Here is a 142,749-nt window from a genome sequence, read left to right on the forward strand (position 1 = left end):
ACTTCGGCTGATTGAGAGGAAGGTGTGTTCTCCACACTGCTTTGACAGCTCTGGGGAACGCAGGGTGCTAAACAGTCCAAATTAAACCCGCCTTCAACTGCGTAATGTTCTGTTCCCAGCCTGGAAACGATGAGCCCTCTGGCACAGTGGCAAACATAAGTTTGAGTTCTTCACCTTATCCAAGCAGAGCAAGGTGACCTACAAGCGTCATGTCAGCCATTTGTGCAACCAGAAGAGTTGAGAAGACAACTTTCTCCTTGCTAAGCATGTGTGTTACCACTCATGTGGGAGATAGAGATACAGACTGAGATAGAGAAACAAACACAGATAAATAAGCCTCTTTTTCAGAAATGTGTAACACTGCTGGATTCATCTATCTGTACACGTAATGGCTTTGTGGCTGCAAACATTTGTCTGTAATGTAAATGTTCTGTAATAGCTAAATGCAAACATGACAGAATCTTGACAGCTACCAATAATGTTAACTAAGCACAACAAGCTCACGATGATTATTCCCTTATTGGCAAACTGTTCCTTTAATGTGATGGCATTTAATTCAGATTTAAGCTTTTACTTGGTCCTAAGACTGTCATTGTGACTTTTACGGAAAAGTTACTCAGACACTTCAGCAAGCATGCATGTACAACTGCCAGCACATTTACGTAATGGAGTGCGTGTCTGAGAAGGGCTATACATAAACAGAGACTACTGCATGCAAACACAGCAAACATTTTAATGCTTTTAGGAATGTGGCTATGGGCCCAGAAACTAGCCACAGTGTTTTTAGAGCACATGGGAGTTCAGTGTACTATGAAGTTGAGGGTTATGCAGTTGAAGGTGGAGGAGCTGCTGTATGAGCGGTGGGGCTCTCTTGGGTGAGAGCGGGCCTCTGTTTGCACAGCGTACACACTTGAGTGGAGTCAGTCAGCAGCCAGCAAACACTAACCTCAACACCACGCTCTCTGTCTGTCATTCTCTCTTCCCATTGTCAAGTCTCAGGGGCAAGATGCGATTTGTTTACTCATTATATGACCAGGGAGACTTCTCAATTGAGAATGACTGAATGACTGGCAGTTGTCCATTAATTTCTAGTAACTGGACAAAATAACCACACACCTCTGACGTTTGTTTGCTGTTGTAATTAATGCATAAAATGGACGTAGAGGCTTCAGTGGCGAAAGAGCGTTGGATTTGTGTAACCAATAAAAATAGTCAAATGGCCCAATGAGAACAATTCAGCAAATTGAATTTGTGTGTTTGACATAAGCAAGAATTTGGACATCTGAATCAAGGAAGCAATGGCAAGCGTAACCTGGAGGTTTAAAAGCAGTCTGTAGGGGAATGGTGAGTAGAAATGTGGCCATAAATGAAACACAGAGATGTGGAGATCATCAGATAAGTGTGTATGAGAGAAACTTAACTTACGTGTTGCTGCTGGTAAAAATGCATTTTTTTGTTTAGTTTGAACTTATTGGGTTAACTTATGTCGAAAACAGGAACAGCATAATGAATTGAATTATGGCCACAGAAGTTGCACAGTTTAGGTTCCCTAACTGTCATTATTTCTATACTTCCCTTTTGTGTTCCGTGTAATCATTACACAACACTTGATTTGAATGGCGACCATGGCGAAACACAGAAATAGGCAGGTCATAGTAGACCTTAGATTCAATGAAATCCTGTTTGATATGCTATCTTGTGTAATGTGGAGCAGAAGTTGTAAAATGTCTGGCTTGCAATGTCCACAAACAAAGACAAACAAATGCTAATTGCCATTGCAAGTGATCATGCACACAACTGCCAACTGTGATGTTATTATTATATTATAATAATATATGCAATTATTTTATTGTCTTTTTCTGAGCTATTTCACACATGAGAGGACGCCTCGGGGCTGCTGCAAACTTTAAATATTTCTATTTAACAAGAGGCAAACCTCTCAAAGATTATAAAACGACTGCACATTTACTGTAGATCTGAAATATGGTTTTCACATTTTCATTCCTCTCCCAACCCCCCATCTTGTATCCCTACCAGATGGGTTGCAACCTCCATGTGGAGAGCCAGTGCTGTAAAGTGCAACAGTTTAATTCAAGCACACTCATAAATGCTCAACACAGTGGATCTTTCCATCTTTCTGTTCTGGTTTGTAATAATAATACAGCAAATCTAATACACGTTTTTAATCCTAAAGCCTTTTTCCTATACCAATAACCTAAAGAGCAGGCATTACAGTGGACAGAGGATTGGGTAGAGCTTGAGTGTGTGCGTGTGTGTGTGTGTGTGTGTGTCTTTGCATGTGTCACCCGTAACAGAAGAGCAGTGTGCCATGCCGGCTGTATACTAATCTAGCAGATCTAGTGGGGATATGCTGATTAGGATCAGACTGCACTGATAGGATGAGGAGATAAGAACCATCAACTGGGAGGACTTGAACTGGAACGGTGCCAGTACTCACACACACCTTGCATGCAAAGACAGTGGATGGTTGGAAGACCGGAGGACCACATGGACAAAAATAACACACTTTTAGTTAGCATGCCTGCTCCGCTGTCTTGTATGCAAATATTGTGTGCAAATACTGTGTCAATGCCGCAAATGTGTCAAGAGGGTTGTGAACGTGTACGGAAATGTGGACAGCCATGTTTGCTAATGTGTTCTCAGTACTACTAGTGCTGCTGGAGTTTTTGACCTCTTCAGCCTTTTCCCTCTTCCATGCACCTTGAAAGAAGGTGAAGAAATCCCTTCTCTGCTTCTACTGCCTCTCCTCATGTTTTCGGTCACTCTTCACCGCTAAACTAACTAACAGAGGCATAATCCTGTAAGAATAACGTTTAGGAAAATCTAATTGAAAGCCACAATTACAAATTTATATCAAATAAATACATTTTCTCATTGCCAAAGTGGTACTCTCAGGCTGTTAATAGCCTTTAAGCAGCTCCACCTATTAACAAAATTGAACATATTATTTAAACCATGTCATCCAAAAAACATATTTATGGAGCTTGTTGAGAGCTACATTTTCTAATAGTCTACACATCCATGCACACATATACAGTGTCTCCCACTGTCACACACAACCAGCAATATTGATTTGTGTGTACGTGTGGGTGTGAGCACATGTGTCTTTGTGTGCTTGTCAGGTCGTAAACATTCATTTTCTTGACAGACAATGAATGCAATGGCCTGTCGGTGACTCAAAGGTAAATTAGGATGGACCAAGCAGCTCATTGTAGCACCATTCAGCAGCTCCTCCTTCACCCATAAAGAGGAGCCAGCCGTGCTAATCGAATTACTGATACCTCTTAAGTAGGGCAATTATGAGATTTAATTGGTTGGCAAATGGTTGATTAGATTGTTAACAAATGCTTGATTAAAAAAGTGTTACAGCACTATGCGGTGCTGATTGTCATTCACACTTGGGGGAGGGTAGGCATGAGGGGAAGTCAGATCTTTTTAAATAAACACAGGTCCATGTGTATATGTGGGATCAAAAGAAAATGGTAGGGCGTTTTCCTCTCCACATTTGTCACTGTGCCTCCTGCAGATGTTAAGTGTATAAATTGTCTGGGGTTTTCTCTAATCTTTCATGTTACTGCTGACAGCAGAGACAAATGAAGGGAGAAAGCTCGGCCACCACACAAAGGCGAGGAGGCCCACGGGACGAAGCCGGGAAACATCTTCTTCCCTCTTGATCAGGCTTCATTGCATGCTGAGCATTTGCATATTCCTGAGATTTCACTGCATACATGTCTCTCTTCTGAATTCATGGAAGGCATGTAGAGATCCATGGAGTCGATCAGTATTTTCACAAACCCCCCACTGAGCGAGCGAGCTGGAACGGCATTTGGAATTTCCTCCTGCAGCACTCTTCACAGGCATATAGACCACAGTATAGAGTGCCATATGTTTGCTTTTGTGAGCGCAGTGGGTTGTTAATGTAAACATGACATACTGCAAGGGGAGATCCTTTGAGAGACGGCCCAAGGCAGCACAATGGTTAAGTTGCTCTGACAAGGCCTCCCGTTGTCAAGGAAACGATACATAGGTTATTGACATAATTTTTAGAGTTCCCAGGAATCCTACATTTGCATAGTTTTGTCAATTTCCTTGATGCATCTCTGGTTGAGCGACGGGACATAAAAGCACCTGATGCTACATCAATACCATCTTAACATACGGTATGTAACTTATGAGAGCAAAAAGATTAGTGGTAGGTGGTCTGTTTTTTCTTTATTCCTTTTTCAATTTCTCCTAATACATTTATGAAATCTGCACTTCACAGGTCTGTGTCTGTAGCCACATTACAGACAATTACACCTAATTACTGTTTCCTCTTGAGCCCCTATGAGTACCTCACCGGACACACAGATATGCGTGTATGTGCATGCACCCCTGCCCCTGACTATATGAGTGAAAAAGTGTGTCTCGGTCTGTCTGACCTCGTCAGCAATATAGAGCCGTGTTAATTGCCATGTTAATTAGCTTTATCATCAAAGACCGCCTTGGTGTCTGCGGATCTGCTGACTGCTGGGTAAAAGCGGAAAAGAGGGAGGATGATTTCAGCGGCTGCCGTCTGGATTCAGGGAGGGAGGAGCAGACAGGATTCATCTTCTGTTACTGATCTGCTGTCGATGATTTATCACTTTGTTTTCCTTTTCTAAAAGCATATGAGCATGGGATCATTGTGGTTCTACATCAAGACACAGAAAGCAAGAGAGTCTACTGGTTGTTTATCAAGTTCAGATGGGGGAAAGGATTTCCATGGTGGGCATGTTGAGAGTGCATATGTTTGCTGAGCTATTGACACAATACCTGCCTCTGCATGGGGGCTGATGAGAACTGTGTTTGTTGATAGTTTTTGGGGTGAGTGCAAAGAGTCATTACCCTATAACATATACCATTTTGTGAGACATTTGTCAGACATTGTTCTCTGCAGTTCCACTACACAACATTCTTCCACCAGAAGTAAATTAAAAGTCATCGTATTAGAATAATAAAAAAAAGAAGCAATAATCATATTAATATTCTACATTTATTCCTATGAAATATGTTTATTTCATGAAAGCTTGAACCCTTCAGCAGTTTACAGAGTACTTACAGGAGCTACACCCGAACTTCCTGCTACATTAATTATTAAATGTTCTTAAAGGGATCATTCAGAATGACCACACTTACATTTGATACTTGAATGCAAGACTTTTCACTGATCATTTCAATTAGAATCGCTTTTTACTTAAAGCTGCATTAATTCTTAATTTGTTTTGTTTTTGGCGACTTGAAAACACAGCCTCGACATTGATGATGACCTTATAACATTTATGGCAAAAAGGTCACTGTTTATGCATCCAGCAGACCAACATTAGCATTTATTTTGAGTCATTTCCTGCCACCTGGCGAATCTCCAGTCCAATATTCATTCTAGCTCGGCATCCACTAACACCTGTGACGAATCTCTGTTTAATTGTTCCACTATGTTTACCAGTTATATGCTAACTCTGTCTGTCTGCGGTTTGGTGCGGGGCAGGTAGCGTTCAGTTAGTTTATCACAGTTTGTTTGGCTAAAACATCTGCCTTCTGTGGCCGCAAAGAAGGTTGAAAACCAACAATGAAAACGTTTAGAGCTGAGAGGTGTAGCTTAGAGCTGAAGTGTAGCTTTAAGAACATGATTTGAGTGTTGTGCACATAGGGTGTCGGCTGTGTGAATGCAAGAGTCTGTTCTTGTGTAACTTTCGAAGGCTGATCTGATTTGATGGATGTGTCTGGAGAGACAGACCTCCAAGTCGTTAATTGAAAATTGAGACAGTGTTGAGATGATGTTATTGATTTTCACACTCTCAGCTAGCAGCATACGGAAGTCTTTGCGCAAAATGGGTGAAGAGGTTAAGAGGGAACAACAGTGGGGTCAAAGGAGGATAGAGAAAACAGGATGGGGGAGGACGGAGAGCAGAGAGGGCAAAAAGAGGGGAGAAGGGGATCATGAGGTTAGGGTAGGCAGTAAAGTGAGGTTGAAATATGGACATTATGGGGCCTTTAAATGCCTGGAAAAGAACAGCTTCATGTATGTTACGAGCATAACCCAAAACCTGTGGCTATCATAAAGCCGGTGAAGGCTCACAGCTAAGGGAACGACCCTTCTAACCTGTGCCTTTTCTTCGCAACATCGATCAGACTAGAGCAAGCCAGTCCCCGGGCTGTTTATAAGTCAACATAAACCTACAAGCCCTCCAACCAGTGCTCAAGTAATCAATAGAGGTAGAAATGGTGTTTACTCCCGTGTTCCTCGGCCGCTGGAATGTCTCAGATGGAGAGACTTTGATCTGCTTCCTCTCTCTTGCTTTTTTTCTCTTTGTCAAGCACACACACACACACACACACACACACACACACACACACAAACCTATAGACACAAAGACAAACAGTAAGGTATGTCAGTCTGTCTCTGGTGAGTTCGTAAAGGTGGTTTGTTGACCAAAACAAGCACATATGATCAATACCTTGCCTTTTCCTTCTCATTGTGCAAGCCGCATACAGTATGTTCCCTCTTTCCCAACATCCCCACCCACCCTGTTGAGCAACCATTCTGTCCTTCCTAGGAACAATAACAATCTGGTTTGATCCAGCACGAGATGTTGCTAACATTTTATGCAAATACTGTGTGGATACATCAGTTTTTTGTTTGTCAGAATGGCAAGACTCCAGGATACTGTGAATGGGAACTTTGTGTTCAGTTGAACTGAGCACAGACCAGTAGGTGCAACCAAAAAGTTGTTACTAGTGCATCCTTGTTTCTTATAGTTTATTTACATATGAACATAATGAACATAGTTTATTTAAATGGCCCTCTGCATGTGGTGCAGCGTTTTTTTTCCTGCGGTCACATGCACTTATCATCACCTGGTGCACAACAAGACCCAGCTGACTGTTCATCAAGTCCCACTCCCCTTAGTTACCGTTGCTATGCCAGTCCAGCTTTCCATTCTAGCATGGCACATATGCAGTTTACCATTCAAAATTCATAGCATTTTCGATTTCAGACAAAGGTAGACAAAAGCAAGCTTGTCACGTTTTGCCAGAAATGGTTGCATTTGCTGGCTAAAATAACAATTGCTAGCAGATTTATCAGTTCTAGCTATCTTAATGTTAACCACATGGGCTGGTTGAAAAAGCTGTCTCCAACTGGCTCATTTTATATCAAGAATCCTGCAAAAAAGGGTCTTAAATATGCATTTAATGGTTACATACAGGATAGCACACTAAAACACTAAGCCAAAGCTACATGTTCCACGTCAGCATCCTCACTAGATGATGATCCATGTGTGAGACGTAGAAATAGAAGAGCAGAATTGGACCTGTGTAGGCCTTTTTCACATTTTGACTTGTCATAGTAGGAGAGGCAATGACAACAATGATTCTGTTTTATTCAAGTGTCGCAATAAGACATGACAATGCAACAGTGAGCAAGCATGCACAATACCAGGACCCTGAAAGCAAAGCAGCTAAATGGAATTCAGCCACTATTGATTATTATCTACACCTATGATTTTCCTACTGTGACATGTCAAAATGTCTTCTGTGAAAGAGGCCTAGTCAGCTCGAGTTATGATCTATTGTTCTTGTTTTAAAACAGAATGTTTCACTTTGTGTTGTACTACAGCAGGGGGCGTTACTAAAACTCATATAGTTGTTCTCTTGTTGAAGAAAACTAGCAAAACAACAATAAAACAATCTGAGAAGTATGTAAGATCAGATGGAGCCGTAAAAAATCATGGTGAAAAGGTAAGGCTGTTAATTGACCAACACAATACAACTGCCTTAACTGCCAGTAACGGTAACTGTAAACGACTTCCATTTTACAAGGTAATTTACGATTACGCGTGGGTGGGTTGCTATTTAATGTCCAAATTACATGCTTGTTCATATTTGATTGAACTTGATTCTTTGAGAAAGTGAAAGCCCTATATCTCACACAGTTGATATTCTGGTTTGAACAGGTCTAACATGACCTGTAACCCTACAAAATGTTATGCTAACTCTTGGCCTCAATAGTTACCCAGGCATGCTAACATTTACAGCTAATGGATAGTTGCTGTTCGGGGGAGGGGCTTAGTGAATGGAGCTTTATGTTCTCTGCTGTTATTACACTGAAAGGTGTCAGGTTGTTATCCCCGCCACCATCCAGCATCTTCTTCAGCTTCTTTTATATCTTTCTTCTTGACCATCCAACATTAAAACACACATAAATAGTATCTATAGACACAGTACACACCTGGGTACAAACTGCTCCCTAAAGTAGCCCCGAGGGAGTGATGGAGACCAGAGAGAATCAGGGGAAACTGTGGATATACGGCAAAGGTGACTACAGTCGGTGCCCTAAATGGAAGACTGAGAGGAGGGGGATGTGTGTTTGATTCTTATTGGCTTATTGGTGTATCATCAGGGGGCAGCTTGGTCCAAATTACCTCTTGGCCATTTACCCCCTCCTTCTGTGTAATGGTAGACCTTTTCACCCCAGAAAAAATGACAGAGTGGCTCTGCTTCTGGTGGTGGTTTGATTTCGATTGATCACCATCACTGTCCCTGTGTTAACGCTAAAAATGTTATGCAGTTGTGTTGAATGGAAGTATTGTGAGTACTGTACCACAGCACAGTGCAGATGAGTAGTGAAAGGGCAAAAACACACACATATTTATTATTTATTATTTAATTACAGAATTACAGATGTGTTTTTAATCTGAAAATTACACACACTGATAGCTATCTTGCAATTTTGAAAAAATACAGAAATTCTGAGAATATATATAATATATTTTACAAAGATAAATTGTGAAAACTTTCAATTGAGGCAAACTCAGCATGATCAGCAAAAATCTGACAAGGAAAGGAAAGCACACTGTACCGTGTTGGGACACACAATATATGTGTGATGTGTGGCTGTACGTTGTCATCATCAACTGTGTGTATGTTTAAAGGATGTAGAAAAAGCAAAAAAAATAAAATAATTGCATCTAATTGCATGAGTTTTTTTTTGTTTTTTTTTACAAAAGAAATAAACACAGATTGTGATAGGTAGCATTTGGATGGTAGAGACTGAGTTAAACCAAAGCAAACTAGAGGATATGCTGCCCAGGAGAGAGACTGAAGGCAGCACGGACCTAAACAGGGCTGGGGGAGGCCTCGCAGGTGCCAACACTTCAGACTAACGACCCCCAGCTCCGACTGCAGACTCATGCCAACAGCGAAAAGGAAACAGTATGGAAAGAAGGGATGACGTTTTTCTTTTTTCTTTAGTTATATTTTGTGTTCCAATATGTTACACACAAAATTTCATAAAGAATAAATGAATCCCTGGGAGGTTTTTCAAAAAAAAAAAAATGGCTCATTTGAACAATAAATATTTATTTTGTTATCATGTTCTTGAGCTTGTACAGAACAAACAAGAACCCCCCCCCCCGCTTCACGTTGATACAGCATGTCTTCCAAACAAAGTCTGATTATTACAAAGCAAAGTTGAAAAATGACATAGACGTAGTCACCTCATCCACCAAAAACTCTCCAGTCTGCAAGCAACACAGTGTCAGTGGCTGTTGGTATGAAATAAACATGGGCCTTGAGAGTATAAGCAAAAATATGTGTCAGCTTTATGATTTGTCAGTATTTTGTGTTGATTTTGGTATCCCAGGCTGTTTGTGACCACTGTTTAAAGTTCGCCAATCTTTTCTGTACAATATAAAACACATCCATCAATTTTGTTAACTTGATGACTTAACAAATTGTCTTTCCTGCTTTAAACCTCCTCAGTCCTTTTTTAAATCTCAGAGCAAATACTGTACATACCTGGGTGTGTGTGAGTCAGCACCCTCTGGTAGAAGCTGTTTACTGTGACACACACTGACACATAAACTCCCACACTTTGAGGTGAAGCCTTCCAGTGACTACTGCTTGGGGGAAACATTCCTCTGAGTTACTACAGCAGATTATTAATGTGGGAAGGCACTGTTCAGTTGTTTCATCTGACATGACTTGTCTTCACCTGATTCTCAACAGAAACCACCGCGGGTTATTTAATGCCTGGAAGGGCAACCTCTCATCCTGGGAAATGTCACTTCACATTGGCATTATGGTGGGCCCTGCAAACATATTAAACCTCTTCAAGGGATGGTTCATCTAAATTACAAAAAAACACATTTTGTCACTTACTTCTAGTGGCATCTAGCTATGCAGATAGAGATTTCTACCTCCACTTAAATACATTGATGGGAAATGCAATTTTGAGCAGTATTAGTACAATTTCAATGCTGTGAGCACCACAAAGTGAATTCACCTGCATTATGGTGGGGCACAGGCAGAAATCAGGCAGAAGACTGGTATCCAAAACCTGATCAAATGAAACCAAGACTATCTGTCATGGTTTGTCATCACTACACATAATTAACACCTGTGCTGCTGTGTTCCACCATGTTAATCTGCCTCTCACTCTGTTGTGAAACATTCATGTCAGTGACTTGTGTTGCTTATTTTGCTCTGCACTTGTAGGACTTTGTAAGTATATTTACTCAAGTGTTGTACTACAGCATAATTTTGAGGTACTTGTACTTTACTGTATTTATATTTACATTTTATGCTACTTTATACTTCTACTCATATATCACTGGAAAATGTTATACTTTTTACTCCCAATACTACTACTTTTGGATTTAAAGAGCACTATAAGCGATTTAGCATTGCACTCCTATAACATGGTCGGACTCACGACGAAAAGGATAAAAATTGATGCAGTAAAACCAGATACCTTCTTTTTTTATTCCATGAATTCTTATTCTTGTCAAAACCTGGTGCCTACATTACCCACAATGCAACAGTTTTGTCAGATTCTGGTTTGTTATGCTAGTAGTGGCTAATGTAGCCTCAAGCAGAGATGAGGAGCTGGCTACAGAGGTCTGGGGGGCTCACTTCGTTCTAACTTCACACCCACAGATTTTTTCTGGATTATATTTTATAATAATTTTATAAATATGATGTATTGCTATAGATTAAACTACCCAATCTAATGTTACCTTGACCAGCATTAAAATGCTGCTGAGATAATATGACATATTATAATATAACACTAATTGGGGTCACTCTGCATAATGAAAGGTTCTATAACTTTCTTCTACCACTGCACAAGGCATACAGACCTACACTTCTTTTACTGCATGAGTCCTGGAATTGACATCCATTATTCTTATGCGTGCATAAACATACACTTTAAGACTGGCATTGACACAATTGTGCTTTATTGCTGTACAGGTACAGTACTTATAAAACATTGGGAAGATAATAATTATGAAATATCACATACAATCTTTTTTCTTTCCACAAACACATATGTATGCAGGTTAAAATATACTGTATGTCATGTACAAAAGAAAGACTACAATAAAAAAACAACAGTATGAAAGGCAGTGAGATACCCCTGTTTAGGTGCTAAAATATTGTGTCTCTCTGGACGACTATACATGGACTGGGGACAATAAAACAGCCATTCTGCACTGGCTGCAGCACCAGAGAGCAGAGGATTTTTAGATTTCCTGACTAACAACGATGACTTGAGGCAGTAATCTGACTGCCAGAGTTTGGTAATGCTTTCGACAGACTGAGCTAGGTCATCAGGGATTGTATATGGTATGTGCACAGGTCGGTCAGTTAAAGGTGGATGTAAATGGATGGAAGTGTTTAGATGAGTGACGGGGGACAGTGCAGTGATTCACAGTGCAGTGGGAAGCAGTTCGTCACATTAGACAGCCAGTTTGTATCTACTCAGCATGAGCACGTTATAGGGGGCCGGGCCCAACATGTGGTCATGCAAGGTAAAATGCACTGATATGCTTTAAAAGACAATAAAAAACAAATAATCCTCATTTCATGATTTCAGTAAACATGGTAATACACAAAACCATAATGATCCTAATGAGGCTATAAATTCTCTTTCATTGGCATTGGCAAGTTGATTGGCTCGATCTTGGTTCCTTTCTATTTTGTTAGATACACATAGTTTTAAATCCTCATGTGCATGAGCTGAATCATACTATCTTTGACATAGTTCTGCAATGCACTCATGCAACCCCAATCACAGCACGCGCGATGTGACTCATGGAGCAAATCAATACCTTATCAGAAATGCTGCATCGTTATTAACTTGCTTTAAAAGAAAAATTAACTGCATACATAACTTCTGAAGACAATAATCACATTAAGCAGTCAGGTACACTGTTTAGATACAGGCGCATGTTCCAGTAATAAGATACGCAGGGTGTCATTGGTGTGCACAGGCAGTGAAAGAAAATTTTGCATTTATACATTCAGCCAGTCAGTCAAAAACGCAGCTCAGCTGATTCGCCATCTTTGTTGTGAATGTCAGCGGTCTCCACTAATTCCTCTTGAATATTTGTGCACCTGCACTGACGGCAGCCGAGATCGATCCTGTGATGGTGCTGCTAATTTGTGAGGCTGAATCAATCAGACACATAGTGGATGATCAGTGGGAATGAGAAATCAATTAGAGCTATTGATACTTTGAGGCTCTAACAATTCAGACCGATCTTCAAAGATCAAACAGCTTGTCGAGACACGCCCAGCCCATTACAGAAGTCAACACGACACCACATAAATATTGTGCAATAAAACATCCATATACAATGAAAACGTCTGCCTTGCATCGTAGGAACAGAACAACAGAGTCAAGAGGGGAAAAAACAAATATTAAATAGAGTATAAAGAATTTCATAGCCATAGACAATCATTCTGAAAAAAAGATATTCACATTTTAAAATAAACCTCTTCTCTTTATCTCAGTCATTGCATCTAACCCAAGACATTCTTAAATCTCAGTTTCACCATCATAGACAGTATTATCTCATCTCTTCCTTGTCTTTCAATTCAATCTCTGCGCTTTTCCGCTATAGTAAAAGCTAGAACATAAAACACTGGTCACTATTTACAGAGCGTTTACCATGGAGACACCCGTAGAGCCGGTTCGATCCATCAGGAAGGTGGGGGAAGGGCAAAAGGGGTCTGTTTGTTGGGGTCAAGTGGGGAAAGGAGATGAAGGGAGGACACGGAAGGTAATGGGCATCTGTGCGGACACACCCACGGTGGAGGGATCTGTACAATAATTGAGTTCATCTGTGCCCGAGTTCCTGAGCTCTGCACAGTCTCCTGAACAACACTGAACTCATGAAACTGTTCAGTTGTGGATGAAACACAATGAGAGTTAAGTCGCTACTTTTCAAGTGTAGACTGTTGTATTTTTTTCTCCCCCCTCTTTTCTCCTCATGTTCTTTTGATCTATTTAAAAACGGTCCATTGAATCACCACTGAACCGCAGTAACAGCTATGGTTTGGTCATTTATGTCAGTCTGTACATATGAGTACATGGGGACTACTGTATACATCAGTATTTGTAACTATACTTGTTAGTTTAGACGTATCACTTTGGCACAGAGTTTCATGTTCACAACATGAACTATATACCTGTCAGCTAAAGCTATGTTAGTTTAGCGTTACCTTTGTTGAATCCCCTTTTCCTAGTAAAGGTTAGTGCAGTTGTTAGCATTTTGGCCAGAGGTTTTTGTTCCTCAAAGGCTGGTGGTAACAATGGGAGAGAAGTGCACCTTGGGATATTACTGAGGTTACCCTGACCCCTGGTCACTAGTTGCCAAGGCTGCAGTAGCACTTAGAGCCCAAACGTGGGAGGCTAAGTGAGAGCTGCGTACCTGAAAAGCTCCCATGTCTAAGCCAGTACAATGATGCTAAAACTGGAGGTGTCCGAAGGCGTCGGCTGACTTGTAAACTTCAGAGAGGACTGAGACTCTGGGGGTGCACACACAAGCACTCATGGGGACATCACAGGACAGCATGTCAAGTATAATCAGCACCATGTTTGGGGGTGGAGCTCCTTTGAATGCAGTAGAACAACATGGCTATGATACAGACAGACTAAAAGGGCCATTTAGTATCTGACTATTATGAAAACACTGCAAGTCTGCTCTTTAATTCAGCCTCACCATACATTTAGTCTCAGAGGAACTGAAAATAAATAATGTGATCATTATTTTTCTGTCTGACTGTCTTGTTCATAAAATCTTTGTTCACAAAAACCAGAAAAGCAGCTCCCCATGAACCTCTACGGTGTCTGCTTTCCACTCATCTTCACAGAGTACTGAGCTTCTATCATACAGGTCGGGGAATCCTCCACAGTCAAGGTCAAAGGCGCAGAGGCAGGACCTTCAGCCCAGGGACGAGGCTCACGCTTTGGGGCTTAGAGCTTTAACCTGGCCCCTGGGCATTGAGGTTACTTGGTCCACATAAAAAAAAGAAAAAAAAGAGCATGTGCGAGTGTGGCTGAAGAGAAAGAGAGGGGGGAACTTCATCACACAACCTCTTTCATGGAGAGGCCTTCCTGTTGGTCCAGAGCAGTGTGGGGGGCAGGGGTGGGGACTGAGGTGGACGATGCTTCCAGTTACCCCGCCCCTCACACTGCGCTCGCCGCCATTGCAGAAGCTCCCCAAGGGCGGCACTCTCATCCCCGTTGGACAGACGTAACCGCTGGAACACCTAGAGGAGAGATGGAGGAAGAGAGGAGGAAAGAATAGAACATTTTACATATCACACACTGAATAATGACTTTCTCCTGAATGTACCGACGATAGATGACAGAAAGCTGTAATGACCACGCTGTGATTGGAGGTGGCAGGGAGAGGGAAGTGTGAATGACAAGCAGGGATTTTATGAAAAAGACAAAAAAAAAAAAAAAGCATCTTAAAAACGGACAAAAGAGATTCAAAATCTTCCAATCATGTCTCCATTAGAGATTACCACCTACAGAGCAAGAAAAATAGGACAATTTTGTCTGATCTGTCATCTTGAAAGAGGCAGTGATTGCTGGGCTGGGTCTCTCTTCTTAAAGTAGGACACTTTTTCTCATGAATCACTCTAATAAACAACACAGAGAGGAATCTGGGGCTGGCACTGAGCCATCTCATGAGACAGTTGATACAGAGGGAAGCAGTGAGGGGGAATCCCTTCCCTGACTGACAGCTTTAACAGCATTTAATTTCCATATTGTGTCTCTGGACCCCCCACATGATCAGAGAAGATCTCGTGAATTACACTAGGGACCCTTGTGCAGTGAGCACCTCGAGTGGCTCTTGTTCTTTCTCACAGACACTCAGGTCAAATACGCAAAAGTGCACACATGCACACGCACATCATTCTGTATCGAGCACATCATCAGTCATCTGCCAGTCAATATGGGGTTAAATCAATCACACAGGAATTCCAATCTCCCTCCGTCAGTAATACCAGCCACAGGACCAAGCCCTGATGATCCAGACCAGATTAGGAGCTGGAGGTTATAATGGTGGCAGCTGATGGGCTGCAACAAACTGTTCCCTCATGCTCAGAGATGAGATTTAAAGGATCAGACTGGCATCACTTTACTGTATATTTTTCTTTCTGTCAACAAATTCCACGAAAACACCAAAAGCAAAAATGTGTTATTCTGTGTCACAGTGCTTTCTGACTTCCCTTCCTGCCATTGCCATCCTTATTTTTTTACATTCTATGGTTCATTCATGATAACCCCTTGATTTGATGGCTGTAATTGCAGTTTCCTTTATAACTGGTTTCCTGCAACAGTTGTTCCCTCTACCCACTCCTCCGTTTGTTGTCTCTGCTGGAGTTGGAGCTGTGAGCTAAATCAAGTCAGCAGTAACTATAATGCAACATTTTCTCTACATATTGCAGAGCATACAGTACATTTAGTGGTGCATTCCACGTAGACATTGCCATAAAGCCACAGGCACACACACACAAACCAATAAACACACACTGAACACATTACATACTTTGACAGACATACATAGCCAGGATCACATGCACATATCTGGAGAACCGCACACCTGTGAGTGTCCATATGCACACACACGCAGACAAACACACATTCACACATACAGATTGATTGCCTGCACAAGCACAATACTCAACGACCTAATCCATAATTTACACCTCCCTCCCAGGCTATTCTCTGCACTGGCGCCAGCCAGGAACACCAGCTACTGGAACAGTAGACAAGTAGGAACACTGTGTCCTTCTGCGAAGCATGACTGTACATGGACACACACACACACACACACACACACGCACACACACACGCACACACACACACACACACACACACACACACACACACACAAACTCAATGCAATCAGAATCAGATACAGTTTTAACAATCCAATAATTCTGATAGAAGAACATTTTGAGACATTCATAGTTTGTGGAATAGATGCCTGGAAATATTAATCATGCTCATCTTCAAAGTGTCAGCACAACATCAAGGTAAGATGGTATTGCTGCATTTAGAAATTACATTTACCTCATACTTAAAACTCTCTCTTATGGCAAGCATGTGGACACTCAAACATCACACTTATGTGTGACTGTTGAACATCTCATTCCAAAACCAAGAGCGATAATGTTAGCTAGAACCTGGCTGCAGAGCTTTAGTCAGACCAGCCAAATTCATCCACACCAAATTCTGAAAATTCTGAGATTTTTGTGTTAAGACAAAACAGGGGCTTCCCCAAAGTGTGGGATGCAGATGCAGAGGGCTCTGGCAAAAACAATGGAAGGTCGTCCGACTAAGAAGTTAAACATCTTTTTACGGGATGCAATGCTCCGCCATTCATCAACACCTTGGTGGCCAATCAAATATGTGCAAGGGCAAATTCCTGGTAGATTATTTGCAGTGTTTTTTTTGTCTGATAAGCATTCAAACTCATGAATCTGTTACTTAAACTGGACCTGGACCTAATAAACTAGGTGCATCAAGAAAACACAATAAAAAAACAATACCTGTTCTAGATATTTTTCGAAGAAGCTAAAACTGAGATTTCTAGGACCATTTCACCCAGACTGGTTGATGGGGGGAGAGTGCAATGGGCGAAGGGAAGAGAGGGATTGATTAGAGGGTGAGATAGTGGTCATTGATGACCTATGTGTCAGCTCTTAGCTGTAAATTTACCGGATAGGTTGGGTGACTGGGGATTTCAGAGAAACGAGCATGATACCTTTACTCACACATATGCTTAAACGCTGGCAAACATAGGGGATTAATGCAGAGACATCAAGTATCTCTGTCCATCTCATCCATAAAGTGTCGTTATTATGAAGAGCAAACATGTGGCACAGTCCTTCTCTCACTTTGAATCTTATTACTTCAGCCTTTGTCTGAAGGGAAAACAAAAAATATTAATCTCTGTACCATCCAATCATTTAACTGGCAAAACAGACAGTCCATCTATTCTTTATATGATTAGTCTAGACTGCTGTTGACTACTAACTACAGGAACCAAAACAAGCCAGTCCATTCATTCCTAACTGAGTTATCCGCCCCCCTATTCTTCCTTCATCCTTTCCTTTTCATTTATCCCATTAGATCTACTAATCCTACATAAACACAGTCTGGAATGCAGCTAATTGAAAGGCATTCTGGGTCACAGAGTTGTTCCCATCTCTTGAATGAACTCAAGGTAATGAACTTATTCCAGACAACGCACCCGATTAGTGAAGTAAGAAACAGATAAAAGTGTTTCTCCGTCAACGTTTCAATGGTAACACTGGCCAGAGATAATATCAGACACATGAGGATGAAGATCTGGAGTGACTTCTAAGGTTATATTTACTTGGATGTTACACCAGTGACAACAAAGAATCTGGAAAAAGATTTTTAGAAAAGTTTTAAAAAAGGGGGTCGTGTGATGGATTCAGCAACATAAAATCGCAGCAGATGAATAAGCAACAATAAAAACCGCAGCTCTACTTTGTTGAGTGTCCGTTAGCAGTAAAAATCCATGTGTATCAGTTTTGGTATGCATGCTCACTTGCATGTGCATTAGCATATGTTAATTCAAGGACAGCGTCAAAGGAAACAAAGATGCCTACTGTCCACTACATGATGCATTACATGAACACTGATCAATACTGATCACCTCTCATCTTTAGGAATGCACAATATTGACATGTTTGACCAATATCCAATAAACTGCATTTCCATGGTCATTTTGACTAAAAGCAATTTCAACTAAAATGTGGAAAATCTTGGCAGAACATTCTTGAAATAAATTTCTTGCATTTTCTTTTTGCAGCACGTGCAACCTTGAAACTGCTCCTGTAAGATGCTGACTGTCATGCTGTTGCCTCAAGTGAAAAAATGTTTTATAAAAAATGTAGCAAATGTGAGAAATCTCCTCTCTTTAACTCAGCCACAAGTTTATAGTAATCGACACAAAGGGAGGTTTTCAAATGGAACAGCTCCTGTCACTTTTATAGTAGATAAGAATTAAAATACATGAAAGCACTCCGAGAAGGCAAGATTTACAGCGTGATCAGAATATCTTCTATCATATAGTGTGAATAAAATGTCTTGACAGTGATAATGTGCTGGTGTACAGATGCAGAGAGTGTAGCTGAACCCAAGAGCTGCAGTTTCTTTTCAGAAATAAAAAGGGGATAAAACGAATATGGAAAAAAGCAGCAGCGTTACCGATTCTAGGATCAGACTTTTCAGTCAGCTAATCTGATTCCAGACCAGTATTTAAAGGACAAAGAACACAGTAAACAAACACAGTAAAATTAAATGATGTAGGTAAAGCAGTGGTTTTCAAGATTTTTCCTCAGAGGATTTGAATATTTGGATCAGAAAACACTGTTGTTATTATAGGAATCCATTGTAACGGCAATTAATTCAAGATGACCACAGCCTCCGTTCTTCATGAAAGAGCAAACTAAAAATGTTATAAAGCCACCTTTAAAGTCCACAAGAGGGAAGTCATTCATACTCCAAAAATAGACTTTGGGTGGAGTATTACTTTAAACTTAGACAAAACTTCTGAGGTTTTTCAAAATGAGAATCATTACTGTCATGATCCCACACTGGGTCTATGAAAAACACTGCTATTATGGGTGGAGAGCAGCGAGGAATGACATACACTCACCACATCCCTACATGTGAACAGGGCTTCCAGTGAGCCCCCCCCTGCCCCCCCCTCGCTGTTTTAGAGGGCGGCCCCCGCACCGAATGGAGAAAAGTTGAGATGACCCCTCTGGAAGATAAAGGAGGGAGTGAGAGTAACAGCCAAGCTCATTACAGTCAAAGGGAGATGGAGAGAGAAAGAGAGACACAGGAGAACAGCCCAATAGTTCACATATTCTGATAAAAACTAAACTATTACATTAGCAGCAGGAATGTGCTTCAGACTTTTTTGAAGGCTATAAGAAGGCGGCCTTAAACAGGGTGTGCTGGCACATCAGTATTTTATCCCAGACACTCAGACAAGCTTCAAAGATGCATAAGGCGAGTTCACCCTGAACATTTAGTCGACCTGAGGATTGTGAAGTGGATCCACAGTGTGCCTTCACATCTCTAGAGGCAGTGTTTTCTGAATGGTATGTCCTTAGCTTCTCTGAAAATGGGACACAACGTGCTTTGCTCAGTCTTGTGGTTCACGCACCACTAACAGTGACACTCAATCACTGAGGCATGAAGTCTGTGATGAATATGAATCAGGTTCCATGTGGTGAAACTGTCCAGGACCAAACAGCTGCATCCTGGAGTCCACAGTGACAGAGTACTGTGGAGAGCATTTACAGTGTGGACGCTGCAGGCTACCACAGCAACATCTGTAGAGCAATTATTGTTTTGACAGCCGATGTCTTAAATAAATATCATTTCCTGTTCGAGATTGTGGGTTCACTGCTCAGCCTGTAGACATGATCCTGGTAACAGCAGGGAGAAAGAAAGTGTGTGTGTGTTCCGGCCACACTCAGCAGCCACATTTCTAATATTGTTTTGTATAGATACACATTTGCAGCTCATTTAGATGTGTACCAGATGCTTCGTGGCTCTACATGAATATGACAACCTTTTGTTGCTTTAACAAACTTTAACGCAACTGCGCAAGGATGAAAAGACAAATTTAACTCTCACAGATGGTTTTACAAGGAGTCCTGATGTCCTGTTTCCCGTTCGCAACGATCAGTTCAACGTCAATCAGTTTCTGTCGTTAACTTGTACTTTTGTTTATTTTGTCAGACGATGTCGTGAGTATGAAATGACGATTTTATCTGCAGATCAACATCAGTATTTATGAGTTGCAATAAAATGAATTGGAAAAATAAATAAATAATAATAATAAAAATACTTCTGACGGAGCTTGAACTCTATTTTAAGGGAATTGCCAATAAATGCAGACATTCACAAGTGAATTTTAACGCTTCAGAGATGAAAATGACTTCGCCAAAAATACATCCAGTGTGTAAAGATAGCAGAGCGGGGAAAAGAGCTGCTTGTGAGACGCTCCGGTCTCCTGCAGCCGCAACGGAGCCAGAACATGACACAGTCGGTGTCTACATTGGCCGCTCAGGGATTGTGAGTGTATAATTTCTATCCAGATCTCGTCTTTTCTCTCCCAGTGCATACTTGTCAGGTTGTAACAATTAAAATCCAATGGGATGAAATGATTTAAAGTGGACATTATAAGAAGCTATTTTCAGTACTAAGCTAATTGTTCAGCATGTGTATGTGACTTAGTGGCCAGACAAAAAGGATGACGAGAGTTCTCAGAGGGTTGTAGCTCTATAGTTATAATATTGAGTTAAATCTTTCTATTACTCACAGGGCAAGGGTGGATCTTTTTTAGTTCAATGATTGATTAATAAGACAAAAGAAAGTGCAGATCAAAAGATAATCTGCTGCTGGTCTTTGTTGATAAAAGACAAATCCTATTGAGTTCCTCTTTTTGCCTGAGGTGAAGGTGCAGCACATGAGAGCTTTGTGTCTCTATTTTTGTGTCCCTGTAGAGGTCTTGTATGCCGCGTGCGATCAAGCTGGTAAGCCCCTACATCTTTAAATCTTGAAATTATTAAAGCTTTCCAAAATACATGTGTTTATCAGTTTGTGGTGTGTCTCAGTTTTTTTTAAAAGGTTCTTTCACTCAAGATGGTTTCCACTTGGTCATAAGAGTTTTATCAATTGCACATATCAGACGCTGCGTGTGTGTGTGCGCACACGCGTGTGCAACCGTGCAGGACATTAAATTCAATCCTGTAACCATACACCTGTCTACAGAGCCGGAGAAAGCTCACATGTCAGGAGCGATACATGTTGTTCAAAGGAGGCCACTTTCCTGACCACTCAAAATGTCAACAAGCCCAAAACAAAATACAGGCCTGATATAGTTGTGCTGTCATTGTGCGTGAGTAAGTGTGGGTGTATGTATGTGTGAGCGTGTGTGTGTGTGTGTGCAAGTCACAGGTTTTAAACGAGCAGTCAGTTAAGGTCTGTGAGTTACATAAGGTGTTAGAAATGGAACCTGTCGCCATTGGTATAAAGCATCTGACAATTATACATTCAATTGAAATGAAAAGTGCAATAATAAACCATTTACATAATGCATATTTATGTGTGTAGCTGTCAGTGTTTGTGCTTTTAGGTGCCTGTCTGTGTGTGTTCACCTGAGTGTGATGGCTGTCCATGTGTCTGTGTAGAGAGCTGGAGCTGGAGGAGTTTGACTTGCCGTGACTCTCGTCCTCCAGCGACCCTGAACACACAATATCAAAAGCACATTACAAAGCACCAACAACTGACTGGAGATCCTCCCACACACAGAGAGGTACAGACTGAAGGACACCTCACCCTTCAAACACAAGCAATTGGCAGAGGGGTTGAAAAAGCTTTCCTCATGCAGAAAGACACTGGTTGTCAGTCTCTCTGAGCAAGGAATGTTGTAATCACTCTTGGGCTGCAGCTGGAAGATCTGTGCTCTCCTTTCCTTATTTCTCAGACCCTCCTCGTCTTCTTCATTGCCTGTATGGTGCTTTTATTTCAGGCATCACTAAGATTCATTTAAGTGATTATGTGACTTCTTCTTGTGACATGAGCAAAAGGGTAAAAGGAGTGTTAACAGCTTAGTCTGTCCTGCCAGATTACTTTCTTCACTTCACAGTCAGTGGTGTTAGCCACTTTGTAGGACTTTATACGACATTAATTACAGCAGTAGTCTTTTATATATTCAGGATCATGTGGCCTTTTAGCTGCTTTTAGGTAAACTGTAAACAGTCTGATATCCATCATTTAGTTCAACGCTCTGCAAATTTAGATTTACATTCCTTTGTAACAACATTCAAAATGTATTCAACCTGGACTTGATATTCGTTTTGTGCATTCTTGGATTTCCTATTCAATATTTGTAATATAACCTTTTTTTCAGAGGTGTTAGCTTCCTGTTTTTTTATTTATTAAACAACTGCTTTTGCTCCACTATGTATTATTTGTTTCACCCTCGGCATGGATCCATGTGGCCAATGTAGTGAGCCATCTATGTGAAAAATAATGTGATTTGAATATCACTCGGTTACCGTTGGAGATCTGGTTGCCATTCTCTACGGGGGCGGGGCTTGGGGAGTGTGGAGAGTGGTTGTTGGCGTTCTTGTCCTGTAGCTGCAGAGATGGTGAGGTGGGAGCAGAGCCACAATCGTCCCTCCCTGGCAGATTGATATTTGAATTGAATCCTGGGAAGAAAATAGCCAAAGGAAAACACACTACATATGTCAGTATCGTATACAGTGGACATTGGATACAGTAGATATTCACATTCCACCAAGCATAATATCAGCAATGTATTTGTGGGGTACAGCAACAGTGCAGAATCTTTCTTTAACTGTTAATATTGTAAAATATTTCTAATTCTGTTAATGTTTTACAGTTTTATAATTCAGCTAATCATGTGCTAATTCCTGGCATCTTTTCTCCACTTAGTCCCAGCCCTCCTTGCACATCTAGCCCTTTAAAAAGTATTAATCCACTCTGTCTGGTAGGAAGGTGACTCCACATGACCTGCCTCTGCCCCGGCTTCTGCTCCTCGGGGGCCCACATGCTCTCACACACTGAATGAGTAAATGACTGTGTATGTGTATGGGAGTGTGAATGGGAATTCGTCAGCTGCCGTCTCACACTGAGAATGAGTGCCTCCAGGACCCCCCCATGGTCACAAGATGCCTAAATATAAACTTAGCAAACTCTACTATAGGTCCCATGGGGGAGGTGTGTGTTTCAGAGGGACAAAAGGCCAGGTAGAGAGAGGGAGGCCATGTGAAGTCTGCATACTTGTGAAGAGATGAGTCACAGTGAGTATTTGGATTTGTACGAAGACTATAATGAAGGAGAATTGGACTTTTATCCAATTTTGGAAATTTGTATGTTGCTGCTAAGGCAGGAGGTGTCTCATGACAGTGATTTCTTGACCACCTGCCCTCTTCCCCTGGCATTCCTGTGGTTTTCTCATTCCCTGAGGATGAGGAAGGGGAGGAGGAGGACAGGAGAGGCAGCTGCTCTTCACAGAGATGTCTGGGATAGCAACTGTAACCCCTGGCCACTCCCACAGCATCAGGTATCACATTTGGCCATTTAACAGCCGAGAGGGAACGGAAGTAGACCATCCTGTTAAGCCCTTCGGCATCCCTCTGCGCTCTGATCTAAGAGGGCCGCCTTGCTTTGCCCACTCAAAATAACAGCAAGGTTGTGAACCCCAGTGCCAGGTTCCCGTCACACACACAGTTTCCATGATGCCAGCGCTTTTCCTGCGCAGGTCCAGGTGCTGACGAAGAGTCAAGCACCAGACGTCACATGAGGCATATGCGTCAGACTGAGCACTTGCTCTCATACCGTCTCTTATAAGGAGTTCAGCTTCCTGCCCCTTGATCTTGTTACAGTTATAGAAGTATGACACAATGGTGTCTTATACAAATCAAGCAGCTCCACAATAATTTGAGCCTCTAGCAAGATGACTGATTATTGACACAAACAGCTAATACTTTCACTTATTTACAATTTTTCTAACTGTTCTGGATGTCCTGTTTGCTGCTGCGGGGTAGTCACACTGCCTTCAGTAGAAGTGAGTGAGCTGTTAAATATTTGATACCCATCCTCATCATTCTTCTGCTCATGTATTATTAACCCAGCCACAACTAATACACTTGGAGGAAACAGAGACTCAGAAAAAAACACCGTGGGACAACACAGCTTCTACCTTCTCTCATATGACTGTGCTGCAGTATCAATGGGAACGTCCCTTTCATAAAAGCACCACAAAGTAATCTCTTTGTGGGTTGGAAACCTCTGACCTGAGGACCCTCCCTTTTCATTGACTATGTGTGACAAATACGTTTGGCCTTGTTTTGCAAAGGTCAACCTCTGCATCAGTGTCACACGGACTGTGTGTGCTCTGCATGTAGTGCACCGGCTACAACACACGCCAGCACAGCTAGATCATACTTACAGTGCAGCGTGATGCTAAGTGGGCTACACCAGCTAGCTCATTAGGTAACATGTTAGAAGGCAGCTGCAGCAGCCAAAGGGCACTGCACTGGCAGACTGTAACAAATGGGCTGCCTCAAGTGGGCCATACAGGGTGGCTGGCTACAACACCTGAATCAGTGTAAGGAGTTTCTATATGTAGAGACAGGGGGATTTATGAGAAAGGCTGTTGGGTGCTGGTGCATCTCACCTCCCTACCACTCAAACACAGAGCATGTGTGTAAACCCATATGCACACAGACCCACACCAGCACACAAAAAGAGGGGGTTATTACTTACCTACAACCCTACACTACTCTTGCTGTACAGAAGGTAATCACCCAGCACCCAATAAATCATGTGGCACAGAGCAGGCTGAGCCTTTGAGCATGAACTCATCACAGTAGATATATACATAATGGACACATGCACTTCAGCACAAATGCACGGGCACACGCACACACATACAATTACCCCATTCAGGTGGGTTTAATGGGACACAGTGTAAAAATTACAACAAAGCAAAGGTTAACCCCTACCCCCTACACATACACTCACACACCAACAGGTTCACATATTGGTGGTTTGGACCATTCATCCATGAATGTAGATGCATTTAAAAACAATGACTGGAAGAAAGACGGAAGGAGAAACAGTATTTCCTTTGCTGGTGTTCAAAACTGTAGTGTTTTAGATGTGTGTAACAGTGTGTGAGTGTGGGTGTGCATGTGTGTGTGAGCATTACTGACAGACCTCCATCTCTCATCTTGCGGCCAGATGTGGACTTCCTCAGCAGGCTCCGTCCAGAGCTGAACAGAGTGTTGAGCTCATCCAGGGGGCTGGTCAGGGGTCTGCCATTGGCTGGGTTGAACAGCAGGGGAGAGGAGGAGCATGAGTGTGCTCTCCGAGGCTCAGTGCGAGACATCTTCACTGGGGAGTAGGGAGGTGGCTTCCCAAGTGGTTCCCCACTGGCCCTTTGAGAGGACAAGGTTTTGGGGGAGTCTGAGCTCCCTGTGACAGATGCTGCTCGTGTCAGAGCCAGGAAGTTGGCCTCAGGCGGGAAGGGGAAGTGTGAAGGAGGTCTGTAGGGGGGAGGTGGGGCATTGGGGGGAGGAGGTGGAGGTGGAGGGGTGAGTGGAGGTGTAGATTTCTTCTCTGGCATGAGGACAGTGAGGCTAGGGGAGGAGTCAGCCCTCTGGCGGGCATACTGTGGGGACAAGGGGCTGTCTGGGCCAGTAGCATAGTTCAGGTTTGTCTCAAACACAGGCAGCTTCTTTACCTCTAGTGGGGTGAGGGGCGACTCATCTGAGGCAGGAGAGCAGGTGACGGGGGAGGGGGGAAACACCAGGAGAGGTGGACGATGGGGAAGCAAGTTGGGGAAGGGAGCAGGGATGTCACACCCACCATCTTTTCCATGCTGAGTTTTGGGAGCTCCGTTGTTGGACGTGCTCTGCGGGTGAGTGATGTCCATGGCAGCGCTCACCCCTGCAGCCATCCGTTTGGTCTCCCCGCTTTGAGGAGGAGATGTCCCTAATCCCACCAGGCCCAAACCTAGAGCCTCCCGTTTGGCTGCCTTGGTAACCACAGCGGCAGGAGTTCCACCATCTTCGGGAGGGAAATACTTCATCTCCTCATAGACAGCCTCTGAGTCAGCCTGCTCAGGGCTATCAGGGGGCTCCTGGAGGCTCCGAGCCCGTGGCTGGGAGCCCAGCATCTCTATGTACACGTCCTCTTCGTCTTGGCCCTGGTACAGGCTCAGTCCTACCCCTTGTGGGGCATCTACAGAGGCTGCTCTCTGCATCAAACCTCCAAACCCTCCAAATCCCCCAGCACGGGACAGCAAGGCCAGCTTTACATCAGCAGGGCGCAGCTGGTGGATGTGGGGTGCTACAGCGTTGATCTCCTCATATGAGCCTGTCAGCTTAGTGTTGGGACTGCGCTTAGGTTTGGGGGGTGGCACCTTTCTCATGGTTGTGTAGTCATCACTGTGAGGACGGGGCTTGGACAAGGCTGAGGAAATTATAAAAGAAGCAATTAGCAATACAGAGAAAGTCAAGGCATTAGGCAACAGCACAAAAAATCACCATCTGTTGTATCTTCTAAACACCAGTAGAGGTGATATACCTGCAGGGTCTGTGGGGGACAGCTGGGATTTAGGAGGGCTTCCAGCTGGTGAACCATACCCCTCTGGAGTGGGGCTCTCTTTGGCTGCCATTGTCAACCCTGCACTAACTGCTTCATAAGATGCACTCAGACGAGTGTTGGGGTCCCTCTTTGGTTTAGGAGGAGGCTGCTTCCGAGGAGAGGAAAGACCTCCCCCGCCTGCAGCGTCCTCGTTGGTATGAGCTACCTGCTGCAGGGCTGGTTTGATGGATGGACTGGCAGAGGAATGGACCATGTTCTCCATGGCGTTGGGGATGGGTACTGAGCTAGAACGAAAGTGGCGAATAACTCGACTGCCCCCGTTGAGAGGACCCTCATAGACTTTCCCACATTTCTCCACAACCCTACAAATAGGAAGAATAACAGAATTCATATTTAAATGGGAGAAATGAAAAACAATAGCTTGACAATTTGCATCGTCTCCATCACTTGTGCTTGATTCATGCTTTTCACAAAATAAGCATAAAAGCTTCAGCTACAGGCACAACCTTTTCCCATCCAGTAACTTTCTGATCCAGATTGAGTTAATTATAACATTTAGATCATCAGTATACTCAAACTCAATGAAGGACTGCTTCAACTGTCATGCCACAAATATGAGCTAAGGAGGCCAATTGGAGGATAAAGACCAAAGAGATTACGCTTTAAATCTAATCTCCTTGCAGTAATTTGATAACATCCAGTTTAATATTTCCTTCCCTAATCTGCGTGAGCCATCTGTTGGTTCCACGACTGCAGGCAGGGGGTGGCTGAGCATGTGTGAAGGTGATGGGGCAAGGCATTTTAAAAACCTGCAGAGAAATGATGGGAGTTCAGGTGAATGTGTGCATGCGAGTGTTTATGTGAAAGCGTGCAGAAGTGTGTATGTGTCCATTAATCCCCTCTACAATACGGCGACCACGACTCCTCTCCCAGTCCGCCTACTGACACCCCTCCTCCTGTTCAAAGCCTCCCTGTGCTCCTGTCTCCTGTCCCAGCAGCAGATGTTACATGCACAAGGACACATTGAGGATACAGAAATCATGAGTGTGTGTGTTTCTTTTCATCATTCAGGATGTATTGCTTTATCCTAACACTAAAACTCGATTTAATATTTAAAATCTATTAAAAAGTAATAAAACGTCCGTGCAGTATGGTGCCCTTTTACATTTTTGTGTTTCAACTGTTGCCATTGCTCATTAAAATAATATACTATAGTGAATCATTCTGTATTGACTTTAAAGCTCTACCTGTAAGTGTCTTTAAATTAGACAACACATCTTAAAAAGTGAGTCATTTTGTCAAAAAGCCTTGAGACATAAGCATATCTGTAAACAATCATTATCAAGATGACATGAAAGTCAGTATTATGTTAACAATAATAATAATCAACACAAATTATAATGCTTCCTACAGAGAGAAAAAGACGCTATTGAAATAGTAAATGCATTTATTATGCAGCATACCATAGAGAACATAAATACACGAATGCTTAAATGCATTCACATTTCAGCTATTAATATAAACAAGGCTGACGCTTTTCAAAGATTATGAAAGTGTCTTTTCAAAATGAAGTTTGTTCATTTAGCACCCCCTCCAAAGAGCTTCTTATTACCTTTTCTTACCCTTCTAACTCAGCCCTCCAGGGTTATTCCATTTTCACCAGGCCTGATATAACAATAATATATTATATTAGAATGAGGTGAGGTGGAGATAAGCATAGCGTTCCATAGGTGCAACACAATACTAATAGGATCTGATAATGCAGCTCATTATCTGACTATCCATCATGAAACTTACAATTAAAAGCTTACAGCACTCAGGGATACAATATCATTAATCACAAAACACATGTAGCGCAGTTATAGGCTCAGACATGCAGAGAAACGCACGCACGCACAGAGCAGCTTCTGAATGAAGGCGAGTGAGTGGTGAAGGTGTTTGCTAATTTACCTCCTGGCAGGCTGATCCTCCTCCTTGCCCACTGGCTCAGGCCTCTCACCAAGTGGTGGGCTGTTGCTAAGGGTGTTGACAAGGCTGTTGCCATGGCAGCGCTGGCGGTCGCTCTCTCGCGCGATGTCGGACGCATTTTGGATGACCAACTGGTCGTAGGTTCGCAGCCCCATGTCTTCTGCCCCCTGCAGGAAACGCTGCACACTGCACTCCTCTTTCTGCTGTAATGACAGCCTGCGATGAACGAGCTGTCTGGCCAGCCAGCCACGCACCACTGAGACATGAGGAAGAGGATGATGAAGAGGAAGACAGAGACGTCAGAGGTGTCAGTGAAATAAAGACAGACAAACCCTAAAAGACATGGGTTGCTGGTTTGTTATTTTGGATATTACCTTTCTGACAGGTGATGATCTTTTTATGAAGCTGGTAGCAGCGGTCGTTGAGCTGGTCTGCCTGCCAGTATCTCAGAAACACTTTACTGCTGCCCATCTACACACACAGCGACACAAGTAATCTGATCAAACATATGCAAAAGCATTGTAGTACACTACACCACCATCATTATCAGCCTCTGGGAGCAGCCAGCAGACCCAACGAGGCTGTCTTCTGTTGGAAATCTCAGAAGAGTGTGACTCGCTAGTTGAGAGATGGGAGAGCAGTGGTGTAGCAATGATGTATGATAATAGGGGTGTGGAGTGCGGGCAGGGTATGGGGTTTGTATGTTCACACTGCATTCACTTCCTGGACTTAGAGAGCATTTGGGGGGCGACAGAGGTCACTCTATACCAGGTGCACAGAACTATGGGGGTGACATACTTCCACAGACAGACACGTCTCATTCCAACATACGCTACTTGTACGAGTAGTGTGTGTGTGTGTATGCATGTGTGTAAAGCAGGGCTGTATGAAAAGGTGTCTTGGGGGCATTGTGGAGGAGTGTGTGTGCGTGTGTGAGGCGGGAGCTGATGTGACCTGTAGGGTCACACACTCAGACACAACAGCAGTCTGGCAGACAGAACAGAGAGGGGGGCGGAAGAGTCCGTGCTGCTGCTGTGTGTGTGAGGAGAATGATGATGAGGTGGGACAGCTGGAACGACTTGTCAAAGATTCCATGGGATCTTTCAAATAGAGGGTCAGGGATTAAGTCATTTGGCAAATCTTTTGTTATTGATGGAGACAGAAAAAGAGGCAAGACACACACTCTGTCACACACACACCTGCCATTCCTGGAGCTTGGACTGCTGCAGAACTGAGCGACATCTCTCCGCTGGTGACAATTTCTTCTTGTCTCCCAAAGTTGGGACCACCAGGTCTTTATATCTGAGACACAAATAAAAAATAAAAAACCCCAGAAAACATTAGAGCAGCAGAGACAAACAATCTCAAAGTGCTGAACTTAAAAATTTAGACAACACATAGTGACACCGCCTCTTTTCAGATACAATGGGTTCAAAGGTCAGTGGGGTCATACGGCAGACCAGCCAAACAGCATCTGTTCCTATTGGTGTTGCCCTGGGCAACCGTTGCTATGAATGGTGAGCTGGATGGAGACAGAGGTTTGTTTGTGGCTGGGGTGGTGGGGGTGAAAGAGAAAATGAGCAAGAGAAATGTTGACACAGAATTCAATGACAGAAAATATGTATCTCTTTACATGTAAATAACTGTAGATGTTTTTATGTGTGGTGTGAATTCTGAACGTGTAGACATGAATGAATGAACAGTGTAAGGGTGAGGCTGGCTTATGACGGGAAGCTTGCCAATTTGAATGCCTGGACCAGATAAAAATGTGAATGGAATAAAAACAACACATTCTCCCCTTCATAAGCAGTTGCTTAAGAAGGGACTTGTTTGCTCCTTTGCACCTGCTCCAGGAAGACTGAGCAGCCACACAGTTTGTAAGTGTGAACATAATTGTACAGAAGAAGAATAAGTGATTGTAGTTAAAATGGTGTAGCTGGCAGCAAAAGGTACAGCAGTGTGTGTTCCTTCAGGCAGTGATGAAATCTTCCATTTCAACTCTTCCCCATTGTCTACAGAGCCTGAACATGTCACTAATATTATACTATTATATGAGACAAATATCATACACTCACTGTTGAATAGCTACCACAGAAAGTATGTTACTATATAAAATTACTCATTTAAACTCAGACAAAGGTGGAGTCACAAGATATACAGTAAATATTATAGGCCTTTTTCACGGCAGACATTTTGACTTGTCATTGCAGGAAAAGCACCAGTATTACTAATAACATTAATGATGGCTCTGTATTCAAGTGCCCCAGTGAGCCATGACAGTGTGACAGTGAACCAGCATTCACAATACCAGGACTCAGAAACTGGAGCAGCTGAATGGAATTCAGCCATCATTCATTTTATTATTTACACTTTACGTACATTTTAGCATTTTTCCTACTGTGACATGTCAAAATGTTTTTTTTCCAGGAGTCCTTCTTTATAATATACTGCATCTCTTACTGTTTTCACGACATTCGCATAATTAAAAGATTATTTTAGTTGTTAGTTTATTTAAGACAATAGATTAAGAATTTACCCTTGTATTTCTGTCCAGGAGCTGTAGGTAAATATTATTGTACTATTAAATTTGTTTATCTGGAAACTGGTGGATCACAGTGTTACCTTGAAACTTTACATATCTTAAATAAAGCTATGTTAAACTGACATGGCTGGTACAGGGGCAACCCACACAGATCAATACTTATATTTATCAATATCTTTGGTTTTGTCATACCGCATTGTAACTAGGGCCCTTTTTGTATAATATTTTTTATCAGTTTTGAAATGTATTCATGGATATGTAAGAGTATATACTGTATGTGTATACAGATAAGTCAGCAATTATGATATTTTCTGAATGAAATAGGAATAGAAATACACAAAACCCCCAAACATCACATCAGTTGGTCAGTGCATTATGTCTTCTGTTATCAATGAGAGGAAGAACCAGCTGATGATGTCACACATCTGATGAGGAAAATATAACAAGCAGATGGCTGGAAGCATAAACCACTTGTGTTGTCAATAGTAAGTAAGTGAGGGCATGTGAATTTGGGATGTGTTTGATTTGCAAGAGTGGGGTCTGTCTGAACTCTCCCTAACCCTCTCTCTGTATGGTAATACCAGTCCTGCAGACAGCACACGCTGTCCCACTGGGCCCATAAAACACAAAGGAACTCTGTAAACCCATGACCTTCCCTATGAGGATATGAAAACCATCGATGGTCCCCGCTTTTACAAGACCCAAGGGGGCTTCATGTGGAGTCAAAGAAGTGAAATAACCCCTTTGATAAGAGTTTAAATGGAGGGCTACAAGGCGTTAATGTGGTTCTCTGTGACCAAAGGGCCATCAGTGACCACTGTTACTGAGCATCACAAAGGTGGTAAAGGCAACGCAGCTGGAATTTATACCACTCACTTCCTATCCATCTGACAAACTTTCAGTTACCACATCCTCAAGGCCTATTGCCGTTGTTTAGTCATGGATTTTCATCCCAGTGATCAGTCTGATGATGGATATTCTTCTCTAGGTAACTTGATAACCTACAAATGTGTGCATTTATCCATCAATGGGAGGTAATGAGGACCCACTTGGAACTGGCCATTTAGAAAACGTGACCTATATGCTTGTGAGCTGCATTTGTGACACGCTCTATAAATACTGATGCCTCTTTCTCATCCATTTTGTAACAATGAAGCTCTGAGGAAAGCAACACACATGGAGGGCTGGGATTTACGGAGATCAGGTTCAAGTGGTAGTATTTGACCTTACACATTGGCAGAAAATAAATCTGGCCACAAAACACATAGTGTATCATAAAAGACAAATAAAAGCAACAGTAAAATAGATTTCCTCATAAATCACTCTGGTTACCAGGAGACTAATGTAATTTGCTTCAGGCGGTCACTATGACTTAGTCAAGAGGCCTGCATGGTTCCAGTGTGCAAGTGTGTATTTGTGTGTACACACTGGCGTGTTTGTGTTCTTGAGAATATAGCAACTTCAAGATTAATGGCTGATTTATTGGCCTGTCATTTTGATTAGTCAAGGGCCGGGGCCTGTTTTGAAAGAGTGACAATTGGAAAGAGAAAAAGGAATAAGAAACAGGACAGAATTGAGATAGTGTGTGTGCACTAGAGAAAAAGGGAAAGATAAAGACTGAAATGAAGTGACTGAACGGAAGAAAGAAATAAAAAATGCTGGGATCAGAAAAGAAAGAAGAGGCAGGAAAATGAAAGAAAAAGAGAAGCTGGTGGTTCAGAAGAGAGAACATGAGAGAAAAGGATGAGAAATTGAGTGAGAAAGAGCTCTGTGAAGGCAGCAGTGTAGTCCACCCCCACTCTGCAGCAGCTCCCTCCTCCAAGGCTGTGTTCATTCATTGTCCGTGCCTGTGTTGAACCCAATGAAGGAGAGAGCGAGCAAGATATGAATGGCACTTGGGCTAGGCTGACTGGTGTCTTTGTGAGTGGCAGCCACTTAAATTAAGCATAGCCTTAATGTATAAACAGCAGAACAGGGACACACGTCAGACAAAGGCACATTCAAAGGGTCAATTTGTATGAACACAAAACACAAACTAGAATTACCGCCCCGCAGTTGTCAGCCTCCGCCAACCAGTCATGCTGCAGTTTACCTCCATGTTTGTCCAATCTCATATAATATATGTAGTGGATACTTGGAAGGAATTTAATAAAATGCACAAAGTGTATTTTTTGGCTAAATGGAAGTTATCACCATATTGATGATACCTATGTATGATTCCAGTGAATATACCTTGTTGAACTGATTAATGAAGGATTATCATAGATGTAACCTGGCTAAACAGGTACACATGTACTTGATTACTATGTAAAGATGGATTCTTATAGAGTGTAGCTACACAAAATGTGGGGCTTTTGTTTTCTCCTGGCAGTTTTAGATGCAAAGCCTCTATGAGCTGTAGATGAAACTCATTCATTCACAGGCTCACGATTAGCTCGCTGCGCTACAATACGTTGTTTGCAGTCACGTGATTAAGATGATGCTCGGAATTCAGAATGAGGCAGGAAGTGAAAGGCAGAATGGGTGAGATGGAGGAAAGCCTGTACTGTGCTAGTTATTGTTTACTTATTGCGACGTCCCAGCCTACACGTGTGTGAAATCTGGAATCGCCCAATTCATTCTTAAATTACTTTATCTGTGTGAAATTTTGTCATAATTACAGCATCAATTCTTGAGTTATGGCTAAAAACGTGTTTGTCAAGGTCATTTTGAGGTCACAGTGACCTTGACCTTTGAGTCAAAAGTGACATCAATTCATTGTCCAACCAACTGTGAAATATGGTCATCAATTCTTGAGTTATGGGCAAAAATGTGTTTTGTGACGTCATAGTGAAAGAATTGATTTCCTCAAGGTGTTCATGAGATAACCGCTGTCCAGAGTGCCGATCCTGGTGCTGTCTTTGGTCATTAGCACTGGTGGGTTAGACTCCTGCTGGAGGAGACTTGACGGTCATATCTAGTCGAAGTAGCCAAGCATTCCTGTTGGCCAGTTGAAGTTTATCTCTGTCTACTGGTAATACCCTCTCTTGTTTTTCCTTAAATACTGAATACCATGTAAGTCAATATAACAACATTACAGCCAGATCGTGACTGTAGCAAAGAGGGACCATGTTCATGTAGCAACCCACCATCAGGGTACACCAACACCAAGCACCCAGCCAAACAAGACTATTTGGAGGGAATCCTTGTTGCATGTCATACCCCTCTCTCTCCTCTTGTTTCCTGTCTGCCTCTATACTATCCTGTCCAATTAATGTGAAAGATGTGAAAAATGACCTTCAAACATTCTGTTTCATTTAAAAAATTTGCAGTTGCACGTTTGTCATGTGCTGAAAGCCTGATCCATGTGACTTTCATGCTACCCTCCTGCCTCTGCTGGTTAACCTGAGGTGAACCCAGCTTTAAAAAACAACAACAGAGGCAATGCTACGCTTTTGACAGTGTTTTAAACTCATCCAGATCCTTATCCTGGAAGTGGATCCAGTAGTGGGTATTGGAGCTATCCTGTCTCCCTGTTCTTACACTGACAGTAAGCTCTATCCACGAATGATGTAAAGAAACAGTTTTAACTTTACAATGTTAATGTACAACAAAAGTCCTGGAAACCAGCCTGCAATCTCAAGCTGCTCAAGAGTGATATTACAATCAAAATCAGCCTACATCTGATAAGTTCACTGGAAATACACACACTATTTCCTTCACACACTTTGGTTCATACCCAGCCGGTTAAGTTTCCCCTTTCTGGCGACCAGCTGGGCCTTGTGATGCTCACTTGTCTGCTGGTCACACCCATTGCTAACACAGAGATTATCATACAACACATGGCTGCCTAAAACGGTATGACACTCACTCACATACGGCTTAACAAATAGCTTTCACAAAACCCTCACCAGGAATCTTTCAATTACAGCTTGAACAATGAGAGTGTTGGCTCTACAAGGTATATCCATCAAAAACACAAAGGAGCTGCCGGCAGCTTATGGATGGACAACACGACAATCTATATTGGATTCACTTCATCATTTGACATGGGCCTAGTTCCCCCAATTCAATTCCCTGTTCAGGTTTTCCCTCATGAAAACCTATTATGTGAGTTTCACTTATCTATTTCACTTGGCGTATGTTTGACCAGAATAATATTGTGTCAGACTGCAGCTATAATAGATGCAACACACGTCAACCACTTGAACAATAATCTACAGGGCTTTATGCAGCTGCTTCCTCTTTTCTTTACTATGCATCCCTTTGCTGGTTAAGTGTCACTACAAAATTCATTCAAGACAAGAAATCTGACCAGAAACCATTAAGTTTACCAAATAAGAGTGTGGGAGAGGGATCCCTCCTCTGCTGCTTTTCCTGAGGTTTCTTCCATTGTTCCCCATTAAAGGGGTTTTTAGGAAGTTTTTCCTTATCTGAAATCGAGGGTCTAAAGATAGAAGGTGTCGTATGCTGTACAGATTGCAAAGCCCCCTGTGGCAAATTGTGATATTGGGCTATATAAATCAAATGTACTTGACCCATAGCCTTTGTTTTGCTTCAGCATTAAAATGCTTCATTGCCTACGATTTAATTTTGACAATTAAGGCTATCTTTATTGCTTAAGACTCAGCATTAGTAATTATAAAGGTTGTGATTCATCCTATTTTCCTTAATTAATGTTTAGGACACACATACACGCAGTTTGTGTGTGTGTGTGTGTGTGTGTGTGTGGTGATGTGCTGATGTTTACAGCAGGGTAGTGGAAACTTTTGGGGGATCATGTGACCAGCTTTGTCCTCTCTTATTATCTGGCAGGAATGTTCATGTTAATCCCTTTATCCTCAAAAAGAGAGAGAGGCCAGGAGACAGACTGAGGATGGGAGAGAGAGAGAGAGTAAAAAAGAGAGAGAGACAGACTTAGAGCTAAATCCTCTCAGTATTCCACTGGTTCTCAGAATCAGAGGAACAGGACGAGAAAGACTGAGACAAACAGCCAAACTGAGAGGGAAAGAGAGTGAGATAAAGACATGGAGGAGAGGTGGTGTGACAGAAACACACCATTCTTGCTGCTTCTCAACGAAACAGGGAAAAAACAAGTGACAAAAAAAGGCTAGTGAGATGAAGTCAAAGAGAAGTCTAAGTGGGGAACAGGGATCTACCACTTTGCAGGAAAGCCAGGAACACAGTGAAAGAGTTAAGAAAACAGGTGATGGGGAGAAATAATGATGAACATTCAAGTGTGGGACATGGAGACCTTACACACAACTGACTAGTTAATGTGCGTGTGTCGGGCTGACATGGGAAATGTGATAGTGGCATTCATCAGCTGCAACAGACTCCCATCATACTTTAAAAAAGCCATTCAAGGTCATTCTGTGCTTCTAACAGTAAGGGTTGCTGTGACTTGTCAGTGCTAATGTATCAGTCTGCATGTGAGAGTGTGATCCTGTACAGGACATGCCCTTGCATTCATTTGCAGATGTGGAGAAGGTATATGCTGTCACGCTTTCAGCTTACAGCTTTGACCTGCTTGCCATGTCATACATAAACTGACAGAGATCGCAGTGACCTGCTGGGAGCGTAATGCATCTGAACAACAGAGATCAGTGAGACAGGCAAAAAAGCAGAGCAATCCATCTTCTTTAAGACCTTTCCTTTACAGAACAAGCTGAAAGAGAAGAGGAGGCTGTGAAGTGAATGAATCAGCATACAGAGACAGAAAAATAATTTCGCAGGACGAGTTGTGACAGTTGCAGCGCTCTTAATTATGCAACCTGCTCTGGCACTGACCTGCTGAGGAAGCCTGGGAAGGACAGGCGGACAGGGTATCCATAACGGATCATGCGCACCATCTCAAGCACCCCGATGTACTGCAGCTGGGTAGACACATGGAAGCTGTCAAAGCTGTCTGGCTGACCACTGGCGTTGGGGCGCACACACTCCACAAAGTGAGGAGTGGAAGCCTGCAGCTTACTGATCACCTCTGACAGCGAGTTCTGAAAGAGGAAAAGGGAAAGAAGATACAGTCAAAGGCACTCACTGGTAATAATGATAAAATGAGCAACATGTTCTGATTAATAACACTTATTAGTGTTTAGGTTGGAAGAGCTCTGTGGCTGTTCTTGTACAGTACGTTGTATAAAAGGGAAGGAAGGGCTCACTGGCTTCGGCCTTTTGATGCTGTAACTTGATTTGCGAGCCACAGTGACTGCAGTGAGATCATGTTGTGTTTCAGACAAAGTGGTCAGATTTTTTGGGGGGGGTGTTTTGCCTCTGGAGGAAGCAAAAACACAAAGAGCTCTTTGCTCTTTCTAAGGGTGTGTGAGCTTTTCTTCAAGCCCTGAATTCACAGATGCTGCATCCAAGGTCACACAGACACACACACAAACACACACATATATATACCCACACACCCACATGCACGTAAACACTTACATCTGTGTTTTCGTCACTCCTCAAACTGACGTCAGTCTACGCTCTGCATATCTTTAGGTACAATGATCAACACCTCACCCCTCGTCTTTGAACGTCACTACCAGCATTCACATTGCCGTCCTTCCTCCAAACATGCGCATGCACACACACAAATGCGTGCGCACGGCACACAGTGGTTGTTGTTCATTGTTCATTCATTCATGTGGAGGGTTTCATGCTTGGCTTGGTACAGCATCATTCTTCAGCCCACTTTCTCCTTCCCTGCCATTCCCCGAGGAACCAGTCGACCACAAGCCCACAACTCTGATTGTGCAACACACTGGTTTCATTCAAACCGAAGGTACTGCTTCTCTGAGCCACACTTCAGCCTCCTTGCGTCACCAGCAGACACTGAACTGCTTTCCTCTAACTGAATATTACTGTTGCCTTATATTGTTATGAAATCACAGTGCCCTACTCTGAATAGGTCTTAGGGCTACATTGTTGCTAAGGCTGTGTTTTTTGTACAAGCGAAAACAATGTGTTTTGAGGACTAGGGTGAGGGAGTGGGTGTGCAAGGACGAGGTTGCACAAAGTACAGCGATTTCTTGAGATATGGACTAAATTCACACAAAACAAAAAGGTTCATTAACAAATTGCTGCATTAATTTGAGATCCAGATGCTTACAGGTAATCTATGTAGGGAACGGGTATTCAGTAAAATAAGGACAAAGGTAAAATGAACAGATTGGCATCAAAAGGATAAATGAAACTTGTACATTGACTTTTCCATAATAGTTGAGGGCTGACAATGACAAACACTGCTTCAATTATGCTTGTGAAGTTGTAGCTTCTTTTTTAACCATTTTGCAGAGGGACAGAGAGTCTTCCCTAAACTCCAAAATCCATTTTCCAAATTGCTTATTCAGTGCAAGGTCTCAAGGAGCTGAAGCCTGGCCCAGCATGCATTGGGCAAGAGGCAGAGCACACTTTGGGTTGGATGCTAGTCCATTACAAGGAAGACCTTCCTGCTGTGAGGCACAAGGACTAACTAATGAGTCAACATGTTCATTACTGACTATTATGGAAAAGAGATCCAAGCACCATGGATTGTGACTCAGAGACTGTCTTAAGAATTAGGCCGACCCTGTCTTACAAAAACTACAAATATGTGGTGAGTGAAGGGGAATGGTTCTTACCCTCAGCTGGACGGCCACTGTGATTGGTCCACAACGCTCAAGCCGTTGCAGGAAGGAGCTGGAGCCTTTCTTCTTCAAGATCTGACAGTGAAAAGAGATAATAGAGAAAAAAAATATGAGATAGCTGTGCATCTTACTTCAAATGGCCACTGAGGAATACGGAATCATTACAACGAAATCATCGCATATTAACAACAAATTAGGCTGTGTGGCTTTGACTACAGATCAAAACATGACACTTGGCTACTTTTGTCTTCATGCTGTGTAGGATGTTCGCGATGCATACTATGTAGTTCCATTAGACCACTTCTCTGTCAGTCCCAATTATTCTGTTTCATATGCTTTACAGCCCAACTTGGCCCACAGCATTTATTGTCTTATATTGTCTTACACCCAACGTAGTACTGCAAAATTACTTAATGTTACCGTATAAGGCTGCTGGGACAGATCAGGGAGGTTAAAGGGGTCTTATGTAAGCCTGCTCTTTAGATGGCTAATGAGCCACAGAGACAGCAGGCAGAACCCCCTTGGAGGTTACACAACCAGCAAGCCTTTTCAGTCACACATGTGCACCAGTAAAAGGTTTTCTAAAAACATTAAAACGATTGGCAACAGAGACACAGAGAGGGGGAGGATGGATTGAAAAAGACTTGGTATATTGAGAATATTTTTATCAGGTGTGTGATTTGTGATTGTATGTCATGAGAAAAGCGTATAATCACATTATACGGGATGTGTGTGCATGTGTGTACATGCTTGACGGGTTTCTATCTCAAACAAATCCAAATCCCAGAGGTTTATATATAGCACTGTAGTGGGAAGAAGATTAAATTAGACTGTTGTTTTTTTTCCAAAAAATACTATACCCTGTTTTTCCATTGATAGGCACAGCAGTCAGTTGCCCCGTTGGAACAAAGAGCTTCTGACTGATTTTATTCACTTTAAAAGGTAGTATGAGCAATGCACCTCAATGTTTGCCTCAAATCTAATGAATGAATGTAGTCAATGTAGTTGACCGTAGCTACAGTGCAACAGTAGACTTGCTGCTTGTGTGGTTCATGCACAGTCTGTGAACAGTGCATTGTACCTTGGTAAGGTCATGGTACCTCCGGGGCTGTTGGGGGACAGTGTTGGCCGTGACGAGGGAGGCTGATGGCATCCTGTGGAGCAACAGGGCAGCTTTAGGCCCCCTCAGCCCAGCACGGCCCTGGGCTGCTGGCACCAGAGAACCAGTCTGAGTCAGCTTGGACTGGAAGAGCTGCTGCAGTAACACACTCTCACTGGCTGCCGGGCACAAAGCACATACACAGAGAGAGAGGGAGGAAAATAAGAGTGAGAAGAAGCGACGGCATTGGTGGAAATAAGGGGGTGGAGGAGAATAAGTAAAGGAGGGAGAAACAGATAGAATGAAAGAAAGGAGGGAAGAACAGTGAGGAGGATGTAAACAAGGAAGGAAGGGAGGAGTGAGGGTGGGGAGGAGGCATGAAGTTAGGCTCCATGTAAACAATCGGTCAGGCAACAAGAGGGGGTGGACCATGCCATTCGACAACACGTGGAGCGGTCCACAACAACAATGAGCTCATTCAGAAAGCCAAACAACATGTGTGTGAACGTGGGCGTGTGGCTCTCAACTGAAAGGCTGAGAGTGAGAGAAAGAAGGAGAGAGATGGCAGGTAGGTGTATTAAGCAAAGAAAAACAAACATAAGACCTGGATTGATTTAAGGACTTAATTACACACAGCCCCCTTATTGTCTTTTCATTTAAAGCAATCATTGCTACCACCTGAATATAGACTTACATAGATCCCTCTGCCCTCCTATTAGCTTTAAGGCTTAAACTTAAAGTGGGGAGGGGATGACATCCATAAGAAGAAACCATACAGTACGTATGTCAGTGTGTGCGGCTAAATGGCGGCGACGCATAGACTCGGTCAGACGGAGGGACAACAGCCAAGTGTGAGTGAAGGGCTAGCCTTTAGAAGATTAGCCTCATCATGGAAATTATAGCAATTAGGCTGCTGGACGTAAGGCTAGCCTGGCAGTCACACAACGACTGCCTCTGTCCTGCTAACCACAACACCTCACATCTGGCACCTTCTATAGACAACATACACACAGACGGTGCTGTCTGCTGCATATGGGATGAAACACACACACAAACACAACCACACTCAGACAAAAAGTGGTTTTGTGTGCTGTTGGTTTAGACAAGAGTGCATCTTTGTGATCAAGTGTGCTCTGACGCCACAGCGTGCTCATATGCATGTTCATTCATTGGGTACTTACACTTCATCGTAAACAAGAGATTCTGAGGAAGGGAGTCCTTGTTTCTTGTGAGCGATCCCGTGAGGTCATATGAAATCTGGTGGAAAAACAAATCATACATGGACATTCACTTATATAGTACATTTAAACTTATATGCAACACGAAATAGTTATGAATACACCAATTTACATTAACCTATATCTTTGTGAAAGCACTAATTGGAGCTCATTTGGCTATAAGATGTGGTAGCATAATGTATTTTGTGGAAACATCTTCTAGTATCAGGGTGTTGACTTGATCTTTTTTTTTCTGTCATGGTGAGTGTGGCAATCCTAATGTGGACAATCGTCACCTAGTCTTCTACAGGACAACATTATTTAGAAATACAACATGTAAACCTGAATAATGCTTAGTAGTCTGTACTGTAATATGTTGAGTTGTCCATGGACCAGTTGCCAATGTTATTCCCTCTAGTTTTTAACCATTTCCTATTAGGTATCCATCTTAATATGTTCTCACAGAATTTTATATTATAAGTGGGTGTGTTAGGGGCGGGTAATAACTGTGGCCAATCACATCGGCAAAATACTATTTTTCCCGAGTTAATCTCAAAGAGTTTTTCTCTGGCAAATTGATGACTTTTTAATCTCAGAGAATATTCAAGTTTCAAGTCAAATTTACGACTTTAATCTCGGAAATTCTGAGTCTTTACTTGGAATATTGCCTTACCCCTCGGCTCCATAGTTTTTTTTTATACCTATAATGGCCCTAATACGCTGTCGTACAAATGTTCTATGAAACACCAGCGAAAATATATAGCAGGCCAAACATGACTATATTAAACCACAGACATGCTACTAGGGGAAGATAATGAGTTGTCATGTCAATCTCCTTCTTCCGCAGAAGATCATAAAGCCTGAGGCATGTCCTTAATGCCTGAGGTAGATTACTGACATGCACTTCATTGTCTTTCTGTCTTAAACATATATGTTTGAGTGAAAAACAGCAAGAATTATGGCTCAATATTGTTAACATATTTCAAAATGAATAAAAAAAAAAGTTGTAACAATCCTGGTGATCTTCAGTTATGCATTATGTATGTGCGTCATAACTGAGGTGCACATCGAACCAGGAAATCAACAAACTAAATACAGTTCATATGTAAAGGGCTTGGCATATGAAACCTACCATGGCCAACATTATGAATCTCTCATGGACCTTATTTAAGCAATGTTTGTATGTTTAATAAATGGACTCCTTCAGAGAGGCTGTCTTCCCCCTTTTGGCAGTGGAATTCAAAACAATGAATCACGTCTAAACTCCGAGAACAAACAAGCAATCACTGTCACTCAGCATGTTCTTGCATTGTATGTGTAGGTGTGTTCCAAACAGAAAAAGGTAAGTGGGCTTGGTTCTAATAATAATGTTAATAACCAGTGCTCAGCCAAAGAAGTCAAATGTTGGATACACTGATTTTTGGTCTGATTTTCTGTCTGGGAATATGTAAAAAAGATGTTACCTGTGGTCATAATTTAGGATTTTTCTGTTTGTCGTTCAGTAGAGTTGAGAGGTCTACTGCAATGACAATTAGTTGATAGATTTCATGTTGTACTGCCCAACCCTACCGCCTCATTTTTCTGTTATACAGACAGACCTGTCCAGCATAGTGTCTGACAGTGAAAGCTGGGCCCTGGTCTTTGGGCGGGGGGTTTCCGTTGCCGTCCTTGGTTGTGAGGGAGAGGCCATGGGTCGGATTGGAGTCCAGCTGGGTTGACAGCCTCTTGTACAGGGTCTGCTCTGTTGGCCGCAGACTCTGGCTCTCCTCATCTAACACACACAGCAGTCCCTGAGGCTTCTGGAGGCAGAACAAACAGATGGTCACGTTATTTATATCAGTCATGTTCACAAAGCACCCTTGATAATAATAGTAATAAATTATTTTCATCATGACACTTTTATTGATCCCCATAGGGCAGAGTTGTCCCTCTAATATCAAATAGCTTTAATCATTTTCCTTTGTTTTAGATTTTTGGGGCATTTTGGCCATTATTGATAGAGATAGTACAGACAGACAGGAAACATGGGGTGAAAGGATAACATGCAAAAAAGGTCACAGTCGAACCAGGGATATGTTGCAACTACATGGTATGCATCTTAACCACTGGGCTACCACCAGTCCTACCAGTAATATTCCAGTTTGAGTTTTATTTTTTACACAACTAATGTTTAGATGTTACATGTCTGTTGGATGTCTCACTTTCAAATGAAACCTCAATAAGGGAAAAAAGAGAGAAACAGCAATTAATTTGCGGTTTTTCAAATTTTAAAAACAAGAAGACGAAAGTGACGAAATAATGAATTTAATTTAGCTGTGTGATTTTAAAGCTTTTGTAAAAGCTGTGGGTTGGCTTGCAGTGTTGAATTACACCATGAGTCACCAAACTGAGCTGGACTGGTCTAAACCAGCAACGTAAAATACCTGAAGAAAGAAGTCCAGAACGGCTGGTTGGTTGCCGGGGGAGCGTGGGGTCTCCATGGCGATGCCCTCCTGCAGACACTCAGCCTGCTCCTGCTGGAATAGCACCTCAGAGACGTACTGCCTCAGCCGCTCGTTGGTCATGTTCACGCACAGCTGGAATGCACACAACACACACTTAGACACAAGCATCAACCTGTAAACACACACTTCAGTGAACACGGCATGAAGTTCCTCCTCAGAGACACGGTGCTGCATGTTTGTTTTTAAAGCAAACAAATGCACAAATACAAACTCAAACACAACCTGCTGTGGCACCACCAGAGAAGTCAATGGGGCATAAATGAACTGACTACTCATATAACACACCTGACCCCGATATTATGAGAACTGTTTACAGGGACACCTCAAGCATGGTATACACAGTCATGGGTGACCTGATGTGGGGCCTTTTTTTCTATCCCACTATAATATGGACAAAGTGTTCCTGCTGAGACACATGAACTCTTACTAACCCAGCAGTCAACCAATCTGAGCACAGGGAGGACTCAACCAAATGGGTTTGTCTGGCGTGTGTGTGAGGGGAGACTCAAGTGTGACTTGTCACATTGATGTAATGAGAAAGAACGTGGAATATGAAGTGGAACAAAACACGACAGCAGACTGCAGCAACAGGCCTGTTAAACTTCTCCTGAACCCAAATGTGTCACAAAGCGAAACACAGAAAAACAAGTCTTACAGTGTTGTAGTCTAAGAATGACTTGTCACACTTGTACTTCAGTGAGGTGTCCCTCTTTTCAACCCAGAATCTGAGGCATCTATCCTGTGTACTTTATGTTTTGCATCCAACATGAAAATAAATGCCAGACCAAGCAAGCCATGTGATAAAAACACGACTCTCGTAGGTTAGGTGATAATGACTAGCTCAAAAATAAAGTGAAAATGAAAATATTGATGTTGTATTCAGTGCTCAAATAGAGCCCTGCACCCCTTAGCATCAGGGTAATGGTGTTTAAGATTTATCCAGTCACTGAAAAGGCTGAATGTCCATTTGCTGGAAGTGTGAAAATCGTAAATAAACAGAGTGGAGTTTGTCTCTTTGGGCGCTGTCATGTGATTATGTCAGAACAGTGCCATGACCCACATTTTGTCTCAGAGTCCACTGATTGAGAAGTGCCGATCTAGAGGTGTGTTGTGCTGTAGTCCTGTTTCTCTTTCATCAGTGTTTGTCTAGAAGCTCGTGGAGTATGTTAAAGGCTTAGTCCCAGCAGGTGGTTGATTGAGTTAGCTCATTAGCAAAGTGCTGAGCAGGTACAACACAATCCTGACAAACACAGCTCTAATTAACAAGCACTAATGACCCTGATCATGCTGCGCATGTGGAGCGTGGCTGTGTATGTGTCTGCATGTGTGTACAAACATGTCAGAGTGAGAGGGCTTGTTTGTCACTGATATGTGACATCTACTGTAAGAGATTATCGTGTTTTTTTATCCAGACCTTGCTCCTCCTCTTCTCTCCTGTGGGTGGCGGGTAATGAGTGTGTGATTTGAGCAGGCTGATATCGGTAGGCGGCAACAATGGAGAAGATGTCTGAGGGAAAGAGGCGGGCAATGCCACCGCCTGCCAGAGATAGTGTCTCTTTTTTTTCTCGTTTTGTTATCCTCCCACGAACCTTTCTTCTCTTCTCTACTGGCACTTGCTCTCTCCGTGACCTGAAGAGGAAAGGTCACGCAATCCTTCGCTTCCACTTGGATTAGTGAACATCCAGAGGAAGAGTAAGGCCACTGACATCTTAGTGCCACACACCCACGAAAACATAAGTCACACCCACGCACGAAAGCAAAGACAAACACACACTGGTCTTAATAAAAGCTAGGAGGAGATTGGGAGTTCCACAGGGGGGGAACGTAAGCCGTGAGTAGCAGGAATAAGCACCTAGCTTCTTAAGCACTGTGACCCCCTAAGACCACACACACACACACACACACACACAGAGAGTGATATACAGACTTGTCTGGTCCTTGCTTAACAGTGCATGCTTGATGAGCACATGGCAGATTTACAGCCCATAACAGGTGAGCTGTATAGAGCTGCACATGTTGTACTCTGTACACTGTGCAACGTAATCACACACACATACTGACATATTACATACTGAAAACAACCAAGCATCGCAGACATACTGATCCATCTGTCTACATAGTACATACGCAAGCACACTGGGTTAAATACGCAAAGAGTTACACATACACATATTTGTACAGTTACAAATACTAATACACATGTAGCCGTTATATGATGCTATGGAGGATTTAATAACCTCTCCAAGAAGAAGGAGCTATTTGTGGGCTATTTTCAGGCTCCCACTGTTGTGTGCTGAGACACTAATACAGGGTGGATTTACTCATGTTTTTAGCCAGACTGTTGAATATTAAACACAACTGGCAGTTCAGTTTACTGGATGACCACAAGATTATGCAGCTTAATTTGAAACTATTTCCGTATCTGCCATTGATGCTGGCCATTTTATTCAATAATGTGAACAATGCAGCCTTGAGATAAATGTTAACATTTCTTCATGCAAACAAACAAACACAAATACAGTTTGGAGCAAATTCATTGGATCAAGATTTGATTTTGAAACAAGAGTCAATAATGATTTGTATTGTGACCCCAAAAAGCTAAACTGAATTGTATTGTAAAAATAGGCTACTCGCACACACACATTGGTTTGAAGCTGCCTATTACTCTGATAACTCACACACAGGCAGTCATTGTGCCAGCGGTCAGGTCATTTGAGGACAGCTGAGAATCACGCCACAGACCTCACCTCATTCATTACAGACTAAAATGTCTGGACTAAAATAGATAACAGTCCCAAATATTTCAAAAATATCATCTGTTTGAAACGGCAATACCACATACTATTCAGGATGGCCTACTAAGCCAATGATGTTAGTCAGGGAATGTCTGAAATGCATTTGGCTTGATTAGGAGAAATTATCTGCCGGTTTGAAGGGAAGAGAAACACAACATGGATGTGTGTTTGGCGGGGAAAGATTGACTGAAATTTAATAAAAGTAACCATTGTCCCACCTGCTCAAATCCATTCCTCTGAAATTCTTCAAACCCAAAGATGTCCAAGATCCCAATTTCTAAGGCAGGATCACTGGAAGAAATGAACAGGACATATTCATTATATTACACCACTTTTACTCCAAGATCAACGTGAGAACTTGCTTGCGTCACTCTGACAGGAATTATCATGTTTGTGTGTGTGTGTGCACATCTGAAGTGGGTGTGCCATGACTAGTGCAGTGGACAAATTTATTACATTCTGTGGTTGGTGTGTAAACAACGCAAAGCACAAACACATTCCAGGAGATGGAGCCCACGTTATCTGACCGCGTGTGATAAGACTTCACAACATCAACAACACCAAGGATCCCATGGCCTCCACCTAGGCGTGTATGTGTGTGTATTTAAGGTTTTGTGTGCGAGACCTCCACATAAACCTTGGGTGTGTCCTCCACGTCTACCCTGTTGTTCAGTATTTTTCATTTCAGTGTACATGCCTATTCGTGCATGTCATGCAACGTAAACTATTACAAACCTCCAACTGTGAGTCACATTACAAAATCAGTGCTATCAATCCAGAGGCCCTGAATGAATGACTGCTCCTGTGCGATGACAGCATTGGTGGTGTTTGTGACAACATTTATCAACGGCCTGGGCTTCCAGAGAAAAACCTGAGGCACACATGTGCATAAACACACACAGACACACAGACACACACACACACACACACACACACACACACACACACACACACAGCTGTACCCAATGCTGTCGTCCTGCCCCTGTAGGTAGTCGTTGGTGCTGTTGACCAGATAGCTGAAGAGGCGTCCATAGATGGCCTTCGCGAGCTGGTCTCTGTACTGCTCTGACATCTCCACTGTGTGGCGCCGAGTGATCACGTCACCTGACACAAAAGAAACAAGGTTGTTTCCTGCTGCAAGAAGACACTGATCACTGTGGTTTACGCTAAACAAAGTGTGAATAAGCAAGACCGATACATCTGCATGGCCAATATTATCGATGGATTTTAGCTTATCACAAGTATCTTGATATCTACATATATATGGCTGACAATTTTCAGTACATATCCTATCCAAAAATATTTTTGAGAAATAAATGTTGCAGTGTTGCCACTTCATCATTTGTCCACCAGAGACCGGAAAGAGTTCATTTTTCAACTGTAAACTGTCTCGCTCTGTACAGATCTTGGTCAAAATAACGGAATATATATAAATATAGGCCAATATATTAACATATTTTTTAAACTCTTGAATATTGATACCTGTATCAGCCTTAAAATTATTTCTTCTGACCATCTGAAGCTATTTGATCTGATATCTGCTATTTGAGACTGATGTCACGCTAATAAAGCTCCTTGTTGTTACTGCTTAAGTTACTGCACCTTATTAAAAGCTGTATTTAAAACTTGTCTTTGCAGTAAAGATTGATCCGTTGATAAGCATTGTGACAGAGTGAATCTGCTTATGTGTGGGTGGAACAGGGAGGGTCAAGTGATGGCGAAGGACGACGAGTGGATACCTTTGAAGTACTGAATGTCAGAGGTGAGGGCGGAGCTTAAGTCGTTGGAGCACACCTGCAACATTCCAGAAACTGTGCAGAGGAAGACAGAGAGGCACAATTAATCAGTGGCATGGAGACAGGATGAAAAACATCAAAATATTATTTTTTAAACATTAACAGAAAGGTAGCACTGATAACATCCCAGAACCCATTCTGCTCTTCCCTGCTGTGACGATGCGCTCTGCTCCAGATCAGTCACACTTAATCGATCGGTAGAGATGGCAGCAATTAGTCATCAGCGGATTTCTGAGCAGAACCCATAAACAAGCAACAGAAACAGGTGACAGCAACCCAGAACCCCTTTGCTGACATCACTAGCCATGACATCACCCTGACAACGACTGGCTCTTTCCCGTTCAGGCGCTGATGTCATTTGTTTACCATCTCACTAAGGTCAGGGGTCACAGGAGCACATGTTGTGGTTGCATAATGAGAGAGCGAGACAGAGAAAGAGAGAAAACACTGACCTCAATAGTGGGAAAGTGTGTGTGTTATAAGAGCGATCTCTCCTCACCATGGTTACGTTTTGGCAGAAAATGAGGCTTACCAAACAGGTGACTGTCTGGCCTTTAGCTAGAGCTGGCAAGCTGCCAAGCAGAACTCCAAGGGAGAGAGAAAAGGAGGAGCGATGACGGCGAGGTAAACAAGATGAGTGGGTTTGATGCACCCCTCCTCCCCAACCCGGTCATGTGACGGGGGGGGGGGGGCACTGACCTCTCTCCAGTAGCTGCAGGTCAGAAGGGAAGGCTGTATCGGCATCTGTCAATGCAGTAAAACGTAGGTCCCCAATATGGAGCACAGCGGATAGCAGCATAAACACTGAGTCAACCTCCTAGCAGAGAGAGAGAGAGAGAGAGAGAGAGAGAGAGAGCGAGAGAGAGAGAGCGAGAGAGCGAGAGCGGGGAAATTAGTAAAATCTTGGTGCAATCAAAAACATGGATTGCCATTTTTTCACTGCTTAATACCAACTTACACTACAGGAAATGCTGAGTAAATGTTCCATGACCCTAAATCCAATCCAAGGACTGGCGATATTCTATATCTATCTTGATGTAAACAAATCCCTCTTTGCCATACACCTCCATTGTTGTTCAAACACATAAATGAGCCACACTAGTGACAAGTTCCTTCATTACCACGGCCCCTGGAGATTTTTTAATTCAATCTCATATACGACCTGGTGCCGAAAATACTCACCACCACACCAAATGTATATTAATCCCCAGCTGCAAATAGTTCCAACAAATATACTACTCCTGTTTTAATAAATGGTAAATGGTCTTAAATTATAAAGCGCTTTTCAACCTTAATGGTGCCCAAAGTGCTTTCAGACGAGGTCTCATTCACTCATTCACACACACATTAACACACCGATGGCGATCAAGCTGCCATTCAAGGTGCTGGCCTCCATCTGGAGCAACTTAGACTTCAGTGTCTTGCTCAAGGACACTTTGACATGTGGACGAGGGGAGCCAGGGATCGAACCCCCAACCCATGCAACAGTGCTAACCACTGCACCACCATGCCGCCCCATAACTACAGTGTCCAGCTGTTTCACGAAATTACTTGTGACAGACAGAGTAGGGAAACCAGAAAGCACTGAGAGACTGACTAACGTATCATTGGTTTGAATATTCATGGACTTTCTTGACAATAAGAGGAAAATAGAATAACCAGTCTTATCCTTCAATGTATTGCAAATGCATGACTATCTCTTAGAAAACGTTTTTTTATGACACGCCAACCCTCCTCCCTTCATTCACACACTTCTCTTCCCCCGTCCTATTCTCCCCTCCTCTCTGCCCTTGAGTAGAGGACGCTTAATGGAATACCTCCTTACCCACTGCTCTGAATGTCTGAGAGGGGGATGTTTGAGTTTGAGGGTGTGTGTGTGTGTGAATATGTCTGCGTGTGCACTCTCTCAAGGCAGGATATTGGAGCTGATATCTGGGAGATAAACACAGGCATTAGTCTCTGTCTGACGCTCTATACACAGACAGACTCCCCTTACTTAGGAAGGAGAAGAAAGGGAGCGAGGGAGAGAAAAGGAGCGATAGGGAGCGTTAATGACGATTGACCTTTGGGTCTGGACTGGGAGTCATCCCCTGATTAGACTTAGACAGAGACCAATGGGTGGTCTATCACTTCCACTCCTACTCCCCCGCTCCTTCTTCTGTCCCTCAGACTCTCTCTCTTAGCTGGTGGACATTAGCGCCCTCTGATAATACCACTATCTATCGCTCTGTTCCTCTGTAGTCTGTCCCTTAGGCTTTGCCTGCGTGTATTGACTGCTGCTGGATTAAAAGGTGAGATGGTGGTCACTCACTGCTGACAGATGCTGACTGGGAATCTAAGAATAGAAGCTGATAATGGGCTGGGAACACAGCTGGTGGTGCACAGGATGGACTGTACCACACACTGTAGCACACTACATGCACGCAGTATGCATAAATCAAAGTCCTGTCTTCGCCATTTGGTCACACATTTCACATGGTCTTTAGATAGGTAATTGAAACACATGATGAGTCCCGATTCAGGATCCTGATAAATCCACACATCTAGGTCAAATATGTCATAACAGGTCGATGATGTCTCATTTAAAATGCTTCGTGAGCCTGAATTGGGAGGACACACTTTTGTGTCCTTTGTAGCCCTCAGTAGCCCACAATCCATTATGCAGTGGTCAATCGGGAAATTACTTGTCACCATGTCATTATTTACCAGGTATTACTGGGACAACGGTCTGGTAATACTATTTAAAAACTCATAAAATGAACCATTAGTTTTGCTTTCTGTGAGGTTCGACTGTGGACATGGTGGACATGGCCCTTTGAACGACCCATTTGTGGTGGCCGCATCCTTTGGAGGACCCAGCTCCTTGACTCAGACACACTTACAGACTCTAGCTAGCAAAAATCTGAGGTAACTATCATCAATGGCATCATAAGTGGCTGTTTCAGGGTCTGTGACATCAAAACTTTGAATGATCCCTGCTGTCAATAACCTTGGAATAAACGGGCTCAACAGAAGCTGTATGCAATCAATACCTGCTTGTTGAAGCCCAGGGCTCGCAGGGCTTGTTTGACTGCTGCGAGGCGTTCCCTGCTTTGAGTAGAGGCGGTAGCTACTGGAGGGTTCTCCCCTGGAAGTCCTCCACTAAGATACCTGGAGTAAGAAAAGGAAGATGCGACAATGTGGACCAATGTTTCAGACGACCACAAAACCATAATAAACAGAGGACAAGGTGAGTCCTGAGATCAGTGTAAAGTGACATTTATGTGCATATCTTTGGATGAGAGACACCTAGAACCAAAATATTTATGAGGTAGTTTTGTGCAGAATTACGTACAGTCCCAGACACACTACGGAGAGAGATGTGTTTGGGAGAGAGGAGAAAGGGCAAACAGGGCTTTGATTCTGCAGAACTAGATCGCACACACACCCAGCAAAGACACACAAAGACACAATGGGTTGGTGGGATGCCAGAGGGGCTAGCGTGCTTCTCAAGCTCCATAACAAACCGATTCAGGTCAGTGGTTATCACACTGGTGGTGTAGAGTGGATAACATCACAGTCAGGGTAACTCACAATCACCCTGTCACTCTACAAGTTAGAACATGCATGAGTAGAGATGTGCAACACAAAACACAAATAAAAATTGATTTAAGTAAGAAATGCACTTTCATATAAATGTGCACACATAGACACACACAAGTGTGTACGTACACAGACACAGATGTTGAAAGTTGATACAAACACTCATGTATGGTCTGAGGATATCAAATATGAATATATTACATTATCAGTGTTGGATTGAACTGTACATTGTGAGCTCTGCAGCTTTTTAGCAGCATGGACTTCATGTAAGGTCTCTAATATTTATTCAGAAAGTGTCACTTAAGGAATCATTAAACTGAACAGCTCTTGTGGGTGAGATCACCAAGTGATTTTATGAACTGTCAACATCCATACGGCAGCTGACAGCCACATACCTATGAGCCAGGACATTGTTGAGGTAAAGTGCGCTGCTCTCCTCAGGCGACAGGCCTTCAGCCATCAGATAGAAGATGCTGAAGCTGTTTTGGTGAGGACGCAGGTGGACCAGACGAGACTTCTCCAGCATGTGGGTGTACACACGGGCTGAAACATCAGATGTGTTTTATACTTCAGTAACAGGTGTGTAAATTACATTTCAACAGTGCTGATGATAGCAGTACTGAACATTCAATCTGTTGCCACTGTTGAATGGCCGGTGCTCACTGATAAAATCAACTGGGGTAAAATAAGGTGAGCAGGGCTGTAAAGATGGAGCACAAATAGAAACAGTAGACTCATGGGCTTTTACTGCCCCCTGCTGGTGCTTCACTACTGAGCACCTGATCTCATAGAAAATCATACAGTACTGTGCCTTGAATATATTGTGAATCGTGTATAGTTTATGTCTATGGTCTCTGTACTATCATCATAAACGTAGTGATCCAGACTGTGAAAACAATGACTACATTTATTCTTGATTATTTAAATAAACAGATTGTTTATTTAAATAATCAAGAATAAATGTGTGGAAAAATCTAAGGAAATGCTGACAGGAGTAGCTTTTCATTCTTCTCCTATCTCTCATTTGGAATAAAGACAGTACTTTATGACAGTTCAAGTAAAGCTTACTAGCATGCTTGCTACATTGACAGAAATGCAGGTTACCTCTGAGCAGTGTCCTCCTCTTTTCACAGTATTGGATGGTCAACAGCTTGATAAATCGGCTAGAGTTGTTGTTCCTCAGAGTCTTTGCATGACCGAAGGCCTCCAGAATACAGTTAACCTGCATATTTGATCAAACCAAAGGAAATGTTACCCATGATGTGGCAAATCCTGCAGAATGACATATGATGACATGCAGATTATATACGCTGCAATTACCAAAATAATGAAATCAACTTACACATACTATCTCTCTTACACAGATTTCTAGACCTGAAACAAAAAGGAGCTCTCCTCCTGTCCCACTTTCTACCACTAGATGTCAACATACATCCATTCGGTGGGTACTCAGTATGTTCTGTGTCCCAGGATAATCAGAGAGCGAGCTGACCCAGTTATCGACTACATAACGATGACTTCATCAGTACACAGCACTTGCACTCCCAGGCTACATATTGCCTTGTTACTCAACTGATAAACTGAGCACAGAGCCTTGAATCATGTGTTAAGCACCATGAACATGTCGTAATCTGAATGCGAACCACACAATTGAGAATACAAAGACAAGTAGTCATATAAGTGTTGACCTTTTCTTTCTTTCTTTTTCATATACACTATGAGGGAGGATGACTGTCTGACCTTGCTTACATGCTTGAAAATTTAAACCGGCCATTATTTTTCTATGATTGTTCTCCTGATTTACTGGAGGAGATAAGGGTATTTCTTGTTCTACTGTACTCTACTATCATTTAAAAAAAAATCAATATTCCCTCATTAGGCTGTAAAGTATAAGGAAAATGTCCTAAAGAAGCAGCATCATAAGAGTCACCTTAATGGAAATCTTGATGATACAAACAAACATAGGGTCTGAATGCTCAAATAGTGTCTTTGACAAATGAACAGCTATCAAGCAGAGGAAACTACCAACATACTCTGGTGCACTAATCCATACATCTATTCTCTCCCCCACCTCAGCAACGGTAGGATAAATTTACACAGCTATGAACACTGCCTGAAATGGGGGAAGCAACAATAAGCACAATAAGACATAACCACATGGAGAAAGGATGTAAGGTTCAGTCAGTGCCTCGCTTTGAAGAACACACAAATACTCATTAAGTTCTTCATGAGGACTGAGCATGGAATTTGAAATGAAAAACAGCACAGATGTCTACAATAAGATTATTTTTCTTATATAATTCAAAGTAAAGAAATAAGGGCAACAAAGGATTCAAGACTCATTGCCCATGGGACATTGCGGTTACATCACATGCTCCTTAGCTAGAGAAGCCTCCAGGACACCAACCCCGTGACTGCCCAGACTTACGTGTTTCATTCTGGGCTCCAGCGCAAAGCCTTTGGGGCTGGAGCGGGCTGTCAGGTGTCTCACTATGTGCTTACAGGCCTCTGATTTCCCCGAACCACTTTCACCACTAGAGAGACAGAAAAATGCAGATTTAATCATCATTCGTCATTCATGCCTTTTTTGATGTTATTATTGTTTTACATGTTGTCTCTAATGTCTTTGTTTTAAATTAATAGCACATATGAACACTGAAACAGGCTTTGCTTGCTTTGATCATTCCTCCTGTTCACACTGACCATTAAAGAGATCCCTTTCTAAAGAGCTCCTGATGATGGGGGACAACATCCACAGTTACAGTCTATTTAGTATAAAATTCCCTCTTTGTGCTTCCTGGACTGTATTTCCAGTTGCGGTGGAGGGATAATAACACAGAGAGGGAACTTCATACTAAAGACTGTAACTTTAGTGTAGAAGCTACCCACTTGATTTGTCACAGTCATACTTAATAAGAGCAAGTAATGTCCATATGGGCACCTATTGTTTTAAGACAGACCTTTAATGTTGCAGCATTTTACACTGTTGATATGTGGCCACACAGTAGCACAACCATGTGCATGTACTGTCTTCTATTGTACAGTAAAGTGAGTTTCTGTGTTATTATATATGATGTGATATTAATAGAGGTTATAATAACCTTGCATTATGCAGATAATGCTGTATATCACGCAAGTAATACATATTTACTACATGCATTTAAATGAGGTGTTATGCATTAGTCATCAGGGTGTTTCCCCACATCTGTCACCTCAGTTACATGTCTCCACCCACCTGACATCACCCCCTCAGGGACACCCTCCCATCAATTTCACAATCTATTCCTTCTTTCTAACACAACTAATGTTGCGCCATCGACCACCACATTCCACACGATGTTACTGTCACAACTTATCTGGCACTGGACGCCTGTTTTTAATTTAGCGTTGAGTGGATATTAAATCTGACATAAGGTACCTCTACAGTACATGCTCTGACACTCACCGACACGCACAGAGTTGAGACCAGCATAGTAACACCAAGCAGATGGCTTCAGAAGGTCAGAAGCCCTTACTAATGACCGCAGTGTTGCTGTGATGCGCTGTTTGTCTGTGTGTATGTGTGTTGCTATATTTCCTACTAATGGTCCTGCTGAGTGTGAAGTCCAGAGGCCTTTCCACTGTCTTTTCATTTACCAGTTTTTATTAGATTTCAAGGGCATTTTGTTAGAGCACTAGCCTCGGGGGATCATGGCCGCTGATTGCTTGTAAACGTGTATGAGTGTCTGAGTGTGTGTGCATGGCATGTGCATGTGTGAAGAAATATAGAGTGAAACAAAAAGCTTGAATGAAAGAGAAAATGAGGGATAAAGTGAAACAGGGAAAGAAAGAAGGAAACAAGAGAGAGAGTGTGTATGTGAGAATGCATAGCACAGTGTCTTTGCATGTGAGTGTGCATTCGTGTATGTTTGTTTGTGTGTGTGAGTGAGATGGATGGTGTGTGGCCAGGGCGCATTAACTCTCTGCCAGATTGGTTACAACTCAGCGGGAATGTCACTGGAGAGCCGGAACAGGATTTAATTGCAATCAGGGAGCTGACTCCGTCCAGCCGAGGACAAAGAGCAAGAGGCTGCAACGCTCCCAGCAAAAATCCATCTCTGTGTGAACACTGAGCAGGTCTGCAGCTCAGCTCACAGGCTGAGAGCTATTAATCTCTTGGGGAGTGTTTAACAGGTGTGTGGCAGAGGGGTGTGGACAAACCAGGTGGCCAAGTGAACTTCATTATTATTCACACAATTATTTTGCATTTTTTGTCTCATAATCCATTGTTTGTGTGTGCGTGTGTGTGTGTGTGTGTGTGTGGGTGTGTGTGGGTGTGTGTGGGTGTGTTGAGGAATGAAGGAGTACCTCAAGATGAAACACTGCGGGCGTCTCTCCTGCAGCATCATGTGGTACGCTCTTTCCGCTGAGGAGAAGATGTGAGGTGGCAGAGAGGAGCACAGACGGCCTGTGGAGCTCAGGTACAACTGACTCACCTGAGAGAGAAAGATGGAGAGAGTCCGTCAAGATTACAGCCTTATATAACATGGGCTGAGCAACACAGAGGATAAAGTTTCAGCAAAACAGTGAAACCATGCTGGGTATAACTTTCCATACCTGTGTGAGTTTGTATCTGTCCCGCTCACCAACGAGGTGTGGTTTACCACTCTAGTCTAGTCTAACCATGTAATTCGACCCAAAGTGACTAAGATATCAATTAGGCGTTAACTGAAAACTGTCATCAATTTAAACACACATGTGTAAGCTGACCCAGACACTCTAGTTTACTTTGAAATAACAACCCATTAGCCAGCAAATATTTTACAGCTTAATTCCAAATATATTGCTGCATAATGTATTGCAATACTAAAATATAAATATAGAGCTAAAATGGACCAAAGTATTAACTAAATCTGATCAGCTGTCTAGTTTTTGTTTGCACACATGGAGATCTCAACTACAGCCTGAAAATGTTAACAAGCTTTTAGTCCAGACCTGAAATCAGGTTGATGTTTTCTTCCTTTCTTACCAACTGTTAGGGTTAGGTGTTGACACCCTGACAAAGTTCAGATGTTCACTCTTTATCTTTATAAAGAGATTATCAACCAGACATTTCTAAGTTTCACTTTAGTTTTACATAGATCTGCTTGTGCTAAACCCTATAACAGAAACAATTTCAATATGTAGGAACGATGAAACTTTTTCTCACAGTTGTTATACAATTCATGCCTACGGAGGAATAAACAGTTCCAACTTTGTTAAAAACACAGTAAGTGTATCAGACAGTGAACCCTTAATTATCTATCATACTGAACTGTGAGATGACTGTTCTGTGACCAGTCCAGCAGATGTGTGCCAGTGCTGTATTTGTGGCTGTGGAAAAGGGAGGGAGGATTGGCTGTGGACCACCGGGCCAGAGGGGGTGACAGACGGCCAGCAGATCACACATGTTATGACATATGTCCTTCTCACACTGGCTCCTCCTCCCTGCTCCTCCACACACACCCTCAGTTGGGTATGGATGCCTGGAGTGAATCCAGACACAGGCAGGAATGGGACAGCCAGAGGGGGCTTGGCTTCATTCTGTCATGGCAGGAGAAGATGTCTCCTCCTCCACCCACCCCCTCCTGGGTCCACATGGGCAAGCACTAAGCTGGCATTAATTCAGCTATTTCAAAATGAGTTATCTGCTATCTAAAAAAAAAAAAAGTGACGCATACTGTTGGTGATTGCTGTCACAACATTAAACAAATGATCATAATGTTTGAAGAATACAAGACTGTCAGTCATTCACTGACAGCCTCTGCTAGCTGTTGCATATGTTAAATATGCTGCTTTTCACCAATAGAGATAGTGCTTTTAAGATAAATTCTTTAAAAAGGAGAGGTAGAGTAATAAAGTCTGTGTGAGTCTGAAAGTGAGTGTGTTTGTGTGTGCTAGCTAAACTGGATCCCTCTCTTCCCTAGATGATGCAGAGTCAGCCTGTGTATCACTGACAGGAAGACTGCATTATTTATCAACCACAAGGTCCATTTCATCTGTTCATGCTCTGCTTATTATACAGCAAACATGTCTCCTTTATAATATGCTTTTGCATGTAAAAGCCATAGCCTATCAAATGTAAAGCCATGTTTTAAGCATGGGTCATAGTACACAGACCTGCAAATTCAATCTCAAGAGAGCTAAGCACAGCATATATTGTAAGCCTATGTGAAATAGAGGTCATTTAAATGCATGCTTACCAAAGTGGAGTAGATGGGCAGCTCTTTGTTTGGATTGACCAGCAGAAGGATGTGTCCAATGTAAGTCTACAAAAGAGGAGAAGAAACACACGTGACATACACTATATTGCCAAAAGTATTGGCTCACCTGCCTTGACTCGCATATGAATTTAAGTGACATCCCATTCTTAATCCATAGGGTTTAATATGACGTCGGTCCACCCTTTGCAGCTATAACAGCTTCAACTCTTCTGGGAAGGCTTTCCACAAGGTTTAGGAGTGTGTTTATGGGAATTTTTGACCATTCTTCCAGAAGCGCATTTGTGAGGTCACACACTGATGTTGGACGAGAAGGCCTGGCTCTCAGTCTCCGCTCTAATTCATCCCAAAGGTGTTCTATCGGGTTGAGGTCAGGACTCTGTGCAGGCCAATCAAGTTCATCCACACCAAACTCTCTCATCCATGTCTTTATGGACCTTGCTTTGTGCACTGGTGCACAGCCATGTTGGAACAGGAAGGGACCATCCCCAAACTGTTCCCACAAAGTTGGAGCATGGAATTTTCCAAAATCTCTTGGTATGCTGAAGCATTCAGAGTTCCTTTCACTGGAACTAAGGGGCCAAGCCCAGCTCCTGAAAAACAACCCCACACCATAATCCCCCCTCCACCAAACTTAACACTTGGCACAATGCAGTCAGACAAGTACCGTTCTCCTGGCAACCGCCAAACCCAGACTCGTCCATCAGATCGCCAGATGGTGAAGCGCGATTTGTCACTCCAGAGAACGCGTCTCCACTGCTCTAGAGTCCAGTGGCGGCGTGCTTTACACCACTGCATCCGACGCTTTGCATTGCACTTGGTGATGTATGGCTTGGATGAAGCTGCTCGGCCATGGAAACCCATTCCATGAAGCTCTCTACGCACTGTTCTTGAGCTAATCTGAAGGCCACATGAAGTTTGGAGGTCTGTAGCGATTGACTCTGCAGAAAGTTGGCGACCTCTGCGCACTATGCGCCTCAGCATCCGCTGACCCCGCTCCGTCATTTTACATGGCCTACCACTTCGTGGCTGAGTTGTTGTCGTTCCCAATCGCTTCCACCTTGTTATAATACCACTGACAGTTGACTGTGGAATATTTAGGAGCGAGGAAATTTCACGACTGGACTTGTTGCACAGGTGGCATCCTATCACAGTACCACGCTGGAATTCACTGAGCTCCTGAGAGCGACCCATTCTTTCACAAATGTTTGTAGAAACAGTCTGCATGCCTTGGTGCATGATTTTATACACCTGTGGCCATGGAAGTGATTGGAACACCTGATTTCAATTATTTGGATGGGTGAGTGAATACTTTTGGCAATATAGTGTATCTTTTACTCTGAACAAGACGTGAATCCAATTGTGCAAAATATTTGTCTTTTGGGTGTGAGGATGCACAGCTCTGCTGCGATAGACCGTTTTGATATACAAACAGGCTGAAGCTGGGGTATAATCACTTACAGACAGCTGAAAGCTAACACTGACTTGAAAACAGAAGTGCTGTCCCACTCTCTCCTTAACATCAGTATTCATGGTGGTGGTAATCTCTATTATCATAAGAATATGGTAATCTCATGGCAGAGAAAGGTCAAGAAGGGCTTTCCAACGATAACCTCAATAATGACCTTTCTCCAATAAAAACAACAAATCTTTCCTCCCACGCGGCGTACACACAAACCCTGAGGCCATACAGATAAAAATAACCAACTCCCAATATCGGACCCTTTCCGCTAAACTGCTAACCCTCTGTTTCTCACAAAGGGTCCCGGAGGCTGAAAGCTAAGGCTCTGTCCCCGGGGAGAGGGCAGGCATTGCTAACATTCTGTAACATGCTGCTCTGTCCTTAGGCCCTGGCTCAAGGTTAATGACTTGAATAAATTCCCATTGCTTTGCGGACACAGAGCAAAAATTCACACTACGAGTTTTGTCGGAAAGCTGTGCACAACTTCCCCACTAACTGTTATTTCATCTTGTAACATGCTTGTCAATAATCCAGCCTTCATCAATTCCTTCTGTCACATCCTTCCCCAGTTCCACTCTCCTCGGGGGTTTAGCAGTGCGCTGGTCCTTCTATCCTGGCAGAAGGCAGCAGACCACTCATCAAAGCCCCATCTCTGACCACCCTGCTGGGAACATATGGAGCATTCCCTGCCTTTGTCCTCCGGTTATTTCTGTCTTTCACCCACATCTCCGCTTTGCTCACCTCTTTCATGAAATGCCCTCTCTTACGTAAATAAGGTCAGGTACCTTATATATTGAAACAAGAATGTGAAGAAGGGAATGGGCAGAAATGCAAAGAAATGAATTTATTTGGTAACATGAAGTGAAGGCTGTTTTTTGTCATTTCTAAGCAAACACTTTTAGAAAAGATGGATACTATTGTTGAAAACTGTATCTTTACATGTAAAGCTCTAACTTGCTTACCTTTGCTACAAACAGAATGGAGCATAATGCATGACTGTACCATGTGCACCTACATGGCAGAGGAGTTATACACAATCAGATCAGGCGTGCCTTGATGTCCTCATGAAAGCTGCACTTTGTCCACTAACTGTCCTTTCTTTTGTCTACTTCTTCTTCCAAATGGACAATACCTCAAATCAGGCCCTCATTATTCTGAATTCTAATGATTTCTCTTTTCTTCATCCACCACTCTACTGCCTTTTATTGTCACCCACTTATCTGTGTCCCCCTGCTGTGGCTAACCCTACTGTCTGTCGCCCATCTGGGTTTCCATAATAACAGACTATTACTGCCTCTTCACAGGGAAGAGAGTGCACCGGAAAGCTCCACATTGATCTGGTTCCAGTCTTTATAGAGCTCAGTCCCCGTGGAGAAGTATGGGCCAGACAACAGTTTTAAAGGAAAGGAGGAAATGAGGATATAAAATGGATATAAAATGGATTGGAAAATAGTTGGAGATGAAGGCATTTTACTCCTGAATATAGTTATGGATTTATCTTTCTAATCGATCTAAATGGTATTGATTTTGTAATTGTCACCAGTATAAGTGTGTGTGTGTTTTAGGATTAGGTACCACTCTTACACAAGTCAGCAGGCCGAAACAGAGAGATTCAGCTCATGAACACAACCTGGTGTACAGACTGCTAAGACTAATAAAGACATAACTACACTCAGAAAAATAACTATTCACCCCGAGTCACTGGCTGCAAAGTAGTCAGGTATCACACTGTAGGTCACAAATATAAACATTATCTGCACGATAGTCTTCAGGAGAGGAGGTACAGTATTTGTGATGTACTGTGTGTGATGTTCATACTGGATAAGCAGACACTCAATGTACATATGCTGGAGGGAAACTCACTGCACTGCTCATGGGTATAAAGAACGTGTGATGTGATCCAAACATCGTAAACAACACAACACAACACTCCAATGCAAATAAACAATTACAGTGGCCCAGTTATGCCCAAGAGGGAATGTGTGTTTCTCTGTGATCTGTGATTTCTCTGTGATCTGTGCGTGCTTTGTGTTCTAATTCATGTTTGATGTTGAGTAGGAGTCCTTGTTTAGTGGCTCAAGGACACTGGAGTCTTACGTAGATTTGGTCGTTGCCAAAGCGCTTCTGCATCTCGTACAGCAGGCTGCTGTCGGTCAGCTCGCTGAGGGACGCCAGGTCGTCATTTGGGGCTGGAGGCATCAGCTTGACCTGAGGAAAATGTATGGTGAGAGTTAAAATTAACATGTCTCCACTAAGATCTGCATCTTGAGGCAGAGAGCATTTTACGTGATACATTTCCAGTTATATTCCATTGAGGCCCACAGATGTTTTTTTCCAATCAAACTCTTCACCAGCTGATTTCTTCTATTAGCCCACCTTTCATTTGAGACTACCATGTCAAAATGAATCGGAGGATCTACAATGCTCTTGGGTCTCAAATGCACATTATTGGAGAGATCTACAAAACATATTGCTCATATGGAATATATTAAATCTTTCTTCTTATGTAATCCTACTGGACGTTTGGGATTATCTCCAGTCTTACTGCCACACTGTGTTTTTTTGTACTGCAGGAGTTGTAAGGAGACAAAGTACCTGCTCTAGTTTGCTTGTTCCAGAGCTAAAGGGGCCATCTAGGCCATTGTCCTGGGAGGGCTGTCGGCTCAGTGCTCCACCTGCCTCTCTGAACATGGCACACTTCTCCAGCAGACTGTCTCGCTTAGAGATAGAGAGACCCAGGGGGTTCCTGAGTGATAGATGGACAGGCAAGGAGTTGGACAAGACACAGTACATGGAGGGACAGGAAGCAGATTTGGGAGGATGAAGAGGAAGGATGAGAGAAAAAGGAAAATAAAAACATAATTTCCAATCTGCGGAGCAACCATAAGACATTAATTGTGCTCATGCAGCTGTTAACCCACATGTTCTTGACAGGAGTGTTGAGGTCGTGTGAACCGCCATCATAGCGTTGGTCAGTGGAGGGTAGAGGAGCGGAGGGGTCCGTCAGTCTCTGCAGCCAGCTCTCCTCTGCATTCAGCAGCATATCAGCTATGGGCTGTGACACAGCGATGCCTGGTGACATGATACACAAAACAGGTAGACAAGCTATCAGTGTAGCTATTTTATGTGACATTTGAAATTCACAGAGAAATGTTTCATTTGATATAGGCAAAAAACAGCAAATTGGAAAACCATTGGTGACATAAAGACATTAAAAGTAATAATATTGTTAGCTAAAGACCATAATACTGAAAAAACAGGGACACCTTTCTGTTCTCTTGTCTTTGAGCCTGTACTGGTGCAGAATGTGAACCCCACTGTGGATCAATCCAACTGTGCTTAAGAGGAAGGGGGAGTTAAGATCCCCCCTGTCTGTAATGAGGTCTAACAGGGCACAAGGGAGGGGAATGGCTTCATCCTGTCTTTTTATTTCTGTGTGACTGACAACCCCCTAGACTCCGATCTCTTGCTCTGGCTTTCTTTCGTCATGTGGCTGCTGAGGGAGGGGTGTGGGGCTCCAAGTGAAAAAGAGGGGGGTTGTCTCGGTCTCTGAGGGCTTGTCTCACATCTTTTCTAAGCCTACATGCTATAGGGGGCTATTGATTAAGGCCAGAGTGAGGCAGTCAGAGGTGTGATGAAGCCATGGGAGTAAATGGCTAGAGGCAGCTATGATAGTCTATCCCACAATGAGGTTCGGAGGAAAAAGGTCCCTCTATATGACACGTTTCATCACCTTCACACAAGAGATGCCAACTTACATTTACAGTGACTACACTACATTCATCAGCAGCCTGGTGCAATGGTTTTATACGGTTCTGTTCAGCTTTGAGATGTGGGGAGTTCTAACCCTGCAGTGTGTGTGTGTGTGTGTGTGTGTGTGTGTGTGTGTGTGTGTGTAATTGATATAAATATGTAAATGAACACTATTACACCCACAGAGAAACTGCACATTTCACAGAGAAGCTGAGGATAGATTAGTTCTTTTTAGAAAAATGTAAAGACTTAAAAGGTACCTGTGGAGATTTCTTGTAATCAAATGCAGTTGTTTACAGTGAGTGTTTCTCTTCAAAATGCACCGTGTGTACCTCTGAGGCCTTACAAATGTGTAAATGTGTGTCTCCTTTCTCATGCAACCTTTGCAAAGCCGATTTTTTGAACATTTTGAAAACTGCAATGTTTACATGTTATCCTTCCCTACCTTTTGTTGCCGACTGTTGAGCGTCATAATCGCCAACTGTTTATTAACGGAATAGCATGAAATCCAAGTAACGACATCACCGACAGGGCAAATCTTTGGAGTAAATGCTAGTTTCATTTACCATCACTTTGTGGTATTTGACCTACATCTGTTTGTCTTCTTCTTCATTTACTATGGCTTGCATGTACAACAGGCTGCATTACCGCCTCTCCGCAGCTGGCAGGAATGTGTGCATATACGTGCGTCCTCCGCTAGCAGAACATGAGATTATGGCTGTACACACAAATACACACAACTACCCTTACATTGACTCAACACAAATTGTCTTTATTTAGAGCTGCTCTGTTGATTTTGTATGCTTCCTTTATTAAAAATAACAATACATGCTCCTGGATAATGATATGATACCTTTACGCCCATTAGCAAATTAATCACAACAGACCCTTATGATTACGGCTGACACCCAAATTTAATCAGTGCCTGTGTGCATGTGTGCACGGGCAAGAGTACGGTGTTAATGTTTTCTTTCGTTAATAAATGAGTTCTTTCTTGCAGATACACTCAGATGTGCACAGGCTCACCAGAGACTGATTATGATAGAGCCTCGTTCACTGTGTATACTGTGTGTGTGTGTGTGTGTGTGTGTGTGTGTGTGTGTGTGTGTGTGCGCACGCGCCTGAGCTTTATATTATCACAGTGATTATTAATGCATTTGAACAGGCTCAGCTGAATAACTCAAAATCCATTTCTCCGCTTCTTTGCTTCATTAGCTCTTGCTTGCTAAAAGACGTTTGGCCCATTCCAGCAGCAAGATTTGTGTGTGTGTGTACGGGAACACGTGTATATTTGTGTGAAGGCCTAAATGTGTTACCTGAGGGCTTGTCCTGGTTGCAGTTCAACAGAGTTGGGTTTGCTCCGTGCCTCAGGAGCTGGCTAACGATGCTTGTCTGTAAGAGATGGGAGAAACACCCACATCCATTTTCATTAGATCCTAGAGAAAGTCTAACATTTCTAGGGCCCTATTAACTGCATCTTCTTTCAAACCATCAATACAAGAACAAAAAAGCATTTCATAGCAGATTTCTAATGTTTTATGAAGATTTCTCTGTTAACGGTCAAAGCAGATGCAGTGGTTATTCCCATATTTATTGCTACAGCGCAGATATAGAAATGTAAATGTAGGATATTCTGTGACACAGAGCTAGAATTAAATACTGAGCAGATGATACATTCAGTGTATGTCACACCTGACAGGTCTGTACAAGCGTTACGCCTGACTGAGGAGATCCTTTAATAATATCTTCCATCACATGTCACAGTGGAAGAACCCCACAGTCATTTACCCTCATTTCTACACACTGACATGTGATGGCTGTCACCTCTGTCCTCTATTGTTCTGTCTTTTCTTTTAAGACTTAGCTCACACAGGCTCGTTCTCCGTTCCCTCTCATTACTTCTTCATCGCCGACAGTCTTGCTGCATTCTCTTTTTCACCACCCCTCTTTGCCTCCGTGGAGTATCAGCTGTATCGAATCCAAGAAGTGTGATGCACTCTGTGATCTGTGAATGCTGATTTGTCATTAGAGTACGTGATGTGTTGAAGTATCTGAAGTGTGACTCAATTTATTGATAATAGACAAGGATTGTCTTCATCATTTCTTGGTAATGTCGGAAAGATGGCATGACCCAGAAACTGTCTCAACATTTCAAAACGAAAATGAGATGAGTATGGCTGATAATTAAACACAAGAACCTACTCAGAGCAACGTCTGGGAAAACATTCATGGAAAATAATAAACCTAACATCTAACCTACATCCCTTCCTACAGTTCAGTTTTTAGACTACTACATTTAGCTGAAATGCAACACGCACGTTTTATAATGTCAATCACTACCAAGGAAAATACTTGCTTCTGATTGTCTGGCAGATTTCCATGTTTTTGCAGTTAATTGGTGCATAAAGTATAGTATGCAAGTTACCATATTATTATGCTTTATCTAAGTGAACAGCTGGTAAAACTAACTACAAACTAAAACTAACTAACAGTTAACTGCATCAAAATGGCTTCCCAGATTTGTCATGGGGGAGGAGGAGCTTTCCAATATCTGAATCAAGTAATCTCAGTTTGGGTTAGGGGACTTCTTAAAAAAAGCCTGCATAACAAACTGGGGGCATTGAGTTTGAAAGATCTAGTGATCTGCCAGGCAGGGCTGGATGGATTATGGGAATTGTAGGATCCAGAGTTTTATGACCGTCAACCATACTATGGACTTCAAGTCAGGGTATCTCAGCCTCTGCTGCATTGATTTTGACTGCTCTTTTTAATTTGACTTCTCTGAGTTGTCCAACTTCATGGACGTCATTTACTGAAATTGATTAATAACCAATAAACTTTTCTAAGAACAGTTCAAAACAGCTCTAGAAGTAGCAGAACTTCTTCGTATGAGACATCGCCTGCAGTATGGAAGAGAGCGACTCAGCACGTTCAGCAGACTGGCTCTGACCCACGTCAACAGCTGTTCGGCTATGAGTCTACAGCATCTCTACTGCCCACAAACCCTGTCAGCTGCACTCACACCCTATAAATACTGACAACACGTCAGTGGCACCACGAGATCTGAACTCTTCAATGGGTCAAAGTTTGCAGGAGGACCAGGAAAAGGTCATCGGTACATGGGGATCAGCGCGGACAAAGCAACCTCATAGCTGATGTAGATTCAGATAGACAGGACACTTTTTGGTAAGGGCCCAAATATCCTAGTCTTGACACTGAGAACATTAAAGTACTTAAACTTTCATATGAATCAAGTGGTTGCTATATTGCCACAGCTTTCACACACCTTAATTATAAAACTGAATGAATTAATCCAATCCCAGCAGCATTTTAACATCCTGTCATTTCTGTTTGAAAATCCAACACAAAACTATTTAAAATTCTTCCCTCAAGAGAATACAACTTGAAAAGCCTCGACTCAGACCAAGGAAGGCAAGAGCCAGGGTCTAACTTATCACAAGACCCAGAGAGGGAAGCTTAATTAGCTGCAGTAATAGGGTCATACATCTTCTTAAAGGGTCAGTCTAGTACGTATGCCACGCTGCAGATGGGGTCTTTGGGTTTAACGCACCAGCTAGTGTTACAGTTGTCAGCAAGTGTTTTCCAGGCAACAGTTTGTCTGCCTCATATCAGCAAAACTTCTTATTAGTGGGACCAGTGATTTACTTGGCTGGATAGATACACACATCTTTCACCCATAATGTCCTGCATTACTGATGTGTCACTGTCAGACCAGCTATAAGGGAATGGTGACAGGAAGTGAGTGTTAAGAAGGCTCAGAGAGTAGTTGGTATGCAGGAGGCAAAGCACTGGCACCAGTAAAGAGCCGATGGCTGAGTTGATTTAGCACTGCAAGGGAAACCTAATCGATTCAATCCTCTAGACTGCCACTCTTAAGTCAGATGCACTTACATATTACACACACACACACACACACACACACACACAGACACAGAGTAATTGCGTATGCAGAAAGTCTGGAAGTCTGCTGTTGGGAACATTTGTACATTTAGATCTACTCATCAACAATCATCTTTTCAACTAACAACAGGATGAAGGAATCATGTAAAAGGAAAGGAAAAAAACAATGGAAGCAGATCTATATGAATGAAACAGAGAAAGGCTGCAAGGTAACAGAGAGGAAGAAAGAATTTTTAAAACACACTCTAGTGGGGGGAAAAAAAAACATGGCTCGAGGGTAGATGAATGAAGAAGTAGAGAGTGACTCAAAATACCAAAGAATAAATTCTCTTTGTCAGCAGCCAAGAACGCCGCCCAGAAATGTAATTAAATATCTAGTTGGGTCAGCAAGATCTGAACGTGATCACTTCCCCTCCTTCATAGTTGGACCCGTCCCAAACCACCAGATTCCATCGCTCCAACAGCTCACCTCCACCCCATCTGGAAATCAATCTCCTTTCCTCTAAGAGAGACCATTAAACTGCTAATCTAAAATGCTGTAACTGTTTCTGATCAATAGGCCCAAAAAGAGCAGTTTATCAGGGTGTGTGCAGGGTAACTGGAGGCAACTTCCTCAGAGGAACAATCCATCCATCAATAATTTCTTCATTACTTCAGTCATTTCATTAATGACTGTAATCACATTGGATCAATGCAGCTAGATGAGTTGAAATTAGGGGACTACATTATTAAAGTCAACAACATTCTGACATTCTGTTGAGCAGCTGTGAGTTACCTGTCCATATTTAGCAGCCAGGTGGAGAGGGGTCCAAAAGTTGTTGTCAGCAGGATGAGGGTCTGCCCCACTCTCCAACAACACGGACACCACCTCTCTATAACCACTGGCACATGCTATGTGGAGCTTCAGAGAGAGAGAGAGAGAGAACCACAGATAAAGTTATGGCAGCAAAAAAGAGAAGCTGCAGTATCTGGTAAAAACAGGGTTGAAAATAGAGAACAAACCATGGACAGGGGAAGAGAGACAAAGAGAGGTCAACTCACACACACTAACACACATGTGACCTTACTTACCAGAGTGACCCCGTCATCATTTGGCTGGCTGAGGCTTCCTCCTGTGGCTACAAGCTGTCTAACATCAGACAGCATCGTGCTGGGTCTCTGTGTCTTCATGGTGTGCATGGATGACATATCCACACCTAAAACACACAAACACGATTGAGACCCACATGTTACAGTAAGCCTTTAGTTGTCATGCTCAAAAGAATAGTTTGGCATATTGGAAAACACTCTTATTCACTTTCTTGCAGAGAATTAGATGAGAATATCAATATCACTGTTCTTTAAAAATAAAGCTGGAGTCAGGAAATGGTTAGCTTAGCTTAGCATAAAATCTGGAAACAGATGAAACAGCTAGCTTGGCTTGTCCTACACCTCTAAAGATCACTGATTAATGCGTTATGTCTCGTTCATTTAATTTAAATTTTTACACAGAAGTGTAAAAACGATAAGTTGCAGTTTTACGTGCGGGACTATTTTTTGCCCGGCAGTAGTGACTTCCTGGTATCAATGGTATAAATCTCTCTCACACTATTAACTTTGAACCTTATACCCAAGATTCAACTGTTCAGAACAAACTACTTAGTTTTCCTGACATTTGCAACATGTAGGGATGAGTTACATTCAAGAACAGGGTTCTGACATCTTTTGCATTTAAAGATTTCCCAGATTCTGCAGAAGTAAATTTCTCAACAGGACTTGGTTTGAATTCAGCATGGTGTTTTCTGATAGTGGTCACAGCACGACTACAGTATGCGATTTTAGGAGGATGCTGGCTGTGTGTACGAAAACATCCACAAACAGACACCAAATGAGAAACCCTGTCATGCTAAAAACCTGGCAGATCAAGTGATGACCAAAAGTGATCCTGATGTTGATGACACTTCAATAAAGTCATCCAGTACTCATACAGGGCTCCAGTCCCAGACCTGAAAGAGCCAAGGCCACTGCAGCTTGTCTCCTGGGACAGACAGAGGTCTACAAGGGCGCCTATCCCAAACTACGAAGATCAGTGCACTGCTCCATAGTCACATACACACAGCGGACCTGACTTTGCCTACTGTAATGGCGCGTATTGATTACCAATCAATCTATATTTCACCCGGATAAGCTCTAGGGCACTAACAAATGGGACTTTTCCAAGTAGACTGGTTGGATTAGCTAATCAATGAGTTTGTCTTTGCAAATAAATGAGAGCCACAGGGTGTGTAGCTTGTTGAGACATGCTCACAGGACCATTACGTTAATAGAAGATAATTCTAATTCTCTACGGTGCCAATACTTGTAGGAATCCAGTATTACAATAAAACTCAAGCGACTCAGCTCGGACAATGTGAAGAAAAACTGAATTTCTATCTCTCCCTGATGTAGAGACACATGGACAGTCTGTCTTTTTCCCACAACCACACAAACTTGATGGGGATAGAGAGCATGCCGCCAAGTTGCTATAGCAACAGAGGCAGAGTGAGCCTCTGTGAGTAAGAGTGTGTTTCATGGTGGCAAAGCCCAGCGCAATGGGAAAAGTATCTGGGGAGCTGAAGGTAGGCAGGAGGGAAGCGATCACCACAGGGGCTGGCAGACAGAAGCAGAGAAGTCTAAAAAATTCGAATGGCTGGGGAGTTAGAGTGTGAGCCTGTGTGTGTGTGTGTGTGTGTGTGTGTGTGGGGGTGTGTGTGTGTGTTGGTCTGAGCTTTGATGAGTTAGCAGTCTATAGTCAGAAGCTTGCATTTGTCATGTGACCCTGTGGCTCATGGCAGATGGGTGAGGGAAGACCCTCCATCATTGTCTATATCTGTTTCTGTCTACCTTTGTCAGCACGATTCCCGTTCCCCTCTCTCTGCGCGTCTCTCTGTATTTCTCTGGCACTTTTCCCTCCCGCTCCCTCTGTCACTCTGTTTGTGCCTCTACTACTTTTGTCTCTGTGTGCCTCCAACTCTCCTGCGCTTTTATCTCTTGTTATTTGCAGCTCCTGTGTTGACCTTCTCCTTTCACTGTGGGACACAAGTGCCCCAATGGCAATCCACCATCATTAGGCCTGAGGGTGTACCTCACCTTCACACACAAACACACACCCACACACAGAACACCTCCTGATTAAATGTGGGTATGTGATATTAACCATTCACATTATCCCAATGCTTCCTAAACGAAGGAAATGGAATATTTACTTTTTCTTTTGTGCGACACAAAAACAAACAAGAGGCACGCCAAGCTTTACCATTTTCCTCCAGGTGTTTTCGGAGGATGTAGCTGGTCTCGGTCCCCTCGGAGGCGTAGTCCAGAGGAATGTTTCCGTTGACGTCCTGCAGCAGAACATTCACCCCCGCCTTGCAGACGCAGGGCAGAAGAAAGCAGAGAGGACACAAACAAACCGAGTTTTAGCAGGAGCCATTCATCAAACCTGAATCGATGATAAAGTTGGTCCAATTATCTTGGCTTCCCAGAGGCGTATATCTGAGCAGAACCATGGAGACATTAACAGACAATACAGTGAATTAAAGAACTCATTAAATAACTGCCTGGGGGGTGGACCAGTGAAGAGTGAGTGAAGGTGTTGGTTACCGTTACCTGGGATCACCGGGGTGAGTGCGTGCGACAAGATTAATGTGTGTTTACTCAACAAGGACCCTGCCAGAGCAGCCTTCTGCTATAGCATGAGATAACATGGGAGACCTTCCCCCCGGGCACCTTTAATGACTGTTACTTTGACGACAGCACAGTCATTGGTCACAATATGGTTATGATTGATTGCTTCTCTTTGGAGGAACTCCGCTGCCCTCATTATTCGTAAAAAACGTTGCAATGCTTTACCAGTAGAGCAGAAATGTGTACAAGCCACGCAAAATGCACTCATGTGGACTTTCCTTCTGTCCTCATTTTTATCATCCCCTCTTTGGGGTTAGGTACTAAAAGTAACACACATCCTTTCAAGTGGCAATTGTCAGCATTCAGCCATAAATCGTTTCCTGTTGTTTGACTAAACCATAAAAGACAAGCCAGTGTAACGATCGCAGCTGGACCAGGTCTGATAACAGGGACAGGGGACTTTAAGTGAGGATGCTTATTGAATATTTACAGCTAATAGAATTCCAACGACCAAGTTGCAGTGCGGCAAAGAGATTTATGACCTAGTCCTTAGGCAGACAGAGAGGGAAGGGGTGGGGAAAGAGAAGAATGGGAGGAAGAGGGCTGAAAATGCGAGGAGGGAGCCAGCTGACAGAGCAACACAAGAGCAGTTAACCTTAGTGCTCTGAAAACTGCAAAACCACAAGGACACTGAGCCTAAAACCCTCAATGCAACCTTGCAATTCTGAATTGATTTATAAATCAGTTTTTTTCAATTATGAAAAATGTTTTGCAGATATTCAGAGGAAGTGTTATTAATCCAAAACATGCCGAGCAATAACAGTGCGATAAAGGCAGTACAAAGCAGTTATTAATCAGAAAATCTGTTCTGGTGAGCTTTGCGGTTTTATTGTGCACCCATCTGCATTGTCTAGTGGGAGCTGTTTTCTCTCACTTATGAGGGGTTAACAGAGGGAATTAATTAACATTAACAACTATCATCTGCTGCTTCGTGACTATTCATGAGAAAACAAGAAACCTTATCTCAACGTGAAGCACAGCTTGAAGAGCGAGAGGTGAGATGACGGGCGAGGCATAATATTATGCTCCCTCCACCCACCCTTATCCCCCCAACACACACACACACACACACACACACACACACACACACACACACACACACACACACACACACACTCCACCCCACCTCCCTCCCTTACCTCCATCTATATTCCTTAGATTTGTGCTTCTCCCCCAAACAGTAATCAACTTCCTCATAAACCTGACAGCTCCCTCCGTTAACATGCAAGTGTGTGTTATTGTGTGTGTGTGTGTGTGTGTGTGTGTACTGCATAGTGGGTAGTAAAGGGGAGTGCCAACCCTGACAATTCACTTCAAGGTCCAGTAAAAGTCAATAGGGGTCTGGTTGGACGAAGTTATCAGCTGACAGACAGATATAGCTTCCTCTGTCTGTCAGGAGGCCACTCTCGCCACTGACCACCTTCACTCACAGCTTTACGCAAAACAGCTGGAAAAACCTTGAAGTGTATGTGGTGCTTTGAGAGTTGTTCTGTAAAGATGTGAAATACAAATCCACCAGCACATAATCCTGCGACAGACTGACAGTGTTGTGACTTAGATGTTAATATCCTGGAGTGAAATCGTTCCTTTATAACAATAACAAGACAGTAAACAACATAACAATGTGTACAGTGAAATATGTGAACATGGTATACTTGCCCTCCCTAGCCTAGTTGCACACAATCTGACAATAAAAATAAAATCAAAATAATAAGACAATAAAAAACGGTCACTACAGAAACAATTTATCTGAAGTTCCTGTTATAGCACAAAAAGCTCCAAGGCCATCGGACACAGATTATGGTGAAGGAAGGCATGATCTGTGAGCCATTGATCCAGAGGCATTAATCATGTGCCTGAGCTCACATGATAAGTGCTGACAGATATAAACGAGATGGCGCCGGCTGGCAGACACACAGGCTGCGAGGGGTTAACAAGTTGACTTCTGACCCCGACACGCTCCCCGCCAGAATGTGATGAATCCACCTCAGACGTCGGAGATGGAAATTTGTTAAAACTACGCTGCATGTGGTTCATAATGGCAGTTGTTACATGCAGTGACGGCCACAGAATCAATAACAACTAGTAGATATGTGCTGAAAGCTCTCCCTGGGGCTGTCATTGCTGAGCTGGATACTGTCAGAGCCCAGTGGAAATCATCCACAGTTAAGCGCTCCCATACACTTTTGAATTTAGATATATTTAGCCTTATATTTAACTCTCCTATCTAAAATCGCATGTGTATGAAGGTTCAAAATAATTCCAAAGCTCTCTCAAATAAAATACTAACATACTCATACTGTGCATTCTACAATTTGGATTTTCTTATTTTTTTTGTTTATTCCCAAAAAATGTAATCCAGTGTCAGTGTCCCTTAAACCTTATTTTCAAAGAGTTGTGACAAAGAAATGTACCAGAAGCAGCATGTTTTATAATCAAGCAATGACCTTATCATTCTCAACTGATTACACACATCTGCTCAGCTGTGATCGGCCATGCTGCAGTGTTGTGATGTGTCGTAAACAACAGAGTCTGCTGCAAAAACTGTAACGATGACACTTGTTCTAAATCAGCTTAACGCATTTTTGTCTGCACTTTCTGTTGTTGCACATTGACCATCATGCAGATACTAATGCTAGGATAAACCCTATAACTGAGGACAATTTTTCACCACAACATAAAATAATTCCTCACATATGCACCAAGATCAACAAATAGTTGTTTTTGTTAAAACTATAAGAGAACTATAAGAATGTGCAATAATTGCTTGGTGAACCACTGTTCTGTTTAGAGGAAGGAGGGCTACATTATCAGCAGAACCCCCCCCCCATCCAAAAATAATTCAACTGGTGTGAAGTAGAGTTCAATGCAGCCAGGGGCTTGCTGTTCGTCGTTTGACTTCAAAGGACTTAGAGTTCAGAAGTTTTAAATTCATCATTTACAAGCACGGAAAGTGGGTCAATCCTACAACTGTAACCCCGCTGGGTTTTGAGCTATAGATGAGAGTTTTGGAACAGAAAGTGTCTCTCATGGATCACATGGTTGCATTGCTACACCTTTCCCTGCTTAAGTTTAGACACTGAAAGCTAGTATCTCACAGAGAACTATGATATGACAGATGAGAAAAAGAAAGAAGACCAATTTTTTATTTTTTAAATCAGCTGAAGTGCATCGGTGGTGAACAAGACAGCCAAACTAATTTTTATGTTCTTCAAGAGGCTGTATTTTTAACACTTTGTCGAAAAAGGTAGAAGCAGAATTAGGGCAAGTCTGCAATTAACTCTAATCACTTACCACATATTTTCTGCCAGAGTTCAGAGTTTCATAAGAAGTGAACTTAAGAAGACATAATTGAGGCACTAGAAGAAGTAAGACTTGATGAGTATCTTGTGGGCTGTGGCTTTGAATAGAAAGTCAGCTAAGATGTAACACATGGAGATCAAGAACCCCTCTGCATCCTGATGCATGTATATGAGCCAAATTGAGAACTGGCCTGAGCTGAACTCAATACGAAAAGGTGGTAACACTAACCCTGTAATATTTTTGTGGAATCATTCATAAACACTATTCCTCCTGTTGTGCGTTCATTTGCTAAGAGACAAACCACTGTGCCTCTGAACTGCCAGTTAATCCTGCCGGGGTCTCAAAGACGGACATTAATCAGAGCCAGGAATAGGTTTAGGAATGCATTTGGAAATGGGTTGGGAATGAGACAGTTTAGAAATGGCTTATTCCCTCTCCTGCTGTGGAGGCAGGAGATAAGAGAATTAACATTACTGCCAATCTGGACACAGAGCGACAATGCACCCAGACTTCACAACTTCACATCAACCCCCCCCGCCCACTTTCCCGACAAGACAAGCTTGGTAACATCTGTCAGCAAAAACATCTCCACTTCTCTGAGTAGGAACTGGAGACAGGAAATCAAGGACAGAGAAGCAGAGGACGAGGGGAGGGTAAACGGAGAAAGAGATGGAGGAAGACAATAGATTAGCACTTATTAGCAGTACTATTCCTTCCTGTGCCAATCAAAGATAAAGCTGCCAGTCAAACTCCTCTAGCGAGACCACTGTTCAGCTGCTCATTAAAATGTAAACCTGTTATATTCGTGGGGAAGATCTCCTCACTTACAGCTCTGATAAGGCAGCAGCTTGAGAACAGAGCAGAATGACTGGGCACTGGCAGGGTCTGTGGTGGAGGAGATGGGTGTCAAAATGAATGAATAGAAGAAAAGGGATATTGCATCTCTATCGGAAATATGGCTTTACTGAAGCTATTTTTACCCTGGTAGACAGGAAGAGCCTTGGGCTCCCCTTTCAGAAAACATCTTTCCATCTGATCATACCAGAAAAAGACACTCAAGTGTTTATCTTACCCTAAAGAAAAAAAGCACTCCGTGCAAATGTGCACCATTTTGGAAATGAAGATGTTCAAGTGTCCTATCTTACTTTGCTAGTCTCCTCACTACCACATACTGTCACAATCACACAAGCATGCGCAAGGGCACATTCATACACATGCAAGTATATGCAGTCAAATATTAACCACTTAGTATCAAAGGACATTCAAGCTGTGAAAGCTGAAAAAATGTTTGGGTGTTGCTAGACTCAGCTGGAAAAATGTTTGAACTTTTCACAGTGCTGAATCTGTTTTTTTGAATTTCTGAGAAATTTTCTTCTTCTTTCTTTCTTTACCCCCTGCTCTCTCCCCACAGGGCTGAGTTCTGTGTATATATGACCTCATTTACTAGAAAGTAGTTCTGTCTTGGTAGTGAATGGGAGACATTTAGTTACTGCCTCCCAGGGAGCCGTATTAAATCTCTCTCTCTCTCTCATGGTATTGCCTATCATGAAAGCATAACTCACTGCATAAATTGCATTTGGCGTATCTATGTATATCACACCCTGCTCTGCAAACTAGGAAGCCTGCATGAATCTTTGCTTCGAGGGAAATTAAACACATGCAAATACACAAACACCCAACATACACATGAACCAACAGTCACACAGCCGCTACAAGGCTGACAGATTCACTCTGCGCAGCATTTGCCTGGCAGCTCTTCAAACATATCCATTCCTCTCAGGAACATCTCTTTCCTGCCCCACAGACAGACAGTCAGCAATCACTCAGGACCCAATCAGCAGAACCAGGCTGTACTGGATTCTACCGAGCTCCAGACTGTAGTTAACCCTCCCTGGGTCTAATCAACACCAGCAGAACACACCCAGCCCACTGAGTGACTGGGCTGGATGTGCATGCCCTCCCCTGCAGCTGGCGCTTCTCTCATTATGGACCTAATCAGTACAACCACAGCTCTTGTCAAGACAGACCCGACAAGAGCTGGAAACATCCCCCACAGAACAAGCTCTCTCTTTGATATCATGCTAATGCCCAATTTCTAAATATTCGCATTTTGAGTGATTCAGCTGGGTTTGTGAGAGAATGGAAAGTCGTGTTTCAGACCCTCAGTAATCCAAAACCCCTCATCAATGGAAGACGCTCCACTTGGACAGAAATTCTGGATGACTAACGTGAATACAGCCACTGGTTCAAAGCTAATTCGAAACATGGAGCTAGTATGCCGACCCATTCGAAAACACTAATCTAATTTGTAGCTGACACGCTTGGAATTGGATCAACAAGAAAATGACTAAAACTACAGCCAAAATGTGCCCCCTCCCCCCCAATATAGTGCATGTTTGCAAGTGTGTTTCTTACCAGCAGCAGCAGCAGCACCACATCTGCATGGTCACATACACACGCAACATGCAGGGCTGTCCACAGGTCTTCGTCCTGCAGATTGACATTCAGGCCTCGCTCAATCAGAAGTTCCGCCGCAAACACATTGTCATGGCGAGCACACTGCAGAACGCAAGGACAGTAGATTTCCTTTTTATTAGTTTGCATGAATGTATAATTCCTGAGGCATTGTTAACTATAAACGGTACACATGAATGGTTCAGTGCATAACGATTAATGTATGTGAAAAATGTCCAGCAATTGTAATAATTACATTGTTGTATTGCCACAGGTGCAACTTGTGTGCAGGAATTAGCAAAATGATAATGATGAAGACATGGAGAATGGTTACTGGCGCACCATCATGTCAGATGTCCTTCCTGATATTTCTCAGCCATTTGTAGCATAATATGCTCACCCTCCCAGAGCAAAATAATAGGCATATTCTTTATTTTGTTTTGACACACATGCACACTAGGGCTACTTTCTTAAATTATGTTATCAGTTGGAACGTGTTTTCGCTGTAACATTTTCTTATTCTAATCAATCAGATAGTGTGAAAGATTCAGAAGCCCAGAATTTATAGGAGTACTGTAGGTACCAGCAATCTAGTTAGGTGGACCAGCTTCAACGTTTAAAAAATGAACAACTTTAATCTGAATCCCCCATACATGGACACATGCATGCATAGAGAGTTGATAAAATACAACAGTAGTGGATGATTGGCAACATGAGTTCAGATTGTGTTACCACTTATTCAACAGATCAAAATATAAATAAAAAATAAAACTGGGAGCGAGGGTAGGCCGATATGATGATACACACCAGGGGACGATAATATGTCAGTGTGTAATAGACATAAAATGTGTAATATGATTCTTGTACCAATGTGATTGAAATACATTGATTTATTAGTATAGAAGAAAGATTAGTATAGGCTTATATTTGTCAAAAAGGTGTGTGTGTGTGTGTGTGTATATCTTACCAGGTGTAGCAAGGATCCCCCAGAAGAAATGGGAGTGTTGGGGTCTGCTCCCTCCTTCAAGAGACGCAACACTGCAACACAACAAACATCCATATGTTAACACCTGCTGTATGTGAAGACAGACAGGGTGCTTAGGGCATGTACAGAAGATGCATACACACTCAGACAGACACAAAAACAAACACACAGACACACTGATCTCTGCCACTCACTATCAAAACCAATATATGTCGAATGTCCTCTGACCGTCCTTGACACATGTGGATCAGTGTTAAGGCTGTGTGTGTTTGGTGGCTCCTTGCTCCAGCAGCAGGTCAGAAAGCCTCTCGGTTACACACATTCACATCACATACTGTAAGCTCCAGTGAGCCGCACAGCCCACTCACGCACTGACACAGATCTACTGGAGAAAACACAAACCATTACAAGCAAGTTCACGCAGTCAGCCATAAACAAATGAGCGGACAGCAGTAGGCTAAACAAGGTCACAGTGATTTTACTATACCACTGATGATATCTTTTACTCAACATGTACAAAAAATGAATGAGAGCACAGCAGGAAAGAGTGAGCAAGAGAAAGAGAGAGAGAGAGAGAGAGTACTGGAGTGTGTGACAGATAAATAAAGCAGAATGGACAAAGAGGGCGAGGTTGAGAGGGAGGTGGAGCGCTGCGGTTTGGACATATGTGATTTCACTGACACTGACAGTACTAGATGGATACTGACTAAACCCTGGAAGACCTCATACCAGCAAAACAGCCACCACTGTCACGCAATCCCACCACACACACAAACAACACACAGTCAAACACTGGAGTCTTTAAGCAAAGCCAATGGCTCTGAGGACAGTAACCATGGTAATTACAGAGGTGGTAATTCCATCTAATGAACTCTGTTGAGGACCCCCATGAGGTCATTTCACTTAAAGGGTCATTATCTAGACAGACCTTAAATAACCTCATCCAACCTACACACAGCAAGCATGTTTTAAAACAGAAGATGCCTGTTAATAATCATGAGCTTATCTGAAAATAATATCAATACTAATAAACAGGTTTATTGATATATATAAATAAATAAACACCCCTTTGACACAGTCAGTAAATGAACATGTAATGTAGAAATTCAAAATATTTGCTGAACCTTTGATAACTTATTTCTTTTCTTTTTACTTTTTATAGTCTATAATTAATAAAGAAAATATACAAGTAATATTAATCCATAATATAAGTATGTTATAAAAGTAATTGTCTGTTGTAATCAACTTATTTTGACTGAACAATGAATAAGAATAAGAGAAAGCATCTAAGAAGCTGTAACCTGCAAATGTCAAATGGTATTTCTATTTGAGAAATTACTTACACATTTATCAATTATCAATACTGTCATCAGTTAGTTTTCTGTCAGTTGATGAATCAGTTGGTTGACTAATTGTTTCAGAAGCACATGCACACATATCAAACAGGCCGAACACTGTGCACATTTTCCCACTCTTCTAATGGCCTTCAGTACTTAATGGCCAACCTTGGAGTCAATCAGCACAATTATCTCCCATTTCCTCAACACACATCAGGGGCTCAAGACTGTAAAACACCAATTAAGGCTCATCTAGCGCTAAAGTCATTACCAGGGATAATGCTCTTGCTTACTAACAGTATATCACAGTGCTGCTCATTGTTGAACGTGGAGAAGTGATTTTTAAGCGAGGTATCACATGATTTGCTTCTTAATGAACATACAATATGAAGTCTGGTAAGTGTCAGTGGACAGGACAGTCTCTGGTCTGTAAAATGTCCCATCTGTTGGAGCCAGTTAGTGTTAGTCTTTGATAGAAGAACCCACTGGTGTTTTATGGCACATTATTGAATGTCAGGTTGAAGGTCAACAGCTACGAATTGACCACCAGGCAGTTAAGAAAAAAATCAAAGCGTTTGTCTGGCAATATGGCCATTAGGAATCAATAGTACTGTTGTACCATTGGCAGATTTGTCAAGACCAACCAGTGTTGTGGTCTGTGTGTGAAGCAGCCCACGTATCCACCGTGTCTATTTAGTAATGAGCTTGCCAGCAATATTAGGTAATGATTTTAATCTTTCTTTTAAGATTTGTGTAATAAGTGTAGGATACACTTTTGATGTCTGTATGAACATTGACACAGGTTTTGCTTTCTGTAATTATTCTTCTTATTCATACTGGCCATCCAGGGATCCCTGCAAAAGACAAAAGCCATAGTCCCTGTTCTCAAAAATACATTCAAAGTTCAGCTGAAGCTAATATGAGGCTTCTGCAGTCAGAGTTAGACAAATCAAGTGGGTATCTTCCTTCTTTAGCAACGAAATTCCCTCTTTATGTTACTAGCCCTCCACAGCACGGAAGAACACTCCAGGGAACACAAAGACTTAAAAAAACGGTAGATCTGAAAGATATCCACTTGATTTTCCGAATTTGGACCACCAAAGCTCGCATAGCTTCAGAATAAATTAAATAATTAAATTACAATTTTCCACAAGTAGTGTGGATTTCGTCCTCCATCTCTTCCAATGGAGGCAGCTTGGGAAGGGATCTCTTAAAGACCAGTATGAACAGGTTTAATGACGACAGCAACAACAGTTGAGCGTATGGCCTGTCCTTAAACTCTGATTTGGCAGTGGAAATCAGTTCTGATGTATTAGTAAAAGGGATTTTAACCACACAGAGAGATAAAGCCATACGTCAAGTCAACACCAGAATGCATATGAATTACTTTCTTCTTAAAGCTCTAAAGCAGCTGGAAATGGCAACCAATCTGATTGGCTTAACATGATTTCTAACTGTGCTGATAAATACTATAAAGCAGGGATAAGCTGCTGTGGCCTTTCTATAGTTAAAGATGTGTTATCATATAGTAGAGTTTCATTTTATTCAGTGATAAACTAACAAAAGGAACTTTAAACTAAAAAAGTAACATAATCCAAGCACATATGTGAGTAGTACTGAGGAAAATGATCTAATTAAGTGCAAAGTTAAAGAGTGTTCAGTCTATTTAGGAGGCGTTGCAGGTTTACAGTAAAGGCAGTGTTTATCTCTCTTGTAATGTAGTCGAAAGGGAAAAGGAACACTGGTCATCAAAGAGATTTATATCCACTGAAAGATTTACACACCTGCAGTGGAGCAGCTATATGCTTGTCCCACAGCAACAACAGTCATTTTCTCTCTATATGTCAGTTGGTGTGTGATTATATGCTGATCTCAAGCTTTGGTTTCAGAGTGTGTGTGTGTGTTACCCCTCTATCAGAAGGCTGCTGATTGGGAAATGTAGAGTGGGCCGCAAAGTCGGCTGTCATTTTGTGGAAAATTGCAAAACAGCTGTTCGAGACATATGTGGAGTTTCCATGGCAACCAGATAGGAACTGGTAGCAGAGGGGAAAAGAGGGAGAGAGGACGAGAGCGAGTAACCTAAATAAGGTATAGATTGACAGCCAAACTGCAGCTAAAACCATGAACAAAAAGTTAATTAGTACTTCTCAGACTCCTGATGACTCACCTGCCCGCCTCAAAATCTATGCTGTCATTCAAACTGGCAGAGATCCTGTCCTTAACCTGTCTTTGTGTTTGTGTAAGACCTGAATACAGCTCTTCAGGATCTCTTGCCTACGCAGAAGATTTCAAAGTACACTTGACAGTTAAAAAAGAAATGACCACTTCTCCACTGCTGAAAAGAGAATTTAGATATACTCTCCTATGCCTATGTAAAAAAAAACATAATACCACAAACCTCCACAACAAGCTATGTAAGTGCTAACGATATTGTTCGTTGTTGAACTTGAACTTCTTGAAGTAGATATGATGTGCGTGTTGAATGGGCATGTTCTGTAGATACAGGGCAAGGTTAAAAGTAGCGTTCTTCAGCCTCTCTTTTCAATTCTTTGGCTCGTCGTTATCTTACTGGACCGTGATATTCCATGAATTTCATAAAATCCCTGTAATGTATCCTCCATCACATGCCAGTTACAGCAGTATTGCCAATTTTCTTCATCTAGCAAGCCAGACATATTCTCCCAATGTACAGCATCATTCCCCCATATGAGATTCTGTTCAAATCCCTTACCCTTATAAATGCTTCTGTCTCTTCGGTCCTTATCACACAGTCATAGCCACAAGAGGCACCGTCTCACCTCGCTGCCCCATGTTTCTGAAATGAGCTTAGACATTTTCCCTTTGTTTTGATCCTGATGAAAAAAGCTACGATAAACTTTTCCAATAATGCTTAACTCTAAATGCAGATGATCGTATGATGAGTTCTGTAAGATGGAACAGGCGTCTCCTGCCTGCGTGTTCACAAATTACATGATTTTATGGATTTCAGGTGTTAAAAGTCTCTGCTACGATGCCATACATTTACAGCAAACACACCAGGGTGTTAATGCATCACGAAATTACATTTGCCAAAGTATTACAAGGTCTAATCTACAATTCCAGAAATGTTAACCAAAAGCGCTGTGTAAATAGCCTCCATAAAACAAAACAGTGTATATATATATATACGTACAATAATTTGTACTCACGATTAATGAATCATGATATATTGCATAATGTGCACTGTATTGTAGTACAGTAGCTGAAGTCTCCTCAGGAAATCCAGCACACAGACTGACTAGGAAAATGCAATAGTTTGCGAGCAGCAAAGGGAAACACTGCAAATGAGTGAATGTGTTTTAATCCACTGCTGACCATATTTGAGAAATAAGTCACCCTCTTAGTTTAAATGTTAATTGAAATATTAATACATAGAAAGAAAACATCTAAATTGAATTTCAACTTCAAACTGAGCAGCGTAGACCTCTGTGAGAAAATGAGTTCACAAAGTACTTCTATTTTCCACGCTGTCGTACATCTTCTGCTTCCTCTCATATTAACCTGCACTGCCGAACCTCTAAAGGAACACTGATGAGTCATCAAGTGAACCAAAGGTTTAACATTAGAAGCTCAGATAAACACCACTGCCAGAGAAAAGTTTCAATATGCTGCCTGATGATGCAGCTGACATTAAAGGGATCCCTCTTGTATCAGCATGAGAGTCGCAAGGTTTTAAATTGGATTCCAGTAAAAGATATCATGACATCGTTCTCTACCGCCTCTGTGGGCCTAGACCCCGTTCTGTCAAAAACATGACAGGTCTTTGACGTGCCTTTAATCCCAGCATGCTCTATTGCAGAGAAATATCAATGTATTCCTCTTACATTCCTATTCACCTATGTCTCCATCGCTCCTCTTCCCTCGCTGGTTTGTGTTTTACCATCTGGGGAGATTATATATAATTAAAATAAAGTGGCTGGCAGTAACAATGTGACATGTTTTCTCCACTCAACAGGACACCCGAGTGTTGGATTGACGTGGGGTGTTGATGGCAAGCTGACTGATAAATAGTCAGCTAAATGTCTGCAGGTTCCCAGGACATCACGACCACTCTGAATGGAACATTGATTTTCAGCTTCAGCTGCGGTGCCATCCAGCGCATCCATTACAATTCAGGTGTCAACAGGTGTCTAGAGAATATAATTCCCTTTGAAAAACACACCACATATAACAGAATATAGAGAAAGATACAGTTTAAAAACCTTAATCTGCATGAACACACCTACACACTAGATAAATCTATTCATTTAAATCATTTAAATATTAATCTGGGTTCAATACTGAGGACTAAGACTATGAGCACCAGTGCCACCTTGTTGCAGAACTCCTCTGAGTTAAGTTGTATTTATGGGCTAGATTCAATGGGACAAAGGCCTGTTTAAACTTCCAGAAAATTGGCTGCTCTGTTTGTTAAGAAGCTTTGCTGCACTGATGTGGAGGCGGGCACTGCGTCAACACAAATGGCTGAACATTGTATAACACTGGACAGGGAGCACACGGTGTTCTTATTTTAGCCATGGTATGATTCAGTTTTATTAACTGTGTCTAAAGCAGTGCTCCAAAACACAACACAAGACTGAAAGCTGTTTCACTGTAACTTGCTTCACTTCCTCATTATGAAGAACTGAGTGAACCATGTGCTGTGCCTGCAGGATGGATCTATACACTCTGATCAATAAATATAGGTAGCTATGCAGTATGTGTACCATACAGTAAATGCACCACATGTACCGTAATTACACATCCGTAAAGGGACAGAATATCTCAACCTCTTGACGCATAAGCACACATAACATAGGCACAAGGGAAAAGCACTCTCCCATTAAAACAGAGACCCACCAGCACTGCGTCTGGCTTGGTTTTGGCGTCTCCATTTAAGAGGATTGGAAGTGTTTGTGGGTGATCTTTAGTGCCAGTGGGGAAAAAATTGACGTTATCTATTACAGTCCTCTGTGGTAGATAAAAAGTCAGAGGAACAACAAAGACATTAGGATTCAGTCTTTTGGGCACCATGAATGTCTTTCATGGCCACGCACCAAGGCTGTCGAGATATTTACAGGAGGCATCACAAGCAATTCCCAGATAATGTGATGTAACAGTCCACTTTAGACTCTTACTAACAGGTGTTTCATCACCATCAGATGACTTAGAAAAACTGCTCTCCTCAAAAGAAAAGTCATCTTAAATTTACCTGAACTGCTTTCTCACATTGTGTTTTGCCAGGAATCATCAACTCAGTGAGAACCATCTGAATGTCATTATTCTGTTGAAAGGGGAAGACTTGATTGTAGGTTCCATGGCTTTGAGAGCAACAGCTGCTGCCGTTCCACATGTGTCCTGCTTTAAGTTAAGAGATTGGTTTGGGAAAAGCAATTTCACCAAATGTCAAAAAGTGAGCCAGATGTTTGCATATGACAGACAGGAATGGAAATTAGGTATAGTATGCTCCTATCTAACTATAGGGCTGTGTGCTATTGGTATTTTTTTTTTCACCTTAACCCTACAGTATCTTCCCTAACCTGATGTTTCTTCCCTGCTGCCTTTCAATTTCTTTTGCTTTCCAATTTTCCACTTTCTCACCATGTTCACCCTTTCCTCTATTCTCCACCCAGCTTCCCTTTATCGCACTCTCCTTCATCTTATTTCCTGTAAAAGACAAGCGATAAGAAAATAAATCCTTTTGTGACTGTGTATGTGTGTGATATCTCTGATTACCTGGCTGCCTTGTCAGCAGACTGAGTTTCTGCACTATCTATGAATCTAATTCTCAAACCAGCTCTCTAAAGCAGGCTTTAATTGGGATATAACAAAGGCTCACCCAATCTCTCTGTCTATCTCTCTCATTCTATTTCCCTCTCAGCCTCTTTGTTTCTTTTGCCATTTCCTCTCAGAGTCTTATTTGGCTAATCTCTGTCTTTCTCTTTTGCATACTCACCAGTTCTTAAAAACGATGATGAGTCACCAAAACTTCCATCGTTTTTTTCATTAATCATCACCATCTGGGGGACACAGTGCTGAAAATTGAAAACTACTCAAGTTGAGACATTTAACTTTTTCAAGATAACAGCAATGTTAAAGATATCATTGTCTATCAGCTAACAGTCGTTCATATTTGTTGGCCTCTTACGATGTTTCGACACAGTCTATCAGTCTCATTTCAAACTTCATCTCGTGGATCCCTTTAACAATAACACTGTGAGCATAAAATAATCAAGAAATCGTCATATCAGATATGATATAAGTACTTGCATCATAAAGAGGAAATCAGCACTCACATATCCTGTTTAATAATTCTACTGAAGTCTGCTTTCCAGGCATCGTCAATGAGTCAAATGCAAATCCCTTATTCTTTTACCCCTTTTACCCCTATCCACCAGATTAACCCCTAGGCTCTCGTTGCAACAGGTGTGCGATTACGCAAGCCCTCATCTCTTGAAATACTTCTGTAGTAAGGGGGAAAAGCTCCAAAAATGTCCAAGCCTGAAGAAAATCCTATCACTCTGTACAAAAGGAGAACGGGAGTGACTCAAGCGACAACAGCGAGAAAAGCAGTTATCACTCAGCTCACCAGTGAGGAAAGCTCGAGAATCATTGTCAAGTGCTGATCCATGCAACCAAGTGTTACCTCAAAGAGATAGACACTGCAATACAGATAGAAAAACAAGACAGGCCAAAGAGTAACATAAATTAATCATAATGCTTGCAGGAAGTCCCTTGGCTCAAGGAGTCTGTTAGGAGACAATCTGTCCCTCATGCGCGGCTGCATGTGAGTCTACTATTTTGTTTAATCTAGGTCCAGTTCTTGCCTTGAACACCACCAAAAGGTCAGGCCTTCCCATAGCAAAACAAATGGTACCCTGCCAGCAGTTCAGTGCCTTGGTGGTGTCAGGGTGGTAGGTAGGCATTAGGCAGAGAGGTCTGCAGATCTGATTCATGCCAAGCCAAGGAAATCTGGTTTCAGTCTGGCTGTTGCAATGGCACACCAGCTGCTCCCACAGACCAGCTGAACCTCACTGGCAGCCAGAGAGCAGAGATTAACACAGTGACCTGCAAAGACTGCTTGTAGGACTGACACAGATACACCCAGACAGCTGGGTAAATGACTGGCAAATCACTGGCATAGATGAAAAGAAAGACGGCGAGGTTGGACAAAAAAAATCAATGCCCTTTAGTGTAAAGTGTGAGGACCTCTTGAATCTTATGGGCTCAATGACTATCCGATCTCACAAAAAAGACTGAGCCTGAGTTCTTGAGTGTGTCTTTACTGGGAGCCAAGCAGGCTGCAGTCCTGCTTAGACCTGAGGCCAGATATGATTTACTGTGTGCCTGAGAGTCTCATAATACACTGACAGACACAAATAAATATTCTCAGACACAAATACAGACACAGAAAGGCAGACATTAAACATCTAGATGTTTACTAAAAGCAGTAATATATTGAGTGCAAGGCTCAGTAGGTGTGTGGAAGTGGGTAAAAGGCTCAGAAGTAGGGCTGCAACTGACGATTATTTTCATTATCAATTAATCATACAATTATTTTCTTGATTAATCGATTAATAATTCAGTACGTGATATTAGCAAGATCCCATTTGTTTGAAACAAATGGCTAACCATTCAGCCAAACAATGTGAAAACACATATGAAACCATAAATAATGAATACTAATCTTACAAACTAGCTATTATTCACTGCTGTGTCAGCCAGATCCAACAGACGCTGCGTCATATATAGACATCTTGTTACTTTTGGCATTTGTCTATCTTTGAAGAATATTTCAAACCCTCTTGTCGCTGCCACTGAGCAGCGAAGTGACAGACAACAAAAGCAAATGGGCTTCTTTTACCTAGAGTCCAACAAAAAGCACCATTCTGTGGAAATACTGTTTGCTCTCAACAGCAGACATTATCAACTGTGCTAAGGTATTTTTATACTTGAGAGCTGTTTGTGTCAGGATAAAAGCTCCACTCTGTCCTCCTCAGTCAAGTGGACAGCTTCCAGCAGAACAAATCGTGTGACCTGCAGTCAGCAGCGCTGTTTTGGCCCACTTGTGTGTGTGTGTGTGTATGTATGAGAAAGAGTGTGTGTGATAGATAAGTGAGCCAGCACTGCAAATCTAGTAACCAGTCTTCATTCTCAGATGTTAACTGTGTACACATCCACACACACTACTACCTTTTCACTCAACCATAACCGACATACACCCTCATATGCGCACCCACAAACACACCTTCTTTGTCGTCATGGCGAATGATGGCGTCCTGTATGACATCTGCGAGGGTGAAGCGGACGTGGTGCTTCTTGCGGTGGGTGGGCGGGGCTCGAACCTTGATTCCACCTTGCTGGCGCTGAAGGCTCTTTTCCCTCTCGTAGTACGCCCTTATTTGGTCACAGCGCATCCTCCTGACCAGCCGCTGGCGCTGGCCAATGGGGAGAGACTCCAGCAGACACTGGTCTATCTCCATGTTCTGACGAAACACATTACATAGCTGGAAACAACCTAGAGAGAAACAGAAAGACAGAGAGAGAGCAAGACAATGATGATGTTTAATGTCAGAAAATTACATAGTTGCATAAAATTAAATGCAAATGTAATTAAGTTATGCGTTATTTGTTTTCAATCAGGCTCTGATGACAAGCTATCCATGCTGAGAGTGAAGAGAACAATCTGGTGAATCAGTGAAAACACTGCAGTATTGCAGTAGTATTCACTCTAACACAGTTTGATAGTGAGCTAATGAGACAAGGCTCAGAAGATAAAACACATCTCCAGGTAGAACTGTGTTCAAACGTGTTATTATTTTGTGTGCATGTCTTGCATGTCTGTGTCTGCAGGTCGCCCAGTTGTGTGTTGGCAATTATTTAGCATATTTACTGTAAAGGATATTTGCTGTCTGTTTAGCCGTCGGGGTGAGCTCAGAGAAGCATCGCAGCATTTTGTGTGTTGTCGCTCCTTGTCCCAACAGTGTGTAGTGATTCTCCTGACTCCGCATAATCTCTCTGCCTCTCAGTGGCACTTAGCCAAACAGATCTCATCGCAAGGCAGCTGCTAAACCCCTTATGGTCTGCTTGGACGATTAGGATGTACGGTGCTTGTGCAGTAGGTGGGCTCAGAATGAGATTCACTGAGTGTGCTCAGGTAAAAACCAAAGGAGACACACACTTAACAAAAACAAACGTATTACATAAAGTGGGTTTTAAGTAAAAGTATTTACATCAATATGGCATTGATAACATTATTAATTTGACAAATCCAGGTCACAGCCACTCCAGAGGACAAGTAAAATATGAAGAGGAGGACGTCTTTGCAGAAATAGAGCGTGTTGTATATTTCTTTCTGACTCACCAACTCATGCTCCCCTGCTGTCTCTACACATCATTCCTTCTTTTATCAAACTCAACTTTGCTGTTCGTTTGTTGCTCTCGTCCTTTTGTGTCCATTTTGTTTTAAGCATCCCCTCCTTGGAGCGTCTTTGTCACTCCATTGATCTCCAGCGGTTCTCTATTTCTCTATTTCATCTCCCTCTTTCTCTATCATGGTGACGGAGCACACAGCAGTCTCTTTGTCACAAAACTATTGCTAGTGGGACACCTTTGAAGTACTATATGTTGTCCCCATGTTTCCCAAACCCTCGTCTGTCTCTTTCTCACTACTTTATCATCTCTTTTCATCTCTCGTCATATCCACAGTGACATGCAATAGTCTCTGAACAGTACTAACATCCAGGAGAGAAAAGCAACAATAAAAGATGGCCTTCGACAGTCAGCGGACATGAGGGGACTGTTGCTACTTTGTGTCCACTTTATACAGTAAACTGCTGTTTCTCCTCTGTGTGTTTGGACTAGATCTTTATCAGGTAGAGACAAAGACATCCAGGCACACAAATGAAGCTGCTGCGTCTCTCTGTTTTTGTTTCTGTTTGATATACATCTACACATTCATTCAAACACCTGGCCACTCTACCCCGGTGTGCCATGCATACACACACACACACACACCTCCTGCACAATACACCAGTGCCATCTGCTCTGGTTCGACATGTAAAAAGGTTCTTTTGTGTTCAGGTTCCAGACAGGGGGGGGTCATTATTACACTGTTCATGCCAGGTGTCTGCTTCAACTGTATTTTACTTTAGGAACTTGGCTGCAGGTTGAGTAGACGCACACATACAAACATAAAAACACACTCAACCTACTGCCTTTTCCAATATCGTGCCACTCCATCTCTCGTCAGTCCTCTGTTATTGCCTCCTTTTTTTCTTCCACATATTTCCTCTCCTCACCTTCTCTGCTACTCAGCCCATTTTGATATGTGACTTGCAGTACTAGTTGTGGTGTGTGTTCAGTCTGTGTCCATAGTAGACACCTATAAGAGTGGGTGCACTGATATAAGTTGCCCTGATCGTATACTGACACATAGCTCACTGCAGGGCTAAAAAAAAAAAACCACACAAAACATCAAGAGCATCGCTTGTCACCAACCAATTAGGCTTTATGTACGTGCACACACACACATGCACACCCCGGACGACTAGCCTTGGCTACTACGACAGTCTAACGGCCAGAGGTGATTATATTGAGAGTACAAGGCTCAGTAGGTGTGTGGAAGTGGGTAAAAGGTAAAGATCTAGGGCTGCAAAGATTATTTTCATTGGCAATTAATCAGACAACTTTCTTGATTAATCAATTAATCATTCAGTCTATAAAATGGCAGAAAATAGTGAAAACTTCTCAAACAACATCATATCTTCATATTGCTTGTTTTGTCTGAAACCCAGAAATATGGCAATACTCGCATTTTTGCACTAGCAGGGGTCCAAGCACCGGGATGATGACTTTGGGGGCAAACAAATGAGCAACAAAAGTAGTAGAGATCATACAGCTCACTAGCTAGCTAGCTCTGTCAATTTTACCACACAAAATGTGGATATGATGAACTCTGTCTGTCTCCGTCTCCACCTTGACTCTGTGACTGTCATCTCTTCCTTGGTTCGGCCACTTATCCTTCCATATCCTTCACACTCACTGCTGGCCTCATATATCATCTATTAAACATGCATTCAAGGCTACAGCCACATCAACCCATAAACTCCCAGCACTCGACAGACGTCACTTACTGCCATATTGATTCAGACATGACTCACACACTAGACATGAATGTATACAGACATGTAGCAGATGGATATCCACAAGTTTAAAAAAAATAATTTATCAAGAAAAGCTGAACATCCTTAAGTAAAATGACATTTTGTTGGTAAAGATATTTACAAATGCACTTGTCTAAATAAATAATGATGTATGCTCAGTGTGCTAAAAGGTTCACTTTAACTAGACAGCAGTCTGCACATGGCTCTAAATGTTGTGACATGTTGTGACTATAAAATCGGCCCCTCATAACCTGCTATGTGTTGCTGTATGTAATGTGGCCGAATGTGTTATTAATATAAAGGTATTGGTTGGTGTATCAGAACATTCCCAGGAGCATTTCTTTGTCTTACGTTTTAAGATGAAAACATCAAATATGGCCAGCAGTGACAGCAACGATCAATAAGAATTTGCCCTCAGTCAATATATACTTGAGTTTCCATTTTTCACATGAACACGGTATATACATTTGAATCAACCTAGCTGATGAAAGCACACATCATTCCAGAATTTGCAAGTTTACAAATTACTTTCAAGTGTTTACAAAACTATGACATAACGTCGGCTCTGAACAGTCAAACAAAAATAACGCTGTCGTTTGCTACTGTGTGATGAATGGCTCTGAACAGATAGTTGGAATGTGAATGAGAGTGGGAAAGAACAGCAGGATCCGAGTCTGATGGGAAATAGGGCTGAATGAATCTGAGAGAGATGAAGTGAGCGGAGACAGAAAGAGAGAGGAGACAGGGATAGAAAGCAGTAGCTTTCTTCTCCTGCCATTCCATCTCCGGGCTATCAGTTATTGATTGAATGTGGAACATCCCATGCAGGCTGCAGCTAATAACACTGACAGCAATGCAGAAGCTTGTAAATTAGAAAATGGTACACAAACACATGCGCACGCACGTACACACACACACACACACACACACACACAAACACACACACACACACAGGCTGCAACCTGCAGACACCATAAATGTGCAGGATATAGATAGATGTATGTAGTGGGGAGATATTTGAGGGTTCTCAGAGTCAAGGAGAGACTTTATGACAGCCTGCATCACCTCTATCATAGAATTCACTTATTTGTTCTCCTTTATTCTCCTCTTTCCTTCTTTCTTTGCCATTACCCCTCAAATATCAACATCACGCTCTCTCATTCCTCCCTGAGTCTGCTCATCATTCTTTGCACCACTTGGCCGCATTCTTCATTTGTCACTCATTCCATCCTCACCTCCTTTCCATCCCCTCCCTCTCTCCTCTAAATCACCCTCAGTTTCTCTCCATCTGTCCTTCTCCCTCTGAAACGACTTTCTCTCTCTGTCAGTCTGTCACTGTGTTATGAATATGCCAGACGCTCATGTGATCTGCATCTTTGTGGCTCTATTTCATCCTTCTTTCCCTCTGCCGCTACCTGCCGCATTCACCGGTCAACTTCACACATCTGCGGCAGCTCTCTGCAGCAAGCTCACACACCCACTTACTGCACGCGCACACACACACACACACACACACACACACACACACACACACACACACACACACACACACACACACACACGCGCACACACACACACACACGCACACACACAGGGACACAAATACTCATTTGAAGTTTAGATTGTGTTGCTGTGTTGGCAGCTGGTGACCAGAATTCTTAAGCATGTAAACTCATACAGTAAATGACACCCTGCATATATAGTAAGTGCTAATACAACCACGGCACACACCCATGGCTGAGGCATGCACAACTACACTTGCACACACACTTGCATGCACAAATAAAGAGACACTGAATGGCTACTTACAGCATTTGATGAAATGGTAGTGAGACATTTTCTGAGTAAGTCAGACAATCCGCCAGTCAGGTAGAAAGGCAGGCAGAAAGGTAGGCGGGGAGTCAGTAAGTCAGGCAGACAGTAGGCAGCTACAGGTTCCAGCAAAACTAACTAATGCAGTGCTCGTAACCCGGCAGGATGCATTATTAATCTGGCTCCCTGCATGCTATCCAAACTCCGTTCCTCTGTCTGCATTATTCACCAACAGCAGCAGCAGCTCCGGTTGCAGCTCATGCAGCATCTACAGGCGCACAGACCCAGACTCACATACACACACTCACTCACACACACACACTCACACTCACACAGACATTCACTCCCTCGATCAGCCTGTCGGCAAGGGGAGCTGCGGCTGTTTCTAGCTCTCCTCGCCTACAGCCAGATAACCGCCGCACAGCGTCTTCCCAGCCATGACCGACGCACGTGCTCCACTCACGTCACTGACAACCGGCTCAGCCCACCTCCCGCTCCACACACCCCCAATGACGCAATGCTCTTCACCTCCTTACACACCCCCCTCCCAGTCTCCTTCTATCACACACACACACACACACACACACACGTACGCAGTGACTCATAAGGATGCACACCTCTTTGGACTATCCTCTACCTTCGCAGCCAAAATAAGAAAATAGGGGAGGGTGGAAGGTGGGATTAATTGTGCCTCCCTATACTGTAGATATAACAGGAAGAGAGAGGGAGATAAAGAGAGAGAGCAAGGCAGGTCATTGGAGAAAACAGAAGGACATAGATAGTGGAATGGAAAATGGAGGAATTGCAGATACAGCAGGGGGAGACAGAGAAAGAAAAATAAGTAAGAGATGGCAAGAGACAGGGAGAGAGGGGGAGTGTTAAATTGGATAGAAGGACAGCTAGAGAGAGAGAGAGAGAGAGAGAAGCTGCTGCAGTGCGGCTTTTGGTGCGGTGACAGGTTAAGTGCTCATCAACAGTTTTAAACTGCCCACAAATTAACTACAGATAAGTATAGTTTGCTAAAATGGTAGGGCTTGAGACCAGTGCATTGACACACACACTCATGTGCTTATCATGCTCCAGCACACACACAGAGTGTTACGCGACGCCACATGTACTATGTGCTTGCAGTGTCAGTGGGTTAGTCTCTGTGACTTTGTCCTTTAAGGCTGATTTGCATAAATGAATACCGAAAGCTTTGCATTAAAAAGAGGATTTGCAGGAGGAGGGTGAGAACGTGAGGATGAACGAGAGAGGAGAGACAACAGAGAAAGAGAGGGGAAAAAAGTGAGATAGCAAGAAAGACTGCGGACACACACACACAATATGGATGTGAGTAAAACAGCTTAACAGGGTGTGCAGTGTGTGACTAAAGCAGGATTGTGACACACATTTTTAGAAATCTGTGCCACTGTGCTCACACATCTGCAGGTTATATAGCACGCTGCATTTTCTGTGGGAGGTTTTGAGCTGTTATCTCCCATTGCTGTCAAACACGGGCATGTGGAGACGGGATAAAAGAACGCGAGAAGCAGGTGAGGCTCATTTTGAGCGGGTATTGAGCGGAGAGGAGCAGCAGAGCACGCTTGAAAGAGAATGGGAGGAAGACAGAGCCTGGGAGATGGATGTGTGTGTGTGTGTCAGACTGAATGCTCGAGTAATTCCTGTCATAGGAAATCAGGTCACAGAAGCAACTTTCTGCATCTTCTGCAAAACACTGCCAGAACAACTACTCCACCATCTACCTGTGTAAAAAGATGCCAGGTTTGTGTGTATGCATGCATGTAAGTCCGGATGCTTGCAAAGATTTCACTATACACACTACTAAATAAGTCATTGCTACACCACTCACAGATTGCACATGCACACACACCAGACAACACACACATTACACCTCTGCTGCCCTCGCTAGCCGGGTAGCATAGTATTTTTGGTCGAGGATAACACAATGACTACCCCATTAACACTTTACCCGTGACATCCAGACCTCACAGCAGTAGATCTGACAAGAAAATGTCATGCTTTTCTATCCGAATGTCACAAAGCATTAATGGCTCAAGCGAAATCTTGCTATCTGTGCCTGGAGCTACATGTAACATGCTGTATGAGGGAGCGGCGATGAGCTGGAGCACTGGGACAAAAAGTAACACAAGGTTTCAATGTGAGACATCCTGCTGGAAGGCAAGTCAACTCATCTCTGGTGTAACAGCAACAGGATAATGGGTTGGAGTCGCACCTTAATCATTTCTACCTCTCTGCAGCTACAATTAGATCCAGCACCAAGGCAGTGAGGTATGCAGAGGTATGCAGAGACACAGTGAAGAAAACAGATAGACAATAGAGATATTACAGATATTTAAATGTCTCTGTTAAAAGAAAAAATGCAGCAATTACTGGTGATTTTTAAATGCAGGTCGAGACAATTCACACACCCATCTTTCAGTGTGTTTACTCTATTATCTAGATGTGTGCAACAATATACATCTGCGCATGTTTGTTTAGTATCAGAATTAATGTTATGAATGGCTGTCCGTGCTGTAGGAAATGCTGTACTTGGCTGTGTGGAGATTGTGCCACCCTGCTTCCCTACAGCCGTGACAAACTCTCATTATAGCAGCTTTTGTCCCACAGGAGATGACAAATTTCATTCTCTTTGACACAGCTGTCATCCTGCCATCATCACCCTCAGGTGTCAATCAATACTACGACTGTGTTACCACCATGAATTCTACAGTTACCACCCTAGAGTGAGCGCATATGCTTGCATGCGATGCTGTTTAACTGACACTGATAATGGGGGATGTCTGATGCAGGAAATGTTCCCAATTACGGCAAAGCCAAAGGCACTGGGAAAGTTTGGGGGTGATGCATTATATATGAAAAGAGATCTCTTTGGATTAATTATTCATCGTGTGAGATATATTTACACAAATAAATATTTATTCATTTTACCAGCCAAATTTAAAATTTTGAATACTATTTGCATGTATTATGTTAGTTTACAAATAAAGACCTTGTGTTCTGGCTGGCACATGCGCACCTGCATCCATACACGCACAATAAAGCTTTTTGAGCCGCAAGCACAGTGCATTTAGCAGAGACATGAATCCCTCATGTCCCAATGGACCACTGGACTATGTGATTACAATCTCTTGTTAATGAGAAACGCTCTCTCTCTCTCTCTCTTTCACACAAACACAGCCATTCAGGTTAATCCAGTGCCTTTGTATTCACTAGATTACGTTATCTCTGTTGCCTCCTTCTGTCTATATCGTAACCCTTCTCCTCTACACCTGTATGGTCAAAGTCATTTGATTGTCTTGTGGCTATTTTTTTCAGCAGCATTTACATTTAGTTTTTGTTGATTTCAGAGGTTCAACACTACTGTCTATTGTATCATGCTGTCCCCCACAAGATTCTCCTTTAAATACACAGTGAATTTTATAATTGACTATGTGTGTTGTTTAAAATCTGCTGCAATACATTGCCGTGATTGTCCAACTGAGGTGACAGCTTGTGTTTTCGTCACTACATTGGGTTTTATTGTTACATTGCCAAGCACTGTTGTTGTTTTTGTTAATTATACTACTGATGAAACACTCTGAAATGGTCCATTGTTTATTTTTGAGCTAGTTCTTCATGTGAGACTTTATGTGAGATTATGTGAGGTTTTCACTAATTGGAAAAGGAACTGTAAGTTACATTCTCAGGCAATGCACTGAATCATTACACCACCATAACGTATCAAACTGAATCTTATGAGTTGTTTCAGAAACAATTATTTTTGTCACCTGAGCTGAGTATGTTTTATTATTATTATGTCCTCTTCTCTACGTAAGCTTACATTAAAACACAGAAACATATAATCTGCATTTGTTTCAGCCACGTGATAGTTATTTTGGAGGATTATTTAAAACATATGCTAGAATATGTAATAACTAGGTTTTAAAGTGAGCAGCCATGCATCAACGTCAACAGACGGTCTACACGATGGGTTACACCCTGGTGAGATATTTGCCAGCTACAGAGGAAGGGAGAGATGAAAATGTGCAAGAACTAAATGTAAGAATGAAATATTTATGACCAAATGCAACTGAAGTGGTAGTCTGAAAAACTGAACAAATATCCTTTGGCAAAGCAAACACCAACAACATTTAGATGGTGGCTGGCTTAAAGGTGTGTCTTGTTTAACTGCTCAAGTGTGCCATGTGTTTAATCTAATGCCTGGGTGGCAGATTGGCCCTTTGCCTGCTATATGGCACTGATGTCATGCTGGTTTTCTTGACACACTGCTCAGGTTCTGGGAGTGACGCGCTGATGTAGTTTTGCACCAGCTGTTGTCCCACCTGGTTGTTTTAGAAGATTAGAAGATTGATTTAGTGTTGCTTCCCTTCCTGTTCTTAGGCAAGTGTGTATGTGTGCGTTTGTACATGCATATGTGTATGTTGTAATATTAAAACACAGCTTTTTTTTACTCCTTTATATGTTTTTTTGCTTCAGTTATGATGATGACAGGTGTATTAATAGATATTTCCTCCCGGGCTGTGATGAAGAGAGAGGTGTTCTATCCACGCATGCAGTGCTCTTTAGCACAGCAAAGAAAAAAACAACAATAATTGATTCATAAGTAAATGTAATGCACGGCAACTTCTTCCATTCACCTTTATCTGTGAAATCTATCTATGGCGTCTAGCATACTCATAGGCACAAACAACAAACATGGACTTAATAGAGGACAGCAGGAACAAGACAGAAACCCACAAAGAAGACATTTAAGTGTAATACACAGACTGACTGAAGCAAAAGATTAGAGTTTTCCACTGCAGGCAAATTATACTTTTACTTTTAGACTTTTTCCATACAAAGATTGTAAACAGCATACAGGAATTTGCAGTGCTGCAACTCACTTGGATGTTTGCCACGGGTTGTTTGATCACATTAATCAGAAAACTGAAAAAAACTACAAATACAGTTTTCTTTAAGCACACAGACCTCTTTGTGTGCATGTGAGAAATCTATTTCTAATCTGGCTATAACCCTTTAGGCTGGATTATACTGTAATCCAACCATTCTTTCCTCCAAAACAGCAGCTCAGTCCAGGTTTAAACTGAACAGCAGGGATTACTATTTAATATTCCTAATACTAGTTAATAGCCTAGCAGCGATATTGGTCAATTCCAAGGTGGATCGTTGCCTGCAAGCGGAGGATTTAAATTATTCTCTGCATGATGCTGCAGAACACCAAGAAAACTCCACCGAATCAAATGGAGGTTTGCTCAAGTTCACATAGCCTAGATGGATATTAAAGCTGCATTATGCATTATGACCATTCAGAGGCGGACTCACAAACATTTTATAGCAAGCCCCGACACAATATTACTTATTGTGAAGTTCTTAGGGATGAAAAACAACTGCCTATACTTATAAATCCAGAAAAAGAAATAACGGAACATTCATCCCACTGGAGTCTTTCTTCTCCAGCTACAGATAAGCCTGTCACAGCGTTGAATCAGTGGCATTAGCTGAAAACACATTAAATTCATTTGTGGAAAAACATGATGGACTAAAGGTGGACAGGAAGATGAGAATGGTATCCATGTAAAAACCGGTCACACTGTCCGTCTGTACAAAGGAGATACTGTATCATATTTTTGCCAGTGTGGCTCAATCGCAGACAGGCCAAGTGTTGATTTCAACAGCTCACAGGCTCTGATCGAACAGGCATGGCTGCAGAGTCACACATTTCCTCCCCTGACACACGGCAGGCGATGTCACCTTTGCTCCATTCATTTCCAACAGAACAAGTACAAACAAGTGATACTTGTGAATCCTATTTCTGCAAAGTGGCACTATGCTCGGTCTCGAGGAGTTTTGTGCTGGTTTCAAACAGTCACCAGGTATTTAACCTCAATACTTTTTTGGTCCAGATCAGATAGTTCCTGATTTAAAATCAGAATTTTGCCAGAATTTTGTACTGTATTTCATTTAGGCAACATGTTTGTATGCCTCCTTGTGTTAAGACAATATTTGGCATTTCAGAAGTTTGGCGTCTTTTCTTAAATTAAAAAAAATATTTTGTTGAAAAAAGGTATCAAAAAAGTATTGTTTGGGTAATGGTAGAAAAACTCATGATTAAGAAATATCAAATGATATCTACCTTGTCTTTTTTTCTTGCTTGTGAGGAAGAGCCATTGTAAATAAAATCTTTACAATATTCCTTCCTTCTGAACCAAGACTTGCTTGTTTCCAGGGAAACAGCCATCTACCAGGTGTGACAAGATAGGCAATCTGCTTTGGAACTGCCTGCCCATCACGTGTGCCAAGCCCATTAGTCATTCAGATACAGTCATGTCATACATGTGTGCCCTAAGAGCAACAACACTCTCATTGTTAGGCAGATCAGTCAGCTCCATACACACTCATATGTGGTGAAAAGCTCCCTAAGCTTCAATTGTAATCCTCTCACTTTAGAAAAGCACAATCAAGACAAAAAGAAACAGAAGGACAAAAAAAACTGAAGAATAGTTCATCATAATTCCTTCTGCTAGCTTTGAAGAAGGGATATGATCCTAACACAGTGATCAGGTGGCTGTCTTATACTTATAGTGTGTTATAACTTTATTATTCATTCCTACATTGTGGCTGGATGTAAGAGGTGAGGGAAGGACAGAGAGGTAACATCCGGGGCATCTTTCGGTTGGTACATTGCTACTGACACACTGGCGGACTTATTCAGCTCATTATCACCGCTGGCTATGGGGCAAAAGAAGAGGACATGATTGAATCATAAGCGAGGGGGAGAAAAGCCAAAAATCTGTCAGAATCAGGACAGACAAATGAAAATGAGTCTACGACAAAGGCAGTGAGAGACGGAGGAGAGCTATAACAATTAATAACTTATGAGCCAGTTCTTCTCTAACACGCTCCCGAGCTGAAAGCCTCACTTTCTGCCTATAATTATCTTTCTGTTCCTCTCTAAATCACCTCCCCTCCACTCGTCAACTCCAAAATCCCTCAAACTGGAAGCGAGTGCATCCCTCTCTCTGCCTTTGTCTATCCTTTACCACCCTCTCCCCTAGCTCCCAGCTCCGAGCAGCTGGCACAATGGACAACATGGGAACAGAAAGGATGGCTGCAAGCTTCAGTGAGAGACAATCAATAACCAGACAAACAAAAGAGCAGCGCAGTGCTGCGTGTGAGAAGCTCTCAACTAAAGCAGCACTCAGCACAGAGGCGGCGTCCTCCTGTTACCTTGTTCTGTTCTCGGTTGACTAAGAGTGAAAACCATGACCACTGCCCGACACACTGTTTTAGTGACTCACAGTGAGCTAACAGACCCATGCACAGCTGGATCTAACTCCTAACCCACATCACCATTTTGCTTATGTTGTAATGCTACGCTCACAGCTGCTCAAATTCCAGTGCCAATGTTTAATAAGATACCTGCTGTGTAAGTGAGCAAGTGTGCACAAACACACACAAAACGCTGTACTGTGCCCACACTCCTGAGCATGTACAATTATACTCAACCAGCTGTTTGTTTTTTCCTTGGCAAAGCGATGATAAAGTGATGCAAAGCGGTTAATAGAGATAAGAAAGTGAGGAGAGAGTAGGAAGAGAAAGACTAGACTACATAACTCGTACATAACACTAATTAGTTGTATATATATATATACACATATATTTGAAAGAAATAACTTTACAGAATTGTCTGTCTCATATGCAAATTGTGACTATCTTGAAATACAGAGGACCTTCTACATGAAATGAAATGTTGAGATGTGTGCAGACATTCAACAGTTATTGACTGTGGATCTAGAAGTGGGATTAGACAAGATTGGCAAAACGTGAGAAAACCCAACACGCAAAACAAAGAGTTTCCTATCTCATTGTAATCCTCACGATTTGCAAGTTCTCCCATCTGGCTTCAAGTGTCATTAAACAAACAGATCTCAAGGCAAACACAGCAAGTACACTGACATTTTGGTCACAGCGCCATCAATAATAGTTAAATTCCCTGCAAGTTCAGTTTTATTTAGCAATTCTGCAGCCTACTGGAAAAGAGACAAAGTCTTGACAAGCCACAGCAAAACAAAAACAGGAAAGTACACAGAGAGAGCAGTGACAGAGTTAAAAGTGTCAGTCAGCAAAATTTTAATGGCCTTTTTCAACCAAACAGTCTCAGGGACTAACTTTTGCAAACTAACTTTTGTTCAGCCCTGTTCAGGATTTTTGCATCTGAACAACTGAGAAGAGCATTATTAAGCTGATACAAAAGTGACACATTTGTTTGAGGCACAATTTCTGGACAAGACTAGATAGCACAGTCATTTATCATGCTTCATCATTTACTGTTGCATGGCTGGATGAACTCTAAACTGATTCTATAAAGCTGCTGTGAAGATGTGAAAAGGGAGACTGGAAAAGAGAAAGTCTAGACATCCGTCCTCTGGAAATCTGCTGAGTGTTTTTCAGTTGTTTCACAACTTTAGTACATAACTGCATTGAAACAAATAGAAGTCAGTTTTGTCTCACTCAATCTTTCACAACTCAATAACAGTAACAATATGATTACATTACAATTACAATGCCCATCCCAAGGTCTAATATGGATAATATTAACAAGCACACTGCATGTGTTTGACCAGTCAGCAACATTTATTGAGACAAAGTCCAGCCCAACACTTCCTGTCCTGTATACGAAGGTACTGCAGCAGAATGAATTTTTCATGAACTACATCCCATGAACAAAAATGGAAATGGAGACTTGAGAGGTAGTTCAAACATACTATGCGATTTCCACACTCATGACACATACAGGACAGTGTATATAAGCCCTGTATATCAAACGAGTAGATTTTGGTGAAACTTCCCGTGAAATAAGGGATCTCAATATCTGGTATTCAACCATAATTCATACTCAAGTTAGCTTCAGAAGTCTTAAAAAAGGCTCCTGGGTTGCTGTAAAACTTCCTGAGGTGAGAAGTGTGCAAAAGAGATTTCAAATCAAAAAGAGAGAGAGGGAGACAGACTGAGGAAGCGTTAGTCTGTTACTCCTTTAATTAAGAGAACTGTCCATAGCCATGTTACAGCTCCATGATGCTCCACAAAAACTTGTTGCTTTATCCACCTGCTTCAACAAGCACAGACAGTAAATGAATGCGGTATGAAACATAAAACAGATTTGATATAAGTATATATAATAAGTCTACTCATAAGGTACAAAACCCTCCGCACAGTCTGTGTATGTGGACATGTTTAAATGTGAGGTCCAGTCACCGTATCTGATCACAGCGTTGCCAACCAGCTGACACCACAAGGAGGGAATGACTGCACACACAAGGACACAAACTCATAAAAATACACACACACGTAAGATGACTTCAGCATGGCGTAAACACAGCTCATCATGTCGCTAAGCAACCTCCTTGAGATGCCTCCTCCTTTCCAGAAGTCATGAACAGTGAACGCGAGAGGAACAGAGTGAACTGAAGGATAAATAAAACTAAACTCACTGTTTAACCGAAAACACATAAGAAAGGATGAAGTATCAGAGGCCAAGTGTGGAATGGCTTAGATTCGACTATGTACTACAACATTGAAAAAAAACACTATGTTGAGTTGCATTTGGCTACAGGGCAGTTCTGTTCTCAGAGCGATCAGCACTAGCGTGGCTCTACACTACTGACCCACTTGTGCCCCCAACCATGCCATCCAAAAAGCTGGCAGACTCGCAGCCATTCACTCAGCTGAGCTTTTTAACTGACTTAAGAGGCATGCCAGCACTGCTTTATATTGTCTGTACTGGAGCACTTTTAATAGCCACCCTGATTTACCCTCACAACACATACAACAAGCCAACTAGTTTTCCTGATGTGTATGTAAACAAGGACTATGCGCAGACAAAAACACAGTGTCCCACACCTACAGAGCAGTTTCCAACACCTGCCGGCGACATTTTTTCATCAGTTTCAAATGAAACTGTCTGAAATAGCCTCATGTATATTCATCCCTTCCTCATTCATAATTGATGCCCTGAGTCTACCAGCGGTGCTGAAGCCGGACAGATTTACCTCTGGCATCGCACTCCTTCTGAAAACGACACCTTCACAGCATCAACCGCTCCACTAAACTCTACCTTGCAGAACACCACAATGTGGAATTTAAGTTTGACACTAAATTGACTTTCACGCACCAGCAATAACATTTCTCCTGTTGTCTTTAAATCTAAACTTTCTGCCTTTACTCCAACATTTCCATAGCCACGAGCATACAGATACAAGTGTTCTCATGGCCTTTACCCTTATACTCTGCACTTGGCTGCTTGGATTTCTGAATAAAACAGGACAGTCTGGTTAGGAAATGGCAGCTAAATTACTAAAGGCAAATTCAAATGTAAATGTACAGTATCTCTTTGCATTTTCTCCCTTGAACCACACAGACAGACTGTTCTCATATGCCTGTCACAGGAGGCCAAAACGCTAGATTGCCCGCAGTCCAGTGTCCTTGGTGCTTGAACGCTCTGCTCAACAACAGGGTGGCTTTGATAGTAGTCACAAGGTCGAAAGATGTGAAACCAACCACCATCCAAAATTCAACTCCACACTGCGAGACAGGGTGTATTTCCAAGAGATCTGAGACCAGTTTATAGTCCTTAAGTCCTAGTAATGATTTCCAAATCTAGCCTAAATGTTGATCCTCTGATCCCTAATGTAATCTGTTTCCCCATTCTGGGTGCTGGCCAAAGGGAAGAGACACTGAGCTGAGTCCCCTACCCTTCAACTCTGGCTGTTTGTCCCTTCACGGGTCAATGCAGGTCAACTCCGTCATTAATCACACGGCCAGATGAATGGCACAGGCTTTGCCAATGAACTCGCAGCAGGGTGGTGCACTGTGAAGGAAGACCACCCTTTAAATCAGAGGAACCAGGTTCACACTCTCCTCTCTGCTGAAGTGTTCTTTAGCAAGACTTTACCAGCTCCAAGGGGTGCTGTTCAGTGGCTGACCCTGTGCTTTGATCTCCGTGCGGAGAGAGACAAGACAATTTCCCTGAGGGACCAGAAAATTATCACATGATAACTGAGAGCATCAGCACACCAAGTTGCTTGACATCGACACCACAACAAGATAGCGTTTCTCTCTCTCTGACACATAAACACAATCTCAACAGATTCATGTTCAAGCACAGGTCCAAAGTGTGACAACCTACACACTGATGATAATTGTTGTTATAGCGTCGATATCTCACAGCACACTGAAATCAATCTTGCACGATCAGCTGTTCATTCCCAGCCAGAAACACACACATTCTTCCACACTAAGCATCGCACAGTATATTTAGACCCGCGACAACTGCACGGCACATCTGCCTTCCCTTTCATTCCCAGTGGCATGCCAGGAGCACCACATGACATCCATGCATATTAACACACATGTCCTCTCTCCACGTCCGTCTCGCATGTTGTCAAGACTTGAAGACAGTTATGAGAGCAAAAATCACACAAACCCTTGCAATCATCCTCAAAATCAGCTGCCTTCACTCTAATGAGACGGGAGGAACAGAGAAAAAGCAGAGCCTTACCGGTGAGAGCCCGTCCACAGGAGACAACCAGGGTACGGAGGAGAGAGAAATGTGTCTGCCCGACGAAAACCCAACGAGAGACGCCTCCCCGTGCTCCGCCACCAAATCAATTTCACACTCTCTCACCTCCCCGCCACTGTGATGTCATTCATTCATCCGTTTCCCCGTAGCCATGGCAACTCTGCCGCTTGGAGCTGTTCATTCTTTTACATCTGTCTTTCCCTTTCTCTGTCCCTCCCCCCTCTCCAGACCCCAGTGAACCCAGCCCACTTACTCCATATCTGAGGGGGTACAGTTACACCCCCAGCCTCACAAGCATCCGCCCCCCTCTTCGCTGATATAACATCGCGGAGCTGGTGCAGAAAACGAGTGGGAGGGTACAAAACACAAAAAAGGGGAGGCGCCTGGATTCACCTCATGTAGCATACACGCCCTGAAGAGTTTGTGGTCAAACAGGCATACTCTTGTCAAGGCTGCCCATAAAGACAGAGCAGGCAGACAAAGAGAACTGGCAGACAAGGGAGACACAACAGAGCCTGAATAGGTGCGCCTGGAAATCTCCTGCTTAGATGTGAGCCAGCTGTCTCATTTGCACACAGGCAAACAGAAAAGCACAACACATAAGTGCTGATGCAGAGATGTGTATGTCTATAACTCCCTAATACACTCACACAAGCCCAATCGCATTGGGCATCACGGCCCTGTAGTTTAGTGTGAGGTGATGAATAGTTAATGACCACCACCATCATTACTACGGTGCCTCTCTGCTAATAATCCCCATGTTGACCTTGGAAAAGGGGGAGGAAAATCTGGTCACTCAGAGATAAATCAAACAAAGACACACACTTACACACACCACCACCCTCTCTGAAGCCGCCGTCTTTATTAAATTACGAGCCGCCTGCGCCCCGAGTTCGCATTTCTTTTCCCACCAAGCCCTCTCTTCACAACCTCCACAGGCTTAAGGTTCAGCACTGCCTTACTTGAACCGTTTCACCCTGCACTCCTCCACTCTACTCACCACCCTGCTGTTCTCATATTTTAAATCTCCCTTCTATATCTTCCCTCCTACCAACTTCCATCTTCACATGCAAGACTGAGCGAGATTCTGAAAGGTTTTCAACTACACGGACGAAGAGACGCAGAGCAAAAACGGGCACATGAAGAAAAAAAATCTACTTGTCAGACAGTCACTGAGGAGACTACGGTCTGGAGTGAGGTTGAAAAAGTAATTAAGAAAATTACCAAGTAAATCAAGAAGCCTACATAAATAAAGAGAGAGAGAGAGAGAGATGTCTCTGGGATCTCCTCTTTGTCACATCTCTTCACACATCATGGTTTTTAATTGGCTTCCCCTGCTTTCCTCTTGGAAAATCTCTCCATCTGTCTGCATCAATCCCTCGCTCGTCATTCTTAATCTCTCTGTTGCTTCTCACATAATTAATGGTGGTCTTTCCCAAACCACCAATAGAGTAACACGTTGTCGCTTCTCAGTCTTTTTTCCGTGTGAAGTTATAGTTTACGCCATCTGTCGACTGATGTATTCTGACATCATGAACTACAGAAAGAGGTCGTCCATTAAAGGTTTGTCCTTTTTTAATGTCTATTAGAAACATCATTAAAGGGGATTACTTACTGTCAGAGTCAAAGCTGGTTTGAGTGACATTTGACAATCAGGGTGAAACCAATGTTTAAATTCAATATTTCCACGGACTGTTTTAATGTATGTCAGGCAGAGAAATGAAAGCACAGAGCGGAGCATCACATAGCTATATTAGAGAGCCGAGCTCCTTCATATCAGCACTAAGTCAATGAAAACCATTTCACCACAACACAAGCCAATCCAATAACTTTTAACATATTTTTAAGATATTTTTATAATATTTTTTCTAACCTTGTTATTATTTAGCACTGATGAACACACACAACCAGAATGGGCTAATTTAATTATTTACTTAATTAACAGTTTTAATGAGTTACACAACTGGCCGGACTGGACATCCACACAATTAGAGACTACATGTTCCTCTCCTCTGTTTGTGACTGTGTGAGACTGCTAATACTCAACATACTGCAGTCTGTCATAATCTTCCTTAATCTATAGACACTGCCCTGGAATGAACCCTGACTTTGCAGTAATGCCAAGATTCGGACTGGTGACAATTTACGCTGCGCTGTCTGTCAAGTTGTGTTCTGATGTAGCCACCATACTACACTCCAGGAACTAGTTCATTTCTTTTTGTACAGTTAGTGTCCTGAATACAGAATAGCTTTTTTTTACGTGGTATACATTGTTTTACTGTTTTAATCCAACAACGGTGTCCGAGATGGCAACATTGATGCGGTCCAGTATCTACTTGGAGCTTCTGTTTTTGCAGGCATTAAAACGAGCGTGCTTGGCTCTCACCTCGTTGTCGCTCGCATTGCGTACGTATGAAATTGAGCTTTTCTCAACTGGAGTTTAGTGTACGGTGAAGGGCTGCAACACCAGGTCTCATTCACAATGAATAGCAGCCTATCATTCTCCCAGCTTCAGAGTTTGTAAGTATGAGTGGCCCCACTAGACCTATCTCACTTAACCTTGATTTAACAACGCTTTCTTACACTTATCTAGTCATCAGACCACTGTTACAGGGAGGTATATGTGTGGTCGTGAGCTCAACTTCTTCTACTCTGGAAAAGGGTCAACTGTCAAACGTAAGAATGGAGGTGGAAGATGGAGAAAAAGTTAGAACACAGAAAAAGAAGTGGGAGAGGTTCAGGGGTGAATGTGTATTATATCTCGGAATTGGGGTCCATCACGGGCATGAAATTACCAGACTTGTGGTTCAAATCACACGGGCGCACACGTTCGGAAGATCCACGCACACACCCGAGCAGGGAACCTGTAATCCAAAGCTGAAGCAATTCCCTCCACAGTATGGTCTGAGATGTTGCTTTACCTAGACATTATCCCTCTCTTCAGAACTCTTATCTGCACTTACAGAAATGAGCAGAGACCACGACGAGACTGACTGACAGACCGGTCTTTATCGCCCCGTACTCTAAACCTTCTCTTCCTCCACTCACATTACCCTCCTTCACCTTGATTCCTCTCCCCTTTCCCTCTCTATGTTCCACCATCAGTCCAGCTATGCTGTACGTTAGTCTTTTTGTCAACTATTTGCCTCACGCACACTCTTGCCTCACTCTTTCATCTATATATCCGCCATCTCTCTCACCCCCTCTGTTGTAGACAACAGTTTTACAGATTAGCATAATAGTAGGTGGAAGTGGCCCAATAAATATTGACCTAATTTCGTTAAGGTTGAATGTGAGAGATGACATGTTTGAAATCAAGCACACAAACATCACAGCCAGACGTTATCTTTCATCTCAGCGTAAACTCCCCCCACGGCTTCTCTGATAGATCAAAGCAGTGTTTTTAAAGGGAATGCTTAACTGATGCTGTTCCAATCATTAGCATGGCTCTGCAGCTGGGCTCACACTCAGCACTCCTAATATACACTGTCTAGCTGCAGGCAAGAGAACCTGGTAGGTGGACAAGTGTTTGTGTGCAAGGGGGAGGGTCCATGTGTGCATGTGCATGTGTGTTTACGTGTGGGTGTGGGTGTGTTAAAGGCTTCATAGTGATTGAAGCAGTAAAGAGGTTATATTTCATTCACCTGCCCTGATACACATTCCAGAGAGGGGAGAGAACCAGCTGCTTCATGAGATACTCTCTCTGTCCCTCTTTTCGGTCTTTTATTCCCTCCCACCTCTTTCTGAGGAAGACCTTTGCCATGCCACACAATCCAGTCATTTCAGCTTCCACTCCTACACAGTAAATTACCTTCATAACACTCAAGTACCTGCACTTTTTTTCTCTCAACAAGCACAAATTCCAGTACTGTTCTACCTCAATTTTCACATAAAATATAGCGCTCCTATTCCAGTTCAGGGTACTAACAGGTGAGAAGCCATAAGCCATACATGTTCACATGCACATAATCACACACACACACACAAATGTAGCAGAAGCAAGACCTGGCAAGCCCAGGCGCTGACCCTGACATTGATGTCCCTTATTGACACGGTGTCCAATAATAGCCCTGGAAGGGAAACAAAGTCTGCAAGACCGCCAGTTACATGCCAGCGGCAGCAAGCCCGCATTAATATGAGGAAGTCTTCTATAGAAAGATGAGGTCACATGGGGAACAGTCTCCCCTTCCTCTGACAAAGACTACTATCATATAGGGCTTGGTCAACCTTTGTGTCAGCCGGTGCACCTGTTCAGTATTGAAGCCATGCAGACTGCTCCGCTTTGATGACATTGTTTCATCAGATGGGGGAAAATCTCGGACCAAAGGTTCAGATTTAATCTTAGCCTGCTGGAAGGGTTCCACTCCCAAATAACATGCTGCTGCTGCTGCTGCCAGCAGTGCTTCCCACCACCTGTCATTAGCTGCTGTTTGAGTCGGCCAACTGCCCAGTCCCATGGGTCTCGCTTATAAGAATAGTCTGGGATTTCATCCTCATCTCAGGATCACTTTTCAACTAAAGCAGACACCTGAGATATATAGGAAGAAGAAAAATGCAGATAAGAAAGGTTATGGATTATACCTCCTGTTTATTTTACTTTCATTTATTCCATTGGACATGATCAATTGACTGTAACTGTCAAAAGACTATTTCAAAACAAATTAAGTAAATTAACAGAAGATTAACCCAAGACAAGTTTGCTTTAATTTAATTATTTAAGTAATTTTTAAAATGACTTCATAGTTCTTCAGTTTCTGAAAGGGGAATTCCACCGATTTTACACGTGTTAACAGGTCTTGGGGAGTACAACTGCATATGTGAAAAAAGTCGTATAAAGCCTTTTGTGGCTTCAGAGGGAGCTGCGCGAAATCTGATAAATTGCCTCAAGTGATGTTTGAAAGTGAAAAGAAATCTGGGGTGTGGCTTTAGAAAGAAATGAGCTTGCCAGACCTCTATAGCCCGCTCCTCATCTCTGCTTGAGGCTAGCGGCTCGAGGCTACATTAGCCGCTAATAGCATAACACACCAGAATCTCCGACTGAACTGTTGGTGACTGAGTTGTATTGTGGGTAATGTAGGCACCAGGTTTTGACAAGTCAGAAGAATGCGTGGAATAAAAAGAGATGATATATCTGTTTCTGCTGCATGGCTTTTTTTCTTTTTTTAAAAAACAGTCGATTATGAGTCTGACAATGCAATGCTAAATCAGTGGAGTACTGTTTTATTTGTGAGGATTTGCTGTTTTTTCTGTTCTATATCAGAATCAATCAGAAATACTTTATTGATCCCCCCATGATATCATTGTAAAAGGAGTAGCTTTCCTGTTGGTTGAACGAAAGAAAGTTTATGTTTTACAGTAAGATATCACATTGGGCTCAAGTACCTTTTTGGCATGTATTTTTCATGTTATCGTCTAAACAATCCTTAATCAAAACATAACCTATGGGATCAATCAACATTAAAAATAATGTAGTCTTAAACATACTGGCCTCCACTCTTCTGTTCAAATGCATGCCTCTGATAGATATTGCACATTTCCAGTCTTAGATGACAGGCATCCGTCTCAAGTTCACCAATTATAAATAGCACATATTGGTGTGGATTACAATTTGCAGTAATCAGATTTGAGGGCAAAACAAATCTACAGCTTTCCCAGATGAACGGTAACCCCTTTAATCCCATCCCACCCCCACTTCTGTCTGTGCAGTCAGCTGTCTGCCTTCTGACGTCAGAAATGCATCTATCTACTCAGTGTAAGCAGGGGGTTGGGAGGGGGCTGTCCATCAGAGGGGCTGCAAAGGAAATCCAGTAAGCGTGGTAACCGACCAGTCCCATCTAAGAATAGATAAGCTGGTGGACAGACCAAGGGTTAGACATCAAAAATGTAGACAAAGGCTTTCGACCAACAGGAGGCCCACAGTTAGAGGTGTTAGCAGGAATTCTTCACCAGTTTGACTGGACAGATCAGACAGAAGTATTCCAGGTAACAGGTGGTGGCTGTTTCTAGTTTTCCCTCTCTGAATTGTATACAGCGGTGACTTTCACGACCACACCGTACTCTCTGCGAACAACTATTCCCCTCCTTAATCATGCATAAAAGGTGCCATTTAAATCTTGCCAAAGCCGCGGGGCCTCAGCATTGCAACACAGCTGGTGGGCTGCTTTACATGAGTGAAACAGTGGGGGGGGGGTGTATATTCCTTGAACACCTCTGGAGCTCTGACAGCAGCAGATCCATCAAAAAGCTTTCTTGCGAGGAAAAGTCTTTGCACAGCCATCTTATTTGCCCCATCCTCCTCCTCCTCCTCTTGCTCTTCGTCATCTTCCTCTCTGGGTCATAAATCAACCCATAATTATCAGGGAGGGTGGTGACTTAGTCTTGAGACCATGTGGCTCAACAGCTGACCGCAGCACAGGGGACTGGGCAGTGTCCTGACACAGACCGACAGACTACAGCTTTCAGACATTAGCCTCTTGCCGGCTACACCCTCAGATGAACGCAGCACGCCTTGCTATGTTCCAAAGAAGAGAAATATGAAAGAAGAAAGACCAGCCAGAAGGCAGCTGCTGGAAAACGACATTGTGGAACCGTGTGGTTGAGATAATCTTTTCAGTTTAAAGAGAGAGTGATACCTCCATGCAACGCTGGCAGACAATCTGGCTGAGCAGGAGGACAGATGGATGTGGCACACACACACACACACACACACACACACACACACACACACACACACACACACACACACACACACACACCTTGTTGAAATGGGGACTGTGGCTGAAATGGCTTGCCCTCCTTGTACATAAGTTTACCATGATCGATTTTTTTACAGTGTGTGTGAGTATTTAACAGTTACAGCCCTGCATCATATCATCCCAAGGGTTTAACACCAACAAGTTCAATACACACACACAAACACACAGCCCTCAGCCTTCTGAATGAGCCCATCTGTGAGCTCCTGTGAGACAAAAGCAGAGTTTTGTCGGGTGACACAGGCAGAGTTATGTTCTTGTTTGTTACTCAGCTACGTTCTGTCACACCAAGAAGAAAAGGCTTTGCAGACTGTAAAATCTGTTCTCCTCTCTGTCTCCTCACTGCTCTTTTCAGTCTGTCCATGAAAATGATTCTGTTTCCGTGTCACGATTTCCCTCTTTTACTTTTTCTGTTTCTTACCTTTCCTGCTTTTTTGCCCCTCCTCTGTCTCACTCTCTCTCTAAGCACTGACACACAGGTGCACACGGTACACATCACACAACCACACAGCGTTTGGGTGAAAGCCGCCCAAGGTCCCCTGAAACTGGGACAATTCCCAACTGACATCCAGCACCCCAAAGGCTTTTTGGAGGAGTGTGTGTTTGTGTGTGCAGCGAACAAGCCAACAAACCTGTTTTCCTTTTCCTGCGCTGCCAGCCGGCACACATGCAACATCTCAGGGCAAACAACAGCATGCAAGATGGAAAAAAGAGAAAGACATAAAGGCCAGTCCACAGACAGCAAACAAAGACAGTGGCCATTTAAGGAGAAGAAATGGTCTTTCCTTTGGAAAATATATAAAGCAGAATGGATTCAGACACTCTTTGTGAGATGCTTGTTCAGTTATGGCAACACATTCATGCAAAGAATCATGCATTCGAAATCACAGTGAGAACAAATTGCCAATGGCCAAACATTGTGCATACAGACAAACAGGAGACAAGTGGTACCATACCTCACTGTAACATTTCCTCCGTAGTTCTTGATGCTGTCTTTCCAGCTAGGAAATAACATCCAGAGACAATCTGGTCTCAGCTGCAAAGATCTGAAACACTCAGAGAGAGGGAGCGAGAAAGAAATCAACTCCCAGCGCTCTCTACATCTACACCCATAGGCTAAAATCCTCCACTGACATGCCATCAGAGAGAGAGAGGGAGAGAGAGGGGAGTGTGCCAGTTTGGTGAATGAAGGGGGAGTAGTTGAAAGGGCAAGAGAGCATGAGTCAGTGATAGAGAGAGAGGGATTTAGGAGTTTTTTCAGTGAGTGATCGTGTGTGTTTGTGTGAGAGAGAAAAACAGAGAGTGAGATGGGAGTTTAAATCTCTAATTACAACTGCTTATCACAAGCCCATAAGCAGCTGGCAGAAATGAGTGACACCAGACTTCACACACACTGCACTCTGTTGTGCCTGTATTGTGTGTGTGTGCATGCTGTGCGTTAGTGTTAGGGGAGAGGAGAACCAAACACTCAACTCAAAGGACTGAAAGTGAAACCATATAGTGAAAACAGGAGGACAAAAAAGCTGAGCAGAGGAGATGTGCCAAGCAAGAGGACAACTACTCCTTTTCTTCTCATCCCCTTAACTCTTTCCATCACCCCACCTCTCTCTGTTTAAACGGTTCGTGCTTTTCTCATGTTCCTCGTCAGCATGACAAAGACTGGCTGATGCATGTACATACACATAAACAGCCATACATTTATAGTATTATAGTTATATATTATATTTTCTGTCAGCTTGTTCTTGACCAAGTTTTTATTGCTTTTTAATTTTATGCCATGTTAGAGGCGTAGCTCTAGGGATGGAGATGTCGGTCAGTTGGCCCACCCACCCACCACTTTGGTCCAGATTGAAATATCTTATAACTCTTACATACATGGTCCCCAGAAGAAGAATTGGACTGACTTTGGTGATCCCCTGACTTTTCCTGTGGCACCATGGGGTTGACATGTTTGGTTTTTAAGGAAGTATTTCCTATATATTATATTATATTATATTATTATATTATATAGTATTTCCTATAGTATATTGGATGGACTGCCATGACATTTTGTACAGACAATCATGGCCACCAGAGGATGAATTCAAATGATTTTTGGAGACCCCCTGCTTTTTCCTCGAGTGCTATCAGCAGGTCAAATTTCAATGAATACCTACCAAACTAATAGGTCGAAATCGAAATGAGGGATCAATCTCCCAGTATTACTTTTCTCTCCCCACCCCCACCTACTTGCTCGCGTCCGAAGAAAGAAAAAACGTCAAAAACAACATGGCGTAGCTTACCGGTAGCTTGCAGGTGCACACACCCGGGAACACACACAGGGAAGTGGTCAGAGTGTCCGAGAGTGTCCGTAGCTCGCCTGGCAACGCCTGGCAACGCCTGGCAGTGCGTCAAAAAAAGTCCACCGTTTGTGAGGCCGCCCGTCTTTACAGTCCGGATCCGTCTTCTCTTCACCCACCACACCAGTTAGCCACCCGTCCGTCGCCCGGGCCGTCCATTCACGACCCGGGGGCCTGTCGCCTCGTCTGGAGCCGAGTACGGGAGGTAAGGTTGAGGCTGGGCTCTCAGGGGCAAATTATAAAGCTTCAACTCTGACTAAAGGTTTCACTCTGTATAAATTTGGGAAACTCTAATTGCCCCAATGTAGAGTAATTGTGGAAACCAAGAAAGTCTCGACTGAGCAGAGAACTTTTATACATACTGACAGAAACTGATCAGATTGAGCGAGTGACCCGGGGGTTGTGTTGAATGGCGCACTGTATGCAGGCCTTTTGCGCATAAATCGTGACACCCATACGTACTTTGTGTTTATTGCTAATTAGCAAATCTTAGCATGCTAACATGGTAAACTAAGATGGTGAACTTGGTAAACATTATATCTGCTTAGCATCAGCATGTTAGCATTGTCGTTGTGAAAACGTTAGCATTTAGCTTCGCGAGAGTGCCTAAGTAGGTTAGTATAAAACATGTACAACCATATTCCGCCCATTTCTGTGACATTTTTGTCGCTAAAATATTGTAAATAAATAACATACCAACATATATCACGTGTCGTTAAATTAATAAAATAATAAGAACAAAAACAGCAAAACAATAAGGATGAAAGAATAGATAATAAATACCTAAACTTACATTCATCTGTCTTCTCATCATAGGTGGTAAAGTACAGGTTGTTGTCCTGTATGTTTTTAAATGAAAGAGGGTGCAGTTGGTGCATGAAAGAACACACAGTTTATATTTACAGTGCACACAATCTGCACACTCAGTCCTGTCACCCCTATATTTGTGTGTGTGTGTGTGTGTGTGTGTTGGGGGGCATTTTAGCACAACACAAAAACAGACCTAGATAAATGTTGCTGGCTCTGTGAGTATGTCTGCCACATTAGAGCCATAAAGCAGAGTAGTGTGTGGGAGTCAGGAGATGGAGAGAGGAAGGGGGCCAGAATTGTGGCAAACCAAAATCCTTCCCTCCTCTCATCCATTTGATGTTTTTCCTCTCCTCTGTAATAGGCTGAAGTCCTTGAGAAAAAGGCCAGGAGAAAAAAAAGCAAGATCTATCAAGATGAGCTTCAACAGAGACAACTTTTAAATCTGCTCTTACTTTTCTTGCTTACATGCAGATTGCAAGCCTGGCGTTTCATCGTGGTTTGATTCCAGGTAGAGGCAGAACCATATGAATTATAGATCAGTTTATATTCCAGCAGATGTAGCCAAGGGAGAAAAAAAAAACAGAAACCAAATCTAACGTTAATGCTGTTAAAAACAAATAAACCTCTCATTTTGCTGGGTCAGTCACGTTTTTCAGATCAAAAACAATTAGTGTCTTCTCAAGCTGAATCGATTAAAAAATCTGCAGCATGGCAAGCACCAAACATGGTGTTTAGACTTTGGAGTAACGGATGGCACAATCCAGTTTGTTGATAAACCAAATCCTCACTTAAATGAGAAATCCAAGCGGTGCTGCTGCCAGTTCAGCTGCAGGGCTCTGGATCAGCCTGATTACTTTGGGCTGACTGCAGCAGATCAAAGTAATCCTCAAATACTAGAGAAGTAAGTACATGGAACAACCGTGTAGTACACTGAAGCACAGTGAGACGATGTGAGTGCTGTACATTTTGTAGTACTTAGGGGAGGCAATGAAAGTACATGTGTGCATACGTATGTGTGTGTGTGTGTCTATGTGCAAGTCTATGTTTACATCTGGTGGTTTGCTGCAGAAACAGAGCTTGCAGGGTTTTATAATCAGGATTCAGGGATCACCTTTAGTCCATGTCATCAGTCAGACCTGTCCTAAAGCTCCCAAACAGGGAGAGCGGGAGGAGGGAGGAAATGAAAGGACAGATGGGGACACAGAGACACTATAAGGTCCACGTTTAACACAAGTGATGCAGCCTGAAAAATGGGAGAATGAAGGAGACAGACTCTAAGGGACTGGGACCAATGATTTGCCCCTCTCTACCACAAGCAAGCAAAATATTCTGTAATCTTGAGAAAGTTACTAATATCATGCAAAAAAATATTTTAAATCTAGATAATGAGGTTATTCTGCTTAGCTCCTGTGGATATATAAAGATTGGTCTGATGCAGTCTTTACACTTAGCAGATGTTTTGGATATTAGTGTGACAACCATTCAACTTTTAATACGTTCAATATTCCAGTGCAAATTGTGCTCAAACTATTACTTATGCGATAAGCACAACTTAATCATTGTAAATATTATGACTTTCTTTGTCCCTTTTTACAGTGTATATGTGATGTATATCCCTTTTTTTGTGGGTTTAATAATACCACTCTGTGTACTCGCAACATGTGTGTGAGTGTGTGAACTCTACACAGGGCCAGCATGTGTACACAGCAGGTCTCATTTCCTGATTCTCCGCTCAGATGCTGGTTTCTCTTTTGAGAGCCGAGGCCCACAATGACATCAGCTTCCGCCAACACACCAGCCGTCACCATGGCACCACACAAAGACATTTCTGGCCCAGAGGGAGGGGGAGCATCATGCTTGACACATTTATGGGAGAGGTCTGTCATACCCTCCTCCCTCTCCTCCTTCTCCTTTTGCTCGATTGGTGTTTGTACAGCCGCCTGCTCTGTTTACCAGATCATCAAAGACCGTCTCAGACTTCCATGGCTGTAGTACGCTAGGCCTGCCCTGCTCTCTCGATCTGTTTCAGCTTCACAGCCTCTCTCTTCTCTTCCGCTGGCTCTTCCACTCATGGCTACTGCTATCCATTAAGTCCATTTGAAATCTGTCTTTCTCAGCCTTCTATTTCAGACTTTCTCCCTCCCTCCCCCTCTTTTGGGCTCTCTTCTTGTCAAACGGAGCCATGACTCCAAGGGCAAAATGCCTAGTGAAGAAGTGACCACCCACTGGGCTTTGTCTAACTCTTTGCCCCAACGGACAGAAGGCCTGTGTGGGTGTGGGTGTGTGGTGTGTGTGGTGTGTGTTACACAGAGAGGGAGAAACAGACGGGAGTGTGGCAGGTAGGGGAGAACCCCAAAGTAAAATTTAAACATCAACCCCCTTTTAAATTAACAAGTTAGAAAATATCAGGCTGGAAAATATCCCAAGATGCCTCTCTGGGGCAATAAAGGGGGGCATCTTGTGATATTGTGTACTCTTTTACACTGAATAGAATAACATCTTTTTAAAAGGTTATTTAAATAAGCTATTTTGCTATGTCACAATTTCTATGACTATGACAGTTTAAATTACAGTTTATTCTTCACAAATTATTTTTATCTGAATATTAATTTTAGTTAGCAGTTTGTTTTTTTCAGAGATGATGGTATTTGTGTCTTTTGTTCATTTTTACACATCAACAAAAATTGCACTAGAAACATATTGTGGCGGTGGAGGATGTCCCTTGGGCATTTTGCCCCAAATCCCTTGGGGTTGTCTGTCCCCGAATGTGATCTTTTTTCATTTTTGTATAATTATCAGAATTTTTTTTTTACTCCAAACTAATGTATATGTTTTCTCACAAAAATTTTGGAGTAAAAAAAAGTTGGATCACCAACATGTTTTTCGGTGTCTGCGTTTGTCAAAACACTCAGATCCTTAAAAACGAACAAAGAAAACTTAGATGAAGTTACTTCAAAATCTGTTTTGTTCCTGAACTCCAAAACAAAAGCAAAAGTAAAATGGCAGCCTTTTCTGCCATCTTCCATTATCTATATTTATCATGAAATGCCAAATGTATCTGTGTAAAACAAACCTATAATAATTAATTTTGTTTTGATTTGATTCATTAATTTGCATAAGTTTGCAAAATAACTGTCACAATATAATGACAAATCCATTAAAGATAACATTGAATTATCAGCCAGTCCTACTGTATAATATACTCTGAATATTATGGAGGTTAATTGTGACGCCACATATAATGCATAATTTAACGTATACACAGAATTCACAGAATGTTCGGTCATGAAAATTTGTATAAAGTCATGGGTAAAGTCAAAATAATCCATTGGCCAAAATGTGTCTGCCCCAGGTGTCCCAGCTCTCCCTCTGCGTCTAGTTTAACAGAAGAATCATCCATTGAGGATATTTTGCTGTTTCCTCCAGGGTTCTCGGGCATTACAAATTCATTGAGTAGCTCCTTTTGAATATGCAGACATCATCCGCCTATACAGTTTTGCCTCAATCTAAAAGTAGGCTCTCTTACCTAATTTCGACTGTTCCTGCTCAACCATAGCCATCTCTCCGCTGCCTCGGAGGATGTTCCACCAAGTCCTTCTTTCTAGTGGCCAACAAAGGAACAACAACCTCCACCCAGATTCCAGATGATGTCATTTCTTGTGCAAGAACTGTCACTTTATTGCATCTGAATTTTCAATCAGTCAGACATATGTAGGTAAATCAAATTATGGCATTCAGATGTTTATGTTCAAATATCTAAAATAATAAAGCATATGAGAATATTTCAGTGGCACAGTAATGCTGCTGCTGCTACAGGAGCAAAGACTAGTGATCAAAACAGTACAAGAATGATTTCACACTAGTAACACATCTATTACAAGCTGGACAAAGACAAGTCTCACAAATAGGACCTTGTTTGTGATTATTTGAAGAAAAACTACTTACTTCTCTATTTTAATATCTTGTCTTGATGTGTGGTAGAAATTACCATAATACAGCTGTAGCTATAAGATATATACATTTTTAAGAGTAAAGACTATGTTATCAACTCATAGTATCCTTCATGTCCCCTCAGGCTGAACAAGCTATGAGCCACACAGTCTATCATCCAGCCAGCACAGAAATGGCTGCTTCCTATATTCTTCTCACAACACCCAAAGTCAGGCGAGGTCACCAGAACTGTGCCTAGTTGCTCAGTTTTTTTCAACAACAGCATCCCTCGGGCCCAAAGTGAGGTGACACACTTTAAGCCAGTTTGACAGCACCCAGGAAGGTGGCGTCTCCATCCAGGGACACGTTGGCTGTGGAACGAGGGATCAGCAGCTCTAAGTGGTCCCCAACCTCCAGCTTCACAATACCTGAGTGATGCAAATGTACACCTCAGACCTTGAACAGCCATTTTCCCTTTTTCCTGCCACAAACCGCTATCATTCATGCCCAACTACTGACACACACATGCAGCCATTCCACAGACACACACACACACACACACACACACACACGTTTGAAACATGCTGATTGACCTTCCATAACAACTGTTGTAAAACGGGTGAACATAGCTGGACGTAAACAATAACACAGGCTCACCTCCTGTGTAGCAGGTGTTGTAAGGGTACACAGGGTTCATATTCTGTATGCAGCGGAACAGGATCACACACTGTGGCTCGTCTCCCACCACATTCCTCTTCCTCCGGATCACCACATGTCCCATAGCAAAGGTGGTGTCCATGTAGTAGACCTGAGGATATCCAAAATACTGGGTTAAATCTATGATGTATGGTGCAGGCATGGGTTTAAACATGTATAAACAGTCTTGTGGATGGTATACCATTTGCTACTTCATGTGTCATGCACGCATCATTTGCATTTTCTCATCTTTATTTGACCTTTCTTCAAGGTCTGTTAACCAACTGCATGCTTAGATTGAGCACACCCTGTTTCCTGCAATTTATGTGGACTTGTTCCCCTCCTTTGTCAAATCTGGTGATTGGCAAACAGACTAGCAGCACCCCCCTGTGGAAAAACTGTAAAATGACAACAAACAGACCTACCTGACTGTACACAAAGTAGAAGCCCTCCTCTCTGACTAACATGCTGTCTCCATCTACTTCCAGGGCAGAGCCTCTCATTAGCCCAGCCTGCCAGGGGATACCTGTGTACGGCGCCGAGGAAAATTCTGATTCAAGAAATAAGAATATATCAGCAAACATGTCAAAGCAACTAAAGGTAAAAATCTATTCCAACAGTCAACCTATTTTCAATCAGTTACTGGAGTCGATGCATGTATGTTTATATATATATATTTACTCTGTAATAATGAGTATATTTAATGTAAACTCCAAACAAAAACTAATATGAAAAATGTAAATAAAAACAACATCAAATCCAAATAAAAAACTATTACTAATCACCAAGCTGTCCCAGGTCTGGCATACTGTACTGTACCTTTTCTGAAGGTTTTCCTGCTGTTGTTTGCCAACAACTGCAGGCAAGGCTGAGAGACTATGACAAAAGAGAAATTGAGACATGTTAAAACTGATCATCAGTTCCCTTACAATCTGCACATTGCTTATTCCACGGCTGTCTCTTTTTCTTCTGCTCCTTCCCTTTTTCCGTTTTGGGCAAGATTCCATTTACAACGTCAGCTCTCAGCAGCAGTTCACTGTGAATATTTGTGAGAATAGCTTGAGCTGATGGTGAGCACATTCACTCCATTAGTTTTAATAATGATTAGTAATAGATGGTAGCACTATCTCACCGCATCAGACTTATCACCAAAGCTGATGAGTCATTCACACTTGGCTACGAGTCTGTTTTAAAGTGGACAATGTCTTTGGGGGAGTTTTTCCCCTCTCCCCCTCCTTTTGTGATTTTGAGCTATATGAATAAACAATAACAATGCTCGGGTGCAGCCGACCATGTCTTACCTAATGTCTCTGTTCCAGAGACCAGTCTTCTCCTCCTTATCAGGGTGAAACCATGTTGAGACCCAGGTTGTTGCAGGGGCTCTTGGCTGCTTCTCCTGCTGCTGATATTCTCAGTCTGAACAGACGCGATAAAGTCCTTACAAAAACAATACATGCCGGTGAAAGATAGTAAAATGTTGTCTTTACAACCCTGTGCAGATAGGGTGGTTGTTATGTTCTTAAGGACTAGTTGTCTCTCACCTGGCCTCCATGCTTGACCTCTCGTCCCTCTTCTCTCCTGCGACAGACCTCTGATTTGAGTCCCTCTACCTCAGCTCTGAGAGCCACCAGTTGGTACAGGGACAAAGCTGAAAGAGAGGAGGAGGTGACAGCAGCTAGCGTCAGCAGGAAAACTGGCCAGGACAGTCTCCCTTTACCTGCCCTTTGTCCAGTCCCAGGCTCCACACCTGCCAAAACTGCCATCGCGGGGCCCATACAATCTCCCGAGAGCTCACACTGGCAGCATGACTGGTCTCAGGCCTGAACTACGCTGCCACATATGCGAGGAATGGTGTATGTTTGTGTCTCTCACACAATGTTTTCTCTGGAGCCCACAGCTTTACCTTAGTTCCAGTCTAAAAGCTCCAATGACTTCCTTAAGTCTCGTTTTTGTCCTTCAGTAGCCGGTTCCAGTTTAGTCTGAGGGACTACGCAGAACGAATACAGTACAAAAAAGGACATAGCAGCTTCCCCTCTACTGTTCCGCTCCGCTAACCACGCTCACAGCTTCCTGCCTGACCAGTGGCAATGACAAATCTCTCCCTCCTTTCTCTTAATCTTGCTACTTCAAAATTACAAAACGGAAAATTCAGCTTCTCCACCTTTTATAACAAATAACCCGTGTGATCGTTACTGAGTGGAAACAGGAAGGACAGTCTTGGCAGTTAGAGGAGTGACAGTCTGATATGGAAATAGGGGGAGAGACTTCAGACTAAGAAGGAGAAATAGACCTCATTAATGACACCTTACATTTGAATTTGACAGCCAAAACGTACTGAAAGAAGGAAGTGCAAAAATGACTTTGAACGGCAACATAACATAGCAAAACAAACTGCGATTACCAGAATATAAAAAGTGAAGTGATGCCATGTTACATGAAAATGAATTTGGAACTGCTGCATTAAAAAGCTTGTTTACAACAAAAAAATCAAACAAGACAAGCAATTTTAATGTATCAATTTATTGCATGTAACAGTACAGAAAATAGAAAGTGAAAATGTGTGCTTACAAAAGAAGTTGTCAACATTGTTTCGAAATAGAAAAGAAACGTTACTCTAAAATGGAAAATCCCTCAAACTGACTGCTTCATACTAAAGATAAAGATGAATCATTCAGATGTCTGACTGTTCGGATGTCCCCATCGATGAGTCACTGTAAGTCATGGTAGATGTACACAAACAATGTCAACACTGTGCAGGTTCATTACAGAAATTTGCCAAGACTGAAAGTAATCACATGCCAGCTTGCAAATGCAAATTCCAAATTATACAAACCCTTTCAACAGCATTGATTCACTCTATTCACAATCATGTGAACATATAAAAATATGTTCCATAGTGCTTTTGCACAATACCTGGCTAATGATTTTCTTTATAAAAAAAATGAACAGACATTCAGTTTGATTCCATTTGTTTTCATCCACAGGGTGTTGGACAACAGCAATACATTTGGCGAGGATAAAAACCCAATAGTTATTCATTTTGCTTTAGGCCAGCCAACAAAACAATAAATCAAGCGAATGGTGACAAGTTCTTGCGTCTTTTCTTGAATGAAGAGATGGTGCAGCGCAAACTAACAGCAGAAGTGTGTAAAATAAAGCGTGTGAAACTAAATTTGTGTATAGTCACATGGCTGAACCTTCTGTCAACATATGATGGGATAAAAATGATGAAATTGAACGCAACGAACTCAGCTTATGGATTTGATATAATACAAAAATTGTTCTGTGCCACTGGTGGCCACTGTCTATACACTTCTTATAAAGCACACTTGTTAATTTCAGACCACAATTTACATTCATAGCAGCCTTTAGACCATTTTTCAAGTTGTTATCACATTGACACGAACAAATTTGGTCTTTTTATGTTTGTTAAATTTTGTTGAGCATACTGTTTACAAACAGTATGAAATATGGCTAAGGAGATCTGTATTCAAATGGCTTTGATACCACTGCAGTGCAGCATGCTGCATTTGGAAAGCAAGAGCAGATTAACGGTGTTTTAATCGCCAGGCTCTGCTCCACCCCCTGGAAGACGTGCAGGAAAGGTTAATTAGCTCATTAAAAGCCCTCCAAGTGAGTAAAGCCATTTTGCCACATAAGCATGGGGTGAGATGATAACCTAAAATCCTTTGATTAACAATGATGATTCTGATGATAATAGCTAACAAATAATCACAACTTTTGATTAAAAATGCTCACAATTATTTCAAGATTTTTTCCCAAACTATCTTAACACAATACTCACATGCCCAAATGTTCCTCCTGTCTGCACTGAAATCTCTTCCTAGTGCGATTCAAGTGTCCTCTAATCCTCTTTCCGTGTAAAAATTCATTCTAGAGTTCAGACTGAGTTAATATGAGGCTTCAGCTGTGAGACTTTTTACACAAAATGTCTCTTGGAATTTGCCAGACTGCGTTTCCTTGTTGATCTGAGTGGAGGAATAGTAACACAAGAGATACTTTTTTACTCTATAGACTTTACCTTGGAAATACCCACTTGGTTTGTTTTACTCAAACTGCTGACTGCTCATATTAGCTTCTGCTCAACCTTGGAATATTTTCTTGCATAAAAAGAGGACTGTATTTTGTCCCCCATTTCTTCCAATGGCTATATGTAGAAAAGTATCTCTTCATGGTCAGTGTGGACAGGAGGATTACAGCGACCAATAACTCTTTCAGTTTACATATGGGCATAAGTATGTATAAGAGAACCCATCCTTTAATAACAAACCACACACAGACCAAACTACAGCAGCCAAAGTTGCTCAATAGCAACTTGAGCCCATTTGAGAGTAAAGTCTATCCTGTGTGCTAGTTCTGTTTTAACTGGACACAGTAACCGGGAGAGTAATCTTGCAGCTTATCCCAATCGCACTGAAACAGATGTAGTTTAACAGGAAATAATATTTCACAAACTTATTTCTGCTGGCAGAAGTAATAAACATGTCGACGTTATCTTACTGACCACTTCATCATAGCATTGTTCAACAGCGCAAGTTTTATTTTGCTATTGTGCCAGACAAAACTTTCAAGGGTATGTATAAATATTGATCACTACAATGTTATGTCATGCCAAGCTGCTGCAAGTACACTAAATATTAATGTTCCTCACCAAGGGGGAGAGAAAAAAAAACATCCTTATGCACCTGCTCAGATGTTAGCCCACATAACTTATCACTTGGAAACACAAAAGTGCAATGTATTAACAAAGATATATATATACAGTATAAGCCTACATACTATCAGTGTCTCATTTTCTATATATCGAAAGAAGTGTAATTTTAATTCCAGTAGTATTCCAGTTTTCACTGAAATATTGTAGGTCCTCAAATGGTAATTCAATTATGAGCAATTGTTTCAGTGATTTTAATTCATTTCAGTACACCCATCACAGCAGATTCTTTTGTGGTAATGACATGTCTTGCAGTGTGGGCATGTATGCTCTGGCTTCATTCATTTAAGGTCATAAATACATGCATTCATAGCTGCAACACAAAAGAACCCATGAGGGCATTGTTACCCTCTCTTAAAACCTTGAAATAGTTCAATCATTTTAACAAATGTTACATTTACAGAAAGGTAAAAAGAGTGAAATAAAATAAAAACCCAGACAAAGCATAAAAAAATTTACATTCTTTCCAAAAATCAATTAAGTCCAACCAATGCATTTCTGTGACAGCCTTCACTTCCTCCAGCCTATAACCTGTAGTCAACAGTCAGTCCCTGACTGTTGTTTTCAAATAATGGTGACACTAGCTGAGGGCTGAGCACTCTCCTCGTGGGCGTGGCTCTTCAGCAGGTCTTTCATGAACTGCTCCAAGGCAGCGAAGTAGCCCTGACACTGCCACGTGTCGTTGTGTGTGCCCTCTGGAAAGATAGCCAGGCGTTTAGTCCGCGCAGGAGACAGCTCATACAGTTGTTTCATCATGACTGGTGGGATGAGCTGGTCCGACAGACCAGACACAAACAGCGAGGGCATGCGGCACAGTGCCACCTGCCGATAGGAAAGGAACTGATTCCTATAGCACCACAAGGGCAGCAGGCGCATGGGCAAGAAGGAGAAAAGTGTCGCTGCCATGTGGGGGATGCTGAGGAAGGTGTTTTCAACAATAATGGCTGCTACACGATGAGGGTTGACTGACGCCAAGCGCACAGCCACGGCACCCCCCAGTGAGCGGCCAAATAGTACCACCTTAGTCTTGTCCAGATCAGGACGGGTCATGACATAATCCAGTGTGGCCTCTGCATCCAGGTACAACCCATCCTCACTGGGCTCACCCTCACTCTTTCCATAGCCACGGTAGTCCAACAGCACCACATTGGCTTTCAGATTGACCAGCATCAGCAGGGCGTTTGGCACCCTGTGACCAATATTACCTGCATTGCCATGGAAATAAAGAATGGTAGGTGGAGCAGAGGAAGTGGGGCTGCTTTGATTGCCAGGGGTGACTCCAGGAGGTGTGTCCCCTCCTGTGTAGCGGAGCAGGATGAGGTTGAGCTTCACGCCGTCCTTGGTGCGAATATACACATTCTCATGGGGGATTCCTGTTGGCATGGGAACATAAAGGCGAGAGGAGGAAGGCTGGTCAGGGAAGTAGAGGAGCACATCCTGAAATTTGTAGAGGATGCCCGCCACAGAGGCTAGGATAAGAGCTAGGAGAAAGAATCCTCCATACAGGTGGAAGGTGAGGATGAGGGCCAAAAGGGAGACTCTGCAAGCACCCCAAGACCAGGAGGCCAGAGTCAGAGTACAACGCTCCATTGCACCCCACAGCCTCCAGGGCTTCTCCATGGCTTCACAAGAGCTGAGTCACGCGACACACACTCTGTAAAGAAAGAGTACAGGGGAGGAAAGGGAAAGTGGTTGAATATAAATGTACATGATCAAGGATTTAGAAAAACAGTTTTAGTTTTAGAAATGGTCAGACAAAGAACATAAATTATATATTTAAAAAAACAAAATACATTAAATTAATTATCAATTAATGACAAATACCCTCACAATTTACCAGAGCCCAAAGTGATGGTTACAAATTGCTTAGCCTATTTAACAATCCAAAAGGTACAATGATGTCAATGAGAAAAAACCCCAACAAATTCTCACATTTGAGAATCTATAAATCATTAACTATCTGGTATTTTTATGCAAGAAATGACTGACCATAAAACTTGGCACCTGTTAATGTTCATCCAATCAATGGATGCACTCCATAAGGTTTGTGGAATGCAATCCTGTTTATCCTATCCTTCTAGCTAGCTACACCAACAATCACCAACAAAATTAATATGCAGTATATGTAATTTATTGAATCGTCTATTTTATAAAATGTTATTCATATTTGATCTGATGCAAGCCAAACAATAGAGGAAAAGAAAACTCAATTTTAGGTTAGTGTGAGACTAACTTTACCACCTCTCAGGGGCTATTGAAAGTAAAGACAACTAAGAGATTAAAGGAAGCAGTGTGTCAATAGATTTCATACTGAGGTAAAGCATTATACTCAGGTTAAACATGACCCATTCAAAGCAGAGGGCCTTACACAATGGCCATTAAATACATTAAAAGACTCCAGCCAGATTAACACCCTCATAATCAAAAACCGCTTTGTGCTACTGATTCTGTCACTCAAACCATTCAGCTACTGGGAACAGTACTGTCAATTTCCATGCTGTGTTAGGGGCAAAACTCCTTGAAATACCATCTATGTATGTGTGTGCCTGGAACAACTGCAAGTGAATCAATCCTAACCAACACTTGTCTGTAAGTCTGTTACAAGCACATAGAGGTGGTGGTCACGCCTGATGGAGAGCCCCAGCATAGCATTTTTTTCCCATCTTTCCCTGCTGTACCTATACCTGATTTGGTGGATCAGGTGTGGTCAGCCAACTCTTGATGAACTGTAAACCCCAACTTCACCTAACCAGGTGTGAGCAAAGTAGAAACAGATGTAGCAGCGGTGGGGCTCTCCAGGACCAGGAATGAGCACCAGACATTAAATTAGCGTTCATGTTGCTGGGAACAATCTGAGGATACATTTATAAATAATACAAGACTAAAAAACGTCTTGACCCCACCCTCAAGGAAGAGATGGTGACAGCTTCTGTGAGCCCGGTGAAAAGCACAGACGATAGGAGTGCTTTGACAGTTAACGTTAGCGTTAGCCAGCTAACATTTAGCGTTACCGGCAGCTATCACTAAGCAATCTACTTCTGGACTGTCAAGACAAGCTGTCAAACCAGAGACGGCGAAACATCAAGGTTTGAAGTTACTGACCATAAAACCGAACCAAACCTTATTAAAATTAACATTATAGTTAGCTTGCTGCGGGTTAGCTCCGTAATAACCATGCTAACTGTCAAGCTATCTTTAGCTCCCATAGTAGCTAGTGCTTTCAGCATTGTTAAAGCGTTTTAAATTAGCCACCTATGTCTTCAATGGTTAGCAAGGTAGCCACATACTCACCCTTCTCTCATTTTTAGCGCCTCAGCTGCACGAATGTTTTTACAAAATAGTAACGCATAGACAGCACAGTCACTGTCATTCAGCTCTGTAGCAGTGAAGTAAATTACAGTGAAAGTTAACTGGTGAGGACGCAAGGTGAGTAACTGTCAGCAAGGACCGGCTACACAGGCTAGCTACACAGCTGGTTAGCATTAGTAGTGTAGCCTTCATGAGTTCCGTGTAGGGCTCAGCACAGGAAACAAGGTTCCTCCTCCTCCTCCTTCTTCTGCTTCTTCTTCTTCTTCTTCTTCTTCTTCTTCTTCTTCTTCCTCTTAGAGGTTTAACGACAGCTGGCATCCTTAAAGCTGCATTACTGCCATCTTCTGGAGTCAGTTAACTCCTACAATGTCCGGTTGGATTTTTCCCATCAGTCCTGTTCTCCTTAGGAAGCTGACCAAACATCCTCTGCCTTGTCCACTCCCACCATACTCCAGGATGCTCTTTAATCCTGCTCTTGATAGCCTGAATCTTTTAATTTCTTCTATCATGTCCTTTCTCTCTGATATGTATTTCCTGCAACTAACATGTACATCTTTTACAGTCTCTGGTACCTGACACTGTTCACTGACTGATGTGATGCTTCTCTATAATGTGAAGTGTGCCATTCAGATTACTTTGTCCTTTTCTTAATCTAGTCATTATTACCTCCATTATTTCAATTATCTTCTGATCCCGGTGCTGCTTTATTGATTTTCTTCCATACAATGCTGTTTCTCTCTAATTTTGAACATTTAATATGGATGTCTATGTTTTCTATTTTTAACAGCTTGTTTGGCTTGTTTGTCCACCCACTCAATACCCAGAATGCCCATATGAGCAGGAACCCAAATGAATGTGACCTCAGGGCCTTGTTTTATTACTCTTGAATGTATTGCCCTTATTTTGAATCGTAATTCCTGGTGATTACTGGATGCACCTGATTTAAGACTGGGCAGAGCAGAGACTGAGTCACTACTACAACTTAGTTTGGTTTGATGTGTTCAACCCATTGCTGTCATCAGAATGGCGTACAACTCAACAGTATACACACTTAAGATATTTGAAGTTTGTTGGCTAGGAACTGCAACTGCAGAACCTGTATTATCTGTTACTGGATCTTTCGATCCATTAGTAAAAACCTGCACATAGTCTGTATATTTACAGTCTTTGTAACTATAAAACTCACTCACCAAATCTTCACTTTTATTTCCTGCCTCAATTTGAAGTAATCTGATCCATAAACCACACGTAGAGTTGAGCAATCACCATTGCATGTGCTATTCGAGTTTTGCCCACCAGGTGCTGCTCTTAGAAAGAATATAATTCAGAAAATTCCCAAAGTGAAGGTTAATCCCAAAATTAAAGTTACTGAAATGCTTAATGAATAATCTGCAATGCCATGTTATAGTGCACAAATAGATGGGACTGTAGCTATCATTCATGCATGATATAAAGCCAAGACAGGAAGTTGTTTTTTTTTCTGTTGAGTTTTCAATGTTGATGTAGGCCTACAAGAATCATCACTGGTCACTAAGGTAAAGACTTTTGTTTCCTAAATCCTGATTACAAATCAATGTATAACTCGACAGCCTATGTTAGCCCACTGTTGTGATGACGTTTTTTTTTGTATGTGTTGGTGGAGAATTGACACATTTCACAGCCTACAGAAGTGGGTCAAATTGTAGATGTGACAGCCATAACACACTGGGCTGCTGACAAGTAGGGTGCTGAGAGAAATGTCGTTGAATGAAATGTACCTCGATGAAAGAACAGCAAGGGCAGAAAGCATGTCGACCTGCACACAACGCTCATCTCAGTTCCTGTTTACCTGGGAGAATGACTTAACCTAGGCTCTAACAATTGCTTGTATAAGGTGAGGTCAACAAAATGAACAATGGCAAGATAACTAAGGATTTGTGCTGACTGATTGTGGTTGTATGTACTCACATTGGCAATGACTTTATATACAATCATACGATGATCTATCAAACTAATCAGAAAATAAAAACATGACATGGGGAATATGAAGCAAAAGGTTTGTTAAATAGACACTTGAATATTATATGTTGATGTTTCTAGGTTTCCTATTGGTATTTCTGTATTTAACATCTTGCTCACACTCAGTGACCTTGGAGGAGACAGACAGATTATGTGCAGACTAGCACAGCTGTTGGCTGTTCAGCTCTGTCCTTGAGGTTTGTTGATTTGATTCTGTGGTGAAGTCAGCATCAAAAGCCTAGATGGAGCATGTTCTTTTCTATTCTAAAAACGTCATAGGCATACACCGAAAATATAGTTGGCGTATGAAAGCATATGGTTAATGTGTGTTATCTATTATTGTGTCAGAGATGCTGACACTGGCTGAAGGAGGTGGTTATGATGTGACCACATGTATAGGATGACGTGACCATTGTATACTGTATGATAACTACCTATGTACTGACAATGACAAACTGTTATCTCAACAGAAAGATGTAATCTATGTATTGTGGTTGGCCAGCAGACAATCCACCAGGTAACCTGCAGGATTTGACATTCAGGCGTATCCGTTTGTGTGTATTTTTTCACACTGGTGAAAACCTCCGGAGCCCCAGCTGATGACCTGCATCAGCCCAGGCTCATTGTTGCACTGTTGCTTGTATCACAACAAGGAGCAACACTTAAAAGGTTTTGGCATGTGTGCAGATGTTCAGTCTTTTTCAATTTTTATTGGTAAAACCCTCACAGAGCTCAATTTAATGTAAGAATACACGTGGAAAACGAGCCTTTAAAGGGAAAATGGTTTCTTTGAACTAAATCATCCAGACTGAGGGATGAGGATGAGTATTTTTTCAACTTGAGCAGACTGACTTTAAGATTATGTCCATGTTCAAACTCCATTCATTATTCAGACTCTGTTTTAAAAAAGGGAAAAGCTAAAAACACAGAATTACACTGCAGTGGCCTTTTCAATGGCTGCAGCCCTGCCTGGTAGGAAGTGCAGTGTCTATGAAATGCATACCAGGCCTGCACACGCAACACACACACATACACACACTTGTCTGTATAGGTTATAAGGAGTGCTGCATTCTGATGGATTCAGCTTATAAGAGACTGACAGCTGGCAAGTTCACTCTCTCTTACCTACAACTCAATTACCTTTGACATGTCAGTCAAAACATCTATTACAGACACAGACTCCAACTCTCATACACACTTACACATGCACACTCTGTGGCTCCACTCTCGTATTCCCACGACTCAATTACTTGAAATATAGCACCCTAAACAGCTGGAGGGCCCAAGCTCAATAATACAAAGTCAGAGCTGCGACAGAACGAGGAGTGACTGTGATGACCTGGCTGGGAATATCATATCATCGAGCCAAGGGACATGCTTATCATTCACCTCACGCCATGCACCCAATGGGCAAGCTATTGATACGCATTGATTTTTCTGTCAGTCAGCATCTTTTATGAGTGGCACTGGGACTTTATGTCTCCATGTGCAAGAGTTGCTGGCATTGCATTTTTGCTGGGTTTGGGAAAGACATAGTTGAGCTCCTCTGACATCATCATGAGTGAGGCCTCTCTTTGATTTGCAAGTCACTGAATGACATGCATGAGGTGATAGATGTGGTGTCCATGGCTACAATGTAAATGTGTTGTCACCTTGGAGACAGAGCATTGCTTTGAGTCAGAGAGGACAGCTACATAATGGCAACTCTTCATTTTAAACACAGGAGGGGGCAAATACAGCCAGAAGTTACCTGTCAGTGCAGTACAACACTGAAGGGCCATTTCGCAGATTTTCAACCTTACCTCTATCTATCAGAGTTAGGGATGTAATGTGAAAAACGCCTGCAGTAGTTGTTCGCTGTGTCTCTGGGGTGCACCTGCAAAATCTGTTGTTCTTCCAGCAACAGTGCTTGCACGCTTGTATTGCAAACTAGCTTCGTTTCCAACAGCGAAAACGGCATACCAAAATATGAGTGTGGAGGATGTTATGGACGAGGATACATTTTACAGTGTTTTGGCTGACTCTGATATTCAGCTGTATTCATTTGAGAGGCCATCCAGAACCTGAGCTGCAGAGAGCAAACAGCGACTGGTGGTGCCTCTGCTCAAATTGCCCTCCGATAGCAACATAACCTGAATTAATTATGCTGCAATGAATGTCAGCGTGGGCAGTTTTGGAAGGATTTCTCCGCGAGCAGGAGAACTCTGTTTTCTCTGTCAGTAAAGCACATACTTAGGAATTTATTGCTTCAATTGACTACCACCAACACTGATTGGACATTCACATAAAACGTGGCGAAATTTCCCTTTAAATTGCCTTTTTTTTCTTTCATGCTGATTCATAATTAACAAAGCAAGAGCTTCTGTAGCTCCTATGGCTCTGTTCTAGTGTCAGTCAACAAGGTTTAATGAGATTGCACATTGGCCTAATCAGCTAAGTGAAATAGGCAGGCCTACCTGGCATTGTGGGCATACAGTAAAGAGTGCTGTATACACTATGCCTGCCAGGAATAAATTGCTGGAAATTGCTGTATGTCTCAGGCAGCAATTAGGAGGCCTCCTGTGGTGAAGAGCCAGACATTTAATAAAGGCTACATGTATCTCATTTCCCTTGTAAATAAACCTTCTGTCACACCTATGATGATATCTATTACTCTAATTAACCTGCAGATATAGGTTTGTGTGCGTACACACACAAATGTGTCTATGAGTGTGTGCTCCTACTGGAATTTTGGGACCCGTCTTCTATAAGTGCAAGGAGTGGTGAGGATTTGGAGAGTGCGGTTAAAAAAAAACAACCATCCAAAACCAAAGCCATTCAGTGAGGTAATAAAGGAGCAACAACAATACAGAGGCACTTTGTTTTGTGCAACGATGAACTAAACTTCACTTGTAGCTCTTTCTATTCTCATTCCTCACTGTGTTTAGTATACTCACCATGATAAGTAGGACATTAAGAAAGAGTGGTCACCACCTTCCCTAATGCTTCTATCATATCTGCAGCATCTTCAGTGTGAATGATGTTATCTAAGCCATCATTAATCTCTCGGTCTTTGCCCAACCTCCTCCGATGGTAGACACAGATAATTAGCACATTTGCCCGTTATGCCAAAAATAAAGATGAAAAGATGACTTTCAGAGAAGGCTTTCTTTGGCTTTCCAGACACTTGATCAGCCTCCACAGTGGTAACAGTCACTTGCCAGAGCTGCTAAATCAAACAGTCTTCAAGTTGTTTATTAATGCACTTCATCCAAATGTGCTTTTTTCCCCACATTTACTTTGAACAAGTAAAAATTCCAGCTTTTGTCCTTGACAATCTTTTTTTGATCTTGCTGTCACATAGTTAAAGTTAAAGTAATAGAGAAATGTGCTTATTTGCTTATTTGCTGAGAGTGAAATGAGAAGATCGATACCATTCTCAAGACCATGCATTAAGTATGAAGCTAAAAACAGGCATAGGCATTTAGCCTAGCTTAGCATAAAGGCAGGGGGCAACAGCTAGCTTGGCTTTCTCCAAAGTTCAATAACATGCCCACCGGTATCTCTAAGGCTCACTAATAAACAAGTTGTATCTCAGGTCTTCCACACAAAAACAGAAGGACAAGTTGTGTTTTCATGGGGAGTCATGTGCTGTAACTATTTGTTGGTGGAGAACAGTGGCCAGGTGCAGTGACTTCCTACAGTCTCTGCTGGTTGCCTGGTAACCTTACGGCGATGACAAAACCTCAAGGCAGTGCACCACTGTTCGGCAAGAATAGTTACATAGTAAAACCACAACCAAACAAGACACAACGTGGCAATTAGTGAGCTTTAGAAGTGCTGGTAGGTGTATTTTTTCTAGGCTAGCTTTTCCCCTGCTTCCAGTCTAGATGCTAAGCTAATCACCTGCTGTTTCCAGCTACAGACAAGAGTGGTATCAATTCTCTTGTCTATCTCTTAGCAGGAAAGTGAATAATCATATTTCATGAAATGTCAAACTATTCCTGAGGCAATAACCACCTCAGCTGCCACCACCACAGTAATTATCATCATCATTGTTACTGTCATTATTAATCCCAGTTACAGTAATATTTTAACAGCTACCTTGTGCCCAGAGCTCATCACATTGGGAAAAGCCAAAACATGTCTCTATGTGAAGGACATTTTCTTTCTGAAGGAGGTGCAACCATGAAATAGTGTCAGCAGCAAGCCCTGTTTGAAAAAGTGCAATATCAAGGGCATGCTGTAATTACAATGTGTTCAATTTAGCCTGTGGAGACTTTAGCCTCTGCAGAGAAGCAGAACCCACTGTCCTTGAAAAATGATGCCACATTGTCTGAGTGAAGTCAAGAGGTGGGGTAAACTGTAGGAATGTGAGTGCATATAGGGTCATGTTGGTAACCGCCATCCACTTAAAGAGCAAATTCACTCAATTTAGAGAAAGCTCACTCACTTTGTGAAGGTCAGTCAGACCAGTAATAAGTCTTTGTTTGACTTGTTTTGGGAGATCACTCCTGACTGAGCTGATACCAGAGGACATGTAGACTCTGGTCGCCAGTAGAAACAGACAGGGTTGTAGTCCAGATGAAAGGTTACTGTTTTATCCTGTGGGGACGGAAAGGCCATCTTTCATTTCTCATTTAATAAGTGTGTGTGTGTGTGTGTGTGTGTGTGTGTGTGTGTGTGTGTGTTTGCGCATGTGAGTGTGGGTATGGGTATGTGAAAGAGTGAAGGACTCTTCCCCCAAATTAAGGTTTTTGACCTTCAATAAACTGATCTGTAAAGTGGATAAATAAGGCCGATCTGGTGTTTTCGTAATACAGAAGTTGACTGCAAAATTCACAAATTTACAGCTCTTACAAAATGGTATGAAATCAATAAAAGTTGCAATAGAATGAGGGTTCTTACACTGTAAATACCCAGTACACACACTGTAATTTACTAATGTACGGTATCGTTGCCTAGAAAGTAATGCTTCAAGTGGGAGAGGAAGGTACTTATTCATCAGTGTGTGTGAGTGGGTCATGCTCTAAACAGACCCTGTAGCAGTGTGTTGCAAATAAAGACTAATAGCTAAGTTGGAGACAAATACGTCTAACAAAACCAAAACACTGCTTCATAGGCACTACTACTGGCTTAACAATTATCCATCCAATTAAGATCTTAAGAACACACTGGACAGACTGACTGATGATACCATTCACATGCCCATCAAGGACACAGCAAGTCACATAAGGTGGTGGCTATAAAATCAGAGTAAATGACCTGGGAGAAATTATAGCACATTTTCAAAACATGACCACATTTACCCATACACAGTCAGTACTCCAGGCAGAAATGGTTGCATAGAGGAGGTCGTGTGAGAGTGAGAGAGAGGGCCAACATACAAGTCCATATAGTGATATACGCATCCGGCTTCCTATATCTCTCCCTTTTCATCGCATGACCCTGTACTAAGTCAGTGTAATAGCCATTGCTCGGGGAGCCTTGTGATTTAAAGACACGAGTTTCAACCTGTGAAGCTGGTTAATATATCACCGCCTCCCCTCCTCATCTTCCCCTCTTTATCTCCACACTTGGCTCTTAGTTGTTGTCTGTTTCGAGCTGCTTCTCTCTGTCTCTCTCTCTGTCTCTGTCTCTGTCTCTCTCTCTGTCTCTCTCTCTGTCTCTCTCCCATCTGTTCTCTCTTTCTGTTGTCCCCCTCACACACACACCGGGAGACACACACTCCCAGGCACCTCCCCTCCTCACCCCTGAGGCCCACACAATAAGAGCTTAATGAAAAGGTACTTTACACTGGCGGCTGTGCACTGGGGAGATATCTTTAAATGTCACTGTTAATGCGATGAATTAGCAGAGAGCAGGGTGTTCTGCATGTGTGTGAACGTGTGCATCCTGATGACAGTGTATGATACCGGGATAAATGAGTTATAGCTTTTTTTGTCCTACTGTGTGTGTGTGTGAGAGAGAGAGCGAGAGAGAGAGAGAGAGAGAGAGAGAGAGAGAGAGAGAGAGAGAGAGAGAGCGAGTGTGCATGTGTGTGTTCACCACCCAACAGTGTATAGTGGCAGTTCATGCGGTTGATTTATGTTCCCCAGGCCTCGGCTCTCTGAACCCTGGCTTGATTGCAGTGTGTCACTGCAGCTACAGCCATGACCCCACTGTGACCCCATAAATTAGTCCCACTGCATGACGGGAGCTTGCAAAATCAGATGATGCCTATCTTCTTGAGCTGATTGATTTAACTATAGTCATCATTTCAGCATTTATTTATTCTCTCCTAGTCTCCTTCCTTTAAATTGAGCATCTCAGTGGTGCAATGCATCACATCTCCAGCGAGCCTACAGAGCTGCGGTGAGAAGGATTGATGGTTTTCCATGGATCATTGCTGAGAGGGTCTGTTTAATGGTTACAGGAATGGTTTACATACTTGATAGGAAGGTGTTAGAAAGATGAAGGCAGATCATGTTGCTGCTGCCTTATAATCTCAGCTGATTAAACTATAATACACTGAGGTACCTTCTCAGGCTCTGGTTTTACACTGATACACAGTAGACAGAGCCAGCGCAGAATGTATCACTTTTGACCTTTTCCTGAACTTTACTCTGTCTGTGGCAGATATTTACAGAGCCTCACAGAGAGGAGCATGACTGATGGAGAGAGAGGGATAAGTGGCCAAGAGAGAAAAGAGGATGGTTGTTTAGGAAGGAAGGAGGTCATGAGTGTGTGTGTGTGTGTGTGTGTGTGTGTGTGTGTGTGTGTGCTGTGACTTGCTACTGTAGAGGAAGCAAGCCTCCTTCACATCAAAGCAGCTTTTAGGGAGCAGTTAGCAGGACTGTAAATAGGCGGATAACACAATTAACAGAGACACAATCTTTACATTTAACATGGTCCCAGGTTAACTGAATTTACAGTGGAACAACTTGTGAACAGTCGCTAATGGTTTGATTGTCTCTAAAATCTACGTCTAAGTGTGCTGTGATCAGAAGTAGAGCAAGCCACCACAGGGAGAGAGGGAGAGATTTGCACGTGACTGGTTGACTGCAGAGTGTGTCTGCAAAGTCATCTGAGGTCGGCCAGTCTGTGTGATGAGATAGATGACGCAGAGTAAGGGCTTAGGCCGAGTACAGCACAGTGCCACACAGGGCTAGGCTCACACACACAGAACACACCACCTTGCATACTAGATTAGATAGCGATTGAACCATTGCTTTATTTGCAAACAATAAAGCCACACAGAGAGTGTTAAGTGAGGAGCTAATCTCCATGATAACAAGACTAAGAGTAAGACTAGCAGCTCTGTGAGGGTGTGCTTCATGGGCACAGTGGTGCTTTGAGCTAAATCTTAATGTCAATATGCTAACATGATCACAATGACAATGCTAACATTAGCGGGTATAATGTTTACCAAGGTTACCATTTTAGTTTAGCATGTTAGCGTGCTTATATTTGCAAATTAGCACGAAAATCAAAGTACAGCTGAGGCTGTTGGGAAAGTCATTAGCCCGGCAGATAGAACGTTTTGGTCTGATAATGGTGCTAGAAATCAGGGGGTCACCTAAGTTATACAATTAATCCTGTGGAGAACATGTGTGTACTAAATTTCATGGCAATCCATTCAATAGTTGTGGAGACATTTCACCCAAAACCACCGATGTGAACCTCATGGTGGCGTTAGAGGGTATCACCAAAGCCTTTGGGATCCACTGTCAGGGAGCCATTAATGTCTGTACAAAATGTTGGTCCAATTCATGCAGTAAATGTTGAGATATTTCACTTCACAAGTGAAAACTTTGACTTGTGGTGGCACTACAGGGATCACCAAAGTCACTGAGATTCATCCTCCGGGGAACATGACTGCATCTGTACAAAATATCATGTTGATCGACTGATTAGTTGTTGAGAAATTTCACTGTGGACCAAAGTGGTGGACCGACCGACCGACTGACAGACTGACAACATTCAGAGTTGCTAACTAAGTTGGTCCCAAATGAGAAGCAATAAGCCTGCCAAAAAAGAAGCAATAGCACATTAATTGTAAAATAACTCACTTTTGCTGATATATTGTATCTGATCCAAGCAATTTCCACTGCAGATCATTTTTGCAATTATGCAGTAAGACAGTGATGATAGGAGAGAGACAGAGATTGAAGAGAAGAAATTGGTATGGACCACTGTGATTAGCCCTGTGAGCTGTGTTTTAACACAGTGAGACTGCTTGGTGGCTCAGCGTACTAACACTCACAGCAGAAGAGAGAGGAGGAGAGGGAAGGAGAGATGAGACTGGGGGATTGGAGCAGAGCTTCCATGACCTTTCTCCAGCCCCATCCCATGCACAATCTGTATAGTAGCTGTATGTTTATTCCTGTGAACACACCACTCCTACAGGATGAGAGGTGACTGGATCTCGGCACTGGATGCTGCTCAGGTTCCATGTTAGCCAGGATTTGACTTCACTCCCAGTTCTTCAAAGGCTTGAATACACACACCCCACCCACCCACCCCACTTTCCTGTTGGATCCAGGGGCAGACATCTCCCTTTCATCAGGAGGTGCTTTTCTCTGACAGCACAGATTAGTGAGAGGCAAATGCATTTAGAAACGCCAGGCTCATTTTCCTTGCTCACACACTGAGCATTTACCATGCTTTGCATTAATAAATGGTTCATCCAAGGTCTTCTATCTGTTGTCCCATTAAATTCAGCATATGAATTTTTTATGTGAGCTCACATCACACGAGGAATACGAAATTCAAGTGATACAGCTCTGTGCAGGTGCAGACAGCTACTTCAAATCGGTTTGATCTCTATTTTGGAGTCAGTAGAATTTAATGTAATGATAGAGGACTAGGAGATGAGGGTGGATAGACAGCTGGGGAAGGGATAAGGTACTGCAGGTCCAGCTCAGGTTGGTGTTGACAGCAGGGATGCTTGGTGACAAAAACCTTTTGGCCTCAGCTCTCTCTGCTGGAGTGTGGAGCCTCAGTCTCATCCCTGGAGTTCCTGTAAATCCTGCCTTCTGCTGTTTACTAGCTATGTCTAAAGCTGATGTTACAGGGGCCTGCTCCTTCCATCTGGAGAAAGCAGGCCCATGGGTTTGGTGATTATCAAGACACTCCTCACATTCAAGATCTCCTCAGAAATGTTTACATATCTCTGGTTTGATTAAATATGTTGGAGGAAATGAATTCGCTTTGTTGAATCCCTTTTTTTTTTAAAGCCACTTTGTGTAGAGTTTAAACATTTCTGACTATGGTGCCCCCCCCTGTTGTAGAATCAACGAGACTAAGAGTCTACAGCCATGTTAGTGACACTGTGTGGCTCTGCTTCGAGCTAACATCAGCATGCTAACATGCTCAAAAGGACAATGCTAACATGCTGATGTTAAGCAGGTATAATGTTCATACCATGGTCACCATCTTAGTTTCGCATATTAACATTTGCTAATTAGCAATAGACACAAAGTACAGCTGAGGCTGGTGGAAATGTCACTAGTTTTGCTGATATTTGGACATAAACCAAAGTGTTTGACAAATCTGTATTTTCACCTGATGGTGGCGAAAGATAAAAAGTCAGGGGATCACCAAAGTGAAAACATTTCTTTTCTGATGGGGGCTTAAATGTGTGTTTTTGAGACATTTCACTCAACTTCAACTCAACCTCAACTTTAGAACAATGAAGATAATGTGTAGTACATGTGCACTAAACATTATGAGGAAACAACAGAATAATCCTCCTCATCAATTCTTTATAACTCTCATAATCATAAGAAGTCATTTTTAGTTAAATGTTTGAGACCATTTCAAATTTCAAATCTTGTGCAAAAAGCATCTTACTTGCTGCTTAAAGAGACAGCAGTATTTTTAAATTGTTGAACTAGAGTAAGAACAGTTAAACCCACTGTGTGATCATAATTTCTAGGGCCTTCTGGTCTTTTCCCAGAGACAGCAATCATTCCCTGTGCAAGAGATTGTGTGGAGGCTGTGAGAGCATCAGGATACAGTCTCAGGCCATCAGTGATGTAACACCAGGGTAAGAGAGGATGAAGACAAACACACCCTAACACACACAGATACATATAGTCATGTTATGCACATATTCAACAGTGTTTCGCATAACTGTTGTGAAGTGTTGTGATAGTGATATCACTGGAAGATATTCTCAACAAGAATGTTTTACATAATTTTGTTTGTACAATATTTAAAATCAGATGAACACCATATGAGGGCATGAAGAGGGTATAAATAAGCTGTTTAAGTTACTAGTCAAACAGTGCTAATAATACAAGGGCTTTGACATCAGTAGTTTTTATTCTAACACAAACATGTCTCCCCTTCTATGTATTTGTATTCTGTATGTTTCCTTGCCATGGCAAAAGCTGCCTTCCCTGACAGGTACATTTCCTTTGAAGCTGGAGGCTGGGTAAATGCAGAGATCCAGATTGCACGGTGGGAATATGGGCCAGGAATACAGGATCACGGATATGGGAATAGGCAGTGTCCTTGGGAAAGTGAGCTGTGTTGATAAGCCGCTGAGGGATTCCTGGAATGGAAATGGGGTGAGCCAATCGATCAGGAGAGTAAAACCCTGAGGCGGAGCAGAGGTGGTGCTGGGTGGGGTGGGAGGTTGAACTGCATGATGGTATCTCCATCATCGACTTAATCCCCCTCGATTCCAGTGACCAATTGCACAGTCTGAACAATGTACATTTGTTTCACTATTCACCCCTCACATACATGCAAGGACCAAATCAGTAAGTCTGCATGTTTAAATCTATGGCAAATCATATGTACTTTACATCACTGCTGACCATTTGCCAAACCATGCTGAAATGTTTCAGATTTTTACATGGATTTTTTTCAGCTTCCAGGCACCCATTGCTTTACATTCATCTTCATATGGTTGAAAATCAATTGGTGAACTCTTCAGACTTGGTTGTGCAATCCATCACAGTGAACAACAACCATGTATTTGTTTTTGTCATGTTATAGTTGTGAGGCAGTGCAGTACATACTATTCAAATATATCTCAGCGACGATGATAGGAAATATTTAAAAGACACTTGATGTTATGACTGTCATGGAATAAGACAAGCACATTTCAAGAATATTTTAATTGATTTTCACACTATAAAAGGATACATGGAAATAAATGGCTGCCTGGAAAGTAAGAAATACATAAAAGAATCTATATAACATACATCACTGCAGTTATATGTAGATAACACATGTAAAAACACTGGTCTTTTAATATACAGTATATATTAAAGTTCCATACTTACGTTAACAACTGAGCAAACTCAATTCGCTGATGGAGACTGTGAGATGCGGTTGAAAGCTAGTCGACCTTGAGTTAATATGCTTTCGTCAAACTACTACTCCTAACGTCAAGACTGAGCTTTCACGTTCAAATAATAATTATATCAACACACTCAGAGCAGCAGAATAACCACCTATAAGAGCAGTGAGACACACTAGACAAGAACACAAGCATGTCTTTGCAGGTGCATACACTATACTTGTTCATGAGTGGGATCATTTACTAAACTGAAATCACACATCTCTTGCCAATTCGTAACATCCACTCAGAACAGTAAGCCAGGGCTGAGGGTGTTGTCTTCTCCGACCAATCAGAGAGGCTTTCTGCGCTCTGACGTCAGGCAGACGAACGCACAGAAGGAGAGTGAGACTGAGAGACCGAGGAAGACAGGGTGATGGTGAGCGGGAGCTCAAGGAAGAGTCATATCAGTAGAGTCGTACAGGGTCAGCTGAGTGGGAGAAGAAGGGAGAGGAGGATGGAGAGAGATGGTGGCGTTAGGAAAGAGGAAAAAAATGCTGACAGATCATTGAAAGGAGGAAAGAAAAAGGAAAACAAGTGAATATAGAAGAGGGGGGAAAAGAGAATGAAGGGCATGCATCTAAAGCCAGCTGTAAAGAGGGAACAAGAGATGCAAAGCAATATAGTGACAGATTTACTTAAAGAGGTCCATTTCCACGCTGCGTGGGAGGTGTGAAGAAGTTGGCGAATGGCACAGTTGGATGATGTCACCTGTCTCTTGTCTTTCACCCCATTCTCATCCTCCTCTGGGTGTCGGTAGGTCTAGTCTAGCAACCACATCTCTCCTCCTCCCTGTCTCTCTCCATCAGGAATGCTGACAGGTGGGGAAGCACATTGCAGTGACGAGACAGTGACATCAGGGTACAAAAAGGTCTTGACAAAAACTTAAAATGCTCATGAAATATTGTTTTTTAAATAACCAACACTGTCAACGTTAGTTTAAGCTTCTTGAATGACTCATGAAAAACAAAACAGAATGTTACTTTTTATAGTTGGAATTGGATCAGAATCAGAATGACAGCTTCAAACAAAGTACTAAAAAGGCAATGAACCCTGCACTTGGTTATTTTTTATTTGTTTATGAGACGTTTTTAAATAGACGACACAAATGTACTTTCAAGTGCCTTTGACAAGCCAGACAGGAATATTATTTAAAAATAGAAAGGGTTTTGATATTGAATGATGCACTTATTATCTGCTTTTCATTTGAATTGAAAAAAAAAAAAAGACGTACGGCCCTCAACTGTGCCAATTACCTTTGATTTAGCAAGAGCTACTGTATCAGTACAATGAGATAACACAATCAATTTTACACATGCATGTACAGTTGTTTCAGGGAGGACACACACACAGCATGGGTAGTGGATGAGTCATGTCTGCCAGCCCTTACTGTCACTGTGATGGCTCCAGATTTAAGGGCCAGCAATCTGCATTCATCTCACAGACATCCCTCCCTCCCTCTCTCTCCCAACTGTCTCTGGCTCTGACTCTCTCCTCTGTCTCACTCTTGCCCTCACGCAACTTCTATCTCCTTTGCACACACACACACACACACACACACACACACACACACACACACACACACACACACACACACTCAGGTAAGGAAGTGTTGAGGGTGGTGTGAAACTGACAACTCTCTGCTGTGCCAGACACACACTCCGTATGTTGTTGATTGGCCACCTCTCAGGAGCTGACATAAGTCAGGCGTTCAGCTCAAACCAATCAAATTGCAGATCTGGAAATGACATTATGAGACTCCTGGCCAGGCCCCTATATCCATATGTCTACGAACAGAGCAGGGGGAGGCAGGCACACACATGCACAAACACACAGGGTCAAAGACGGAGCGTAAAATTGAGCAACTACAGTTAAAGGCAGACTAGACAATCCCAGCCGAAGTAGGACATCTATCCCCGAGAGGCACGATCACAGCATCCTGCAGTGACATAATATGTGAGAGCAATGAGTGTTGAATGATGAGCATTCAAGCACCCCAAGCACTGACACAACAGATGTTTGCCACAACACCATCCGCGGTTTGAAATCCAGTTAGCACTCCTACCGAATTTCAGGCCCGGCATGGTGAACGTTCAGTCACCATTACGATCAGAGGTGAATCACAGAACAAGGGGTTCAAAAACATCAAGCAAATTGAATCTCCTTGTGTGAGCAACTGCTGACATTTGGTGATAAATCAGCAAATTATGTTAGTGGCAAGGCTTGTTCCTTTCAACATAACAGAAATGACCTACATTACTGGCTTTCTGATTTTTTTTTAGCTTAAACAACTCTGGAGCACTCTCAGCGGAAGGTGCAACGCCATCAACAACACAACAAGAGGGAATAAACACCCCTTTTATTGTGTTAGAGGGCAGTTTTTACAAAATAAACCTCTGTGACAGGAAACTGGGTAAAATGCAGCTTCCACACAGACGACAGTAAGTGGTGAGCTATCCATGGTGCTGAAATTACACAATATATAACATTTTCGTTTAATTCCCATACTATTCAATATGTTGTTGCATCATTTTTTTTGGCAGAGGGACACTGGCTGCACTAAAACTAATTGGATTGGCATTAGATGAGCACTTCCTCCCCTCAATAACAAATTGTAGAATAAGTAACCCGCCCTGCAGCACACATTAATCAGGTAATCATCTCTTGTCTTATCCCCAGTATACAGCCCATTAACATTAAGCAACACTCTCTTTGGTGGCACTCCAAGCCATGCGCTCTGACAATGATTAGTAGCTTCAAGGACTGAAATACTGTAATTTACTTTCAGCACCCTAAGAGCAACTACAACCTATCTCTCCCTGCCTCTCGTTCTCTCTCTGTGACACACACACACACACACACACACAGGAACATTGCATGTAGGGCCATACTGTAAGTCATGTGTTTGTTTTAAACCCACTGACCAAACACAACACAACTGATAAGATGGGACCCACTTGCAGGAAACAGGTACATGATATTGTTTAACCTACGAGCACAAACCTTGTGCTTGTTCAGCTGCTGTCTACTTGTTCAGAGAACCTGACTAGTTTTCACTAGAGCTGTCAAAGCCTTAATTTCCCACATCTTAATTTCACCTCCGTCTCCTCTTTGCGGTATGTACAGCCTACATTGCGTGTGTGAAATGGGTCGGATCATTGAATCTTAATGACTATATGGGAACAGTGAGTGTGATGTCTTAACTGCATTGTTCTCGTGAATGGGCTCACGTCTATCCTGCAGCAAAAGCAAGATGTCGCCAAAAGTGTGTAACCTATTTTTTGCACTGACAAGACAATATTTGGCGACAATTACTCATGAGGAGCAGAGTGTAGAGCCAAAACACCCATAACCACCTTTATGTGTCTGTGCTCTCTCTCTCTCTCTCTCTCTCTCCCCTCCCTCCCTGTGTGTGTGTGTGTGTGTGTGTGTGTGTGAGTGCACATAGGTAATAAGCTGCTCCGCCACTGCGCAAC

The 142,749-nt window shown here is 42.4% G+C and overlaps 3 protein-coding genes across 4 annotated transcripts; all 3 read right to left on the reverse strand.

Annotated features, from left to right (window-relative positions):
- Positions 1 to 14,427: 14,427 nt before the first annotated feature.
- On the reverse strand, positions 14,428 to 91,816 carry myo16 (myosin XVI). The gene is made up of 35 exons (XM_070914898.1): positions 91,789 to 91,816; positions 87,063 to 87,332; positions 77,442 to 77,512; positions 76,436 to 76,579; positions 70,290 to 70,398; positions 68,087 to 68,211; positions 67,791 to 67,916; positions 64,411 to 64,486; positions 62,263 to 62,413; positions 61,937 to 62,087; positions 61,439 to 61,549; positions 57,862 to 57,927; positions 55,988 to 56,115; positions 54,069 to 54,174; positions 52,745 to 52,862; positions 52,036 to 52,183; positions 51,091 to 51,208; positions 48,758 to 48,875; positions 48,002 to 48,073; positions 47,225 to 47,366; positions 46,481 to 46,553; positions 43,387 to 43,539; positions 42,562 to 42,762; positions 40,928 to 41,003; positions 39,729 to 39,925; positions 38,642 to 38,722; positions 36,819 to 37,024; positions 29,707 to 29,809; positions 28,882 to 28,978; positions 28,490 to 28,763; positions 26,519 to 26,901; positions 25,148 to 26,404; positions 22,459 to 22,611; positions 21,556 to 21,641; positions 14,428 to 14,598 (listed from the first exon to the last, which is right to left on the reverse strand). Exons 1-35 carry the CDS (start codon positions 91,814 to 91,816, stop codon positions 14,428 to 14,430), a joined length of 5,889 nt encoding a protein of 1,962 aa, XP_070770999.1.
- A 25,123-nt stretch (positions 91,817 to 116,939) lies between these two features.
- tnfsf13b (TNF superfamily member 13b) lies at positions 116,940 to 119,861 on the reverse strand. 2 transcript variants are annotated; one of them, XM_070914647.1, is made up of 6 exons: positions 119,462 to 119,861; positions 119,222 to 119,336; positions 118,740 to 118,796; positions 118,346 to 118,470; positions 117,882 to 118,032; positions 116,940 to 117,652 (listed from the first exon to the last, which is right to left on the reverse strand). In XM_070914647.1, the coding sequence occupies exons 1-6, from the start codon at positions 119,693 to 119,695 to the stop codon at positions 117,540 to 117,542; spliced, it is 795 nt and encodes a 264-aa protein (XP_070770748.1). In that variant the 5' UTR covers positions 119,696 to 119,861; the 3' UTR covers positions 116,940 to 117,539. The 2 variants fall into 2 exon arrangements, with proteins under 2 accessions (XP_070770748.1, XP_070770747.1); XM_070914646.1 differs by having other exon boundaries at positions 119,222 to 119,357.
- A 2,956-nt stretch (positions 119,862 to 122,817) lies between these two features.
- abhd13 (abhydrolase domain containing 13) lies at positions 122,818 to 125,982 on the reverse strand. The gene is made up of 2 exons (XM_070915211.1): positions 125,944 to 125,982; positions 122,818 to 124,306 (listed from the first exon to the last, which is right to left on the reverse strand). The coding sequence occupies exon 2, from the start codon at positions 124,270 to 124,272 to the stop codon at positions 123,217 to 123,219; it is 1,056 nt and encodes a 351-aa protein (XP_070771312.1). The 5' UTR covers positions 124,273 to 124,306; positions 125,944 to 125,982; the 3' UTR covers positions 122,818 to 123,216.
- Between the last annotated feature and the right edge of the window lie 16,767 nt (positions 125,983 to 142,749).

This window comes from Enoplosus armatus, chromosome 11 (assembly GCF_043641665.1).
Source record: "Enoplosus armatus isolate fEnoArm2 chromosome 11, fEnoArm2.hap1, whole genome shotgun sequence".
NCBI classification, from domain to species: domain Eukaryota; kingdom Metazoa; phylum Chordata; class Actinopteri; order Centrarchiformes; family Enoplosidae; genus Enoplosus; species Enoplosus armatus.

Excerpts from the sequence above, each read along its gene's own strand:
- myo16 (XM_070914898.1), bottom strand. The coding sequence starts at position 91,816 with ATGTCTCACTACCATTTCATCAAATGCT. Across the intron at positions 64,487-67,790 it reads TGGCTGCTAAATATGGACAG|ACAAGCATCGTTAGCCAGCT; the intron begins GTAACTCACAGC and ends CATCTCTTACAG. Across the intron at positions 46,554-47,224 it reads GGGCAGGACGACAGCATTGG|TGATCCTGCCTTAGAAATTG; the intron begins GTACAGCTGTGT and ends CATTTCTTCCAG.
- tnfsf13b (XM_070914646.1), bottom strand. The coding sequence starts at position 119,695 with ATGGGCCCCGCGATGGCAGTTTTGGCAGGTGTGGAGCCTGGGACTGGA. Across the intron at positions 118,471-118,739 it reads CAGGAAAACCTTCAGAAAAG|AATTTTCCTCGGCGCCGTAC; the intron begins GTACAGTACAGT and ends TTCTTGAATCAG. Across the intron at positions 118,033-118,345 it reads TCTACTTTGTGTACAGTCAG|GTCTACTACATGGACACCAC; the intron begins GTAGGTCTGTTT and ends GGATATCCTCAG.
- abhd13 (XM_070915211.1), bottom strand. The coding sequence starts at position 124,272 with ATGGAGAAGCCCTGGAGGCTGTGGGGTGCAATGGAGCGTTGTACTCTG.